General features: G+C 34.6%; 1 pseudogene; it reads left to right on the top strand.

Moving 5' to 3' along the window:
• Positions 1-73017: 73017 nt before the first annotated feature.
• On the top strand, positions 73018-73640 carry LOC118895300 (annotated as a pseudogene).
• Positions 73641-144179: the final 70539 nt, after the last annotated feature.

The raw sequence follows: 144179 nt of genomic DNA on the forward strand, positions 1-144179 counted from the left end.
TGAGTGCATGGCTAGAACTTCCAAAACTATTTTGAATAATACTGGTGAGAATGGACAACCTTGTCTTGTTCCTGATCTTAATGGAAATGGTTTCAGTTTTTTACCATTGAGAACGATGTTGGCTGTGGGTTTGTCACATATGGCCTTTATTATGTTGAGGTAAGTTCCCTCTATGCCTACTTTCTGGAGGGTTTTTATCATAAATTGGTGTTGAATTTTGTCAAAAGCTTTTTCTGCATATATTGAGATGATTATATGGTTTTCCTCCTTCAATATGTTAATATGGTGTATCACACTGATTGATTGATTTATACTGAAGAATTCTTGCATTCCTGGGATAAACCTCACTTGATCATGGTGTTTGATCCTTTAAATGTGCTGTTGGATTCTATTTGCTAGTATTTCGTTGAGGATTTTTGAATGTACATTCATCAGTGATATTGGCCTGTAGTTTTCTTTTTTGTGACATTGTTTTCTGGATTTGGTATCAGGGTAATGGTGGCCTCATAGAATGAGTTTTGGAGTGTTTCTCCCTCTGCTATATTTTGGAAGAATTTGAGAAGGATAGGTATTAGCTCTTCCCTAAATGTTTGATAGAATTTGCCTTGTGAAGCCATCTGGTCCTGGGATTTTGTTTGTTGGAAGATTTTTAATCACAGTTTCAATTTCAGTGCTTGTGATTTGTCTGTTTATATTTTCTATTTCTTCCTGGTTCAGGCTTGGAAGGTTGTGCTTCTCTAAGAATATGTCCGTTTCTTCCAGGTTGTCCATTTTATTGGCATAGAGTTGCTTGTAGTAATCTCTCATGATCCTTTGTATTTCTGCAGTGTCTATTGTTACTTCTCCTTTTTTAATTCTAATTCTGTTGATTTGAGTCTTCTCTCTTTTCTTCTTAATGAGTCTGGCTAATGGTTTATCAATTTTGTTTATCTTCTTAAAGAACCAGCTTTTAGTTTTATTGATCTTTGCTATCATTTCCTTCATTTCTTTTTCATGTATTTCTGATCTGATCTTTATGATTTCTTTCTTTCTGCTAACTTTGGAGTTTTTTGGTTCTTCTTTCTCTAATTGTTCTAGGTCTAAGGTTGAGTAATTTCTTTGAGATGTTTCTTGTTTCTTGAGGTAGGATGTATTGCTGTAAACTTCCCTCTTAGAACTGCTTTCACTGCATCCCATAGGTTTTGGGTCGTCACATTTTCATCGTCATTTGTTTCTAGGTATTTTTTGATTTCCTTTTAGATTTCTTCAGTGATCACTTGGTTATTTAGTAGTGTATGTTTTAGCCTCCATGTGTTTGTATTTTTTACAGTTTTCTTCCTGTACTTGGTATCTAGTCTCATAGTGTTGTGGTCGGAAAAGATACTTGATACGATTTCAGCTTTCTTAAATTTACCAAGGCTTGATTTGTGACCCATGATATGATCTATCCTGGAGAATATTCCATGAGCTTTTGAGAAGAAAGTGTATTCTGTTGTTTTTGGATGGAATGTCCTATAAATATCAATGAAGTCCAACTTGTTTGATGTATCATTTAAAGCTTGTATTTCCTTATTTAGTTTCATTTTGGATGATCTGTCTATTGGTGAAAGTGAGGTGTTCCTGTCTTGCTTGTTGTTTGGCATGGGGTGTCCAGCACTGGAGCTTCCTGGTTGTTGAGTGCAGCTGGTCTTAGTGTTGAGACGGAGGTCTCTGGGAGAGCTCTAACTGATTGATATTACGTGGGGTCAGGAGGTCTCTGGTGGTCCAACGTCCTGCACTCAGCTCTCCCACCTCAGAGGCTCAAGCCTGACATCCAGCTGCAGCACCAAGATCCTGTCAGCCGCATGGCCAGGTATGTGGGGAATTTCCTGCCTTTTGTAAGTCTGAGGTCTTTTGCCATTCAGTAGGTGTTCTGTAGGAATTGTTCCACATGTAGATGTATTTAGATGTATTTGTGGGGAGGAAGGTGATCTCCACATCTTACTCCTCCGTCATCTTGAATGTCCTTGGCCTACTTGAACTTTTAAACCTCAGTTTTCTCATCTGTAAAATTAAGACCAAAAATATCTACCTCATAGATAAATAAAAGGATTGCCTTAATTGGAATGATGTTGCTAAGTTCAGAGAAAATATTTGATGGATATGCTTAATGCTTATGTTTAATAGATTTGTTGCTACTCTTGTAGTGACAGTAAAAGGAGTAGCAATAGTATTCTATTACTTTGAAGATTTATCTCTATCATATCTGAATTAGGACTTATTGGACTAACAATAGGACCTTCTGGGCCTTGCTTTGTATCACCATTATTACAAGAGAACAGTGAGTTGTAGAAATCTGATTAGTAGAGGTAGTTAGTTAAAGTGCTACAGAACCACAGATAAAGGTTCACTAGGAACCCATTATTTAAAATAAAAAGTAAAACTAACCTCAGTGAACACTGTCTAATGAACTAAGCATGACTACTTGAAATCGTTACAATGGATAAAATTTATGTTCAAGTCACTGAAAGAAACTTTTCTTTTCTCTACCCTATGGTCATGAGTTTCTAATTGAAAACCAGTGAGATTAAAGGGAAAAAATTACTCAATGAAAGGGAAATGAATTTAAAACTGTGTAAACTCATCTAATATAAACCTTAGTTGACATCTGAGACAGGGAAATGGCTCCAAAATCAGTGAAGAAGGCAGCCAAATCATAAAGGTTAAGATCAAAACAGTTTTTTTTAAATTGCACTTATCTCTTTCAAATTTGCATACAAGCCACAATGTATGCTAGAAAATTAAAAAGTGATCACTCTTGTTAAATGGTCTGTAAATAGTAACTAGATAAGTATCATTATCTTAATCAAAACCATTCATTAAATTCACATCTAAATTGGCTGGTGGTGCAGTACTGGGCATTGGGAACAAGGCAGCTTAAAATGTAGTGATCTTTACCCAGGGGGCGGGGGGGGGGGTGTGGAAATGGAAAAAGAAACTGTATATCTGGCATAAAAGACAAATGAAGTAACATTAATCAAATACATTAATAAGAAAAGTGTAGATATTAGGTTTAAAACAGAAAAAATAAAGGATTCCTTATATTTCTAAATGACTCTATATGAAAAATATCTCATTGTTCCTTTAAACAGAGAGATTCATCAGTACATTTACATCACAAGAAGACTGATTTAATCCCAATTTTAAAGGTCACAGTAATTACATATATTGTGGCACATTTAACAGATATCATCTGAGCACATTTGCAAAAGCCAAAGGAAGTAGCCAGTGTAGGGTACATTCAGCAGCCCACAAATCTCAAAATTGTCACCTTCAGAATTATCATGATAGAAAAAATCTCTCTATATGAGTTTTTCCATAATGAGTTTTCATGTGAGTGGTTGACAGTATTATAGCATATTATAACTAATGTTTAACATAATCAGGATATTATAGCCTGTGTGTGCACGCACGTACTTGTATTGCAGTAGAGAGGGATACAATCAATGTATCTGAAAAGGAGATAACTCTACAGAGCATTCAGAATTCTGCACCCTGCACTTAAAATGTGTCTCTAAGTCAAAAGGCCAAATGCTGCAGATCATTAAAAAGCAATGCCTGGCACTTCCCTCGTGGCACAGTGGTTAAGAATCTGTCTGCCAATGCAGGGGACATGGGTTCCATCCCTGGTCCGGGAAGATCCCACATGCCATGGAGCAACTAAGCCCGTGTGCCACAACTACTGAGCCTGCACTCTAGAGCCCGTGAGCCACAACTACTGAGTCCACAAGCTGTAACTACTGAAACCCGTGCGCCTAGAGCCTGTGCTGCGCAACAAGAGAAGCCACCTCAATGAGAAGCCTGGGCACCACAATGAAGAATAGCCCCCACTCACCACAACTAGAGAAAATCTGCGCACAGCAATGAAAACCCAACGCAGCCAAAAATAAATAAATAAATAAATAAATAAATAAATAAATAAATAAATAAATAAATAAATAAAAAGCAATGCCTATAAGAATTAATAAAAAATCTTCATGAAATCATGAATTCTTTAAGAATATTCTAATTAGATTTGGAGAATACCTACCTCATTTCATTTGTACAAGTCTTGTTGTGCACTGAAAACATACAGAAAATGTGCAGATGTTTTATAAATGGACACACTTTAAAAAAAATGTTTCTTTTATCCTCAGGTAAAGGAAAGATAGCATCAGCCAATCCAAAGAAGAAGCAAGAGCGATTTAAGGAGAGACTTTTTTCATTGCTAATTTCCAGAGGGAATTAACCAATTTTCTGTATTATGATCGAATCAGCATATTGAGGATTGGACCTATAGATAATGTCAAAGCAGAAGGGGTTCTTTCAGCTTTGTATGCCTGTTGAATTTTAACTATGAACGGCTGCTGAGCTTCTGTTTGCTCCGTGATTACTGGTCAGGTTTCATCAGATTGGAGCCTGCTGTTTAAGCTGTATTTAGGACATGACCCTAGCAGCTGGCTCCACTGAATGAGCCGCTTCAAGGTGGTTATTACTATGCATGTAATAACTAAAGAATTTGGAAGAGCTATGAAAAGCTCTAATCCTTGTGTACCCTATTGAATATTTTGGTAGATTTGAAATCTAACTAAGCAAGGAGCATATGAAAAATAAAAGTATGGTAATTTACACTAAAAATAACTTTAACATTACCATCTGGATGACAGAAAATGCCATATGACTTTGTCAGAGTAAACAGAATCTATTTTTTAAAATACCCACAACTTAAAAAAAAAAGTTTGAGGGTTTTTACTATAAATTTACAAAAGCATTGTTTAAATGATTGGTGTTTGAATAATATCTGGAAAAATGAAAAACGTCAAAATAAATTTACTTTTATATCCAAAGTCTATAAGGATGAAGATTATATCTTATTCAGCCTTATATCCTGTAGGATACATCATATTGCAGTCACCCATAAACGTTTCTTGAATTTGAACATATAAAATGAGAGCTTTGGAGGTCTACAGAAATTTAAAAACCACCAAAAAATGTGCATTGTAATATGAAAAAATCCTAAATGTCCAGGAGAACTAAACCTTGCATTTTCTGTATATAAGACTGAAAATAAAAATAAGGCTAATGATAAATATATTCCATTTTTATAGATAAGAAAGAAAAGTACTAAGTATATTTTTGCTAGGTTTTGTATTATCCATCTGACTCAGGAAAAAATAAGATGCAAGAAGAGCTGTATCATTTTTCACAGAGTAAACAACTTGGATGTGGTCAATATAGTCTTTTACCTAAATATATTGGTCATCAAATACTTCAGTAATAGTTACCACTATGAGGGTTACCAAATAATTTGGAGATAGGAAATGACATACACTGAAAATGATTTCTAAGTATTTCTATGTAGTGTGATAAATAAGTTTGTTTTAGGGCAACAATCTAGGGTTGCTTAAACACTAAAATATTTATTGAAACCTCCAGGAAACATTGTGGCATTAGAACCCCCTGAATTCCAGAATCTGACCAAAATGTGTAATGAAAAATTAAAATGTTGGGCTTGAGGGCACCCCTCTGAAACTAAGATAAGGTGTCAACCATATTTTATAACATTATACAACATTACAGTGTAGTATTGTTTTCACTCTTTAAAAATAGAAACATAGAATTTAAAAATATTTTTTCCTTGCCCCTCTCCTAAGGTATAAGTAAAACTTCCCCTGGTCTCCTTTATTCTCCCTACTCTATCTGAATGACATACTACAGCCAAATTATATCTGATGAAGGGTTGTTTGTATGGATCTCTGACAGTAGGGTCAATTTCTGGATTCACAAATATCTCTGTGATTTTCTTCTCATCTCCCTCCAGCCTATTATGCCAGCAGAGTCACACTCAGTGGGGATATTGTAACCTCCCTCTAGGGAACTACCATGACACAAACATTTATCTCCCCAGGACATCTGGGGATAATCTTTCAGGTGGTATAAAGTTAATCTCACTTTTAGCTTTACCTGCAAAGTTCAGGAATGAACATTTTGTACAGCTATACAAATAAATGTTTTGAGTTAGGGCTTCTCTCTATTGACCTGTCTCTATTCAACAGAGACTTAATGGATTAATTTTGCTCTCACTCTATTCTTTCCTATTCATTCTAAATGGTTAATGCAATTGCAGGCCATTACATTGCAATTACTCAATAAGGAAATACTTTCAAGCGGGAGCTTATGAAAACATTTTATAGTATTTCAATTGGAGCCAAAAATAACTGCAGGTGTAATTATTATAAGAGAAAAAAACAAAACAAAACAACTGCACAGTAGATAGAAAAGTTACTCTAAGATATTTCTCCTCATGTAGGTTGCTAGAGCTGAAATATGGAGAGTTAAAGAAAACTATATTTTGTTGTCTCTTTGTACTAGGTTATATATGAAGAGTTTGGTTGGCAGATGACAATGAATTAACACTGATTTATTCTGCAATTTTCAACAATTATATATTAACATGTCCACATACACTAAAGTACTTTGATTTCCCTAGAATGGTATCAGGATGCTTTTTTTTTAAATTAATTAATTAATTAATTAATTTATGGCTGTGCTGGGTCTTCGTTTCTGTGTGAGGGCTTTCTCTAGTTGCGGCAAGCGGGGGCCACTCTTCATTGCGATGCGCGGGCCTCTCACTATCGCGGCCTCTCTTGTTGCGGAGCACAGGCTCCAGACGCGCAGACTCAGTAGTTGTGGCTCACGGGCCCAGTTGCTCCGCGGCATGTGGGATCTTCCCAGACCAGGGCTCGAACCCGTGTCCCCTGCATTAGCAGGCAGATTCTCAACCAGTGCGCCACCAGGGAAACCCCCCAGGATGCTTTTAAAAGTCACATTTTTAAAAGCAAAATTATTCTGAAATGTAAATATAACATTTAGATTTTATAAATTAGTAAGTTTGTTTAAATAATCTATACTTAGGCTTCTGAAGATATGCAATGGCTTTTCACTTTTAAATTATATATTAGAATTACTATAATTTACAGTTGTATATAATTTTATATGCAACTGCATTATAGCATTTGTAAACTCTTGCTAATAAATAAAAATGAATATTATAAATAATAATAATGAAAGGCATTAAAGACTGAGTTAAAGTGCTTAGTACTGCAAAGAACTCAAAGTAATCAAATCCAGTAATCATATCAAATCTTTTTCTCTACATAGGAATTTTCTACACTATACCTACTATCTCATAATTAAATGTAAGCTATATCAAATTATTATTGCTGTTGAATGTTTAAGTTTTACGTGATTTCAGCACTTATAAAGAAATAACACATTTTTTTTTTTTTTTTTTTTTTTTTTTTTCCACTGTAACAGCTCCTTTACTTTGCAGTGAAAATTGATTTGTATATTCTTTGCCTCTGAGTCCTTGTGGGATTTTTTTTTTTTTTTTTAAATTCAGACAGAAAGTCACAAAAATTATACTCATCCTCATCAGTTCACTCAGTCCCATGTAATTAATTTTTTTTTCATCTTGATCTTTTGTTAGCACTTTTATGAGTTCATCAGTTTTTCATTAGAGTTCTGAAAATGCTTATTCATTCAGTTCAGCAGTACAGTCAGTTACCAGAAACCTGTACTTGTCAGAGTCTTTTCCATGAATTTCTTGAAGATGAAACCCTTTTATAGGAACATATTTGCAAAATCATCAGAGTACACCCAGAACTGTCTGTAAATGACAAAAGACTTAAAAATGACCACGGTTAAAGATTTGATGAAAGTTCATAATAATGCAGTTGACAAGAAAATTAGTTATTTCTGAGATATACATTTTAAAGTAATAACTAGGATTATTACTTATAACATTATACCAGAACATATAAGATTTTTAGAAATTTCATGTAATGTCTGAAACATTTATATTAACATATTTCCATACATATTTCCATACAAATACAAATATAAGATTTTTAGAAATTTCATGTAATGTCTGAAACATTTATATTAACATATTTCCATACATATTTCCATACAAATACAAATATAAGATTTTTAGAAATTTCATGTAATGTCTGAAACATTTATATTAACATATTTCCATACATATTTCCATACAAATACAAATATAAGATTTTTAGAAATTTCATGTAATGTCTGAAACATTTATATTAACATATTTCCATACAAATAACCCAATGAAAGTTTAGTATTAGTTGTTTTGTTTGTTTTTTTATACTGCAGGTTCTTATTAGGCATCAGTTTCATACACATCAGTGTATACATGTCAATCCCAATTGCCCAATCCAGCACACCACCATCCCCACCTCACCGCAGTTTTCCCCCCTTGGTGTCCATATGACCATTCTCTACATTTGTGTCTCAACTTCTGCCCTGCAAACTGGCTCATCTGTACCATTTTTCTAGGTTCCGCATACATGCATTAATATACGATATTTGTTTTTCTCTTTCTGACTTACTTCACTCTGTATGACAGTCTCTAGATCCATCCATGTCTCAACAAATGACTCAATTTCGTTCCTTTTTATGGCTGAGTAATATTCCATTGTATATATGTACCACACTTCTTTATCCATTCGTCTGTTGATGGGCATTTAGGTTGCTTCCATGACCTGGCTATTGTAAATAGTGCTGCAATGAACATTCGGGTGCATGTGTCTTTTTGAATTACGGTTTTCTCTGGGTATATGCCCAGTAGTGGGATTGCTGGGTCATATGGTAATTCTATTTTTAGTTTTTTAAGGAACCTCCATACTGTTCTCCATAGTGGCTGTATCAATTTACATTCCCACCAACAGTGCAAGAGGGTTCCCTTTTCTCCACACCCTCTCCAGCATTTGTTGTTTGTAGATTTTCTGATGATGCCCATTCTAACAGGAGTGAGGTGATACCTCATTGTAGTTTTGATTTGCATTTCTCTAATAATTAGTGATGTTGAGCATCTTTTCATGTGCTTCGTGGCCATCTGTATGTCTTCTTTGGAGAAATGTCTATTTAGGTCTTCTGCCCATTTTTGGATTGGGGTGTTTGTTTCTTTGATATTGAGCTGAATGAGCTGTTTATATATTTTGGAGATTAATCCTTTGTCCGTTGATTCATTTGCAAATATTTTCTCCCATTCTGAGGGTTGTCTTTTCGTCTTGTTTATGGTTTCCTTTGCTGTGCAAAAGCTTTGAAGTTTCATTAGGTCCCATTTGTTTATTTTTGTTTTTATTTCCATTACTCTAGGAGGTGGATCAAAAAAGATCTTGCTGTGATTTATGTCAAAGAGTGTTCTTCCTATGTTTTCCTCTAAGAGTTTTATAGTGTCCAGTCTTATATTTAGGTCTCTAATCCATTTTGAGTTTATTTTTGTGTATGGTGTTAGGGAGTATTCTAATTTCATTCTTTTACATGTAGCTGTCCAGTTTTCCCAGCACCACTTATTGAAGAGACTGTCTTTTCTCCATTGTATATCTTTGCCTCCTTTGTCATAGATTAGTTGACCATAGGTGCGTGGGTTAATCTCTGGGCTTTCTATCTTGTTCCATTGATCTATGTTTCTGTTTTTGTGCCAGTACCATACTGTCTTGATTACTGTAGCTTTGTAGTATAGTCTGAAGTCTGGGAGTCTGATTCCTCCAGCTCCATTTTTTTCCCTCAAGACTGCTTTGGCTATTCGGGGTCTTTTGTGTCTCCATACAAATTTTAAGATGATTTGTTCTAGCTCCGTAAAAAATGCCATTGGTAATTTGATAGGGATTGCATTGAATCTGTAGATTGCTTTGGGTAGTATACTCATTTTCACAATGTTGATTCTTCCAATCCAAGAACATGGTATATCTCTCCATCTGTTGGTATCATCTTTAACTTCTTTCATCAGTGTCTTATAGTTTTCTGCATACAGGTCTTTCGTCTCCCTAGGTAGGTTTATTCCTAGGTATTTTATTCTTTTTGTTGCAATGGTAAATGGGAGTGTTTCCATAATTTCTCTTTCAGATTTTTCATCATTAGTGTATAGGAATGCAAGAGATTTCTGTGCATTAATTTTGTATCCTGCAACTTTACCATATTCATTAATCAGCTCTAGCAGTTTTCTGGTGGCAGTTTTAGGATTCTCTATGTATAGTATCATGTCATCCGCAAACAGTGACAGTTTTACTTCTTCTTTTCCAATTTGTATTCCTTTTATTTCTTTTTCTTCTCTGATTGCCGTGGCTAGGACTTCCAGAACTATGTTGAATAATAGTGGTGAGAGTGGACATCCTTGTCTCGTTCCTGATCTTAGAGGAAATGCTTTCAGTTTTTCACCATTGAGAATGATGTTTGCTGTGGGTTTGTCATATATGGCCTTTATTATGTTGAGGTAGGTTCCCTCTATGCCCACTTTCTGGAGAGTTTTTATCAGAAATGGGTGTTGAATTTTGTCAAAAGCTTTTTCTGCATCTATTGAGATGATCATATGGTTTTTATTCTTCAATTTGTTAATATGGTGTATCACATTGATTGATTTGCGTATATTGAAGAATCCTTGCATCCCTGGGATAAATCCCACTTGATCGTGGTGTATGATCCTTTTAATGTGTTGCTGGATTCTGTTTGCTAGAATTTTGTTGAGGATTTTTGCATCTATATTCATCAGTGATATTGGTCTGTAATTTTCTTTTTTTGTAGTGTCTTTGTCTGGTTTTGGTATCAGGGTGATGGTGGCCTCATAGAATGAGTTTGGGAGTGTTCCTTCCTCTGCAATTTTTTGGAAGAGTTTGAGAAGGATGGGTGTTAGCTCTTCTCTAAATGTTTGATAGAATTCACCTGTGAAGCCATCTGGTCCTGGACTTTTGTTTGTTGGAAGATTTTTAATCACAGTTTCAATTTCATTACTTGTGATTGGTCTGTTCATATTTTCTGTTTCTTCCTGATTCAGTCTGGGAAGGTTATACCTTTCTAAGAATTTGTCCATTTCTTCCAGGTTGTCCATTTTATTGGCATAAAGTTGCTTGTAGTAGTCTCTTAGGATGCTTTGTATTTCTGTGGTGTCTGTTGTAACTTCTCCTTTTTCATTTCTGATTTTATTGATTTGAGTCCTCTCCCTCTTTTTCTTGATGAGTCTGGCTAATGGCTTATCAATTTTGTTTATCTTCTCAAAGAACCAACTTTTAGTTTTATTGATCTTTGCTATTGTTTTCTTTGTTTCTATTTCATTTATTTCTGCTCTGATCTTTATGATTTCTTTCCTTCTGCTAACTTTGGGTTTTGTTTGTTCTTCTTTCTCTAGTTTCTTTAGGTGTAAGGTTAGATTGTTTACTTGAGATTTTTCTTGTTTCTTTAGGTAGGCTTGTATAGCTATAAACTTCCCTCTTAGAACCGCTTTTGCTGCATCCCATAGGTTTTGGGTCGTCGTGTTTTCATTGTCATTTGTCTCTAGGTATTTTTTGATTTCCTCTTTGATTTCTTCAGTGATCTCTTGGTTATTTAGTAACGTATTGTTTAGCCTCCATGTGTTTGTCCTTTTTACGTTTTTTTCCCTGTAATTCATTTCTAATCTCATAGCGTTGTGGTCAGAAAAGATGCTTGATATGATTTCAATTTTCTTAAATTTACTGAGGCTTGATTTGTGACCCAAGATGTGATCTATCCTGGAGAATGTTCCGTGCGCACTTGAGAAGAACGTGTAATCTGCTGTTTTTGGATGGAATGTCCTATATATATCAATTAAATCTATCTGGTCTATTGTGTCATTTAAAGCTTCTGTTTCCTTATTTATTTTCATTTTGGATGATCTGTCCATTGGTGTAAGTGAGGTGTTAAAGTCCCCCACTATTATTGTGTTACTGTCGATTTCCTCTTTTATAGCTGTTAGCAGTTGCCTTATGTATTGAGGTGCTCCTATGTTGGGTGCATATATATTTATAATTGTTATATCTTCTTCTTGGATTGATCCCTGGATCATTATGTAGTGTCCTTCCTTGTCTCTTGTAACATTCTTTATTTTAAAGTCTATTTTATCTGATATGAGTATAGCTACTCCAGCTTTCTTTTGATTTCCATTTGCATGGAATATCTTTTTCCATCCCCTCACTTTCAGTCTGTATGTGTCCCTAGGTCTAAAGTGGGTCTCTTGTAGACAGCATATATATGGGTCTTGTTTTTGTATCCATTCAGCCAGTCTATGTCTTTTGGTTGGGGCATTTAATCCATTCACGTTTAAGGTAATTATCAATATGTATGTTCCTATGACCATTTTCTTAATTGTTTTGGGTTTGTCTTTGTAGGTCCTTTTCTTCTCTTGTGTTTCCCACTTAGAGAAGTTCCTTTAGCATTTGTTGTAGAGCTGGTTTGGTGGTGCTGAATTCTCTTAGCTTTTGCTTGTCTGCAAAGCTTTTGATTTCTCCATCAAATCTAAATGAGATCCTTGCCGGGTAGAGTAATCTTGGTTGTAGGTTCTTCCCTTTCATCACTTTAAGTATATCATGCCACTCCCTTCTGGCTTGCAGAGTTCTGCTGAGAAATCAGCTGTTAACCTTATGGGAGTTCCCTTGTATGTTATTTGTCGTTTTTCCCTTGCTGCTTTCAATAATTTTTCTTTGTCTTTAATTTTTGCCACTTTGATTACTATGTGTCTCGGCGTGTTTCTCCTTGGGTTTATTCTGTATGGGACTCTCTGCGCTTCCTGGACTTGGGTGGCTAATTCCTTTCCCATGTTAGGGAAGTTTTCGACTATAATCTCTTCAAATATTTTCTCTGGTCCTTTCTCTCTCTCTTCTCCTTCTGGGACCCCTATAATGCGAATGTTGTTGTGTTTAATGTTGTCCCAGAGGTCTCTTAGGCTGTCTTCATTTCTTTTCATTCTTTTTTCTTTAGTCTGTTCCGCAGCAGTGAATTCCACCATTCTGTCTTCCAGGTCACTTATCCGTTCTTCTGCCTCAGTTATTCTGCTATTGATTCCTTCTAGTGTAGTTTTCATTTCAGTTATTGTATTGGTGATCTCTGTTTGTTTGTTCTTTAATTCTTCTAGGTCTTTGTTAATCATTTCTTGCATCTTCTCAATCTTTGCCTCCATTCTTATTCCGAGGTCCTGGATCATCTTCACTATCATTATTCTGAATTCTTTTTCTGGAAGGTTGCCTATCTCCACTTCATTTAGTTGTTTTTCTGGGGTTTTTTCTTGTTCCTTCATCTGGTGCATAGCCCTCTGCCTTTTCATCTTCTCTATCTTTCTGTAACTGTGGTTTTTGGTCCACAGGCTGCAGGATCGTAGTTTTTCTTGCTTCTGTTGTCTGCCCTCTGGTGGTTGAGGCTATCTAAGAGGCTTGATGGGAGGCTCTGGTGGTGGGTAGAGCTGACTGTTGCTGTGGCGGTCAGAGCTCAGTAAAACCTTAATCCACTTGACTGTTGATGGGTGGGGCTGGGTTCCCTCCCTGTTGCTGTGGCGGTCAGAGCTCAGTAAAACCTTAATCCACTTGACTGTTGATGGGTGGGGCTGGGTTCCCTCCCTGTTGGTTGTTTTGCCTGAGGCAACCCAACACTGGAGCCTACCGGTGCTCTTTGGTGGGGTCAATGGCAGACTCTGGGAGGGCTCACGCCAAGGAGAACTTCCCAGAGCCTCTGCTGCCAGTGTCCTTATCCCCACGGTGAAACAGAGCCACCACTCGCCTCTGCAGGAGACCCCCCAACACCAGCAGGTAGGTCCGGTTCAGTCTCCCCCAGGGTCACTGCTCCTTCCCCTGGGTCCCGATGCACACATTACTTTGTGTGTGCCCTCCAAGAGTGGGGTCTCTGTTTCCCCCAGTCCTGTCAAAGTCCTGCAATCAATTCCCTCTAGGCTTCAAAGTCTGATTCTCTAGGAATTCCTCCTCCCGTTGCCGGACCCCCAGGTTGGGAAGCCTGACGTGGGGCTCAGAACCTTCACTCCAGTGGGTGGAATTCTGTGGTATAAGTGTTCGCCAGTCTGTGAGTCACCCACCCAGCAGTTATGGGATTTGATTTTACTCTGATTGCGCCCCTCCTACCGTCTCACTGTGGCTTCTCCTCTGTCCTTGGACGCGGGGTATCCTCCTTGGTGAAGTCCAGGGTCTTCCTGTCAATGATTGTCCAGCAGCCAGTGGTGATTCAAGAAATAACACATTTTTAAAGGATTGTTCTCCTATGACAGAGTCAATCACGAAACTGTTCAGTTTGGAATCATAATGTCTCATCCCCCTTTCCCCGTCCACACAGTGTTTAGAATGACTCAGTTAGTGGTTCCTCTTCTAATTAAAGGGAACCTCCTCTAGGCTTTATTCCTTCCCCTTTTATCACACCAGAACAAAAAAAAAAAGCACATAAAATAGAACAAAACATGAAATGAAAAAGTACTATGGTATCAAAAAAGGGTAATGAACGATCCAACCTGTCACTTTTTAGAATGGATTAGTACTGAGTGTACATGGAAACCATGTTAGAGTAACTTAACAATGCATTTAAAAGTCAGTCAGAAAAATGTGGAGCAGTGCTAGTTGTTCACTTAATAAGATCGAATTTGTAAGGCAGGGGTATGACTGGTTAGTTCTTATTTCATATTCCATATAAGTTAGTTATGTAAGTTAGCCAGTAACTCTATAATACAGATGTAAGATCTGCAATACATTTTAAATAAATAAATTGAACGTAGCTCAAAGTAATGTATTTTAAATCTGAGCTTCACTTTTTAAAAAAATCAGTATTGAAGGATGAATCATTAGGGAAAAACTTACTTGGAACTTTTATAGTAGTCAGAGACTACAAATAGTTATAGATTATTTATCTCTTTAGTACAAATAACTGTTTTCTTTCATTTAGTTAATTTATCGATCGAGTCCAGTGAAGAGATAAAAACACAATAATCTGAACAGGGAAAATTTAACATAAAGGATTATTAATTATAGCAGGAGACTGGAGTAACAACGGATTGGCTAGTAAGACATAAAGAGAATTCTGAATAAGACAGGAAGCACAGGTATAGTGAATAATATAATAGTAAAGATAATATCACATAATATGGTATGAATAAACATTTCCCCTTTCCTCCCCCCAGAATTAATATATTGAAACCTTATCCCTCAATGTGATGGTATTAGGAGGTGGGGCCTTTGGGAGGTAATTAGCTTAGATGAGGTCATGGAGGTGGAGCCCTCATTAATGAAATTTGTGCCCTTATGAGAGTCATGAGAGAGCTTGCTTCTCCTCTCTGCTCTCTGCCATGTAAGGACTGAAGAAGAACTTAGCATTCTGGAACCTAGAAGAAGGCCCTCCCCAGAACTTGACCATGCTGGCACCCTGATCTCAGACCTCCAGCTTCCAGAACTTCTGTTGTATAATAAATAAATTTCTGTTAAGTCACCTAGCCTATGATATTCTGTTAATGTCTGACTAAGACAGCCATTGCTCCTATGGGTAAGAGAGAACACCCAAGGTAGTGTTCCCTCCTTATTTAACCCCCTCCCCTAGCCCAGGACTGAGACTCAGACCTCCCTGGAGAAGGTATGGCCATGACTCATTAAATGACAGAGAAGTTGCTGCTCTAGTGCCGTGTCAGAGAAACTTGTCGGAAATCCTCCCTCTGGAACTTGCTGGAAACTTGCCCTCTGGATGTCTGGAGAGGCCTCCCATTCTGCTGTCCCTCAGAATTTGCTGTGAACCAAACCAAAGGGATGCCAGGGGAAGCTGCTTGCTGCTGAGTGCTGCTGGCTGCCTTGAACCACAGAGCCAGGAGCTACAGAAACTACAAAGTGACAGGAGCACATCAGAACCAGGAAGAGAAAGTCCCTACATTTTCCAGCAACTCTACTGGCAAAACACTCTACTGAACATTAGTTCAGCTGGCAAAGAAGAAACTGCACAGCTGAGAGACAATAAATTGATCATTGTCACAGTTATTTGTCTCATCAATGAGTATGTCTCTTTTACCCCCTCACCTCTTTTAACTAGATTTCTAACACCGATTCTCCAACTAGCTCGGTTTCTCTTTCTTAACAGAATATAAAAAGTATCACTATCTCAAAACATTTAAAATCCTTTATTTTAATAATAATAATACATATTTTATAGCACTATATGGATTTAAAACATTTTTCCTAACTTATAAAGCAGTCAGAAAGATGGAAAAAGCTATTAACAACATTTCACAGAAGACAAATCTAAAGCAGCCAACCCAGTCCACTTCTGCACTCTTCTCACAATAAGCTCCTATGTTAGAATACTGCTTAAAAACATATCTTGGTTTCCTTCTTCTTACGGAATGAAATCTAAATTCCTTAATTTGGCAAATAGACATTCACATTCTGAACCCAACTTACTTTTTCATCCTTTATTTTCTTTTAATGTGTCATACTCAACATTGACTCTGAAGACACAACATGGCTCACTTTTTCCTCATTAAGTCATGTTTCTTTTTGGCAAATATGCTACTCAGTGTATTCTATTTCTTCTTCTGGCTCAAAAAGCCAAGGTCAGTAACTGGAGTAATTATGTACAATTTTTGGCAAATATACTACTCAGCGTATTTTATTTCTTCTTCTAGCTCAAAAAGCCAAAGTCAATAAGTGCAATAATTCTCACTTGGTAGAAAGGGAAGAACTATATTACTTTATTACTTTTAAGTATAGTAAGTTAATACATGTAATGTGTTCAGAACATTGCCTAGTACATTCTAAGTACTCCATAAATGTTAATGCTTTTGTTATTTTTTGCTTAATTTCACTTTTCTCACCTCCAGCTTTGGTGAAGTGGCTCTGTTAGAACTACTACACACTCTGATTTCCTACTTCTGGAGTGAATAATGATCTAAGAAAATACCGGGCAGTATAGCTGATTAAATTTTAGGAAAAATATCAAGTGGATTACATGGTGACTCCCACTTCCAATTCCCCATGGCCAGAGTGTTACCTAATCTTTGCCATTGCTGTTGCCCTTCCATCATCATAATCGTCATATATAAAAGTAAAACACGAGTCACTGTGGTCAAGTAACATAATGCTAAAGTGGGCCATAGCATAATCCTAGACCTATGGAGAGTAAAGGAGCTAAGGGAAGGGTGGAAGCAGACATGGCCCATTAGGGAGATATCATCACATTAAAAGAAGGATGTATGAATGCTGGAGAGAAAACAAAAGGCGCCTACTACATATATCCATTAAAAGTTATCTCTTTTAAAGAATTCCAAAGTAACAGAATGCCAAATATAAGTTGAAAAATTCAGGTGCCTTGATAACTACTTCCAATTCTGTTATTTTAGAGTTAAATATATCAATGGTCCAGAGAATGTATATTTGGTCCAAGGTCAAAACCTGGGAAACATCAGAGCCAGGAGTAGAACACAGCTATTTTAATTAGGTTAGTGTTCTCACAAAGAGTTATGCTTTAAAAAGTACTTTAACATAAGCCAAGAAATGTAACTAAATTAGAAATATCAGCAAAGAGAACTAATAATTTGCAAACTGCTGCATACTAAATAACAAAGAAGGAGAATTCTGCTGCATACTGTACCAACCCTTCAGATCTAACCAAAATTCACAAAAATTCCTAAGAATGCATTTTTCCAACTTGTCTCCAAAACCATTATTTGATATTAGCTCTTGACTTCATGTTTCCCATTAGCTGAGTTATTTCTGTAGTGTTGTGCAGATTTAGCATATCTGTTTGTGCTGGGTTTTTCAGCACTTCTAAGGAATGCTGATGTTCCTTGTTTCCTAATAGCATACTCTCTTTTGACATTGATGATCATGTTATATAAGCTCTGTGAAGCCAAACAAGGACCAAAAATTGAGTATTACTGACTTACAAATTTTCAGGTAACGTCTCTATCAATTTTGTGTTCCAGAGAAATTCTGTAATACAGAGGCTAAGATATTTATCTCAGGATTCAGAAGATCTGAGTTCAAATCCCAGTTGGAACTCAGAAGCTGTGTAACCTATAGAAATTACTACTACTTTGTATCTCAGATTCCACATCTTTAAAATGGATATGATACTAATATTTAACCTACAGTGTTATTTTTATGATTAAATGAAATAAAAGTATATAAGTCACTTAACACTACCTTGCCCTCAGGAATCACACAATTAATGCTGTGATTGTTGTTGTTGTGGCTACTCATAGTCTGTGGGGTAAGGGCAAGGAGTTCCAAGGTTTGGAGGAGAAGCTAATAGTCTCACTACAGACAGAAAATGAACCGCTGAAGAAAAAAACACGGGGACACCAGACCTTTTCGGAGAGGATAAAAAGGTCAGCATCCAAATGAGCCAAATATCAAAACCTGGAAGGCTGGAGAGAGTATTTATTGCAAAGAATGTCTCAGGGCTTCCCTGGTGGCGCAGTGTTTGAGAGTCTGCCTGCTAATGCAGGGGACACGGGTTCGAGCCCTGGTCTGGGAGGATCCCACATGCCGCGGAGCAACTAGGCCCGTGAGCCACAACTACTGAGCCTGCGCGTCTGGAGCCTGTGCTCCGCAACAAGAGAGGCCGCGATAGCGAGAGGGCCGCGCACCACGATGAAGAGTGGCCCCCGCTTGCCACAACTAGAGAAAGCCCTCGCACAGAAACGAAGACCCAACACAGCCAAAAATAAATAAATAAATTAATAATAATAAAAAAAAGAATGTCTCAAATATGGATTAATTACAGTAGCTAGCTACATCTCTTTGGGCAACTCTTTTCCTCTAAACTACAGTTTCTTCATCCCTACAGTGACATTTGTGGCTTACATTCAGTGAAGGATACTCTTTGCCAGGCATTGTTTAAACATTCCAAACAATCAATCTTATGAGTTAACTTCAATTATTTTTTCCCTTTCAGAGATGAGGAAATAAATTCCAGAGAGGTGAGATGAATTGCCCAAGATCATCACAATTTACTGGTGGAGCAGAGCCATGTAGTTTGGCTCCAGAGTTCAAGCTCTTAGTTAACTCGGCAATTCAGTCTCCGCTAGGCCAGCACAGAAACTATTTGTAAGGCTTGTCTAAAGATGAAGTGCAATATACATGTGAAACAATAAGCACAGAGCCTGTCACATAGACAAACTGCAATAAGTTTTAGCTATTACCATTAATATAATACTGTTGAAATAAAGAGTCCACTAAAATCTGACACTTTATTATGCAGAAAGCACTTAAATGTTTAGTTGACCCTTGAACAAAATGGATTTGAACTGCGTAGGTCCACTTATATGTGAATTTTTTTCAATAAACACTACTACAGTGCTATACAATCTGCAGTTGGCTGAATCCACAGATATGAAACCATGGATACAGGGGACCAATTGTAAAGTTATACTTGAATTTTCAGCTGTGTGGAGGGTTTGTGCCCCTAACTCGCATGTTGTTCAAGGGTCAACTGTATTTTTTTCTGTATAAATAAAAAAGCAAATTTGAAAGCTAAATTCCATGATTCAAGGAAGAAATTGTATACTTATTTGAGTAAATGGCTAAGAAGCCACATTTTCTATGCTTTCATCTGTTTTTATATTTTAAATGTTTATGAAATTTTCTGTCATATATAGTTCCCACTCCATTTTTTGTCAAAGGAGTTTTCTGTTACAATAATAGAAAATACATATATATATATATATATATATTTTAAAAATATAATATCACCCAAGCTTTGGGAGCCATTTTCTTTATCTGACCTAAATTAGAGTGAATTAGCACAAATTTGTGGACTTATATATCATATTTAACCTTTTTGAGCTTGGTTTCTAAATTCTATAAACTAGAAATCATAGTAACTGAATAACTGGCCCTAGGTAACAAATGTGAGAGTGAATTTGGAAAAAGAAAGGTCTTACAAACTGTAAAATTCTTTTAAGAAGTAGAGGAGTTTGTCTTCCTTTTTAGCAAGATATATCTCAAAAAAAGGATGTATTTCAAAAAAAAGATCTATTTCAAAAAAAGAATGTTAGCCCATGTCTCTAAGAGTTTACATTTCAAATGAATTCTTCCATTATCCTATAATGTTAAATATATCCCAAGCCAAATCCATCATTTTCTTTCCATTAAACCAGGGGCTTCTTTCAACCTGTAGAAAAATGTACTGTTACAAAAGACAATAAAACTTCTAGGTCATAGTAGATTCAGGGAAACCAGAGCCCTTGTCAGAGACAGTATAACATGGTGTTTACGGTATTCTGTATCTGTAATACCTGGGTGTGATTCTTTGCTCTGCTACGTCCTGCTTTATGACCTTAGGAAAGTTACCTACCTCTGTTTTCTCATCTTACTCATTTGAAGCCTGTATATTGGGTTGGCCAAAAAGTTCGTTCGGGTTTTTCCCGTAAGATGTTACGGGAAAATCCAAATGAAATTTTTGGCTAACCCAATACTTCAAATGGCTACTGTGGGGACTAAACGTATTAATTTATGTAAAGTGCTTGGAAGACTCTGACATAGATTGTACATTAAATAAGTGAGAAATTATTCAATAATATTTGTAGTTTGAACATACTAATTAATCATCCCTTCTCCCTTTCAAGTTCTGATAACAGACACAAGAATTCAAACGGGAATTAACATACAATATCAATTCTCACTTGTAGAGCTAGATTACAGAATATGATGGAGTCTTCTATCCCATTTGGCACTGAAACCTCTAGACCCACCCAAGGCTGCCTTACTCAGTTAGAGAGGCCAGAGAATGGCATAACACATTTCTTTAGGACCCACCTCTCCACCCAACTTGGAGGTTTTGGCCAGAGGATAAGAATAGAGGAGGTGGGAGGGCAAGAGAATGAGAATGAACTGATAGCAACTGATACATTGAAAAGGGGAACCAATGGCTGTGAAACTCAGAAATCAGATAAGTCATTCAGCATCCTAAAGGAGAGGTGAGTGAGGTGATAGAAAGATGGCTCATAAGCATTCACCAGGCAACTTCTCCCTTGAGAAAAGGAGCTGAACTCTCTTTTATGGAAAACAAAAATCAAAAACAAAAATGAGGTAAGGGAATAAGCATTATCTGACCGGAAATTTAATATGGGTCAGGACATCAGTTGCTTAGAAACACCTTCTGCAAGTATTTGTTCTTTTAACAAACATTGACTGAGACCATATTATGTGCCAGGTATTGTGCTTGCACAGGGTGAAAAAAAATAAACCATGATTAATAGTCAGATTCAGTGATGTATGGATTTTAGGTCTCATTAAGCAAGTTAATAGAGGACCCTGCTTAGAATCTCTACAGAAGATTGTGTACTCCACAATGTATAGGTAATAATATTTCTTCCCAATATATCATAGTGTCCAACACAATTTTTTTATAATATGCCAGAATATGTTCTTAAGCATTCTACAAGTGTTTGGTCTAGTGCTAAAGAAGGTGGACTAGATAAATGACTCTCAAATTTTTTCTTAGTACAGAGTTCTTTAAGCAGGATAAACTCTTAATTAAAACCCTGAAATGTAAGCTAATAAAAGATCCTCTGCTTGATATCACCATTATCACCTTCAGCTTCCCCTGAGGACTCCTGAAGAAATTTCACCTCTAAAGCATATATTTGAAGACCACTGGACACATGAGCAATAAGGATTTTTTCCAGTTTATTAAAGTGTTAATTCTAAGAACTCTAACACATATATAGTCAGAAAGCTTAAATGAAAAGACACTGCTAGAAGAATCACTGCTCTCAAAACATTTTCTTTAAAATGTAACCAAAAATTAGAAAACAAAAAAACCCTGCATGTTTCTCAGTATGTCTTAGTAAACATGTGCTTTTTCTGAATCATGATCAAAAATGTTATTAATTATAAGGATAATGCTATGTAAGTAAATTAAAATATTGTTTTAACTCTAAACTTCACTAAAAATATTGTTTTTGCTTAAGTGTAAATTATATTAAAACATTCATGTAAGATGATGTTTAGCAGACTTTCCTCCTTAAAGAGTTTTCATTTGTCAAATTCTCTGAATATAAGCTACTGTAATCATTCTCTATTATAATTCTATGTATTTCTAAGTATTTGTAACAAAATTTAAGCCTGAACATGAATATTTTTATAGTTAAATGTATTAAAATAGGTGCTGTCAAGTATTCTTTTGCCCTCATACGTAATATAGTAACATATATCAATCCAGTATTTTTTAATGACAACTCTAGCTGTTTTGTTTTTACTGTGCCTCTGTTCTTCCTGCTTCTTTAAAATACAGACTATTGAGAAGAAGTGAAGCCATCAGAATACCCACTTTATATTAGCACTCATAGTACACAGTAAAGTTGAATGAAGAAATTGGCAGAGGATAAGAGCTTGACAGGGTTTTTTCTGTTCTTCACTATTTTTCTTGGGCACATGCAGATGGCTGTTTAAGAATGGGCACAGTGTTCGGCCTAGGTTTGCCAACAATGCAGACTTAGAAGATAGAATAAAGAAAGTCATCAATGAGCATAGTAATGGCAGGAAATGGTTCAAAAGAGACCCCTGTGTTGCATACAGAAATATCCTAAAAAGCCTAAAAGTAACTTCAGTAATCATTAATTATAAAATTTAGGTTTTCAGTTTGGGCAGAGTGTACATAGCCAAAAAAAACAAAAAACAAAAAACCAACAACAAAAAAAAACTGAGCTGAATAATGTAGTTACCTAAAAGATATGGGAAGATAATCTTTATAACTAGGATATCATTAATCCATTTATTTTCATTTATAGCTTTAACAATATCTATAGCTTGTTAATGATGTGCCAGGCATTACACTAGGAACCAGAGGTAAAATATTGGGCCAGGGACTTCCCTGGAAGTCAAGTGGTTAAAACTTCACCTTCCAATGCAGGGGGTGCAGGTTCGATCCCTGGCCAGGGAGCTAAGATCCCACATGCCTCGTGGCCAAAAAACCAAAACAAAAAGCAGAAGCAATATTGTAACAAATTCAATAAGGACTTTAAAAATGGTCCACATCAAAAAAAAATCTAAATATATATATATATATATATATATATATATATATTGGGCCGAAAAGGCTTGGTTATGCTTTCACAGAACTTTCATCCAAGTAAAATAGACATACAGTTAAACACACAAATCTAATTAAGAGCGATGTATCCCATAAAGTACTTTCTCTAGGGAGCTGTCTGGTATCCTGGAGAGACCATGAGCTTTGAGGTCCTGGATAATTGCATTCAGGATTCTTACTCAGACACACACTAGTTTTGTTACCTCAGAAAAGTTATTTAACCTTTATAAGACTGTTTCACTAACTGAACAATAGCTAAACTTGTTTCATGGTTTTGCCTCAAATGTTAAATGAAACAGTAAATGTAAAGGACATCGTAACTGGCACAATGCAGGTATTTGATGTGTTACATCTGTTGACCCAAATTTTCAACAATAAAAGCAGAGATTAATGAGGTCCTGACATTTTATCTAAGTTAGTCTCAGAGAAATTCTGTGGGCCATTACAAAGTCATTATTGTAATTATGGTGAATACTTTGCTTTTGGGGTATGTGTAATGTTATTCCAAGAGAATTAATTTTATACATTCCCTTTATTGTATTTTTGCTTTAATTTTTCCTATATATAAGTATTTTTATTCATATAACCTAAGGAAGAATACTAAAAAGCAGAACTGACCCTCATTATTTACTGATCATGTATATGCCAATTTACCTAGCAGCTAACATTTATTTATAACCCCTAAATCAATATTTGCAGTGCTTTGGGGTGATTTGCCTACATGTACCAAGTGAAGGGAAAAAATTGAGTTGCCCAACTGCCATGTTCCCACCTGCGATGAGAGGAAACAACACTGCCTTCCTTGGCTCTCATATGTACATCACCAGGGGATGGAGATGGTAGGGGGAGTATGGGTAGTGTAAGAATCTCCTGCTCTGGGGGCAACGGGATGGGGTTCGAATCCCAATTCTGGCATCTATTAGTGGGGGGGCCTCAGGCAAGTCACTTAATCTGAAACTTTGTTTTCTCTTCTGTAAAATAAAAAAATAAAATCTACCAGAATTAGTTGTTTTCATGATATGATCATAATCTATGTGAGATACATGTTTGTAGGTAGGCAGGTAGATCGATAGATATGAACATATTTCCACTAGGAACAATGATTCGGAGTTTGCTAATTCAGTGTTTGCAAGACTTTATAGAACTTAACTACCACGAATAACAGAATTGACTGTAATTTTTTTTATTATACAGTTGACCCTTGAACAACACAGATTTGAACTACATGGGTCCACCTATATGAGGATTTTTTTTTTCAGTAAATATTTACTACAGTACTATAGGATCTGCAGAGGTGAAACCATGAATAAGGAGGACAGACTGTAAAGTTATACCCAAATTTTTGACTGACTTAATGTTTAGGCCCCCTAATACCCCCACATTGTTCAAAGGTCAACTATATATAATTCAAACTTTATTTTCAACTCTGTGTGCTATTAAAGTAATTACTAAACAAAATACTACATTCTGGAACATAACCCAAATACTTTGGTTAATTTCCCTTTGGAATAGAAAAAGGCATTAATATCAGTCTTAGGGGGCAATGGGCTTCACACAAGAGATAGAGAAGGTTACACTTCATTATAAATTGATTCAATGTTTCCCTATTTATGGCATGGTAAAGCAATTCAGAATGTATTTGTTACTTCTACAGATGCAATTTTTAAATGATAACATGGTAGGAAAGTTTAATGTTCCAATTTGGGAAAAAAGAGTTATCAGATTATCACATTTCAACTGCTTAAGTAACTGAATTAAGTAGTCAAAATCATGAATGAAATTACAGTGAGCATAAGACACCCTCAGGGGCTTCCCTGGTGGCGCAGTGGTTGAGAATCTGCCTGCCAATGCAGGGCACACGGGTTCGAGCCCTGGTCTGGGAAGATCCCACATGCCGCAGAGCGGCTAGGCCCGTGAGCCACGACTACTGAGCCTGCGCGTCTGTAGCCTGTGCTCCGCAACAGGAGAGGCCGCAACAGTGAGAGGCCCGCGCACCGCGATGAAGAGTAGCCCCCGCTCGCTGCAACAAGAGAAAGCCCTCGCACAGAAACGAAGACCCAACACAGCCATAAATAAATAAATAAAAAAAAAAAAAAAAAAAAAAAAAGACACCCTCAGTAGTCTGTCAAAATATATTTTGTATAAATAGAGACAATTCACATACCTATGTTTAGACTGATTACTATTAACTATCTTTATAATTAGATATAATACTGTAACTTTTAAAAATTCCATTATTTGAAATCAAATATTATAAAAAATCCTATCAGGTTTCTATGAGTTAAAAGCATAAATTTTTAAAATCTGAAATATAGCTGAACACAATACTCTTATTTTGGCCTTATGATCCAAATACCTCAGAGGGAATAGTTTAAACTTAAGCTTTGAGTTACTCAAGATTTGATCAAACAATAGATTCTGAAAAATAAGCCAAAATAAGCCACAATAATTTTAAAACAGTCTTTCTGTTTTAAGCATAAGGCTCTTTCAGAAACGTTTTCGAAGAGATTTGTCAGGCAATGCAGACTGCAGTTGAAATTGTTATCTCAAAACTTTCCAAATATGCTAAGCAAAATCAGCTGTCCAGAACTAGTGTTCATATATATTATTGTATGTTAAAGCAAGCTCATGCTTAAAGAACTAATGGAAGAAAAGAAATTTCAAAATACTTCTCATTTGGACAAAAAATAGCTCCATAAATACCTGGAGTGACCTGCCAGCAAATATCCTAGTTTTTATTCTTTTTTTATTTTTTTATTCTGCCTCAGATAGCTAATTTACAAGGTCCATTAAAACATGCATTGTATATATGAATGATTTTGTTAAAATAAGGAAAAATTTTATTAGTGACGGTATATATCCTCCTATTTCTTTGGATGCTAACCTAAAATAAATTGGCATTTTTCTTCAAAGACTAGTATGTGGTAGTGTTGTGACCTTGAATTTACCAACTCATAATATATTGAGCAGTCCTGCAAGTAGGTGCAAATAGGTAAAATAATCACTTTTTGAAACAGTAAAAGTCATAATTACAATACAATTCTTATTCTGTCACAATATGATTTCTATAAAAAGACATAAAATTAAGTAGGCAGGTGCCTGAATAAAGTTACATAATTTTTTCAGTGTCATGTAACCTGAGCGCAACTTCTAGGACTACTGTTTTTTTCAATATGAATACAAATTGTTCAGGGATCACAGAGACTTATTTCTTTTCTGAACTCAACCATACAAATAGAGCTCTATGGATATCAATGCAGGAAACAGAAGTTGGCAATGTTTAAAATAACATCAGTTAGGTCTGGCTCTGTGGATTTGCCACAGAATCAGATGAAATGAAAATGAGAAGAAAACACCTTGATATTAAATAAGAATGAGATATTTTTAAGTGGAAATTCAGCATTAGGAATTCTAGCCTCATTAATAGTACAAGTAGCTAATAGTCAGCTTATTTGAACTCTGGTACCAGGTTATTTCTACTATGCTACAGTGCTTCCTTGAAATGGTTTTGAAACACAATTACACAATTCATAAATATATTAGCATTCCATTATAGCTGAGCTCATTATTAGATGTATTGAAATATACCTTGGATCAAATCATGTTCCTTAAAACTCAACCTCCACCAAAAAGTCTAATAAATAAAATGATAAGCCTACAAGGTGAGGATTCAATTTGTATCGTCAAACCAGCAGAAGTAGAGTCTATATCATTCATTCTTCAGAATCATAAGCCAGGAAAATATCAGAGAAGAAGGAAAAAATATTATACTTCCAGAAAGCCAGAGCATGGAAACCATCCTGTGATAGGCAGTATAAGGTCCCCTCCAAATATGTCTATGTTCTAATCCCCAGAACCTATGAATGTTACCTTACATGGTAAAAGGCATTTTGAAGATGTGATTCAATTGAGGATATTAAAATAAGGAGGAAATTAAAATTCAGGATTATCCAGGTAGGCTCAATGTAATCACCAGGCCCTTTATAAAACTGAGGTGGAAGACAGAAGAGACAGAATAAGAAAGACAATAATGTGAAAAGGATCCAGCCCAATCATGCTCGTTGTGAAGATAATGGAATAGAGACATGAACCAAGGAAATGCAACTGGCCTACAAAAACTGAAAGACGGCATGGTAAAAGATTCTCTCTTAGAACCCCCAGAAGGAAAACAACCCTGCCAACACCTGGGTTTTAGACCAGTGAAACAGACCAGGACCCATTTTGGACTCTGGACCTCTAAAATTGTAAAGATTATATATGTATATTTGTGTGTGTGTGTGTGTGTGTGTGTATATATGTATTAAAGCAGATTATTTTGGAGGTGATGGAACTATTCTGTACCTTGATTATGTCTGTAATAGTATGTCAGTATGTGTTTGTTAAATCTCACAGAAGTGTAAAATAAGAGTACTAAATTTTACTGTAAGTAAATTTTAAGTTTTTAAAAGGTAACTTTAATTTTGAAGTGTTTCAAATTTGTATTTAGAAAATTCTCTGATTTCTTTTGTTTCCCATGTATATTATTTCATTTTACCACCATCTTCAAAAAGCAAATTAATGTATTCTTTTTTCATTAAATACATTTGAAATACTGGTATTGATTGGATGGGAATCCTATGTGTGACCTTTCATATTCTTTTGAAAGAATAGAAAAAATTATAATTCAATTATTTATTCCTTGAATAAAAATGTATTGTGTTTCCTCTATGTAATATATTTGAGTTGAGAAGAGCATGAATGGAAAGATCATAGGGTGATCTAAGGGACCATATCAAGCAATCTAAACTATGTGTAATTGAAGTCATAGAAGATGAGATAAGGGGTTGCAGACAAAATATTTGAAGAAATAATGGCCATTTTCCAGACTGGTTGAAAAATATAAACCTACAGAAGTAAGAAGCTCAGAAAACTCCAAGAAGCATTAACACAAAGAAAACTACAACAAAACACCTCATATTCATAATTTTGAAAACTAATGATAAAGAGAAAATCTTTGAAGCATATGATAGTTTTGATTATGAGTCAACAGAATTTTATTTTATTCCATGGGCTTTATGGTCATATTATTATTATTATATTTGTTTTAAAATGAATAATCCAGCAACACTTTGTAAAATGTATCACACTTGAAAGAGATTGATTATAAGAACAAAAGGGGGGGGGATAGGGATAAATTGGGAGATTGGGATTAACATATACACATTACTATATACAGAATAGATAACTAATAAGAACCTACTGAATAGCACAGGGAACTCTATTCAATACTCTGTAATGACCTATATGGGAATAGAATCTAAAAAAGATGGTTATATGTGTATGTATAACTGATTCACTTTGCTGTACAGCCAAAACTAACAAAGCATTGTAAATCAACTGTACTCCAATAAAAAAATTAATTGAGAAAAAAAGAATAAAGACTCTGAAAAAGACGATTACTAGCACAAGTGTGAGTTAATGGTGACATGAACTGGAGTGGTATTATTAGTAGAAATAAGAAAACAAATGTTCAGTTTCTTTAATAAAATTGTGTTCATTATTTCCTTAAACCCATTTGCAGAATGTCTACAATAAACTGTGTCCGGTAACAAGAGCTGAGGGAGTAAAAAACGTAAACAGATTATTAGGACAAAAATGAAAAAGTGTTATAAAAAAGATATTTGCAAGATATTGGATTTTGGAGATAATTCCTATTTCTGCCTATCATTAACAGTCAATTTGTTCCAGAGTGTCTTTTCAAGAATACTGTTATAAGCAAAGAGCCTTAGATTGATGGTGGTGTCTCCTACATTCCATGGTAAGAAAGAGAGATTTCTCCCGCTGCCGGCAATGCCAGGTTTATTTACATTCCAGGATAGGGAAGATAGAGATGCATCTTTCTCCTCCTTAGCACAGATATCCTTTTATTTCAGTATAATAAGATAATGTCTCTCTCCATAGGGGAAGGTGGGCAGTTTTCCAGCAGCCCTTTTATAAGACTGAGGTTTCCTAAACTTGGGGTTCCTCTTCTATAACACACTGCATGTGCAGGCAATACTGAACCCTCTTTTCATCTCTTTGTGAGAACTGGAGCTCAGAGAGCTGGCATAATATATAACTCTGGCTACTGTGATTGCATTAAGAAACTTTCTTGTATTTTGGACCAAAAGCCTTGGATTTTCTGCCATAATTTATGAAATTGTGACAGACTAACTTACCTTGAGGTTGGGTAAAGTCTCATACTTTTTTACAGTTTCTGATTTTCCAATGAGGGCATAAAGGAGAGAAGGGATTAAATATACAGAGAAGTCAGCTAAAACTTCATTATCACAACTGACATTGCACTGGATCTTGAAGGCCAAGTAGAAATGTCTGACCTTGGAGGCAGGGGAAGCTGCTTGCCTTTTAATCTAAAGAGAGCTTTTGTGAGCTATAGTGCCAAAGCCATATTTTCAATCTAGTAAATAATGACTAATACTTAGCCTGAAGAACTGGGAGGATTTTTTAAAGTAAGCAAAATCCTTTCCACAAGCCCCAGAAATGCAGGCATACATCCTCGACACTCCCCTTCCTGCCTCTGGGATGAGGTTCCAAATCTTTAGAATCAACAATAATGAAAGACTTTTATAAATGTGTTATACCTACTCCTGTTCAGGTGGGGAGATAAGTAGTCTTGAAGACCAGTATTATATAGGCAGTGTTAGTTATTTAGTTAATTGTTAGTTAAATGCATTATGAAAAGGTTTAGAAACCTTTAAACAATTTTAAAGATACAAGAGAAAGTTTATAAATTCAGAAATAAATAAGATGAATTGACTGTTCAGTCACATTGTTGACTTACAATAGAAGATAACAGCATTCTAGACAAGGGAAGTTGCTTGGCATTTAACCTAGGGCAAGTTTTTGTACTTATACATGTCAACTGAGGAGAACATTATAAGCATGGCTTGTCTTTGTTTTTAATAAATTTTGCAGCAAAATATTATAAAGTATTGTATACTTCTATTACACAACTGGCAGAAAATAGTAGGTACTTAATTACATGAAATGAATGTATTTTAGGTCTCAGTTGGGGATCCCCAGACCCTCAAAATCCTTGTAAAATTGACTTATTCCACAAACCACTTCCCAGTCATTACTTCTTTTTGTGGTAGTCCAAAGTCCTACACAAGATTTTCAGTAAACTCCTGAGAAGCTTCCTTTTTCATATAAGGTCCTGCTTTTGTACATGTGGGAAAAGGTACATTTGCTTTTTTAAATAGAATCTTCCTAAAAAGAATGCTAATTATACTATATTTTATCTAAAATTACACAGTTGTTTTACAGAACAAGAAAATATCTAAAAATTAAATAATAAAAATTAACATTGTTGCCATGCGTTCAATCTTTTCAAAACTGGGAGCACTGTACTCAAATTGGAAACTCTGGCCAACTGAAAACAAATTCATTAAATGTCAATGTTTCTTTGGGTATTTTTATAGAAAACATGGACACGCCTTTGAGATGGCCAGCAAGAACTATTGCCAACATCACTAGTATCTTTTACCTGGGAGAATGGAACACAGAAAAACGGAAGAGACTATACAGGTATTATAATACAAGCATTGATAAATGGATGGCTTTAAGGAAAACTTCTGGTTTAGCAAATTGCCTAGAATGAAGAGATTTAATCCACAGGCAAAACAATTCCAGAAAGAGCCCATGGTCTTGCTACTCCAGCATAAAGTTTTCTCCTTTAAGGATATGGTCAGGTACATTTAACACTTAAACCTGTGTAGAAAATTGCTGAACTCCTTTCAGAGTTGCTGAATTGTTCAAATTAATCTGAGGCAGGTGCTAAGGTATGCGATGTGTATGCTTTCCAGAAACTTAGCAAGTGGAAAAGATACTCTGCTAGTATTTGCTGAATTAGATAATCACAAATGCATGATTACTAAACTGTGATTGAATATATGGTCTCAGTATTTTCTATGGACAGACTTGTGTCCCTCCATAATTCATATACTGAAGCCATAACCCCCAATGGGACTGTATTTGAAAATACAGGGCCTTTAGGAGGTGATTAAGGTTAAATGAGGTGATAAGGGTGGGTCCCTAATCCAATAGGGCTAGTGGCCTCATAAAAAGAGGAAGAGAGAGAGAGATTGCTCTTTATCTGTGCTCCCATGTGAATACACAGTGAGAAGGTAGCCCTCTTCACAAGCCAGGAACAGAGCTCTCACCAGGAAAGAATCAGCTGGCATCTTTATGGGGGACTTAGAGATGTGAGGAAATAAATTTCTGTTGTTTAAACAACTCAGTGTAAGGTATTTTGTTAAGGAAGCCCAAGCAGGTTAAGACAGTATTTATCGCCTAAGTCTTAACTGCTGCCTCATAGACATGTATCAGTTTCACACTAAGAAGACAGCATTAACAGCAAGATCATAATTTTTAACAGCCCATGTAAAAGATAATCACAATTGCTGAACTCAAAACTAAAATTCATGGTATGCTAGGAGTTATTGCCATGGCTTTATTTAGTTTTCTGTTGCCTTAGATGAACTTCTTTCTATTCTCCATTTGGGTATAAGTTTTCTTGTTCTTCCTAACCTAACATTCAATCATCATAAGCTAAGTTAGATCTGTTGTCTTAAAACACGGCTTACATGTTAGGTTTTCATATCTAGAATGATGTACGTATTCATATTCTTCATATATATAAGACATTTTTAGAAGAATAGGAATGGTTTGAATGTATAAAATAAAATTTTATTTTTATAGTAACTATTAATAATAAAACATGAAATATTTCAACTGATGTTCCCCAAAGACCCCAAATATTGGTCATTCAAAGCACCAGAGAAATATGTATTTACTAATAATAACAGGGTCTTGATTCAAAGTGGGGATATACTCTAAATCCCCATTACCAATTTCCCGTAAACTAAATATTTGGGACAATGAAAAATTTTAATAACAATCACAAAATATTTTCAGTATCAGATATTCTGAATATTTTTATAGTTAAATCTAAATCTCAGAAGCCATTTGATAACATAGAACCTGTCTCTCCATAATTTAACTAACTTTTAGTTGTGAATTTTTTTCTTTATATAAAATATCTGATTCTGGGTTTGCTTATAATACCCAATAAATTATTTCATTTTGTAGCATTCATTTTATTTTATTTTTATGAAAATAGTGAACTTTATTTTTGTTTATGTAGCTGAAATTCATAAAATTTCTGTACAAATATTTTAATCAAGAAAAATAAAGGACAGATTTTATAAGAATTAAAATGTTTGTATTAAAATATATATAAATGTAATTTCTAACTAAAATCATCAGCATAAAACTATTTTCTTCAGTTTGCAGTTCCCTAACTTATTTTCTTTCCCTTCATGAGCATTTCACTTGATATTCCATACAAAATGACAGTAAGAAATTAAATTAGGAGGAAAAAACTTCTTTTAATCCTAATGATCATGCTTCCTAATGAAAACTAAACTGATATTTTCCCTTAAGAAAGAAGAAAATTGAGCCAGATACTGGAATATTACAGCATTTTAAAAGCAAGTTAAGTATATATATACACTAATCAACATCATCTTTTCTGTTCATTTTTACCCAGAGTACACAAGCTCAATAATGACTTTCTCATTTCCTGTTTGAATGTTTTAAGTGAACTATATGTCTGCACTTGGAGTTAGACCGATAACTTTCTTACTATTTGAGGATGTAACAAGTTGTTTTTTTTTTCCTAAGCAGAATTATTTCTTTATATAAATTAAATAATAAGAATTAAGTAATGCTTAAATAGAGTAAAACTTTATTTTTTAATATATGTATCTTTATATGATCATAAATCATATGGATATCCTCTCCTCATTTCGTGCTCTATTCCCCAATAATCCCTTTGTCCCCAACTTTTTGCTGTCATTCTGTTATTCTTTTTTGAGTTTAAAAACTATTCCCAATCAACTTTCATTCTTGAACACATTCATTTCTCTAGAGCTTTATAGGATCTGAGATTTTACCCTATCGGAAAGCTCACAGTTATCCTGCCACAGTTTTATGAATGGTGGCAGCAGGCATGAGACTTCCATGTCAGAGACAAAGTATTTTATTACTCACAGCACAGCAGACAACACTGGCCTTATATTTGCATCTTGATTTTCAAGTTCCATGGGGCAACGTAGAGCACCCAATTTGGTTGCTGCATGCAAAAAGAGTTTATGTCACATTGTGTCACCTCAGACTTAGGGAACCCTGATATTTTATAATGTAATGGGGTACAAGGAAACATGCTTGAACTTTTCCCCAGAGGGAGATATTATCTTTATTATCTGGCACAGTAAACAAACATATTCCCTGCTCTAGCGGAAGACACTACATTTATCTTCCAAGTTTTTGGCTACACAAACATAGCTGAAAAGGCCGTCTGGGGATGAAAGTTGTCAGTGCCTCTGCTCACAAGACAGGCAGAAATGTGAGTGACCCAAGGAGAAGTGTCTCCCAATATAACTCCCCCACCCCCCTTTTATTTTTCTAACTTTATGTTTATGAATTAAAAAAAAAAAAAGTAGCTACCTGACTGACTAAACACATACAAATACACACACACAAGCACAAAACACAGAGCACACAAATATGTTTTTCTTTTATAATATTTAACTTATATTTAGGATCACTGTAAAAATTATGTGGGATAGTACATAAGAATGTGCTTTGTAAAGTGCAGTTTATACACAGGTAATTATTGTACTCTGTCAGCTTATCTGTCTAGATCTCCTTCTTTTCCAAATTTTCTTTCCACTTAAGTATTTCTTAACAAAGTTTATTGCTTTCCTAGGAAAAAAAAATTCTATATTAGAGAGGAAGGGTTCTATATTAGCAGAATGGCTTCTGAGATTTAGATTTAACTATAAAAATATATAGAATGCTGAAAATATTCTGTGACTGTCATTAAATATTTTCATTGTTCTAAATATTTAGTTTATGAAAAGTATTAATAGTAAATAGTCATTCTAATAATTTCCTTTTTTAAAAAATAAGGCCTGAACTGTATTTAGCCAGGACAGCACTGTCTGATAGTAATATAATGTGAGCCATATAAGTTATTTTAAACTTCCAGTTATCACACTTAAAAAGGCAAAACGAAAAAGGTGAAATATTTCATGTTTTTTTCACACTAAGTCTTCAATAGCCAGTGTGTATTTTATATTTCCAACACATCTCATTCAGATACTAATTTTTATTGGATATGGTTCAATTGTATTTAGATTTCATTTTCTCACTTAATCTTATTTTTCCTTTCAAGTTCTCAATAGACACATGTGGCTAATGGTTACTGTACTGGAAAACACAGAATTAAAAGCTACTAAACTAAAGGCAGAATTTGTGTTACTTCTCAGGTCCACTTGGTAGATTGCTTCCCAGCCCACTCCGTTTTTAAAAGGTACCTCAGGGGCTGGATTACTTTTTCAGGCCTGATGAACCCATTTAAAAGAGACGGAAGGTAAAATATTTACAAAATTGTGCTGCTGGGCATCAGCAAATGGAGTCCAACAGCAACAGGAGAAAACAGAAACCACATCCTGACTCTGGGAATGGAAAGAAAGGTAAAAGGAGTAACAAAGCAAGGGTGCAACTTGAGGGATAAGGCTGATATATACCAAGAGTGAAGGGAGAGGAGTTGAACAAGATATTAAGAGACAAGTGGATATTTGTGATATAAGAGGTTGAAATAAACTCAAATTATTGTGAGAAAGAAAGAATTTAAGAATACAAGCAATAACAAATTGAAAAGAGAGAAAAAAAGATAAGAAGTTGAATTTGCTGACATCTCAGTTCAATTTCCCAATCCACCCTCTGCCCAAAAAGTGGATGGAAGATAATTGGGTAAGACCAAAATTCGAAAAGGAATATAATTATAACCTTAATATTTTGTTATTAGCTTGAAAGTTGACCACTATGATAGTTAATAGAGTTAACATTGTAATAATTGTAACACTGTTATAATACTGTGTTAATATTGTACAGCAACTAATGAGCTTAAATAGATTTTAATTGAATATTGAAATGTCTCATTAATCTCTCATGATATGTTATGCATTGAATATCTAGATAAATTCCTAAGGAAAGATATTTTATTTTTAATAAAACCAACATAATACCAAGTGTTTAAAATGTTAATATGCAGTCTAAGACTTACCACTCGACATAATTTTATCTTTTAAAATTCCCTATTATTGATTAACTATTTGGTTTATATTCCAAATTCTTCAATTTCCTAGAAATACAAAGAACTTTAAAGATACATACTGCATGGTGACAATTTAGTGGAGACTCATTACAAATAGATTTACCCTTGATTTAGCCAATTGTTTAAGAAAAAATATTTTATTTCTTTTTAAAGATATTTAGGTACCAAAAGTGAAAGAAAAGTTGCAACTGAAAGGCAAAACTGAGGTTACTCTTATTTAAGTGAATACCAAGAAGTGTAAACACTGCAATATGAATATTTTAGCACATACATCAAGCAGATTTATCAAAACCCTTGGGAAACACAAACTCCAGCCTAATGAGAGAGCATTTGCAAGGGACAAGCATATGATTTGGAATACTTTGAAAAGAAAGCAGATGCAGGGAAATTAATGCTATATCTTCATAATTCCCATGATGCTCCTTAGAAACCACTGAATGAACCATTGATCTGTCAATATCTGTTAGTATCATTATGCATAAAACTATATGGAAACCTGTGCAAATTGGTAAGACTACTGAATATAATTTTATATTTTTCTTCTTTTGTTTTTCTGGGCATTTGGATCTTTGTTATATGCTCTCATTTTTCCCTTATTTGATTTTGCTTTTCAAAAAAGTTTATTTCTCATGCTGTCAGAGCTACTATAGAATAACTTTAAAACATGATTGTAAAAAAATCTCTCATTGCTTAGACATGCTCTTTCATATTGTTCTCAAATTCAGGTTTTGTATTTAAGAGACAATGGTATCAGCTAAAGAGTCTCAAAGCCATGTCTTTGTGACATTATCTTGTCATGTGAGCAAAGAAGAAACACAAAATGTATTGTTGTAGCTTTTTTGCTATGTAACTATGGATCAGACAATTTCCTCCAAGACAGTTCATTAAAAAGACCTCAGAAACTGTTTCCTCTCCTTGTGATGTAAGTTCTGCTCATGTAAAGTGGGAAATGACTGCTATTAGTTTTTGTTATATCTTCTGGAGTTTCTTCTGCTTCAGAAACTGTACTGATTCTGGATTTGTCATTCAGACCCTTCAGGTGTGCCATATTTAATTGGGCTACATGGAGGCATCATTAGTTAAATAATACGCATTGCCATGAGCTGCAGCATTTTTTCCCTCTGATTATTTTTGAATATGCCACACTCAAGAAAGACTATGAAACACAGCAAAGTTAACAATGCTTTGTCATAAAATAACCTTGTTAAATCACAGGGCTAGTAATAAACTCAATCTTTTTCCATGTTATTGAGCTTCTACTGCTTACTGGATTGTGCTGATGGGAGGCCCTTCTCATACCTATCCTTCTATCTTTTTGTTTTTAGTGCCTACCATAAAAGAAGTCCCTTTCTTGTTATCTCAGAAATATGTAATTTTGATCAAAGGAGTCACTGGATAAGCAAGGGCAGACAGGTAAGTCATTTAACTTAGGGAAAAAAAATTTAAACATAAAATAAATAATTTAAAAAGTAAGCTAAACCAAACCCAAAGTCAACTGATTCATCTTTTATGTAAAGAAGAATTTTTCCTTATTATGCCTACCATTATGCTGTATGGCTAGAAAAACAAAACTTGCTATGATAGATGAACAAAATATCCTTTTCCTCCCTATTTAAATAATAGTATTTCATATACATATTTATTGTACAAATTACTAAACTTCTGACCATGAAAGCTGAATGGCCAAAGAAAATCATTTGCTTATTAATCAGATTTTAAAGTATTAATGGTTCATTTTATTCTTACCAATTTGGGAACGAATTTAACATTTGTTTATAATTTTTTTTACTTTAGGTATGCAGTTAAACAGTCAGATGATTTCATAGATGTTAAATAAGTGGTTCTTAGTTTCTTGTCTTTATTTTCTCATTGACAAAATGAGCCAAATGGCCCTAATGAACCAAATTTGACCTAAAGACCAAATCACTATCAGGGACAAAAATAGAATGAGAACACAAGAGGTTTTATACACAAAACATCTCTTCAACATTTAAATATTATAACTGCCCACTTATTACCCTTCTTTCTTTTTTCTAGATTTTTCTAGCCAAAAAATCTAAGACAATGAAGATTTACTTTAGTAAGTTTATACACCAGGGATATCATAACAAGCAGCAAGCACACTTAGAGACAAATAAGCCTCGTTTATGATAAATATCACAATCAGTATATTATATGTATAAAAACTAGTACTAGTTGTTTAGAGTTAAGAGACTAGCTTTGGATCCTCCACTAGAAGTTTTAAGTGGCCTGGACTCCAGCAAGATGCTACTACTTCTTTCTGAATTTCTATAAATAAATCTCAATCTTTGCTCATGCTTTGTTCAAAGTACAATTTTGTAAATCCCAGAGTTGACTACATAATGAGGCCATGTTCTCTCTAATCCAAGTATTCTCTATCAGGGCATTCTCTCTGTTTTCTGTCTGCTCTATCAGCATTTTGAATCTCCTTTGATAAAAGGAGGGTTTCTTAAGCCCTTTTAGAGGAAAAGGTCATTCCCAGGTTGGAGTGAAAATTGAAACAGAATCATCCATTTCTGAAGCACAGATGTCTGGGTCCTTCAGGATGACGTGAACAGGACGCTAAAAGGAGAATTAACCAAAGAGGAGAAAAATATCATATTCATGTTGAAACATCTCAAAGGATCAGAAGAGAAATAAGACCAAATCTGAAACCAAATTATTTACTATCTCCAAAACAGTTCTCCACTTATTGAATGTGAGTATTCATATATATTCTCCTTTAAAATTAACACTACTAGTCAAGTTTTGCATAAAGGTTCAACTCTAATGATTCTAAGAATTGATTTTGAAAATAACAAAATATGGCAACCATTAAAGAATTTAAAACCACTTTTATTTTTAAACTGTCACGTAATTCTATCTTTTGTGTACCTGATTTGGAATTAATCCATGAGTGACTTATAAACCTACCCCATCACATTATACAAAGTATTTGTGATTTTCAAAGGCCATGCTCCTATTTGTGCATAAATAAGTTGCTAAGCTTCCTAGAACTTTCTATTCTCTCTCACACAACCTTTTAACTCCTGAATGACTGAAATCTTACATCAATGTCATTATATTCTGAAAGCCTTTGCTCTTTTAAACCAAAATTAATCCTGAGTCTTTTTTCAATGTGTTCACACAAATACATGTATACCTTCTCTATTGTTATGATACAATGTTGTAAATATTTACTAGACCATCACTCCTGTTAATTGTTGAGAAACAAGAAGACAGATGCTGCCCTTCTAACCCTTCGTGACCACTGTTTATCACAATGTGTACCACACAACACACACTCAGTATTTTTGCATAGATGAATTGTTATAATGTAAACTGCCAGAATACTGTTGATAGTAGGGAAAAGCACCTCAGTTGTCTTGTAAGACTGATTTTACTCAGATATTTTAAGGGCTGCAGACTACAGAACCACTCAATTTAATCCAAGTTCTATATATAGTGATAACGTTGAAATCAAAGTACTATAGCATCATAGAGAAGAAAACTTTTCATGCATTTCTGGCTTCTATGTGGCCATAAGTAAAGCTTGCAAATAAGACTGAAGATTTCTTCAATGTTCTGGTTTAAATTTTTTCCCGCCTTATTAACAAGGCTCCCCCTCCTCAAGCCTGTTGCTTATTTTTTGGTTGATTTGCCTATTTTTCTTCTATTAATAAATGCTCAAGTTTTCATTGCTTGCTGTTGTTGTTATCTCTAGTTGTTGTTTTATCTGCTGCTAAGCTCTTACTCAGAGGGTTCTTTGATATTGGATATCATCTTCTCAGCTTGAAAATTAGGACACATACATAAAATATTGGGAAACTTCCTAGTATTTTATATCTCTATACTTTAGAGCAGAAGTTACTGTCCATCCATAATCCAACTTGATTTGGTATTTCAATGGGGGTGTTTATTTAAGGGCTGTAACACACAAAGCCGCAGGGTAAAATAGCACATTAACAATTAGCACCAGGTGGGGTTTTCAAACAGGCAGTGATACAATTTTAAGAGTTCCTCAAAGTATTTTAAAGATTGAGAAAACATTTGTGTCATTACAAAGCCATAGTTTAAAGCTTATGAGACTTCCACCCTACTAAGAAAAGCATTTAAAACAACCCACAGAGGATAGGGTAGCACAAAAATAGGTGGATCTGTAATTACTAGGAGCATTATAATGGTTCAGCATACAAAAGAGGATTACTCCTTTACTTATGAATATTTAATGGTAAAACATTTTCTTTAATAGTTAGCCACTAACAGTCAGGTTTTCTACATTTACCATGTCTTAGAAATCTTGACTCTAGAAATTTTCTTTGTTTATGAGAGAAGTAAATTTAAGTCATGGTCACTCTGGACTTATGTTTGCACTTCAAGCCAAATCTGCTTTTATGAACAGTATTTCTGTTTCAGATAAGTGTTTTTGCTTCACCAAAGATTGGATCCAAATTCAACTGATCTGATAGAGTTTTTCTACTGCTATTGCCATAGGTTGCTCATATCTTTTATTTGGACTATTGAAATAGCCACTAGAGACTAAACTAATACACCCTAAGCACTCCAATGAGAGTGTTCTTCATAAAATGCAACTCTGATAATGTCAAAAGGCATTGTTGTATAGGTATTAAGATTGGGAATTCAGACTTGGTGTTTCCACAAATCACCAATGTGTTTAAACCATCCATGATGCAATTCCCTCCTCTGTGAATTGGGAATAATAATGTAGCCTACCCCATAGGACTGTTGAGGGAATTAATGGTTAGTTCATGTAAAATACATCAAATCCTGGGAATTTTTAAGAACTCCCAGAATGTTAGGTATTAGTGTTTGCACCATGTTTTTAAAATGTACAATTATTCCCTACGGAATACAGAAGTAAATTAAGGATCCTTGCATGGAATCTCGACAGATTGGCCTTAACCAACTTTTCAAATGTATCTCAAAATAGAGACTATACCCTACTTACTCCAATACCATTCTATATTCTATTTTTATACAGCTTTATTGGGTTAGAATTTACACACCATAAAATTAACCCTTTTAAGATGTACAATGCAGTGGTTTTTAGTCTATTCACAAATTTGACCATCACAATGACCATCGTGATTATCTAATTTTAGAACATTTCATCATCCTATAAAGAAATCTCATACTCCTTAGTAGTCATTCCATTTCCCATTCACTAGCCTCCCACAGCCCTTTGCAACTACTAATCTACTTTCTGTCTCTCTAGATTTGCCTTTCTTGACATTTTTATATAAATGGAATCATATAAGATATGGTCTTCTGTGTCTGGCTTCTTTCACTTGGCGTAAGGGTTTCAAGGTTCATCCATGTTGTACCATGTGTGAATACTAGATACATTTTTTATGGCCAAATAATATTCTGTCCATTCACCTGTTAATGAACATGGGGGTTATTTGCAGTTTTTAACTATCATGAATAATGTTGCCATAATTGTGTGGACATTTGTTTTTATATTCTTTGTGGTATGTACCTAGGACTAGGATTGCAGAGTATCGTAACTCCATGTTTAACATTTTGAGGCATACCTAAATATTTTCCAGTATAGTGACAGCATTTTACAATCCCACTAGCAATTGTTTGAGGATTCCAATTTCTCCACATCCTCACCAGTACTTATTACTGTCTGTCCTTTTTAAATTTTAGCCATTCTCGTGGGCGTGAAGTTGTATTATAGTCTATAATTTTACACTCTCTCTGTACTCTCACACCTCTGGCCATTTATTTCTGCTGTTCTCTGTTTACCACAGTCCCCCTTTCTCCTACCTGATCTCCCATTGTGGAGCTGAACCCCTATTCTTCCTTCAAGGCTAAAAGTCTCACCTATTCAAAGAAGCATACCACTAAAAAAGGAAATCATCTTCCACCTACTCATATAGCACCATAATCTTTATTACAGCATTTTAAATGTTTTGCTTTATAACGAAGTAAATATTATATTTTTATCAACTTCCTCAACAGATACTGAAAGGAAATGACCTTCTTAACATAGTGTTTGGCACATAGAAGACACTTAGTGTTTCCCAAATTTATATTTGACCAGTCATTCATTTTGATAACTAGAGAAATGAGCCTTTTGACTAAGGCACTCAAATGTTTTCCAATAAAACACTAAGAACCTTTTTAAATAATAAATGTGCTTCTTAGATTATCTAGAGATAAACTGAATTGACATTTCACAATATTTGTTAATAATGTGTTTACCTGTTAGCCTCCCTCACTTGATTTCAATTTTCTTGAGTATGGAAGTCATACCAGTGCCTAGAACAATTGAACAGAGCTATATAAGGCTGCAGACTTTTGTTTACTCAATCTATTGAATTACAATGAAATAATAGTTGTAGTTTCTGTCCCCTCTCTCTCTCTCTGACTCTCTCAGCAAAGGACAATGAAATAGATGATATTATCATCTATTTCTCTGGCTGTAATACTCTCACAAATTCAAGTAGGAGTCAAAATGATGTGTCTTTTAGAATTACATTAGGTTACTTGTGAAAACTTTTTAACCACTAAAGGGCTGACATCCAGATATATTCACATTAAGTATAGAGATGTGGGTTTTGATTAAAGTTTCTTGAGTAGAAAGAGAAAATAATTGATGATACATTTTTTGACATTGGTTACTGCTTTTACTTTATGGAGTACAATACATCATTGGTCTTGCAGAAATATAAACATGAAGAGCTCTGGTCTTAATATAGGACACCTGAGCTGTTCTGTATCAAATATCCTCCAAGAAATTCTCTAATCATTCCCCTCCCTTTCAATAATGATGGCAATTGTTATGTATTTATTCATCTCTGAACCAGACACTGTATCAATTCCTTCATATAGATTATCTCATTTAATATTCACAAAAAACCCAAAGAGATAAATAGTATATTTTATCTCATTTTACATTGATACATGTGCAACTGAGACACAGAATAGACAAGTAACTTGCCTAAGATCCCACCACTAACTAGTGGTAGAGCTAGAGTTTGAACACAGGCAGATTGTTTCCTTGGAAAACACTGTCTCCTTTTATTAATTCCAAATTTCAAGTAAATATCAGAATTCACAGAATACAAAATAAAAGCAGTGATTCTTAGAACTACTTCAAGTTCAGGACTCCATAGTTAGAGTAACATTACTCCTTATCTTCTGCCCACCCAGCTCTTCATTCCTCTCCTTAACCCAGCTCTTCATTCTTCTCCTTTCTCTCATATTTTATTTTTAAATACTCAATAATTAAATGAAATTTTAGAGCTTTACATTGTAAAGTGTGGCAATTGATTACTCTTGGGTTATCTCAAAGTCATGGCTAAGAATTACCTGAAATTTTACCAAAGTAATCATGATACATGCTGCACAATAGATACAGAACCTCTGAAGAACATGAAGGACACCTACATCCATGTCAGACAGAAATAGAACTATCTACGAGGAGCCATGCTTCAACAAAGCAGATCACATTTACACTAAATATATAGAACTGTATATTGCAGTCCTCTCTTTCCAGTCCCCAATGTGATAAGCTCCTTTGGCTTGATATAATTCCATAAACTGCTCCATAAAGAACCATTCTTGGAAACATTATTACTAAAAAGCTAATGAAGTGGACAAGGTGAAAAAAGAAGATAATAGATGACATTCATATGTCAAAGATTTCTTCAAGGACTACTCTCTTAAAGTACAGTATAGACAGGAGGGTTGATTCTCACTTGCTATTTTATGCCCAGAGTTTCTTGCCTGCTTGTTTGGAACTGCAGTAGTGCCACCACCAGGAACCAGAGTCAGCTTAGATGCATGGAATGAGCAATATATTTCTTTCTCTCAACACTACTCACTGCACCCATATTTTTATAGAATCTTGAAAGAACTCTTTGGCATTCAATACCTCATAAATTTTATTTATTTATTTACTTATTTACCTAATTTTTTTAAAGATTGTTTTGATGTGGACCATTTTAAAGTCTTTATTGAATTTGTTACAATACTGCTTCTGTTTTATGTTTTGGTTTTTTGGCCGCGGGGCATGTGGGATCTTAGCTCCCATCCAGGGATGGAAACCGTACCCCCTGTACTGGAAGGTGACGTCTCAACCACTGGACTGCCAGGGAAGTCCCAATACCTCAAAAATTTCATTTAGACATTTAGATTCCTACTATTAAAATGATAGCATAGTTTTTAGACCTTTAAAGAAAAATCATACTCTGAGTTGTGCCAGTGGCTTAGCACATAGATAAATTTTGGAAGGTCACACTAACTTTGAAAAAGAAAACAGTTTAAACATGGGCAGTGGGTTAGTTTATCAGTTTCTCTCTACATGCTTTCACAGTAGCCATTTCCCTACTGCACCACACTTATTAGTTCACCCCCTTTTTTACTCCAACTTCCCTTCCGTTTCTTAGTGAAAGAATTTCTCCTGGTTGATTTAGGCTATTTTCTAACAGAGTGCCTCTTCCCTGAATATAGATTAAAAAAAAAAAAGAAAGAAAGAAAGAAAGAAAAAAGAAATGTTTGATGAAGAGCAAAAGGAATAGCAAACACTGTTAACTCAGACGCTTAGAAATTCTTGGAATGTTGAACTGTTGCATCAATACATGCATTCATTCATTCAACTAACAAATATTTATTGGGTCAGACATGTACTAGCTATTAGAATACCTCTCTGAAAAAGACATAATCTTGTGTAACTTACTAAACACTGAATATTGTATGCTTTCCCCCACTATCCTGACACTAGTTTTTCCCTTTATTCTTCAATAATTCTTCATATTTCTCAGTGCAACTATGTGCTAAAACTCTTGAGTTTTCTATGATATGTAAATAAGCAAGACATACTATCACTGACAGGAGAAAAGCAGTAATAAATTTAACTTCTTAATTGTCTCAAATCACTAATATTTTTCTTTAAATATAAATATTACAGATAATTTTAGCACATTGCAATTATGTTATCAACTAACTACTTTAAAATAATACAAAAAATTTGCATAAGTCCCAGCTATTTTCAGCACTTGAAGTTCATACCTTCTGCATCAGTGGCATAATGACAGATGGTATGTTTCCTTAAAGAGTTTTTTTTAATACCAAAATGTGTGCTAAATGTGGATAACCTGCTTATACTCTTCTAAACAACTGTTTTATGAGTTTTCTGCCCAAAGTTTAATTAGCTCTTCCACACTCTGTCCCTTTTTCAAATTGTTATTTCCATTTTCATTTGGGTTAAGAAAAAGGTTGTGATGTATGTTTAAAACATTAGCTAGTCACCAAAGAGTAGAACTGCCTCCTGTGTTCTGCCAAGGAGAGTAAATTGCTTGGAAAGATGTCAACACTGAAAAACTGTCAATAACTTTTTTGGCTGCTGTTGTTCAAAACATTTTATTAGTATTTGATCGGTGTTTTTAAAACAGACCAAAATACACTCAGGATTTATAGACTTTGGAAACAAATGATTATATGTTAAGCCAAAATCCTTTTCTTTCTCATTATATTGCTTCCATTCAAAAGTATGAATCCATATTTGAACCTCTGACATTATATTTTTTTGATATGAGATATGTTCCATCTGGATTCCATCCAGAGAGCTTTAATAATTAAAGTACCAGCTAAGTATGGTACATTATCTCATAATGATGAGGAAAAAGCATACAACTAAGATTTAGGAGACCTATATGCAACCATCATGGTAGTCAGATTCCCTAGGTCTTGGTTCTGAAAAATATGGAGATAATTTCTGCCTATCTATTTCAAGGGGTTTTTGTTAATATAAAATGAAATTAGCACCTAAATTAACTTTTCTAAATTACAGGTAAGTGTATTTGTGTTATAGACACCTGATAGCAGTAAATGTATACCAAAAAATTTTAAGATTATTGGACAATTTTATTAAAATACATCAAAAGTGTTAAGTGCAAACAGCAAGACAGAAATGCTCACATAGAATACATATGCTTAGAAACACCAGAAGGAAGTACACTAAAATGTTATCTGTGTTCCTCTCTAGTTAAGGTACTATAGGCAAATATTACTTTCTTTTTTAATCTTATCCACTTTTTTTTCAAATGTTCAATAGTGAGTATACATTAGTTTTATAAGAAAAATATCAATGTAAAACTTGAGAATTATCTTTTTCACTTATATTTCACTTGATTTACTAATAGTGAATATAGAATTTGAACTTTATATCTATATTACTGACAATTGTTTTAAATAATCAAGATTGGGTTATTTACACTGAAGTATTCACAATCCTAGCTCTGGATCTGTCTCTCCAATATATTACCTGCATCTCCCTTCCATTATGAAATGAAGAGAAATATTTTCTGTCTTACATAGTTTTTAAGAAATAGCTTTCATGATTATTTCTTTTTCTTTTCCCCTGCTGCATTAAAATTTTATACTCTAATTTTCCATGTGATTAGCTTTTTTTAATATAGTTTTTTCCTTCAGAGTGTGCCATGCACTTTCAGCACTTTGTACCATGCCTGAATGCTAGCCAGAAAGAGTAGCTGACGTCTTGCTTATTCCTGGGATCCACAGACAAGGCATATTCAGTGCCTCTACTCCTGCAACTCATGGATAGTGATAAAATGGCTCTCATACTGAAGAACAATTAGAAAATGTGAATTGAGAACTGAATTTGGTATAAGATGCCCTCCTGAAAAGTAAGTATAACAAGTGTGAAATAATTTTCAATAGTTCTATAATACTAATAAAGTTGAAAAATGAAATCAATCTTCTTTTCTATATTATTTCCACCTTATAATAATATCAAACTCTAAAAATGTTGTAGAAATTAAGGTTTGGTGCTGTAGACTTCAGGTTCTTTTCTTATAACCTTGTATGAGGAGTTCAAGACCTCAAAAGCAAAAATGAGGATGGGAAAGGGAATGTTTGATGGTAAGAAAGATAATTTTTCCCTAATATCTATCAGATAAAATATTTTAGAAAAGTAAAAGGAAATTAAAATGTGGCTCATATATTCCTTCTATTAATACTCTTCTTCCCTCCCCTGTAAGTTCCATGAGACACAGTGGATTAGCTCTCTCAATGGTACCTGTGTTCCCACACTGAAGTTAACTGAAAAAAGACAAATCTTTCAATACTCTGATCTCATTCAAAGGTCATAAGGTGCACTGACTAATGAATGAATAAGGCACTTTGAAAACCATCTAAAATATAATATGTAATTATCTATCATTAGGGGAACATATCAGAAAGTTTTGTTTTCATTTTTTAAACAGTTGACTTCAGGCCAGTTCCTCATTTTACTTTATTTTTCTCATCTTGCTCTGGCTTATGTTCAGAACTCCCATTGACTTCCAGAAGGATTTTTGCATTTGGCTCAGCTTCAATAGCAGAAAGCAAGATATTGAACAGACCCTTACTGCTTCTGAATATCTCTAAAATAACAATGTTCCACCTTCGAATTGTCTATCCCGTAATGGATTTTTCATCATCAACATCAAAAACTGCAAGCAACTCTGCACAAAATGTTTTATAAAATGAATTCAAAGAGTGTAAAGAAGTTTGCTTACTTTTTTGTGGAGTTATTTTAAAGTTTCCTGTTATTGTGTATATATTATTTCATGTAATCTTTACAATATTTTGTGAAATTTTTAGGGTAGATACAAGTTTCTCCATTGTGCAGAAGAGAAAACATGGAATAGAATTATTAGCCAGTAAAGAATAATCTTAGTGCATGGACATATATACACTACCAAATGTAAATAAGATAGCTAGTGGGAAGCAGCCGCATAGCACAGTGGATCAGCTCGGTGCTTTGTGACCACCTAGAGGGGTGGGATAGGGAGGGGGGGGATAGGGGGGGGGGGGAGGGAGGGAAATGCAAGAGGGAAGAGATATGGGGATATATGTATATGTATAACTGATTCACTTTGTTATAAAGCAGAAACTAACACACTATCGTAAAGCAATTATACTCCAATAAAGATGTTAAAAAAAAACAAAAAAAAACCCTTAGCTCTACCAGTAGCCTCTGTACTTCAGACTTCTGAAAGGTTTCAGCATTACTTAAGGGAGTTTTACACATCATTATAGTACAGCAAGTATTGGGTCACATACATATGTATTATAATTTTAAAATATTTTTAGGTACCATTTGATTAATAAACCATATGCCAGTTATACAGTATTTGTATAGTCATAATATTTTTGCATTATGTACAATCTCATTCAGGGGCTAAAAGAGAACAATTATTCTTATATACAATCTCACTCAAACTTATTTTCTGGTATTAAAGAAAATTCAACATGTAAAGAATAAATGCACTGAACTGCATTTATGCTCCTAGAGAAAGTGGCACTAGGGGAATAAAACAGATTATTCAAGATGATGGGTTAAAGCAATATTGAGCTTAACAAATTTGCATCTAAGAAACCATATATATGGACCAGATATAGTCTAACTATTGAGGCTGCCAAAAGAAACTCTACATCTTAATATACTTTTATTGGTTCTTATTTTTTCAATAAGAGATATGGTGTATAATACACCACTCCCAATTGAGAGCCTAGCTCCCAAAAAAGACAAAGAGCTCCTAGCCCCAAATCAAGTTAACTCAGCCTTAGAGAATAAATTTAAGCAGAAGTAATAGGCCTTACCTTTCAGTGTGAGATTGTAGAGACCAATTAGTGAAGTTCTGAAAGGTACCATTCTAGTAGCAATTCTTCACTGTCTCAGTCAGAGACAAACTGTAAAATGAAGAGGACTTTTCTCATTATGTTTGCAATATCTTCAATAGCTATGACAGTAATACAAATAAGAAGTCATCAGTATGAGTGAAGAAAGGAATCATATTTGAAAGAACCAAGTTAGAATTCTCTAATGTATTAATAAAATATTGAATGAAGCAATTCCAATTTCCACTTTTACAATACTATAATATTCACTATTGTCTTAGAACTATGGGAAGAAAGTTGACATATAAATGATGACAGAAGAGAGGACAGAAATGGAGAAAATTTTTTTTAGTGAATAACAAATATGGTATGAAAGGAAGAGTAAAATCAAAGATCCAACAGGCCCTGCAGGTAGAATACCTTCCTTAATACCACTTATTAGAAAAAAAAAAAACCTCTAGAGCTCAAAAAATGCATTCAAATTGATTCCCTCTCATTATTACAACTGCATTCCTTCATTTCAGCCTCCTTGCTGACCTTCCAGTTACACACCTTCTCATTCTCTCCCTACTTCCACACTCTTGCCTCTATTTATCTCTCTAAAAACAAACTGAATCATGTTAATCTAGTATTTAAAAAAGGAAAAACATAATAATAAAAACTCTATTAATGACCCATTCTGATATGCGCATATCATATGACAGAGATCTATTCAATCTCTGTATAACTTGAAGAATAAGTTATCACATGAAAAAGACTGCAAGTGAATATATTTTAAATTTACCTAAAACAAGGCAAATAAATTAGTAACTGAAAAACTCACTTTTCAAGAATATGTCATAAATGAAATAATATTTTTCATTTTTATTCTTGTTTTTTCTAGCATTATTTTATTTTTATAGTCAGAGGATGGTTCATTTACAGTCAATATTTCCTTTATGAACACTACAAAAGTAATTATGGTTTATTCTTTAATCAATAAAGACTACTCTGAAATAATCACTACATAATGATCAAAAGGTCTTATCAATAATTTTTGTTTCAAACTGGTTTTTCAAAATTTCTTTTCTTTTTTTTTTATTTGACATTTGTTTATTGTTTGTCAGACACTGTGCTAGGCATTGGAAATAGAGGAGTGGATAAAACAGACATAAGGACACCAGGCACTGGATTTAAGGTTCCCCTTAATCCAGTATGACCTCATGTTAATATAACTAATTACATCTTCAAAGACTCTATTTCCTCGCATTCTGAGGTTCTGGGTGGGCATACTTTTTTTTTTTTTTTATTGGAGTATAATTGCTTTACAAAGTTGTGTTAGTTTCTGCTGTACAATGAAGTGAACCAGCTATATGTATACATATATCCCCTCTCTCGGACCTCCCTCCCACCTCCATATCCCACCCATCTAGGTCATCACAGAACACTGAGCTGATGCTCCCTGTGCCATACAGCAGGTTCCCACTAGTTACCTGTTTTACACGTGGTAGTGTATATATGTCAATCCCAATCTCCCAGTTCTTCCCACCCTCCCCTTCCCCCCCATGTCCACATGTCTGTTCTCTATGTCTGCATCTCTATTCCTGCTCTGGAAATAGGTTCTTGATATAATTAGTATGAGTATTTATGTAAAGTGACAGCTAGATGAAACACCACTATCATGGATAAGGAAAATGTCCAAAAGTGTTTATCATCTATTTTTATTTCGCAGTTTAATATGTTGTTGTATTTGATTTAAGACTATAATTTTAAAAGGCAATAGACATCACTGAAAGGTAAGACTTTTAAAAACAGATTTAAACTCCAAAATACAAGACACCAGAGTTCATATCATATCAAGTGCCACAAAAATATTTTTAAATGTTATTTAAAACATTATTTTAAATATTCCCTACTTTATTTTTTTTTAATTTAGTATATCAAGTGAACTTAATAATACCTGCTTGGCTTTTAAGTTACTTAAGCAACATAGTTATAATAATATTTTATTTTAGAAAAAAATGATATAAAAATTCAATTTTAAAGTCTAATAAAAAATACAACAAAATTAAGTTAGACTGCATATAATATACATTTAAGGTATTTTGAAAATACAGCAGTGAAGAAGTCTTTCCTGCTTGAGTATGTAAGAAGATGTATGTGAAGGTTGACAGTTATACATATGAAGTCAACCCAAATATCAAAACTTTTATAAACAACTAGACTGTTTAAAAACTGTTTATAAATCTGAGGTTATGATTTTTTGTTTTGAATGCATGTTGGAAACCTAGTTAGGATCATTTAATGTTGACCTCTGGACCTTCACCCTTATATCATAAAAAGTGGCCATTTTCATATTTTTCTATGCCTTAAAAAAGTATGATATAAAGGTAAAAATAAATAAATGGGATCTAATTAAAGTCTTTTGTACAGAAAAGGAAACCATCAACAAAACAAAAAGACAACCTACTGAATGGGAGAAAATATTTACAAATGATATGACTGATAAAGGGTTAATATTCAAAATATATAAACAGTTCGTACAACTCAACATCAAAAAAACAAAAAAACCAATTAAAAAATTGGCAGAAACCTGAATAGACATTTTTCCAAAGAAAACATACAGGTGGACAACAGGCACGTGAAATGATGCTCAACATCATTAATCATCAGAGAAATGCAAATTAAAACTACAATGAGATACTACCTCACATCTGTCAAAATGGCTATCATCAAATATACCACAAAAAAACAAATGTTGGTGAGGATGTGGAGAAAAGGCAACCCTCGTACACTGTGGAGAACAGTATGGAGGTTTCTCAAAAAACTAAAAATAGAAGTACCATATGACCCAGCAATTCCACTCCCAGGTATAAATCTGAAAAAAACAAAAACACTAATTTGAAAAGATGCACGCACCCCAAAGTTCATAACAGCATTATTTAAAATTGCCAAGATATCAAAAGAACCTAAGTGTCCATCAACAGACCAATGGATAAAGAAGATGTGGGGGTATATATATACACAATGGAATACTACTCATCTATAAAAAAGAAAAATTTTGCCATTTACAGTACATATATATATACATATATATATACTATATTCCATTGTGTATATGTACATATCTATATATAGTACTCAGCCATAAAAAAGAATGAAATTTTGTCATTTGCCACAATATGGATGAACTGTGAGGGTATTATGCTGAGTGAAATTAGTCAGACAAAGACAAATACTGTATGATATCACTTATATGTGGAATTTTAAAAATACAACAAACTAGTGTATATAACAAAAAAGAAGCAGACTCACAGATATAGAGAACAATCTAGTGGTTATCATTGGGAGAGGGAAGGGGGAGGGGCAAGATAGGGGGAGGGGATTTAGAGGTACAAACTACTATGCATAAAATAAATAAGCCACAAGAATATATTGTACAACACGGGGAACATAGCCAATATTTTATAATAATTATAAATGGAATATAACCTTTAAAAATTGTGAATCACTATATTGTATACCTGAAACTTCTAATATTCTACATCAACTATACGTCAATAAAAAAATAATAAAATACAAAAAAAAATCAGCAAAACAGATGAACTCTTTTTTTTTTTTTTTTTTTTAAATTTTATAGCTACTTTTATTTTTATTTATTTATTTATTATTTTTGGCTGTGCTGGGTCTTCGGTTCGTGCGAGGGCTTTCTCTAGTTGCGGCAAGTGGGGGCCACTCTTCGTCGCGGTGCGGGGACCGCTCTTCATCGCGGTGCGCGGGCCTTTCACTATCGCGGCCCCTCCCGTTGCGGGGCACAGGCTCCAGACGCGCAGGCTCAGTAGCTGTGGCTCACGGGCCCAGCCGCTCCGCGGCATGTGGGATCTTCCCAGACCAGGGCTCGAACCCGTGCCCCCTGCATTAGCAGGCAGATTCTCAACCACTGCGCCACCAGGGAAGCCCCCAGATGAACTCTTAATTTAAAAAATTTATGATATATTAGACCCATTTAGATATCAGGAGCCAGAACTTAATCCAAAATTATAATTTGTAGAGTTCCAAAATTTCTACTTTGTATCAAATAAGTTTACCAAAAAATGAACCAGAATGACTTTTACTTTTAGTCAATGCCCTCAGATGCAATTGAATTAGCTATGATGTTCTATCTTTTCTATATCAAAAAAGAAATGTGTGCTCATATATGTTAACACAATCCCAAAAATCTATTGGGGAAGATGATGTATTCATACACAAGTTCTTTAAAGCACTATGATTTGTTTATGCTGTGGTTAATATGGAACATTAACCTCATTACTGAGGTTGTTTATGATTTGTTTATGCTGAGGTTAATATGGAACATTAACATTTTATTGGAAGATAGGTATCAGTAAAAACACATAGTGCAGAAATGTATTAAACCAGCAAAAAGAAAAAAAATAATAGTATACTTTCTTCAAGGAAAAGAAAAATAAATGTGAAGTAGATAATCAATATGAACTTAAACTTTTCATTCACTTATATACATTTAGGTATTAAATTTATTCCTTTTTTTTTTCCTAGAGGAGTATTTGGGTAGGAAGGTGGAGACGGTACCAAAAGGCTTTATTTCTGCCTATCATCTTTTAATTATGCCAAGTCATTACATAATGGTTGCAAAGAAAACCAATTAATTGCAGTTCAGAAGAAAATAACAGTTGAAAATAAAAATCCACACAGACACTTTAGACTCACTGGAAAGACTAATGCCAAGATACAGGGAAGTATTTGTAATAATTTTATCTTAGGAAGTGCTATTAACATTATTAATATTTCCATTTTTTATGAGGAAACTAGTTACTATAACTTTATTAGTACATTTAAAATGATAGAAACCAAAAAGTGTTTTATAATATTTTGCTGATTTTAAACATCAGTGCATACTTTAATAATAATTTTCAGAGTATATTTTGGAAAAATAATATGGATAATTTTAAAGAAAAATTAAAACCAAAAATTACACCATATGGAAAATTATGAATAAAATAAACCCTCCATATAAATATACTGAATAGAAGTTTAAAACATGGTTGCTGTGAGTGTGAGTTAAGGTTATTCATTACACTGACCTAATATTTTAGCCGCACCTACTTGCTGTGTGAACTTGAGCAATTATCTAAACTCTTTCCCCCAATATATTCATACTCGAAACTTGATTAGAAATTACTTATATCATAAGGTCATCTGAGGATTAAATAATTTAATTAGTGAAAAGTTCTTAATGCAGTCCTCAGACCCCTAGTAAATACTGAATAAATGTTGGTACTATTATTGTTAACTGATTTGTCTTATGATCTGTGGATTGTAATTGTTGCCTTGACTTCTTGACTTAGCTGTGTTTTGTTAACATGGTAGATAGCAGTTCAACAAAGTTTCTGGCTGGAATTTTCTGATCTGGCTTCATTCTCTACTTAAGCTGCATCAGCTTTGGGCTTGCAATTTGGTTTACACTTAACTAATTTCAAGCTGAAGAAATGTGTCCTGGTAGAAAGCACATATGTAAATTGGTTCATGTTCAGCATCTCTTGTATGTCTCTGGACATAACTGAAAAGTCATGGAATGACTATGGAAGCCTTTGAATTCTTAGGATTTTAATTTAGGACCTGAGATAGATCACTTATTGAAACTCACTTATTGAAACACCTAATAAACATTTAAATTATTGCATTTCCATTTTTTTTCTTTTAATCAATTTTTAAAAATTATACAGCAATACACTCTTACTGTTACAAGTACTAATTATAGATATACAGAAAAAATTAATAATCTTTTTCCTGAAAAACTTTCAGTCTATCCCCAGAAGTCTTTATCACCACCACTGTCAGTAGTTTGTCTACACCTTTTCATTCATCGTATATACTTGCATGTGTTTGTGTGTGTCTATGTGTACCTAACACACACACACATATCCACATTCTTACGTGGATATGTAAATATATATATGGGCATCATCCTTTTATTAACTTATTTGACAGAAATAGAGGTATATCTATTAACTAAATATAAAATGCAAAAAAATACATAAGAAATGGTTTATGTTTTGTGTGTAATCAGAACCACCGTGTATACTTATATATACACACACATATATGTACATATCAGCATAATATATAGAGTAAGGAATAGAGGTTTCATTGTTTTTAAATTACTTGACATTCTTTCAAGTTATACTATTATTTTTTCCTATAAGCTATATAATATATAATTAAAAGTTATATATGTGTGTAATTTTAAAAAATGGTATATAATAGGCAAAAATATATCTAAGACATTAAATAAAAAGGAAGATATCAGTAACATATACATAATGTATTAATTTCTCTATATAATCTCTATCATATACATATGTACATATATTTGTATATAGATGTTAGCATAATCAATCCATCTATAGATAAATTAAATATAAAGAGATTCAATACTTTTAAATTGGCCTTTGACATTCCTACAGGTGCTATGTTATTTATAAAGAAACACACAAACATATATATATATACACACATGTTTATACAATTACTCAATTGGTAGACATCATGTAACATACACATTTTCTCATTTTTGCTTCCATGAACAACTTGCAATAAATATTCTTGTACGTATGTGTGTGAGAATGTGAATTTATAAACATACATACATATACATATACATGTACATATTCATACATATGATAGAGTTTTTTTGGAAATTAACATGCTAGAATTTCTGGGTAAAAATATGCACATATTTAAAAATTGTAAAGATATTTATAGCATAGAACATTGAAACTGTGGAATGGTGTTAAAAATTCCAGAGTCTATGGCACAAATAAATATCTGTGTAAGGTTTTTTACTCACCTACTTTGCCACTGGAGGGGGGAATGTAGTGACAAAATCTTGTCACCAGAGCTAGAACCTCAATCCCAGCAAACTGCTTTTCAGAAAGATTTTAGCAATTTATCCTCCCACCAGAGGTACTTATCTCTGTCACAGTATCATCAGCCAATGGATGTTACTGTCTTTATTTATAAACACTAACTTTATTGGTGAAAACTGTATTACATTATTATTTTAATTTCCATTTACTTGACATTTAGTGAGATTGAACAAATTTTTATATATTTTATTGGTAAAGTGATTACATCTTTATCAATTATCTATTTTCCTTTTATTTCTCATCAGTTAGAAGGGATTGTTGTTATATTATCCATATTGACTTTATTAGTCATAAGTTCACATTTTATGACTCATTTATGTTGTCTATTGCCATAAAAATATTTAATTTTAAGCATTGAAATATGTCCACATTTAGACATATTAAAGATGTTTTTATGGCTTTTCTCTTTCTTTCTATACATAGCTTCACTTGTTTGAATTACACTTGTGATCATAAAATTTCATTTTATTTTTTTACAGACTATCTCACAACCATATTTCAATGTTATACATACCTCTTATGAACATCAATACAACAATAGTCATGTTTTGAGAGAAGGATAAATAATATTTTGAGTTAAACTATCCTGTCAGCTTCTAAAATGCACATGTTACCTGCACCCAATTGTAAACAGAGCAATATAATATGTATACCAGGTCAAGACAAACATTTTTTAATGTAACTTGAAAAACATAACTTACCCAAAAGAGGAACAACCCTACCTCTAAAAGAATACCTGCTGGCAGGGTCAATTTTTTTTTTTTTTTAAGCATGGGAGAATACTTAGCTCTCTTCAAGCACCCACATGCAAAATTGAATTTCTGGAGTTCTGCACCACAGAGCATGGAGGATAAGATTTTAGCCAGGAATATTTTAGAACAGATGTTGTCAGTTGTCTACTTTGAACTTTTCTATCAAATGTATGATTTTGAATAGGTATGCTTCTTGGATGGTCCTGCCAGGATGTGTCAGCTGCAAAATGTATCAACAGTTAACTTAGTAAATTGACCTAGTAGGTGGGTTCTGTTAGCATTCTCCATTTAAGATTGCATACTACCTTCCAAACACATTAGCTTTCTTCTTTCCATAGTTGACATCAAACTGCACTTTCTGGCACTAGTTAAAGAAAATGATAGAATGACTTTTCAAACAACCACTGGTTTAGAATAGAAAAACCATATTTTTAATACAGAAAGATATTTTCATATTTACTACAGCAATAGCATATGGATGCAGTTTTTTTCTAAAAGCTTATCAATGTGTTTATAATAATACACTTTAATGAATATGTAGTTCCTTGAATGCAAGGGCAGTGTCTTCATGTTTGCCAGACTGATGTTTATCACAAAACTTGAATAATAATACTGATGTCTGAAAAAATTGCTAAAAAATACATGAAAGGAGGACTTCATTTTATAACACTTGGTTTGAAATCTGATACTTTCCAAAACCATTTTCACTAAGTCTGGTCTCATGGTAGTTCTTAAACTGCAAGCTTTGAAGCACTTTTGCCAATTTTGGATCAATAAGGAACTGATGTAATTTGATCCATAAATACTTTCTAACCATAGTAAAATAAAAATCTGATAGCAGATTGATGAATGTCATGACAACTCTTATGATCTTAGCTATTATCAATGTAAACTGAGAGCACAACAAAGACAGAACAGCAGTAATGCTTTAAACCAACTTGGCCTCTGACATATTTAGTAAATTTTCAAACCCAGGCTGGGAGCTTATTGGGGAAGAAATAGACCTGGAAATTAAGCAAGCTAAATTTTTAAATACTGTCATGTATTAAGTGTTTACATTATGCCAGGAGCTCTAGTAAGAATGTTACCTATATATTGACTGACAACAGCCAAATGTGATAGGCACTAATATTAATCCTTTTTTGCAGATAGGAAAAGGTAGATCTACATAGTGGGACAACTTCCTCAAAGGAATTCACAAAGCTAAAATATGAACCAGAATCTGTCTGATTTAAAAACCCATGCTTTTTACAACTACATAAAAGTATATACTAGATAGACTGTATGTAGTATGTTACTGCTAGGTTTGCCTCTTTTCCTGTGTGAATTTTTTCTTTAATTACTAAGATTTCTTATCAAAACAAAAGCAAGAGTTACAAATATTTTATTACTCTAACAAAAGGCAGAAAAAAAAAACGTTTCTAACATTTCCATGATATATAACTGGGAACAAACTCTCTCTCAAAAAACTGTTTCACAGAAATGTTTATTATTTATAGGTGTAACCAGAAAAGATGAAATTAATTTTGGTAAATTTAAAAAAACAAACATTCAGAGCAAAAGTGTATGAAATTTTGATTTTAGAAGACTGTTTATGAGATTATAGCAATCAGCACACCATCTCAGTCTTCTTGTATTGTCCATTCATCATTCATTTATCCATTTAACAAATTTAGGGTAGAGCTCTGCTAAGCAATGTGGACATAAAGATGCATAACATATTTCCTCATCTTAAGACAAATTTTTATCTAATTATAATACAGTGGGATAGATGCTTCAAAATAAATAAAAGGTAGTTACAAACAAAGTACTGTGGAATAAATAATGAAATGACTATTTCTACATAATACATTTGAGGACTCCTTTATATGAGTGTTAGGTGAGATAAAACTTCAAAGTTCATAAGGCACAAAGATGGGAGGCTATTCTTGAAATTGGAAACAGTGTAGTTAACTAACGGTACATATTAATGTCCATTGTCACAGAAAACATTTTTATCACCCCTACCCAAAACCTCACAAATACACCCAATCTGTCACCAAATTGCATTGTTTCCAGAACCAAAAGCGACAATGCATTACCTTATAAAAGTAGAAATTTTGAAAGAATATCAATATCAGTGAAATACTGTAATTTAGTATGAGTTGTACTCAAAAAGCCTTATTTTGAGCTTTTAGTAAATCACTGATAAAGATTTAAAACAATAAGAAAGACTTTTGCTTTAGTAAGACAGACTAGGTTATTTGAACCAACTCTCCAACTGAGACAACTAGAAAATATGAACAGAAGAAAATTTATTTTCTTGAAAGCTTTAGAAAGTTTAAAAAACAGTGAAAGTGATAGAATCAAGATCCAGAAGAATAAAGAAATGCAGAGAGGAGAGCCTAGAATTTTTCACTATTTATTTCCTAGGGGCATATGTGGATTATAGAGATGAAAGGGTCTGTGATCCTTTTCCGTTTGGAAGAGTGTTGCTCATGATTTATATCCTTTCAATTGGGAATGTCTATTGGTTCTTCTTGTGGAAATACGTCTCTTTTCCCCAGGAGGATTTAAGGAATCATCTCATGTAGCTTCTTTGGGCTATTCTCTCTCTCTCTCTCTCCTCTAACTCTCTTACTCTCTAATTGGAGATATTTTCAATGAAAATCAATATCTTGCTTTTCTAAAAGTTCCATATATAACAACCCACACTCCTAAACAAAATATTCATCTCAATCTAAAGTAGAAGTCATTGCAAAGGAAGTAGAAACATAGTAGTCCTCTGTATTAAATATCTCCACTGAATAAGTGGATGAAAAGTGAATAACTAAAGCATGAATTCTGATCCCAGTCTGGTCACTAGCTGCCAATATGATCCCGATGTGTCCTAGACTCTGTACCTTAATTTTAGGAAATTAGGAATACTATTATCTTTCTATCCAAGTTTTTTTGTAAGGATCAAATAAGATAATGCAAGGGAAGTCTTTTGTCAAACATAGGTCATTTTTTTCCCCAAAATTAAAAGATACATGGGTTGAATTTAAGGAAAAAAACCTCTCTACAGGAGAGAACTGCCTTTAAGTCATTCCTGACTGACATCTGGTTTTTAGGAAAAAAAATAATCTGCCATTTCTAACTATCACACGTTTGCCACTCTCCTTCCCACGAACTTTAACATTCCAGTTATGAGTACTATTAAACTATGCTGACAGTAAGACTAACAGAAAAAAAAATTTAATTAACATAATTTAAATTATTTTTCTTTAGTATTATATCAATTTAAATGTGAACATTCAATATAAAATACCACTGGTTCTTGATTGGAAATCTAAATGAGTCTTTCAATATGGAACAAAAGTGACATCGTGAGAATATTGTATTGTCCTTGTGGATACATTTTTCTCAATGTTCCCTGCCTTGATTTAGGATATCACTTCTTAAAGAGGTCTCCTGGGAAAATAATTTTATGAATCATATTATCTGAGGAAAAAATTTTGTAAGTGGTACTATCACTGGCCTGCCATTCACAAAGTAGCATGAAGGTATAGAATTAACTCTAAACCTAAAAATTAAAGATCAGATTCCTAATGAGTCTTAAAGCAAATCAGTAAGAAAAATATAAATGTAAAAGTCATCCCTTGTATCTATTACCAGAATAAATACAAGCAAGAGCATGTAGGGAAGACAAAATTTGTCAAAAAAACAAACTCTCTAAAAAGATCTGCCTGAAGAAATGTCAGCTGTCCATAATCCCTTTTGCAACTTGGCAACTACTGAGTGGCGGAAGGGGAAGACAGGACTTGGAAAGTTTTCATTAATGCATCTGGTAGCACTTTTAACAATTACTGTCACTAAACTCCACTGGAATTTAGTGAAAGGTTGCTATATCACAGACACCAAAGCTACTCATCACTCTTGCTACTCTGCCACAAATTCTAGTCACTTCAGTTACCAATTATACTCTGCTGCATTCAGGGTCAAGGAGATATTTTCAGTTCAAGGCAGCCCTATCATTTCAAGAAGAGGTATTTCCATGCCAGGCATCTTAACTCATTACTGCTTATCTCTGACTCATTCAGAGTTCTTTGGGGTCCAGAATTGCTATTTCTTTATTTTACCTGAAACAGCACCATGGGACATTATCTCCAGACCTGCACAATATATGTACCTCCTTATCAGGCTATGCCAAGGCAGCTGGGTTTTACAAGGGTATATTATTTTCCTAGGAATGCCATAACAAACGACCACAATGACATGGCTTAAAGTAACAGAAATTCATTGTCTCACATTTCTGAAGGCTCAAAGTCCAAAATCAAGTTGTTGACAAGACCAGGCTCCCTCTGAAACCCGTAGGGGAGAATCCTTTCTTGCCTCTTCCTAGCTTTGGTGATTTGCAACAATCTTTAGCATTCCTTGGCTTGCCCCTGCAGCATTTCAATCTCTACCTCAGTTGTCACATGGCCTTCTCCCCTCTTTGTCTCTATCTCCATCTGGCATTTTCTACTTCTCATAAGGACACCAGTCATATTGGATTAGGGCCCGCCCTAATGACCTCAGCTTAACTACATCTGCAAAGACCCTATTTCCAAATAAGATCACATTCCCAGGTTCCAGGGATTAAGACTTCAACATGTCTTTTGAAGGAACACAATTCAACCCATAACAAAGGGCTAGGGACGCTTTTCCTCAGCCCTTGGCACCATGTCCTTTTGAAGCTTGCAAACCTTAATTCTTATGAGACAGCCAAATAATTATACTCCTCAATTCTCCTCATTTATTTTGGGGTAAAAGGAAGAATTCTAGATTATTCACTTTTTTGTACTAAAGTATATATCCATAGCCTTTGCCATCTAATTTTGCAGTGCCATCCAACTGTGGATGGCAAATACTTCCCTGCCCCTGTGCAGTAAGACTTGCCCATAGGACTTGGTTGGCCAATGAAGTTTAGTGGGTTCATTGAAAGACTAAACTGTACTTGCTTGATTTGGCTTGGTTCTTGGACTCCTGCTGTAACTCATGAGAAGAACATGTCCCAGGTATCCTCTGGTCAAAAAAGAGTGAGAAAGATGTGGAATTGTCTAATCCAATCTTTAACCTGTAAACAAGACCGATAGATCTGCAGATTAAAGAAAAGGTAACCCTGCTGACCCACAAAACTCTGAGCAAGAGAAATAAGTATTTGTCTTTGTAAGCTACTGAATATTGGGGTGGTTTGTTTCACAGTATTATTATAGTAATAGCTGATCAATATGTTCTGTTGTGTTCTGATGATTTAAGACATATGCCCACTTTATCACTCCCTCTTCTCTAAAATTTTCCTGATTGATTTTGCAGGTTCTTTCTATTGAAAATTATTTCAGGCTTAATTTATTAAGAGAGCTACTCTTGGGCTTCCCTGGTGGCGCAGTGGTTGAGAATCTGCCTGCCAATGCAGGGGACACGGGTTCGAGCCCTGGTCTGGGAGGATCCCACATGCCGCGGAGCAACTGGGCCCGTGAGCCGCAACTACTGAGCCTGCGCGTCTGGAGCCTGTGCTCCGCAACAAGAGAGGCCGCGATAGTGAGAGGCCCGCGCACCGTGATGAAGAGTGGCCCCCGCTTGCCGCAACTAGAGAAAGCCCTCGCACAGAAACGAAGACCCAACACAGCCAAAAATAAATAAATAAATAAATAAACTTCAATCTCTAAAAAAAAAAAAATCATTTAAAAAAAAAAAGAAAAGAAAAAAAAGGACTAAAAAAAAAAGAGAGAGCTACTCAATATTAAAAGAAATATGTCTATTTTATGAGCCATTTGTTTCAGAAATTATACTTCTGATACTATTTGTGATTATCACAATTGGCCTATCACATATTCCACTGAAATTAACTTCCCACAGAAGATAATAGAAAGAAACAGAAAAGGCTAAATCCTTGGGCATGTGTGAAATAATTTCAGGGGCCTCTTACAGCTAAGGTGACCATATAATTAATCGTGTACTCTGGGACACCTTTGAGAATGAAAGAGGATGTTCTTAATAGTTATGCCATAATCAGTCATAAACCAGACTTCCTGAGCATTCTGGAATGTATGATCATGGTTCTTATGGTGAAACAACACTGACGCACATAAAGAGTTTAATTTTCACCATTGTCTATTCAGCACCTTAATGTCTTTCATATAAATGCTGGTTAAGATATTTGCATTTAGATTTGCAAGGTATAGAAATCAGAAAGAGTAACTCCAGAAAACTCCCAAGGGGAAAAGCAGCTATTTACCTTTTTTGGATACAGGTTAATAGAGTCTGTATTTATTGTTAGAGAAATTCTTACTGAGGAAGATTCACAAAGAAAATATTTCAGAAAAAGTTCAGGCTCTTCAGGAAGCAGGTTAACTTCCTGTTGACATTTCCAATTCCAGGTATACAGAGAACTGATTTCCTTACTGGATAGAAGGACAGCAAATCCAAATAATATGAGTTTTAGCCTTATATATCCCAATTATTCTCAAAGCTTCCAACACTAGTTTTCAGAATAAAAGATGATTCAGCTGTCTGTTTTTCTGTCTTCCTGCTCTAATGCAGCAGTTCTCAGAGTATGATTTGAGAATCCTAGGTATTCCTTACACTTTTTCAGGAGGTAGTGAGATTGAAACTGTTTCATGATAATACTAAGACATTATTTATCACTTCGATCTATTGACATTACAGTGATGGTGGAAAAGCAAAGGTGGGTAAAACTGGTGGGATCTTAGCACAAATCAAAGGAATAACTCAAGCCTGTATGAGCAGTTATGCATTCTTCAATACCATGCACTTGCGAGGAAAAAAATGACAATTTCAACTAAGAATGTCCTTGAGAAAGCAGTAAATATATTGATTTTATTAAATCTCAACACTTGAAGACATATCTTTTTAATTTTCTGTGCAGTGATATGAGAAATACACATGAAGCCTTTCTGCTATATAATGAAATACAATGGTTGTCTCACAGAAAACTTGCATGAAAATTTGTTTACTTGTGTCACTGAATGTAAAGCAAGTGCATTTTCATAAAATATCATTGTCATTTGAAAGGATGTCTGACACACAAACTATGGGTATTGAGACTTGGATATTTGGCAGACATTTTCTCAAAAATGCACAAAGTGAGCCTGCCATGCCAAAGAGAGCAAGTGAGAGGTATGTTGCCAAGAATTCACGTAAAAATTTGAATCTGGGAAAATGCCTACCCACTTCCATGAACTTAAAATTTCCTAGTAGGTAAATAATTTTCTGAGACAATCAGAGGTAATATTAATAAAGGTGATATTTTGCTATTTGATTTATATAATGAAATGTGCTAAAATTTTGGAAGATTTCCATAACTCTGTAAACAAATACTTTCCAAATGACCATTGCATGATGTTACAAAATAATGCATGGAGAAATGATACAATCAGAGTGCAAAATAGATGGGGACCTTAAGGTAACAATGTACAAAACGTTCATTGGTATTGTTTAATATTCTTTACTAATTTTTAAGAAATTACTAATGTTGAGTTTTGATGTAGAATCAAAGAAGGATATTCCAAAATAAGTGAAAAGGCTATTGAAATATTTTTCTCTGTCCAATTACATATCTGTGTAAAGCCAGATTTTCTTCATGTTCTGTAACCAAAATAATATATTAGGTTGAATCCAGAGACATATAGAAAAATCTATATGTCTTCTACTTTACCAGACATTAAAGAAATTGTAAAGCTATTTTAAAAATCATTCTATCACTAATTATTTTTTATTTTGAAAACTGTAGTTATTTAATTTAAAAATATTTTTATGCTATCATAGTGAACTTACTATTATTCATACTTTAAAATTTGATTTTAATTTCCAACATAATAAATATTGGTAGATCTAACTCATGTGAATACAAGCTTTTTTTGTGGTACTCAGCAATTTTTTAACACAATAAGAGAGTCCTAAAAACAAAAGTTTTGAGTACCATTGCTCTAGTTAAATCCTTTCTGTCTCTTCTGGATTCAGTTTCATTTTGTTTTGTTTTCAATTGATAAAGATAGAGAGATAAAAATCACTTTTTATTTCCTAAAAACACTGCTATGTATAATCCCAATTCTAGTCAACTCTTGTTTAATTCCTATTTTAAGAAGAACATTAATAAAACTTACACCATAAAATTATCTATTGGAAGCACTACACTGATGGTAGAAAAATCAATTTGTTGAGTTTTATGTAAAGTACAGGCCAAGTAAAGGGGCAATGATATGATTATGATCCTTCTGTTGTGTTTTTTCCATGAAGTATTATGTGAAATTAGAAGAGTTACACTGTAGATTTCTCCTCTGGATGAGATTATCCACCCATTTCCATCTCCTTATCTATTGTGAGCTGCTTTCAAATTGTTAGAGTAATGGGTTGCATAGCTAATGTATTTGTTCAGGAAGAAAAGGAATTGTTTTGACGTACATTAAAAAAAATTGTTCTGATGTTTTCTTAGGATTAAACTTATTTTTGTCCCCCTAGGTTGGTGATAGTGACTTTTCAACCTGTTTGTTTTTTTATTTTATTTTGTTTTTGTTTTTGAAATTTTTGGACTCCATGATATTTTTTAAAACTCTCAGTTTCTTTGTGTTCTGATTTAATGCTTAAGGATTTCATTGAGAAATTTACTATTCCCTGATGACTTACTGCGGAGCCAGTTTCGAGGGGAAGTGAAATAACTTAAGTTCTCAAATTTTAGGCATATTCTATTCACTATACCCCTCACTTTATGACTCCCTATGCTGTAAATGTAAAAGACATTAGAAAAACTAACATAGGAAAAATGGATAAAATGTGTTTTAAAATGAATTTATAAAATTCAAGAACAAACTCTTACAGATCAACAAGCATACGCTTTGACAAGCTGAAAGGCTAAAAGTGGATGGATGGTGCTCTGTACATTGGAAACTTCAGCTCTGAAAATCAGGGCAACAGATCCTTGACAAGTAAAGATACTGGATGTGTCTAGTCAGAATAATAGTAAAGGATTTTTTTCTTACTTTGTGACTCAAATTTGTAAATTATATTGGAAATTAATATCTAGATATGTTCAAGATATGCCCTATTCTAACAATTTTTTATTCAGTATCTACCCAAGTTTCTTGCACACACAAGACCTGAAATGTGTGTTTGTTGAATAATAAATCTGGACTTAGTTCCATGTTAGTTTTCTCCAATAAATTTCAACATGAAAAAAAAAATGCACCCAGTATCCAGACTCCTTACTTTGCCTTCGATAAATCATTCCCAGTCCAACTCTGGCTCTGAAAACATCCCCAGTATCTTCTTTTTTTTTCTGCTCCAATTCCAACTCTTGGATGTAAAAATTAAATACATGTGTGATCTGGAAATATAACAGCAATGAACCTTGGCTGCTCTACTCAGACATGTGAGTATTTAAGTAATAAAAGGTTAATACTATACCAGAAGGAGCCAGGAACTCTTATTCTTCCTGCTTAGTACATATATAAGAGTCAAATGACAGCATGTGGCAGACTACAACTCAGAAAACAATGTGTGCCAGAAGTTTACAGAATAAAATATCCAAAGCCCCAGATGTACAATAAAAGGTGCCTAGAGAAAGAGGAGGGGGACACATTTCTCCTGAAATCTTTTGAAATTCTTCCTTTTAAGTCTTTTGTGGGAATTTGGCTGTCAAAATGGCAAAGTAGACGCAACATGAGGAAAAAAATTGATAGAAGAGTTGTATTTTTTATACTTGCAATTTGGGTTGCCATAAACCTTTGGGTAAAGAAAGAGTGAACTTCACAGCAGTGTAGGATAAATATTGCTTGCTGTAAGGTGCTCATATTTCCAAGCTTAGCTGAAGGTGACTATTGGTTTAGAAGTGCAATGCTATAGACATGATGTGCAAGATTAGAGCAACTCATTCAATGTTTCCATTCAACAACAAACTGTGAAGGTACAGTTCTATGCCTTGCAACCTCACTTCATAAAATAAGAAAAATGATATTATATAGTTGATTCTGTCAGTGAGGTTGGGAACTTAAATCAGTTTGTTCAGCTCAGAATGAAGGAAGATTTACTCTGGAGAGCCAGCAAACGCTATCTGAAAGTAGACGATACCTTACAGTGGTCAACCTGGAAGGAGTTATTGAAGTCCATGGGTAAAGAAAGATCAAGAAGTGCTGAAAAGAATATTCTGGAATATTCAGAACATCAAGATAACTTTAGTTTAAAACTCCAGAGCTAAATTACTTAGATCAAAAATAAATTTAAGAAAATAAAAATTTTAAATTATTTGAAATACCACCATTAATGACTATAAAGAATACTTCATCCTGACAAATATATTCCACTTCAAAATATCCTCACAATTCTAATTTTGAAATTCTCTTTTCTTGAAGGTTTCTGAAGCTTTCAAGACTATTTTGCTTATCACCATGGAGTTTTGGTCACAGATTTTATTTCCCTCATCTAGCTTTATTTTGCTTAGCCTATGTAATCAGAGACAACATCTATTTCATATTTCATGAGTTCTCAAAGTCTACTTCATGTTGTATATGATGGTCTTATTTAAATAATTAAAGTTGGAAAGTCATTTTAGCTTTTACAAATGAATACTTGAAAGCAAAATCAACTCAATTATAAATTACCAGTTTCTCCTAATAGTATGCTTGCTTGAGGAACTTTATTTGTATTAGTAAACTAAATTTTACTTAAATAAAAATGTATTTATCTTAAACTACTTAGTTTATTTACTATAATCTAAAATACCTCAATGCATATTAGGTACACGTTATATTTTTAAAAATAATTTTTCCATATAATATATACTAGTTTATAGATCAAATCTTTAAACTTTAGCATGTGCTAGTAAATACTAATGACAATATAGATACTAGTAATCATTATTATATAAAAGAAAGACTATTACTGGTGGAGTAGCTTTTACTATACTTACTTTGGGCAGATAACAAGTACATATTACCTCTGCACAAAGTATAAAAGGCACTGTAGAGTGATCAAAATTAGACAGAAATTTAAAAGCATTTGACTCTTGAAAGAAAGGAACTGGATTGGATTAGATCCATGTTTATACAGATATCCCCCTGAGGACATTCCCATGTCTGAAGGTCCTGGAATAGCTAAAAATTCAGGAAAAAGTCACAGACTTATTAGATTGAGGTATCACAAGACAAAGTTTAGAGCTGTCAGACTGCTGGGAATTGAAGGAAAAAACAAACTGAAAGAGAAGGGCACACAGAGAGGAAGCTGCAAAACTTGTATATAAAATGTTCAGAAACTATGCATGCATGAGGAAGACTTTAAGAAATCCAACAGAAAACAACATGTTGCTAACAGCACAAGACAAAAATTGGTACATTTTAGATGTTTGGTAAACACATTGGGTTTTCCATTGAAATCCAAGAATGGCCATACTTTTTTCTCAGGTCTAAGGAATTCACTCTGAGCCTAAAGGCAAAACAAATACAGACTTGCTCTAAGAAATCATATAAGCAAGACTTCAAGATTTCAAGTTAATCAGCCAGTTACTTATCATCTAGAGCAGAAATTTCCTAGAGGAAAATAACAGGAACCAGTGTCTTTAAAATAAATCATCCAGACTACAGTAAAAATTTATAAATGTGAACAGGAATATCTAGCCCACAATCAAGAGAAGAAGCAGCACACAGAAACATATACTTAAATAACACAGAGGTTAGATTAATAAGTACTTTAAAGCAGCTAACATAAAATGTTCAAGGAATTAAAGGAAAATCTGGTCATATAATCAAACTGATGGATAATTTCAACAGGTAAATGGAAACTATAAAAAGAAACTATGGAAATTCTGGGACAGGAAATACAATATCTGAATCTAAGAATTCACAGGCTTCAGAGAACACTGAAGTTGGCAAAGAAAGAGAGAGACAGAGAGGTAGAGAGGACATGAATGTAAAGATAGTAGAAGGAAATGTATCTAATGTATACAACAGAGAAACAAACTTGAAAAAAAATATTCAAGCAAATATATGTAACTGTGTATCCATAAGAAGAGGAGAAAGAAAGGAAAATAAAAATAATAATACTTGAAGAATTGTTGAAAGAATATATAATTTATAGATCTAAGAAACTCAGAGAACTCCAAGCTTTATAAATATAAATAAACCCACATTCAGCCACATCATAATCAAACCGCAGAACCCCAAATATGAGTAAAACTTTGAAGATGCCAACAAAAACAACAACAACAACAAATACTTTATATATAGGGGAGCATTGATAATAATGCTGGCTAAATTCTGATCAAAGTATGTGAAGGAAAAAAGACAATGGTATGATATCTTTAATGTGCTGAAAAGAAAAAAATATATATATATAAACCTAGAATTATCTATCCAGTTTAAATGTGATTCAAAAATGGAGAAAATACTAATATATTTTCAGGTAAACAGGGGCTGAATCTAACCTCATGAAACCTAAACTATAAAAACTGCTAAATGAATTTCTTGAGACTGAAGGGAAATGCTGTAAAATGGAATCTCAGCTCTAAGAGTCCTACAAGAAGGAACAAAAAAATATAAGAAATAGAAAATACCTGGATAAATATATAAAATATATTAAAAAAACTTAATTTTTATTCTTTTAGTTTCTTTTTAAAAAAGCAACTAACAGTTTAAAATTATAACATCCTAATGCAGAGTTTGTCATTTGTGTGTGTGTGTGTGTGTGTGTGTGTGTGTGTATAAACAATATCACAAAGGTTGGAGATATTGTTCGAATCTTGCATTTTACATTCATTTTACATTAGCTCTGAGAAGCCTTTGATAAATTATGAATATGTATTATAATCCCTAGAACATCATTAAACATACAAAAACTAGAAATAAAAGGGAATAGAGAGATTTACATGGACTAAAAATAATAATATTTGATTACCACATAAAAGGGAGGAAAGGAGGAACAGAAAAGAGAACAAATGTAGAAAAAAGAAATATAAAATGGTAGAGCTAAATGCAACCACAAAAAGAATTATAATAAATTTGAATGAACCAAACAAAAGGAGGAGTTAGAATGAATTGAAAAAGGTAGATTTATTGTCTATAAGTTATTTGCTTTAAATAGGACACAGTTGATTAAAAGTAAAGGATAAAAAGATATATACCATGCAAACATTAATCAAAAGAAAGTGAAAGTGCTTAGAGTAATAGGAAACAAACCAGAATTTAATCTGAGGAATGTTATTAGGGATAAAGTGGGACACTAATATGAATAAAGGGTCAATTCATCAAAGGTACAAAACTATCATAAATAAGCGTCATCTAGTAACAGAATCTTGACATACATGAAGTAAAAACAGGTAAACAATCTACAGAGATAGAAATTAAATAAAAATAATATTTACATATGTTGGTGGGTATTGGCTAGAAAAACACATAAGGAAAATTTCTGGAATAATGGGAAAAGTCTATGCTTAATTTGGGTGGTGGCTATAGTTTTATACACATTTATCAAAACTTGAATTGTATATTGTAGATTTATCCATTTCATTACATGTAAATTTAACCTCAATGAAAAATCAAAGGAACAAATATGTGTCAGACAGTTATACACGACACAAGATTTCATTTATTATCTGCATGCACATTATGAGTTAGATATCATTATTTTTTGATATGATGGAACTTATTTTAAGAGAGATTAAATGATTCACTCAAGGTCACAGAATTAGTTAGTGGCAGAGTCAATATTGAAATGCAGTTTGGTATTTATTCCACTATACCATATTCTAATTAAAAAGATTCTATGTAGCGTAAGCATTATAATCTCTTATAAAATCATATGGTACTAATTTTTGGTTATGCTTTTCTATTTTTGTTTTCTTATTTAATGATCATTTTGCTGTAAATCACGTACCTGCTATATGCTCAAAGGTTTATGTCTTGACAGTAAGGCCGTTGTCAAGAGGATCTTTCTTTGTTTGGAGTGGAAAAGTTAAGATAGCTGAGATAAACTTCTTAGTGATCATTAATAGGTGGAACATTCCAAGAATTACAAAGTCCTACCAACCACTATGTTAATTGAATAGAAGTTAATCATAGGTATAATATAAGCCATACATAGGCAATACATTCCAACATTACCATTATACCAATAGGTTAATAAAATTATCTTTTTGTGAGGGCTCAGGGTATTTTTTTCTTCCTTTGTTCCCTATTTCTATTTTTTTTAATCAACAAAAAATTTCTTTTTTCAAAGGATAACATATTTTTTAATGTGATTCATATTTAAAATGTAAATTAAGTGATTCAGAAGTTTAAAACTGAAGTCCTTGACTTGTTTGAGATTCACCATCTCCTGGGAGACAACTAAAAATTAACAGGAATGATCAAGCCTTATTTTTGAATAGTAACTCTCCCCAAGGGAACTTTCTGCAGCTTAGAATAGCAGAGAATTTGTAGTCCTGGATTTAACAAATTTTAAAATGTAATAAAATACACAACAGTTAAGTTGTACAGAACTATCCTTATTGACTTAGAAAGCTCTTGAGAATCTTGCAATATGTCAGACTCAATCAGCACTGTGAACATTGTGATTATCATTGCCTATCATAGACTAATAAACTAGTCATTTGAACTTACAATTGATTTGAATTCTACATAAAGGAAGTGTATTATGTTTATAGAAGACTTACATTTTAATTCAATCAATAATATTCTTGCTTTGCATTTATCAGCAGTTTATATATATTTCATCTTATAGAAGTTTAATTTGTATTTTCTGAATTTATTGCATTTTTGACACCCATCCCTTATTTAGTATTTATTCATTCAATCACTTATTCATTCACTTCATTCACTCTCAGATGATGCCATTATTTTTATTTCACTGAAAAAGAAGAAAAAAAAGATGCGATCAGAGATTTTCTGCCTCATGCCAAACACTAAATTAGTCAATAAACCCATATTTGTGCCCACATACTCTACTTATACTCCAGATGTAATCAGCAATCACCCCCATGTATGAATTGGATCCTAAGAACAAATGCAAAGACATTCCTCCTACAATTTTGGGCTATCTACTTTATCATTGTCTTTGCCTTCACATCTGGATCATAGCTTAAAAATAAATCATGCTTTAACATCTCCCATCTTAAAACCAACCATCCAGCTCTTCCCTGATCTCATATCCTTCTGCCAATACTGCCGTTTCTTTCCTGTCTCACTGTTATGGACTGAATGTTTGTATACTCCCAAATTCATATGTTGAAGTCTAATACCCAGTGTGATGGTATTAGTAAGTGGGGCCTTTGGGGCGATTAAGTCATGAGGTCTTATGATGGGATTCGTGTCCTTATAAAAAGAGACCGGAAAGCTCTCTTGCCTCTTTCTGTCGTATGGTACAACAAAAATTCAGTAGTCTGCAGCCAAGAAAAGAACTCTTACCAGAATTTGACCATGTTGGCACACTGATCTCAGACTTCCAGCCTCCAAAACTGTAAAATAGATTTCTGTTGTTTATAAGCCACCTAATATCTATGGTGCTTTGTTATAGCAGCCAGAACCGACCAAGACACTCTCCTCACAATAAAATCTTCAAAAGAGTTGTCAATACTGATTGTTTCTACTTCCTGATCTTCAATTCTCTCTTGAATTCTCTCCAGTCATTACTCACCACTACTATTCCCCTAACATCTTTGTTGTCAAGGTCACCAATAACCTTCTCTGTGATAAGTCCCACAGTCAGTCCTCAGTGCTCATTTTACCAGGCCTATCAACACCACTTGATATGTTTATCATTTCCTCTTCCCTAAAATATTTCCTCACATTTCTTCTGGAGTACCAGTCTTTCTTGGTTCTCCTTCTTTGCTTGTTCTCTTCTGTGCTGTTCTCAGCTCTATCTACAATGTGTAGACCTGTGACTGCAATGACACGGGCATGCACTAATATATTTTGAATGAATAAATTAATGAATACTTGTGTTTAAAAGCCACTCTTGCTCTTCAACTGAAGGTAATCACAGAGTAGAGACAAATATAAGCATTAAAAAATGACTGCCAATCATTTATCTCTTCTAACAACGGTATAACATGAAGAGAAAATGTTTCTATCAATATCATAAATACAGCCTAAGACAATTGTCATGCGACTTTTCTTGTATAATATTAAACCATGAGATTTTTTTTTTACAGTTTAATTTTAGTATTGTCTTTCTAATCAGAGTATAATTAACATTGCTTTGCATTTGTATATAGTCTTAATTTTATATTTATCTACATTGTGTACATGAATGTTACAAATATATATTTTCTTCTACATGTAAGATTTCCTGTGCAAATTACATGCTTGTCAAAAGCTTTGTCAAGTTAAATGATGAGAAGATAGCTCCATAGAAAATTTCTGTTTTAAAACCACTACAAAACTTAAACTTTCCATTTGAACAAAATAACAACAAACAAAAATTAAAATGTGCCTATTGTCCAAGAATTACTGGTTTCTTTACCATGACCCCTAAAGACACAGCAGGGTCTCTGTAAAATAAGAACAAGTAGAACAGGAAAACATGAAATTACAACATAATTTGGCATGTATGTGTATAGTTATTCTTTGGTTAAAAATAGTTCATTATCACTGAGGAGATTATTCTAACAAATAGAAGCATTACCATCTAAGAAGTCATGAGATTAAAAAGGAGATATCAATACTTTATTTTTTCAGAACATACTTCAGAATACTTGAAGTATGCTCAAGTAGCATAATTATCCTATTCATGACCAGCTCACTGTTTTACCTGTCAAACTGAGTCTCTTTAGGTGAAAAAAAATCATCATATAATGATTAGCAGACAGATGTGATTTAATAAATATTGAGAATAAAAGCACTGCACAATTTTAATGGATCTGTAATTGTAATTCCCAAGTATCTTTCCTTCCTCAACTAATTGGGTAATGACATTGCTAGAATTAATCCAAGGTCATCAGCTTGCACACAGTGCAGATGGTTTCTCCACTTTATGGGTATACAGGGGATTCGAGACTACTGTTGCCTGCTGCTTTTCAAACTAATTTTTATTCTTAAAAATCCACATTTTCACTGCAACTGAACAGCTAAGCCATATGTTACTTTGTGAATACTTTAAATTATCTGGTGCATGTAATTATTACACTAAAACTAACATGCATTAGTACTTTTCGATTTTGTTGTAAGAAGGAAACACTCACAGTACTATGCTTTGTGTGTGTGGTTTTTTTTTCCTCTATGTACCAAGGTTTAGTTTAAATTATGGTTCCAATGAGAATTTTAACCTAAAATACATTGGTCGGCTGATATGTTTCCTCACATGTAACATATACCAGCATAGTTCAGATTTTGCCTAGTGCTATTTAAGATACTATGTTAATCCATCTAGCTACTAGAAAGTTTGGCTTTGAGATATCTTTCCAACTTCTCCTGTGGTAGCCATGATAAATAGGAACAAGGTATTTCTGTGTTTTTGTCAGAATTCTGACATGCCAATGGCATGTTCGACAATTTGGGCCTTTTCAAATAATGTAATGGGTAAAACGTCTTTATTAAAAATAGTAATATCCTCCGCCACCGCCGCGCATGCCATGGGAGCCGTGACTGACAACGAAGTCATACGCAAGCGTCTCCTAACTGATGGAGATGGCGCTGGAGATGATCGGAGAATTAATCTGCTAGTGAAAAGTTTCATTAAATGGTGCAACTCTGGATCCCAGGAAGAGGGATACAGCCAGTACCAACGTATGCTGAGCACACTGTCCCAATGTGAATTTTCAATGGGCAAAACTTTGCTGGTATATGATATGAATCTCAGAGAAATGGAAAATTTTGAAAAAATTTACAAAGAAATAGAATGTAGCATTGCTGGAACACATAAAAAATTGCTGAGTGCAAAAAGCAAATTCTTCAAGCAAAACGAATATGAAAAAATCGCCAAGAATATGATGCATTGGCAAAAGTGATCCAGCGTCATCCAGACAGGCGTGAGACATTAAAGGAACTAGAGGCTCTGGGAAAAGAATTAGAGCATCTTTCACATGTTAAAGAAAGTGTTGAAGATAAGTTGGAATTGAGAAGGAAACAGTTTCACGTTCTTCTTAGTACCATCCATGAACTTCAGCAAACATTGGAAAATGATGAAAAACTCTCAGAGGTAGAAGAAGCTCAAGAAACAAGCATGGAAACTGATCCTAAACCACAGACCAACTAATCACTCACCGTTCCCAAGAATATTGAAGTAGCAACATGATCTTAGTGTGTTCAGAATTTGTTGTGCTCTTGAGACATTTAAAGTTTTGGCAGTGAACTACGTTGCTTTTAAATATTAATGCACAGTTCACTCATATTTCTTCACACAAAGGGAGATGACTTCATTATATATTTATTTCTTCACACAAAGGGAGATGACTTCATTATATATTTGTTTTTATTGAAATGCCTTTTTTATACTTAAAAGATAAGAAGCAACATCCAAAAATGTTTAATGAAATGTTTTCAAGCCAGATATGTTAGTGCTCATTGGTATTCTAGGTAGTTTTTAACTGGTAACATTGATTTGCTCACAAAATAAGTGGAAGATAGTGAGAAGGTGGCATTTCTAGGATGTACATGAGAAAATGAGTCAAATTCTGGAAATCGTTACCACTTTTGAAAATGAAGTCCATGAATAGGCTCTCAGGAGGTCTGTGAACTTGTGAAATTATGTACAAAATGTTTGTGGTGTATGCTTATTGTGGGAGAGGTTCCATGATATTAAGAATCACTGATATCAGAGGTAATTACAAGATGCAAAGTAAATCAATATGCATTACTTTCTAGATCTCTGTCCTTAATACTTGAGCAATGTGGTTGTTAAATGTTTTGTTGAAATGTTTTCTCTCTATTGTTTTGTTCTGTAGGAGTCATTTTCAAGAGTCTTGCAAAAAGGATTTCATGATCTTTTTAAAAAATTAAGCCAGGTCTGAATCAAAAAAAAAAAAAAGTAATATCAATCATACTTATTTGTTAATATTTAACAGTCACCAAAGTGTTTTCATATTAAATATACTTTTATAACACAAAAACAATCTGAGCTCAGAAGGCAGATGAATCATTATTTTGCATATGAAAAACTCAGAGATCCAAATGATTCACTCAGGGTCCCACAGCCAATAAGTGACAAAACGAGGTTAGGACTTGCTGCTACTTTGGTCTTCCTAGAGCTTATTCTGCCCCCATGACTAGGTTCAGGGTCCTGTCTTTTTCATTTTCGTCTTACCCCATTCATAGATTAGGAACTAGCCATGTAAGGCAGATAGGCAAGATGAATCTATATTAGCCAGCATTCTCCAGAGAAACAGAACTAATAAGATAAGAACGATAGATAGGTAGATAGATTGGCTTATGCAATTATGGATGAAGGCAAATCCCAAGATCTACAGGGTGAGTCTGCAAACTGGAGACCCAGGAGAGCCAGGTCCAGTTCAAGTCCAAAACCCTGAGAACCAGGAGAGCTGCTTGTATTGGCCCACTCACATTAGGGAGGAAAAGCTGCTTTACTCAGTCCACTGATTTAAATGTAAATCTCATCCAAAAACACCCTCACAGACACACCCAAAATACTGATTGACCAAATATCTGGACACTCCACAGCCCAGTCAAGTTGACACATAAAATTAACTATCACAAAAACAAACTAGTTTTTCCCTATAATTATATTTCTTTCTATACTGCTTCCCTAATTCACATAAGGTTTGTTAAAATTAAGCTCCATAAACCATGTTGTAAGTAGATGCAATAAATCTTTACACAAACAGAAACTGTATATATGTGCATATATATATATTCAAAAGTTATCAATATAGCGAAGCAAAAAACCTAAAAGTTTATATCATACTCTGTAAAGTATCTGAAAAATGTCATATGAATAACTGATCCTCTGTGTTCCAAGGGAGAATATATCATAGAACTTGCATGTAGAGATAAAGTGTGACCTAAGATGGACTCTGAAAGACAGATTATAATTAGTTAAATTAAATGAACAAAGAAGGCTATTCCAAGCCTAGGAAAACCTGAATAAAGTGAAAAGGCACAAATTTGGTGAGCAAATTTTGAAAAACGTGTTGGGAACCATCAAGGATCAAATAAGATAGATGAATTAGGAGGGTTATGGACAATATCAACTTCCTCAAATAGGCAGGATTTGATTCAGAGTGAAATGGGATCAACTGATGATTTTGAGCGAAGAGGTAATTGATGAAAGTAGTCAGGTTTCTGAAAAATTTGCTTGAGGTGATGAATAAAATTGATTCAAAAAGGCATAGATATAAAAAGGAAAACAAATGAAAATTCAGAATCCTTGGCACAAATTTATGAGTATATGTAACAGGGTAGCTGCAGAAGGATAAAAAAGGAAGGAAACAAAAACATTACTAAAAATAAACAACCGTTTGAATATGTAAAAAAGGAAAATTCAATGACATATCAAGATTTTAAGACAAGATAGCTCGGGGAACGATGGTATCTCTGATATAAATTTAGAACCAGGACTGAGGCTTTGGCAACACTCACAGCTAATGATATATAAGAACAATTAAAACCAAACCAATGAAGAAGGAAAAGAAGAAAGGATCATAAGGAAGAGAGAATTAAATTGGAAATTTTACTTGGAGGAGAACGTGTCAAAAAGAGTAGATGTTCCAGAGAGGGGAAATAAATAACAGACTTACACACACATAGAAGACAGATTAGTCTGAGGTTCAAAAAGGGAAATAATTGGTGGAACTGTTTAGATTCCTTCTACTAGATGAACATTCTGTACACTAATCAATTGCAGAGGAAAAATTGTCACTGAATTCTAATTGCTGACTTTCACTACTTAATCTCTCTGTGGAGATAAGAATTAGTTATGGAGTGTTTATGTAGATGGCAGTCATCTTGTTTTCCACAAACTCATTTGCATGGAAAAGCGCACATCAGTTAGACACCTGTCAAAATAATTAGCTAGGCATGAGATAAGGCCTTTTAGATTTTAGAACATTCCAAGCATTGTCTTTTTTTTTTTTTAATGTACAAAACCAAATCAACACATTTTACAGAAATAATAAGCATTGTATATAATTCTATAATTTTTGTGTTCCTTTTGCTTTGGTTTTTCTTATCTATTTAATAAAGTATCTAATTTAGTAAAATAAAACATTACCAGCTGGTAATCACTGAGATAATGAGAAATGGAATTTCTTCTCACTGTTCTCATCCCTCTCATTCTATGTTAGGCATTATGAAATTGAAATAAAATCCATTTCAATTAAAAGAGCTCTGTTCTCTTACCATAGAGCATGATAAACAGTATTACTGAATTCAGGTCAATCATAATTTAATCACCATGTATCCATCATTGAACACCAAGTTCACAAGAATATATCCTTTTCTCCTCCTGCATGATGTGAAAGCCCAAGGTTGAAGTATACTTGAAAGCGCTTGTTACTAAGGGCATTCTCTACTTTGCTCCTCCTCTTGAGCATGGAACAGGGAACCAAAGATCAGAGCTTGTATGTCTGGAAGATGTGATGTGATTTGTTGCTTTATAAATATGTTTATTTTACAAATATTTAGCTTGCTTCTTTCAGTGAATTTACTGTCCACTATTAAAAGTTTGAAAAACGTGAAGTTGATACTAGTTCCTTTTATTGTTTACCTTTTAGATTAAGACATGTAATGACATGATGGTCATTTTGGTAACTTAACTCTCCCAATTTCCATGTCCTCAGATGATTTTAAAAATTGAACAAAACAAACTACTTACTATCCTATGTTTTGTGGATATGAAGATGAATGAGAAGCCATTCCTGTCCTCGTGTGTTCTACAATGGTTAAAGCATTTGTAGTTATTGATCTATTAATTAAAAGAAAAAAACATTTGAAGGTCATTTCACGCACAAATGCTTGCCTTTCTTACCTACTTTGTACTTGTCAAAAGTGATCCTAAGCACACAAACATTATATTCTTCTTCTAATTCAAGGTGTCCCACCTTTGCCACTATTGACATTTAGGGGCAGATAGTCCCTTGTTGTGGGGCTGTCCTGTGCATTGTAGGGTGTTTAGTAGCAACCTCAGTCTCTACTAACTGAATGCTAGTAGTGTATCCCTAGGCGTGACAGTGAACGCTGTGTCCTGACATTGTCAAACTGCCCAGGTTGAGAACCACTGCTCTCATTGTAGTGGAGGACACCTACATTTAAAAGGCAATCAGAGGTGTACATTTTTTTTTTTTGATTCCATGTATAAGCAATATCATATGATATTTGTCTTTCTCCATCTGGCTTACTTCGCTTAGAGATGGTAATCTCTAGGTCCATCCATGTTGTTGCAAATGGCAAGCCAGACAGAGAAAGATAAATATCATATGATATCACTTATATGTGGAATCTAAAATAAAATTTTAAAAAGATGCAAATGAACTTATTTACAAAACAGAAATAGACCCACAAACATAGAAAACAAACTTATGGTTACCAAATGGAAAAGGGGTGGGGGAGGGATAAATTAGGAGGTTGGAATTAACATATACACTCTACTATCTGTAAAATAGATAACCAACAAATATATATGTATCTGAATCACTGTGCTGAACACCTGACACTAACACAACATTGTAAATCAATTATACTTCAATTAAAAATAGATATTAAAAAAGAAATACAAAAATTAATTAATTAATTAATTAAATCTGTGCAAAGAAAAAAAAACTCTTCACAGCTCCCTTGCCCCTTTCACATGCGAGGACGCAAGGAGTCTGGGACCCGGAAGAGGTCCCTCACCTGACCACGCCTGCACCTGGTCCCAGTCTTTCAGCTTCCAGAACCATGAGAAATAAATTCCTGCTGTTTATAAAGTAAAAAACAAACAAACAAACAAACCAAAAAAGGCAATCAGAGGAAAGGGAATCCACAGAGGAGACTCAAAGAAAGCAGTCAAGAAATAGAAACAGAACAAAGTCTGAGAAACCAAGAGAGGGAAGAATTTCAAGAAGGAATCTGGTCAGTGGCGTCTTATGCTGTGCCCAGTAATAAAGATAAGGCTCTAGAATGGAGTTTAAACAGAACAATTCAGGAGTGATTTTTACATATTGACCTTTACCACACAGCATCTCCTCTAGCCCAGTAGTTCTTAAGTGGCCATGCACATCTGTGTCGCCTAGACATCTCAAACCCCAGAGATTCAAATTCAGTCATCTTGGAAAGTGCTGTGTTACATGTACATATTTTGGAAAAGAAATTTACCTGAGACATCCTGGAATGCGTCCTAATTAACAGCTATTGTTCTAATCTCATTTTCTGTTTCCTTTATTTCCTCTGTAATTTTCTCCTTGTCTTTAGCAGTGTGGAATAGTATAAAGAATGTTGAACTCAGCTGTTCTGGTCAGAGTTCCTAGTTCCCAATTTAACATTAAATAAATGTGTTTACTGGACAAAGTCCCTTATACTCTCCACCTCAGTTTAATCACCTGTAAAATTGGATTGGACAGTTTCCCTAACACTAATCTTCTACATATAATCTGATAAAATAACCAAAGTAAACAGATTCCTGGTGGAAATATTAGTTGATCCATTCCAATCAGATATAAATATTATGAAAATAAAGAAGTAAACCACAGATTATAGAGCAAACTATAGTCTAAATTGTGATACAATCATCACACAGTAACTATGTAATAACATTTCAAATTGTAATATATCCAACAGCTGGGAAAAAAATCCAAAATAGTATATAATACTACATATCCAAATAGAATAATTAATTCTCAAAGAAATATTCTGAGTGATTTACATTTCAATATTCTGAAAAATGAATTCTCACATATCTGCACACATGATAGATTTTTTTCTACCAATGAGATCACTCTATATATTTAGTTTGGAATTTTGCTTGTCGTGTACATTTACTGCAGTTCCTTTATCATCATGGGAGTTGTCACCTCTGAAATGACCTCTTGAGAAAGTCAAGAAGAAAGAAGCTGCTGCTACACACTCTACTCACTATCACCACAACTACTTCTCAAGCACAGGAAGTAGGGGAAGAGGCAGCCAAAGCTGCAGTTTGTGGATTCATGCATCTGATGGAGCAGCCACAGATTCAACCTGCACATGGGGTAGTGGATGAAGGAAGGCTGGTGCCAGACATCAGCATGCTTTCAAACTTTGTTTCAAACAGCCAAGTACCTCAGGAAGAAGGGTTCTGCCTTATTGTCACCTTCCAGACCTCACACAAGTGCATCTTATTAGTCGAACCTAATCTGTATTCAGATGAAAAGCACCAGTCAGCTTTTAAACATCTCTCCAAAGAAGAAGAAGAATATTTGAGAGAGTTTAAAGAATGCACCACAGTGTATTTCTGAATTTTCCTTTGCAAATGGAGTAGAAAGAGCAACAGTAATCTCTTTGAGTTGGTAGTCTTTATTTTTGGCCATGATAGTATATCAGCAAAGAACTTGGGCTATCCTAAAGGTTTAGTGGCTGTTGATGTGGTTGATGTGACTATTAAGTAATTAATCATAAAAATAGTCGATATAAACTGAAGCAGGAAAAATTTATTAGTTAAATGTTCAAACTCTGGAATAAAACTACTTGACTAAAATTTTAGCTCTACCATTTGGCTAACTAATAGGAGTGTGGGCTATTTACTTAAAATCCCTCTTCCTCAGAGATTTTCTTATATATGAAGTAAGAGTAATAATATTACTCTTCATGTTATTGTGAGGATTAAAAGAGAAAATCTGTGGAAGACATCTAACTCAGTGACTAACACTTGGTATAAACAGTGCTAATTGTAACAATAATTAAGTCAAATTGATTGTATTTAACAGACCTATCAAGACCATCCTGAAAGAATTTTTGAAATTATTATGGTAGCCACCCATCCATATAAATCCAATTTGTCTATAGGTAATTGACCAAATGCTATGTATTATACATGCATGTGTATATATTTTTTCTCAGAATATTTTGTGGTTAAAATGGTAGCTATATTTTACAGCCTGAAATTAACTCTATTTTATTATGTAATAGAATCTTTGGGAGGAAAATCTCATCATCCAAAAAGATGACTTAAAATTTTTTTGATCAAAGTTACAGGTCTATGATATCTCTACAGTCATTTATTTCATTCATTTATTTAATTTGAACTTCTAAAAGAAACTGTAAACTATTTAATAACTTCTGGACTGCTTGAAGAGAGACATTATTCCCCAGATTACTAGCTCCTTAATATGATTATGACATAATGAGAAATTCCTAGGATGGTGCTAAGTGTATAATACAGGTTCTAAATAAATATCAGTTTCCTTTTATTTTCACAGTTCCACAAGGGCTTGGACAATGTTGTCTTCATTTAGAATTAATAACAGTCAGTGAACAATGTGATTGATATAGTAGAAATGTACCCGGTGAATTTGAGGTTCTTGATGTCTCATCACAGAAAGAATTCAGTGAGAGACAAAGTGATTGATAGGTAAGAAATGGAATTATTTAGAGAGAAACACACTCCACAGGGTGTAGGCCATCTCAGAAGGCAAAAGAGCCTCGAAATATGGTGTGGTTAGTTTTTACGAGCTGGGTAATTTCATAGGCTAATGAGTGGAAGGATTATTCCAATTATCTTGGGGAAGGGGCAGGGATTTCCAGGAATTGGGCCATTGCCCACTTTTTGACCTCTTATGGTTGGCCTCAGAAGTGTCATGGTGCTGGTGGGTATGTCATTTAGCATGCTAATGTATTACAATGAGCGTATAATGAGGCTCAAGGTCTACTGCAAGTCAAATCTTCCTCCATCTTGGACCCAGTTGGTTCTAACCAGTCTTTGCCACGTCCTATGGCTATGTCTTTCTTTTAAAGGTTGTGCCCTGCTCCCTTTCCTCCTGCTTCAGAAAGAGCATGAGTTTGAAATTAGGTTCATATAGTAGGTTGCAAAATGCCCACAAGTTTCTCCTCTGCCCACATGCATGTCCCTTGGCAATGTGACTTTGCCTCTCCTCCTGTTAAGAAGTGGAGAAATGTTCTCCATATGGGCTTAGCCATATGACATACTTCACTCAATGGAACATTAGAAAATACAATCTAGAGTCTTAAAAAGTGTTGAGTACTGGGTGGTTGTCATCTCTTGGTGTTAAAAACCCTCCACCATGTGAACAAGCTAAGGCTAACTTCCTGAATGATGAAAAACAATATGAAGAGAGGCCCCAAGCCTTCCTAGACACTCCATCTATCCCAAATATGTGAGTGAGGTCTCCTAGACTATTCAGTCTCTTTCTAATCAAACAGATTCAGACTGAAAGAACTGCCCAGACAGCCTACAGAATTATGAGGAAAAATTAAAATATATTGCTCTAAGCCATGTACTTTGGCGTTCGATTGCTGAACTGGAAAAAAACTAACTGAAAAGGCTCATACTACAGTTCTACCACTCAATAAAGCTGTTTAAACTTGGACAGGCTACTTACCTTATTGAAACTTAATTACCTTACTTGGAACACTGAGATAACTTCTGACTATACATTGTTGTGTTAGGTAGTTAGTCAGACATTAGCAGCAAGGAGGTGACAGTGCTAAGAAAGACAATAAGGAGCAATCAAGTCACACCCAACCATCTGGGGACTCTCCCCTGACCTCACCCAGAACGGGCGAAACGATGGTCCTGTGGTGGGCAGCTTATCCTGATAAAGAGGGGCACAGTAACACGAGGGAAAGTCCCCAGGCTGCGCATGCCCAGACCGGAAAGGGGTATAACCTACAGTAAACCCAAACTCATTATACTGTCATTATAGCAAAATCTACATGTGGTTTTTGCACCACCACCCCACCACCCCGCCCCGTGGGCATTTCTTAGCAATTCAAGGGTGAGAGCATGCGTAGCAGTAAACTTGTTACATATTTTGGGACTGTCAATCAAATAATGATCCGCTGTCACTCACCTCCACCACCCTGCATAAACGCTCCTTAAAAGTGCAGTTAAGGGCTTCCCTGGTGGCACAGTGGTTGAGAATCTGCCTGCCAATGCAGGGGACACGGGTTCGAGCCCTGGTCTGGGAAGATCCCACATGCCGCGGAGCAACTGGGCCCGTGAGCCGCAACTACTGAGCCTGTGCGTCTGGAGCCTGTGCTCCGCAACAAGAGAGGCCGCAATAGTGGGAGGCCCGCGCACCGCGATGAAGAGTGGTCCCCGCTTACCGCAACTGGAGAAAGCCCTCGCACAGAAACGAAGACCCAACACAGCCAAAAATAAATAAATAAATAAATAAATAAATAATTTAAAAAAAAAAAAAGTGCCCTTAAGCTTGTATAGGAATGCTGCTTTCAACTTGCAGAAACAGCCCACTCTCCCTCTCTGAGAGTGTACCTCTGCTTAAATAAACTTTGCTTTGTGCTTAAGCTTAAAGTGGTAGTTTGCTATTCTTTGCTCACTATCGTGGGACTGAGATTGCTGGTCTGGGTCGTCTGTTGACCTCCTCGGTTGAAGCTATTTTGTTACAACATATGTCAACCCGGTGACACTGCGGTGAGAATTAAAAGAGATAACATGTTTAAAACCCTTAGCACAATGGCTGCTATCTGTTAGGGACTCAGCAATATTCCTTGCCTTTCCTTTCCTCTCTTCTGACAATTTCTTTCATAGAGTGTTTTTTGGGCCACAACATATGTTTGTACAAGATGTACCAAGCACAAAAGTATTGCCAACTAAAAATTGGCACTTGCCATCTGCCACTACAAGGATCAAGTCACTAGCCACTGCGGCCATTGACCTTCAACACACCCTGAAAGAAGTTCAGGGTGGAGATCAGGAATGAGGCACTCTGTGCTCTGGGAAAAATTGGCAGAACAAGCCTTCACATAGTTAGATATTTTCAGGAGAAGATTTTATGACTCCAAATTCTTGCATCTTCTAATATCTAGAAAAACACTAAAATCATTGAAGGTGACATCTGCTCTTCGTGACTAGCAGAAAGCCTCTGCCAAAATGTGTGCTCAACTGCAGGTATCCCTCTTCACTAAAATCATATATAAAACTGACCATCCCCCCCACCTCTTCGGAGAAGTTCCTCAGAGCTATCTGAGATGTCATCTCTTGGGCTGTAGTCCTCATTTTGCCCCAAATAAAACTTAACTCACAACTCTCATGTTGTGCATTTTTTTTTTCTGTTGACAGTACTAAGTCTAAAGAAGCAGTGGGACCTATAATACAGTCCAGGCTATGTTTCCCAAACTGTGCACTCAGGTTTAGGGTTTTCTTTGCGCAGAGGAAAGAGTACCTTACCTTATTCACACAGGCCTAACTAGAGCTGGATTGTATGCTTAACAAATGTCTGTTGACTTGCATCAAATTAAATTATTTGGTAATGGGAAAGTTGAGCTTTAAAAAATAGAATAGCAAAAGTTATCCTGGCTGATTTCAAAATCTAGACGAGTCATCCAAAACCCATCCTCACCTTTCCTTGATCTCCAGTGAATTTCACATTTCATTTCAGTATTTATACACATGGTTACATTCTAGAAATAATCATCACTTATCATTTTTCAGCCTCAGAAAACTTAAGATGTAATGATGCACTGTACTTTGATTATAACCGGTATCCTCTACTGTTCTGACTTCCTTAATTGTGCTACATTTGGACTTCAGCTCTTTTGATTCCCCCATTTTCTCCAGTTGATCAACAGCCTCTTTCAACACTCTCTTTTCCACCCAGCCTGGATTGTATTGAGAGAAAAAAAAAATAACATAAAAATGTAGATGTTTTACACATTAATGTTCTCCAGCCACAGCTGGACGTTAAACACTGCTTAGAAATCCTTGGCTATTTTCCTCTGCCTTTCCTCAAAGTGACCATTCTGAATCTTCATCACACTTCTCAATCTCCTAACCTCTTCTCACTCATCCATCTACTCACTCATTCATTCAAATATTTGCATTAAGTTTCTACCACACAATGTATATTTTGATGGGACATGGAGATAAAACAGTGACCAAAATATGGTGACCTCTTCTGTCAAGAAGCTTATATTCTACTCTGAAAAATAGAAAATAAACCAAAAAACAAAATAATTATAATTTTTAGTATTATGGACAAAATAAATAGAAAGGATGCTCTGAGAGAATTTAGATGGGGAAGGGGATGTGGAGGTGGCATTCTTATATGTTAATCAGACTAGAACACATTATGGAACACATTTAAGTTGGAATTTGAAAGTTGAAAAGATAGCCTTAAGAAGAGCTATGAGAAGATGCCCTAGCAAATAGCACAGCATTGGCAAAGACCGTGAGTTTTTAAAAAATACAGCGTTCTAGAACCTGTCAGAAGTTCAGTGTATCCAGACCATGGAGAAATTCTAATGTAGGGTTTAACCATACATAGGAAGTAGGGTGATTCATTCACAGATCATGCAAAAGAAAGAATGGAAGAAGGAGTAAGGGAAGCAGGGAAGAAGGAAAGAAGGAAGGGAAGAAGAGAGAAGGGAAAAGAGAAAGAAAGAAACTTAGAACACATGCTAGCACAGTTAAAGAAGTAAAATGTCTTACTGGCTTATTAGATAGCTCACAGACATTTTGGAAGGCAGAGAAAACAAGCTTGAAGGCCACACAAAAAGATACTATGCCCAAACTATACTGTAGGAGTGTGCCAGTGAAGAACCCCTGTGACTGCTTCTACCTCTCTTGGCATCAGTGACCCTGGGCAGTGGTGCCTAATTCTCTCTCATCACTGGTCCTAAAAGCCTCTATTGCCATCCTCAGCTAAACATGGGTCCCAGGTGGCACCTGTTTCCTCATGTTAATCTTTTGTGAATTGAAGTTCATTGTAGACATGCTTAGATAGCAGGCGCTAGTTTCCAAGTCTGTGCCTTTGTTGCAAAGGAGTCTAGGAGAGTAAATACCTGGTTTCTACCTTGGACTGGAGGAACTCAACTCATAAGAAATTTCCCAAACTTAAGAAATGTGCTTGGCAGCTAGATACCATGACATTTTTATGCTGTGAAACATATAATGCCAAAATCTCAGAAACGTACAATGAAAGTTCATTTCTTGCTCATGTTTTATATATATATATATATATATATATATATATATATGTGTGTGTGTGTGTGTATATATATATGTGTGTGTGTGTGTGTGTGTGTATATATATATATATATATATATATATATATATATATATATATATATATATATATATATATACATATATATATATGGACTGTAGGTTCTCTGATTCTCTGCTCCATATGTTTTCTCATTCTGGGTTGTAGGTTGAAGAGCAACCCCTATACCAGTTATGCCTTTTTCTGTGGAAGAAGCATAATCAAGAAGCTAAGATATTCCATGCAATCACATTTAATGCTTTAGTTTGCTAAACATCATGGCTATTCATATTCTTTTGGCCAAATTAAGTCTCATGGCCATTTTTTTAAGTTAAAAAATACGAAATGAAAAAATATACTTCTCCAATTGCAGGGGCTGGGGAAAGAGGAGAGGAGAAGTAAATATTTGTAAACAATAGTCTATTAACACAGTCTAACCTCTTAGTCACAAATATTTATTTCCTTTTCCCCTGCACAGAAAACACACCTCAAGGAAGACATCCTAAATGTCTTATCCAATCAGGGCATCAGACTGTGAATCCATCATTTTGTGATAATCTCTACTTTATATCTAAATGATGGCACTCCTCCAGCTCACACATCCATCATAAAATGGTAGATTATCCACCAAAAAGCATTACTGTTTGAAAAGAGAATAATGAGAGACAGAACAATCAATCACTGGTCCAACAATATCTAAAATTCAGCTAGACAAACACTGCAGAGATCCCTCTTCTTGGTAGTTGAGCATGTCCCTCAATTAGTTTTTGGTTCTGTCTGCTGGGAGGAATTCCTCAGTTCATTTTTCTCCATGGGTCTAAGCCTTGCCTTCTGGGAAGAGTTTCCTTTTTATTAGTCTCCTTGGCAACATGTGATGAGAGTTTTCTGCCTTTTTCTTTCCAATAGAAATTAGAAGCTAAAAGTTCATTTTACATATTGAATAGTCACAAGCTCTTCTGATACAGATTAGCAGTGATTTTAAAGTTACAAATCTCTCAAAAACAGGGTTGAATTTTATTTTTTACCAATTTGATGCTAATCAGTTTAATATTCCAATAGCCATACAAACTATTATTTTGGAGACATGTTTTTCTCCTTACATTAACTATAGATATTTTCAGTATACCTGCCTTTCATTGGATCACACTCTTAGCTTAACCTATTCTGAACTATTTTACTCAACTAAAAGGATTTACAAAAGACGATTCAATAATAAATAAAATACATTAAAATCTATTCTGAGATTTTAACAAAGAGCTAAACCATACTTATGAGGTGTGTTTTCCCTTGAGCATGTGTCTTAATAGCTACGTTCATGATTTGGTCTTTGACCTAAGGATGCATCTTAATGAGGTTTTGGGTCTCAAAACATTTCTCAATTTTATATTTACTGTTTATAGAAGAGAACCCATTATATTTCCTAACGCTGCAAGTCTCAGATATTCAAAATTCTAATTTCCTTCATATCCTTTCTTGAAAACAAGCAGGTTTTTTTGTTTTTTGTTTTTTTTCCTGAGCTCATTTCTTACTGGTAGCATTATATCCAATGCAGCATAATACGTAACCCTCATAATAACATTTACTTTCCAAACCTTATAGGTCAAAGCCACAGTTCTATTAGACACATTACCTGCCTTCCAAATTATCACAGTTGATGGGTTGGTTTTTTGTTTTTTTTTTCCTAACTGCATAAAATGGGGCACTGTTTTTCCAGTTTCTAATAACAGTTTGGGGAGATTTTTTTCTTCCTTCTACTGGTCCCAAAGCCAATGTTACATGTACAACATTTTTGTTTTAGGAGTACAACATTTCTAGGTGCCAATGTTTGTATTAGTCAGCTTTGATAATCTATGTTGTGTAATAAACATCCCCAAAACCTCATGGCTAACAACACAGGTTTATTTTTCACTCCTTTTGTATGTATTCTCTGGGATAACTGTTCTTCTGCTCTTACCTGTGGGAAGTTTTGAGTCTTCTACATTTGTCCTCTAATACTACAGGCTAGGATGAAGGGACAGCTCTAACCTAGAACATGACTTTTCATACCAGAGGGGAAAAGCAAGAGAAGCTAAGCCAAAGCATGTCACTGTTTTTAGCTCCTGCTCAGATATGGCATAGAGCAGATCTGCTCACACAATGTTGACAAAATTTAGTCACTTGGCCAATAGGATGAAAAATTATAATCATTCATTGGGAGGTTAACAGTGAAAGAGTAAAGGAGAATAAATATTTGCAAACAATAGTACAGCTTACCACAGAGTGAATGTAAAAACAAATTTGAGAACCAAGTCCTCAGGAGTTATAATAATTACAGTTTAAATAAACAAAGAAGAGTCAAAGAGGAAGAATCAACCAGTGAGAAAATAAGAGTATCAGGGAAGTATGAAATCATGTGAACAAATAAGAAGGCAGTTAAACAAAAAATAAGTAGCTAATTTTGACAAGAACCACTAAGAGGTTAAGTAAGTTGAGGCCTAAAAGATATCTATGGATTGAGGAAACATGAAGATCATTGGTGAATTGGACATGAAAAATTTTAGAAGAGCAGAGGAGCTACTACCAGGTCAGAAATCTATGTTAAAGAATAAATAGAAGATTGTGAAGTTTAAAAGACTGATAAATTATACCCTCTCTTCCCTACCAGTTTCAGAATCAAATGATAAATACATGTAGGAGTAAGAGCTATAGAGATCAAAATAACAAATTTATAACTAGTAAAGCTGAAGTGGAGACTAAAGCTGTGTGGCCAATATATGTTTCCTTATATTTTCCTTTTCTTATAAAGCATAGGATATATCCACAAGGTAGATTTGGTCTGAAGAACAGACTTCATTTATCCATCCATGTATAAGAAAAAAATGGTTCCCTCAGCCCAGTACCTAGAGAAATTCACTTTCAAGGGTCCTTAAATGACAGATCTGGGGCCTCAATCCCAACACATTTTCTACATAGCATGAACAGTAGAAGAATGCATCTATCCTCTAGGTAGATGTGGTGGAGACTACTAATTGTCTTCCAATACCACATTTCCCTTCATGATTTTAGAACTGTACCTCCTCTCTACTGAACTTTAGCAAGACAAATGGATGTATAGAGACCAAATTGCCCAGTCTTTCTTGCTTCTGGTATGGTCCAGATTAAGTGGCAGATAAAGTGACAAACAAATTTCAGGTCCCATTCTTAAAAAGAAAGTATATTATCATCTATTTCTCTTTTTCCCTGTCTGGGTTCAGAGAGATGGAAACAAAAAGCATATCAGAGATGGAAATTACATGTCAAGGATAGCAGAGCCACTCCACCAGCCTGAATCTCTGGATTATCTTTTGGATCAGCCACTTAACCACCCTAGAAGCTTCATATCCCTCTGAACTCTTGCATGAAAGATTTTCTCTTGTTGACTGACTGTATTTTGGGGCCTAATTGTTACAGTAACTTATGCTACACCATAATTAATACATAATTTGGAACTTAACAATGTTGTGCTGCCATAATAAAAATCTCGAATGAAGCATTGGCTTCTCAGGTGGGCTGTGAGCATCAAGAACATAAAAAGTTTTAAAACCTGGTAACACTTATTATGTCATGACAAAATATTTGGTCAGCTACGGTAGTGTGGAGGCAAACCACATGCTTTCCAAACCTATAAGTAGTTCAGAAAAGGTAAGTGGGCAGTACTCTGTGACTTCAACTTGTTGTTTTTAGCAAGATCCTGAAAGAGATTAATGAAGACAGGCAAGAATTAGTCAGGTTACAAACAGACACAAAATGGAACACTTTTCTCCTAAAGGACGTTTTCTTGTCCTGTGGTTTGCAATTTGAATTAACTGTAAGTCTAGAATCTGAGTACCCAACAGTATTGCAAATACTAGTTTTCCTGTATAACTCTACCTAAAAAAGATAAAATTACTTTCCAGAGTCTAACACATCTCTCTAAGATTTCTCAGATATGGTGGCAAAGATCATATTACAGTGTTTCTTCCCAGGCAAAACTATTTTTTTCTATTAAATAGCCTCATGTAGCCTCAGTTACTTTGAGGAAGGAAGAATAGACGGAAGAATGTAAATAAATAAAAGCATAAATGATTGAAAACAATGACTACATAATAGACATGAAAGAATCTTCAGAAGGCAAGCCAAAAGCTTGGACAAACCAGAAAAGAAAAGGTCTAACCAAGGAACTTTTCCACTGAAAATTGAGAAAGTCTTTATAATTCCTGCCCAAGTAGGAGTTCATCATTATTATGAACTAGTGAGGGCTATGTGTTGCCTATTCTTTCCAATTCCGAATGGCCAAAATAGGGCTTTTATTGACAATATTCTGTTTCCATTATACTATGTATTAGGGTGTGTGTGTGTGTGTGTGTGTGTGTGTGTGTATATATACTAGGGAGCGAGGGCAGTAATTTGCTTATCAATGTATATGTCACAAGATCTTGAAGAGTAACATCCAGACTCAGTGGAGAGCATTACATATTACCCAAAGATGGTGGACTTTGTGCAGAATGGAACTTTGTACTATCTTTTTGGAGAAAAGTGTGGGAGATGACATGCATTAATATTTGAGTGGCCAGAGGAGACAAAGCTGCTAATCACGCCTCACTACCCTTTCACCCATCTGTTAACAATCTACCTTTCCCTTTGATTTTGAGCCAGGAAAGCGCAAATAAAAAGAAAATTTCTCAGCTTCCCTTGTGGTTAAGTGGCCACTGTCTCAACTGAATTGAGAGTACAGGGATATGTGCAACACACAGGTGACATCTTGAAAAAAAAAAAAAAAGGTTTCTTTCCCTCCATTTCCTCTTTTCTCCTTCCTGCTTGCTGGGAAACTGTGATAATTAGAACAGACACTTTCAGTCAGGAAATGGAAGCCAGGTGTTGAAGATAATAGATCTTCCTCAGCCAGTATGCATAACCCTCTTGAAACTTCTGCCAACCTCTAAGCCAAAAATTGAGTGTGAAATAAACTTCTGTTAAATCCAATGAGTCTTTGCAGGGTTCTTGTTTTGTTTTTTATTTTATTTTTTATGTTTTTTTGTTTTTGTTTATGCTTTTAACTCATACTCTCTGTTTTTCACATCTTTATTGGAGTATAATTGCTTTACAATGTTGTGTTAGTTTCTGCTGTACAACAGAGTGAATCAGTTATATGTAAACATATATCCCCATATCCCCTCCCTCTTGAGCCTCCCTCCCACCCTCCCTATCCCACTCCTCTAGGTCGTCACAAAGCATCGAGTTGATCTCCCTGGGCTATGCAGCAGCTTCTCACTAGCCATAACTCATATTCTTAACTAATTCAAAAGCCATCCATGTACATTCTGTTCCTTTCCCAAAATCACCAATAGCACATGTCACTCATCTTAAGTAGAAGATTGAGTGAAGAAGACTAGAAGTATAATAAAAATGATCCTCGGTGTGAAGTAGGAGTATTATTCTTCCTTATCTTAGGTGTAGAAATAGACACTGGTTATACAACAGCTCTGTCAAGAATTTGTGACAATAAGAGGAGTAAATAAATGAGACATATTTGGAGTAAAAGAAAGCACTTTTAAATGAGGATACACTAGAATATATCTGTAGTATTGCTATTTTACAGATTCTGATAGATTATACAATAGAACAGGAGCTGAAAGCATAAAAAACTAAAGATCTGGTTATTACATCCTAGATACACTAAGTCAAATTTGTTTAGGAGATTTAAGAAAGGGTCAAAAACTTTTTTTAAAAAAATGGTACAAAGGATGGTGCCAAATTGAAAGACGGGAAACAAATTCTGCTGACTCAGAGATCCTGAATTTCAAAAATAAAATGTAAGTTTCAATGACACAGGAAGCCATTGCTAATAGGCAGGATTTGGAAAGTGCCATAGAAGTGGCTGGCAAAACTTAAACTGAGAAGGGACACAACATACCTAATGCGGGTAGAGTTTCAATCACCTTGGGGATACATCCGATTTCTGGGCAAGAATCAACTGGCCATAGCCAGAATGGCTACCCTACCTTCCTTGCTCAGGTAAGTGAAGCTTTGCTTGATTAGTAAGTGCAGTTACAATACTGGTACAAAAATAAAAGAGAATTGCATAAGTGAATGGTACTGATAATTTATGTTAGAACGACGTGTAGACATAATGATAAGTTTGGAATCATTGAGATACATTGCAAGTGTTGCATTTATTTTTCTACATCTTTGAAACTTTTAAGAAAACCAAGCATATTAAATCTTTGATTTAATAAATTGAGTGAAAATTTAAATACAAGAAGCACCGAGAGTTTCATTTTACAAAAAAATAGGTAGTATGCTGATGGAAACAAAGAGAATTATGATATAGTGGACAGATGGGAAATAGAAGAGATATGTCTTTATAAAGACAAGGAAGAATGGGATCAGTCGCATATGTGGAAGATTTGGGCTTTGAGAAAGTGAGGCACTTTCTCATCATCACCGTTTTAGTGAAAATGAAGAAAATATGGTTGCAGCTGCAGGTTGATTTATAAAGTTGGTGATGGAAAGATGAATGAGTCCCACCGGATGGCTTCAATTTTCTTAGTGAAGTGTGAGGTAAAGTCATTATTTGGAAAGGAAGGAGACATAAGTAAGTTAAGAAGAGAGAAAAATCACAGTCAGAAGATGAACAAGCAAATTTTCTAGATAAAAATAGGTGTTCAATAAGTATTAACAATTAAGTTTATGTTTATGTAATTAAAATGAAATCGTGCAACCTTGCCCTATAGTGTTCCCCTATAGCATTCAGCAGCATGAATACAATAATAAATAAAGGAGGTTCTTGCACTGAACCAATGTATGCTTCCCACCAGCCACACATGAGTGGAGTCTAAGGAGCCCAGGGAGTTGAGAGTACTTTCCAGGAAGTGATGAGACTATCATGCTATGGGCTAAGAAATGAAGTGAAGCAAGGAGGGGGCTGATGGATGATGAAAAAAGGTGACAGAATCAGTGGACCAGAGATTTTGATGAGATAGAAAAAATTGTACTATTACATGAGATAGTAAAAGTAAATCTTGCTCTCCTGGTGAGCATCTAATACCTCCTCCATGATTCTCACTTTCTGGTGATGACCTTTATTCATATTCTTCTGGGGGAAAAAAATGTCAGAAGAGAAAGTTAAATTCCCCAACGATCACCACCATATCTCCCAGCTGATCTGGCTCCCTACTTGTATCCTATGAATTTCCTCCTGTTGCCAGGGTTAAACTGTTCAAAATCCCACACAAGGCCAAGCTCTTCCACTTCTGCAGTGGACCCCATCACTGATCCGCTACTGTTCCTTTCTCTCTTTCAGCATTAATTCTTTCTTCTGACCTGAAACATAAGCACCAGCCAAAAACAAATGCTATTTCTCATATTAAAAAAAATTATTTTTAAAATTGTGACCTCACATTCTTTTCCAGTTACCAACACATTTTTCTGCTTTTCCTTTAAAATAAAACTCTTTAAATGTAGCTTCTACACCCATCATTCCCAATTTGTCTCCTCTCTTGAACTCAGTCCAATCACTCTTTTATCCTGGTTACTCCACATTAACATTAACTGTTACCTTCAGTGTCACCAATGACCTTGAGATTGCCAAAACCAATGGAAAATTCTTAATTCTCTTCCTAATCTATCAAACGTAACAATTGTTCCATTTTTTTCCACTAACTCATATCTGTAATTTTTTCATCCCTTGACTTCTATGATATATGTCTATTTTGGTTACTCTTGTTTCCTCACAGTTAACTTTCCCCTAGTCTCCTTTGCTTGTTTTTCTTAATTTTTCCAGCGTCTAAAATAATGGCACATCATGAAGCACATCTCAGAGTCCATCACTCCTCCACCTACAGTCACTTCCTTGGTTATCTCATCCAACTGCATTACCTTAAATGACGTGAACATGCTAACTAAACCTAACTGCTAACTTGTCTCTCCAGACTAAATTTCCCTCATAAACTCAGATCTCATACTTGCTATTTGACATCTCCTTTTAGACATCTATTAGAGACTTTAGGTTTACCCTGCCCCTGCAAAAAACTCTTAGTTTTCTACCTCAGTCACTGAAATTTTAAAATCTTGGAGTCAACCTTGATGCCTCTATTTTTTGACATCTCACTTGAATCAATATATCACCTCTCTTAACTTTAAAATATTGATCAAATCTAATCTCTTCTTACACATCTCTTGCACTACGACAACCCTAGTCCAGTCTAACTTCATCTCTCACTGAATTATCACAATAGATTTCTGTTTCCGCTGCCTTCCATCCTTAACCCTTTATAGTCTATTCTCCACTGCATATAGGGTGACAATTTTAAAATACATTAAATCCAATAATTCCAATAGACACTTCAATAGTATTCCACCTTAATCAACCTACAGTCCAAAGTCTTACAGTGGCCCACAAGACCCTATGTGATTGAGCTCCTTGCCATCTCTCTGGACTCTGAGATACACAGTAGCATAAGGAATTTTGTTTTGTTTCATTTAAAGGTCTTATTATCTTGCTCTGTTTCATGCTCTAAACCAGCATGGGTGCAATAGGGATTTTGAGGCTGAACTTAACCATGCAAAAAAAACATTTTTTCTCACTCTAAGCAGATTTAATCTGTTTCATTAGGAAAAATAAATCAAACACGATCCATAGCAAGCATGATCTACAAGTACAATCCTACTGACACATCAAACACATTATAACCTAGAACCTGATCATCAGACCAAAACACATGCTATCATTTTTCACAAAAAAATAAATTTTTAAAAAAACTAACTTTAATCCTCTTTCAGCTACCAACATACTTCTATGCTTTCTCTTTATCTCTCTTCCTTTTTTCCTGAACCTACTTTTTCTCCTTACTTCCATTCTTGGAAGAATATAAGATGCCTTTTGGATACCCTATTTCTGCTCAATGACAACGCCTACATCTTTCTTCCTGTTTCTTCAAATATATTACTCTGTCAATTAGCCCTTTTTTTACTCTGTGTATTCAGTCTCTCTCACTCTTTTTGCTCATGTTTTCAGCAGCTAAACATGCACAAGATTATTCCACCCTGAAAAATTAAACAAAACAAAATTCCATTGACCCTTTTTACCCTATAGCTTTCCAATATCTTTCTTTTCTTTTCACTACCAAGGCCCTTGAAGAATTATTGGGTCTTCTTTTTCTTACATCACATTCATTTCTTAAGTGTCTTTGGTCCCCTAACACTTTACTAAAATTGCTTTGGAAAAAGGTCACCAATGATACCCTTATTGCTGAATGTAACAGAAAATACGTGTGTTTATGTGTGTGTGTGTGTGTGTGTGTGTTATCTTGTTTGTGGCATTAATCATCTCCTTCTTCTTGAAATCTCTCCTCTACTAAGACTTCCATAACACTACCCTCTTCTTCTACCCTCTCTGCTACTCTAACTTTCCTCTCAGTTTCCTGTGTCACCTCCACTCCTGGGACTTGACAAATTCAACTTTCTTGATTCCTTAAATCAAGGCATCCTGATGTTCACTCTTGATCTAACATGTCACTGGAGGATGGTAATAGAGTGTCATATTATCTGATTTCACATCACCTCCAGGACAAACCTAAGAACTCTATGATGGTGTTTCCAGATGACAGTCTATCTAGTCAGTGGGTCTACATGATGTTTGGCAAATAGTAAATAGTTCTGAAATTGGAGACCACAGTCAATCTCAGAGCATTCAACAAACTTTGTAGCAATTTAATCCTATTGGCCACAGATAAAAACTATTTGTTGTTGTTAGAAAATACATGCCAACACACAGTTGTACCTCTGAGACTTCCAGGACAAGTGAGAGGGTTCTTGGAGAGGGATAAGTTGGTTGTCGTGGAAACACTTTAGGTCCTTAGGAACAGAGAGAGCTATTTCCTCTTTTGAGGAAGGCTTAAGAACTGCTTTCCTACACATAGAAGGACAATAAAAATATGACAGGGCTTCAGTTTTTTCTGGGTCTATGTAAGAGGGAATGGTACCCATATTCTGGACAGCTCAGGAAGATCTTCATGGAAATAAAGCCTTAGGCAAAAATTGAACTAACAAAGTTTTACAAAAAGAAAAAATACAGACAAACCTCCTCCATAGGGCTTAAGTCCCACCAAATGAATTAAAAAACAAAACAACATTAGCAATAATAAATTTTCACACAGTCCTGCCTGGTGCCACCTTCTTCCTCAGACCTGCTGCGCAGGAGAGAAGCAGCCCTGAAAGGGTTCCTCTAACAACTACCTGGGGGAGGACCACATTTTCCTTCTGACTCCAGCCTGCCTTTCCCATCTTCTCACCAGCTGTTTGCCATTGGAAATCAGTTGCTTAAGCCAAACTCAGTTATTCACCACAAATCCCTAGTTCCTTGTTGTTCCTGGAAGGTTGCCCACCTCCTGCAATGATCTCTCCATCTCCTCTCTGTTTAGACATATTTTCTCCATTCTTTAAGAATCCAATCAAATCTTGTCATTTTCTAGAAGACTTCCTCAACTACAACTGCTTTTGCTGACACGGCTGAATTTCTAAAGTACAGACAGTCTGTAAATACCATTTGACCTCAACAAAGATAGCCATGTAGTTCTGGTTTTGTTTTTTGTTTGTTTGCTTGTTTTTAACCTATACTACTGTTCTTCCCACTAGTGTTAGCTTCCTTGAAGGGCAGAACTGGGTCACGATCATCTTGGTCTCCACCTTAGTCTGTAGCACAGAGTAGGCTCACAGTCAATGCTTATTAAGGGCAGAAACATAAAATCACAAACTATAAATCAATAATAACAAATGTGATACAGTGAAATCACATTCTCTTTGGTAGAAATTTCTAATTCTACTGATAATTCTCAAGATTCAATTTACCATGGCTATTTACAATTTACTTCTGACTCCATACGGTCTATTCAAGATCCATAGTTTGCATGCTGTATATTCATCCTTTGTGTGAACATTTTTACCTATGGCTTCTTTCAACATTTGTATAATAATCTTAAGATGTGGATCAAAGGCCAATTTTCATAGGTGGAATAGCTGGAGTGATATAGGTCCTAAAGAATTTGAAACCCTTAAATTATGTATGGAGAGTATCTAGCAATGTATATCTTTTTCTTCAATTCTGCTTCTTTATGGAAATTTCCTTGGGTAAAATATAATACTTCTTATAGCAATATAGAATCACATTGCTTTGAAAAATGCATGTTACAGAAGTATTTATATTGAGGATATTACACTTTGTATGTATGCTCTGTTTTCTGACCTCAATGGTTCTTTTACAATTTAACCAGGGACCATTATCACCTCAGCAAGTATGCACACAGCACGTATCATTAATTTTCTTCCTACACTACCCTCACCTGAATGTGGCCACCCTAAAGATTTGGAATTTCTGGGGATGTTTAAGAATCCCTAAAGTGTTTCTTGATCGTACTGAACAAGTGTTTTACTGTCTTTGTTATGTTCAGCAAATGTTTGAAACTATTCTACTAGCTTTGAACACAGTTAAAAATTATCAGCCAAAAAATATGTTTGAATAATAATTCTGATAGAAACTTTGCTGGATGGTTCTCATGTTTAAAAGAGGGAAAGGGATATTCTAAGTGTTTATGACTGACCAAGAAAAATTTCAAGGCTCTTAGGATGGAAGCATACATAAAACAGGCAGGGAACATGGCTATAAGCAATCAATCAATACAGAACCATTTTCATTTTTATGAAAATTATATGTATGGCTACATGCAATAAGAGTTATTTGGGTAGAGAAAATTCAAACTGAAAAAAAGCCAGCCTTGTACTTTTGACTATAAACTGGACTTTATTGTTGCTGATATGACTTTTTAGAAACAACAAAAAAGAGCCAATTTTCACAGCTAATATAGATTATTTCAAAAGTATCTGCAATACTACAAGTACTCAACAAATGACGGCATCTATTTTCCCCTAAACATCAGGAGAGAAAATCCAATATGTCATTCTGCTATTTAAAAGCCTCTTGCATTAACAGAGATAAGAAGAAAAAAGCTATTTCTATTGATCTATGGATAAAAACAAATAGTACAGTATTGAGTGAACAGTATTGGTGAGAAGACAACTTACAGCATCAGAGAAGAGAAAGACATGAATTTAGTTAGTAGATGAAAGTGGGTTAGTTTAGCAAGTTTAAGAAGAGTGTTTGCATCAGTATGACTTTTGTGTAGTAACAAGGAAGATAGGGAAAGAAACAGAATTGTATTACATTTTACATCCTTTAGAATGAAGAAAGAAGGTGAAACAAGAGCACAGCTAAATAGGATTCCATAATGCTAAACAGCACAATCATGGCTCCGTGGTGAGTTGGTAACAAACCTCTACCCCACAACCCCATCATCTTATGGGAATTATATTATAATGAAAAATATTACCCACAAATTAAGTATCAATAATTATTATTCATATGAAAGATGTACCTAGCTAGTTCTACCTTAGAAGAAAGTCTGTCCAGGAAAAATGGTTTTGAGACCTTTTTTAATGTCATGGAATACATCATAAGAAATAATTTTTGCACACACACTGGGATAAATGGAAAAAGTGGGCAATTAGCACAAGCTCGCTGGCTCCCCAGGCCTTGCGCAGCTTCTCTGTGGGATGAGGAGACCAGCATCTCCAGGGCACCTTTAAACACTTCCCTACAGATCCATATTCTCTGGCTCATCTTCAGACAATGGTTGATATTGTAAGGGAGCAATTGGCCATCCCAAAATATGTCTCTTTGACATGAGGATTAATTTAGGCTGATTATGTTTAAGAAAAAGAAGATTCAAGAAGTTTTTCTTGTTTCCTCCCCCTTAACTGCTTAAAAGAATTTAGATCAAAAGCCTTTTCCTAATGTAAATTGGTGCAGCCACTATGAAGAACAATACGTAGATTTCTGAAAAAAACTAAAAATAGAGTTACCATATGATCCAGCAATTCCACTCTTGGGCATATATCTGGAAAAGATGAAAACTCTAATTTTAAAAGATACATTCCCCCCAGTGTTCATAGCAGCACTATTTACAGTAGCCAAGACATGGGAGCAACCTAAGTGTCCACTGACCGATGAATGGCTAAAGAAGATGTGGTGTATATATACACAATGGAATATTAGTCAGCCATAAAAAAGAATGAAATAATGACATTTGCAGCAACATGGATGAACCTAGACATTACCATACTAAGTGAAGTAAGTCAGAGAAAGACAAATATCATATGATATCACTTAAATGTGGGATCTTAAAAAAATGATACAGGGCTTCCCTGGTGGCGCAGTGGTTGGGAGTCTGCCTGCCAATGCAGGGGACACGGGTTCGAGCCCTGGTCTGGGAAGATCCCACATGCTGCGGAGCAACTAGGCCCGTGAGCCAGAACTACTGAGCCTGCGCGTCTGGAGCCTGTGCTCCGCAACAAGAGAGGTTGCGATAGTGAGAGGCCCGCACACCGCGATGAAGAGTGGGCCCCGCTCGCCGCAACTGGAGAAAGCCCTCGCACAGAAACAAAGACCCAACACAGCCAAAAATAGATAAATAAATAAATAAAATAATTAAAAAAAAAAAATGATACAAATGAACTTATTTACAAAACAGAAAGACTCACAGACATAGAAAACAAATGTAAGGTTACCAAAGGAAAAATGGGGGGAAGGGATAAATTACGAGTTTGGGATTAGCAAATACAAACTACTATATATAAAATAGATAAAAAATGAGGTCCTGCTGTATAACACAGGGAACAATACTCAACATCTTGTAATAAACTACACTGGAAAAGAATCTAAAAAAGAATATATATATATTGATTTACTTTTCTGTACACCAGAAACTAACACAACATTGTAAATCAACTGTATTTTGATTTAAAAAAAAGAGCCTGTTCCTAGACTATAGCTATCACCAGACATATCTGCAAAGAATATGGGCTGGTTGTGATGGGAGAAACTCAGCAGGGCTTAGAGATCAGAGTTCACTCTGTGCCCCATTTTCTCTATATGCACAAGCAAACATTCGTTAACCAAACATTAGCTTTTCCTTCTCCGTGTGAATTTCCTTCTTCCCTTTTGAAATCCCAAACCACAACCCTCAACATCCTCTTTTGAACATGGTATTTAAGGTGAAGTTTTCGGCCATTTTAGGGAGTTACTCAGTTTTCCTGGGTCTCTTCTATGTTATTAAACTTTTGTTTCTCCTGTTAATCTGTCTCATGTAAATTTAATTCTTAGACCATCCAGAAGAACCTAGAAAGAAAATGTCTTCCTCCATGACAGTATCAGTTAGGAAAGAATTTGTGTTTTGAATAAAGGGGTTAAATTAAGCTTGTATACCCTTGAGTTTCTGGACCACATCTGTGGCATCTCCTGCTCTTTTAGTTGCAAACAATTTGAATAAATCAAGCAGTTGCACATTCAGTTTGCATGACCTATTCAAATTATTGGCATTACCTATGGAACGGGATTTTGGACTGAAAAATAAAAGTCAACTTTTTCTGTGTTTTTGGCTGGTTGTTGTAGACATTGTAGCAGCTTGTTTCTTGGATTGAGTTCCCTGTTCTGTGCTATCAGCAAAAGGGCTTAGCTGGCCTAGAGCCCCAGAGTAAAAGGGTACCAAAAGTCAAAATATAATAGCTACATTTAAGTATTCATTTTTATAACTTTCCAATTTTTAAAAATATCATGGTATCAATCCTTTTGAAAACCAGCATTCTCTCTCTCTCTCTCTCTATATATATGGCTTTAATTTTCGGTAAAACGTTAATGATTACACTTTGTAAATTACCTTTGCAATTTAATAAAGCATAGGTAAGTATACCTTAACTCAAAAATGAAAGCTAACACAGATCATTAAATGTTAATCTGTTGCCAAATTTATAGATGTGCAGGAGCCACAAACTCCTTTTTTGGCAATAAGTGTCTTGAGATACCTTGCCTCAGGCTAAACCCTCTGGCTGACAATATCTCAGAATGCTTATCACCGAGTAGTTTTCTCTTTCCTTCTAATCCTATATAAAAAGATCAGGCAGTTGATAAGTAGCAAAATCACTTCTCCAGAGATCTTTAATTATAATCAAGGTATTTTTTAAAATCACCAAATAAATGAGATAGATGGGGTCAAATTAGTGACCAGAAACCCATAAAGTCTTTATTTTACAGGGTCCAAAATACACTGATCCCTATCAGATGGCGATGTGACAATTTGTGCTTTTGATATTAAAAGCATAATCTGTAATTCAGACACAGGATCTAGGGCATTTGTAGGTTCATAGTATAAAAGTGTATAGTTTGACTATGGCAGGGGTTGAAATGTTTAAAATGGGTTATAGTTGGGTCACTTTCACTCTTGCATTGCTGTCCCATGATTTTTCCTGCATTATATTTGTTTTTCTCTTTTTTTCCCCTCTAATTTTACATTTGTCTTTTACCTCTTCAAATTCTCTTTTTCCCCTTTTTCTTTAAGTGGGTAAACTAGCTAGTATTCACGCATATGAAAGAAATCCCTTTTGTATTCTATAATGTATTTTACTCGGGGAAAGGGAGCCATTATAAAGTTAGTGAGGGTTAGGAAAGCCTGGGTTAAAAAATTAAGCGTATCTCATATTAAGCAAAATTAAGCGTATCTCATATAATATCTCATATTACCACTAATTCTTGCACACAACTTTAGCCCGGTAATGTTGCATCTTCATTAATAGAAAATTGTTTTGTGAGCTACCCTGGAAATACCAAGAAAATAAATATACTCAGCTAATCTTATATGTGCTTATTTCAACTCTAAACTAACAAAACAAAAACAAAGAGTGAATATCTGTGAATTGCCTGATATACAAACATAGATTGAAAATGGTATATAAGAGAACTGAAAGATGTATCATATACTAATGGAAACTTCCTAACAAGAAAAACAAAATACTTATTTTGTTTTGTGTTTAAAAGCTGATCTGAAGATGTCCATCTAGGGTTATAGGGAAAATCTTTGCTACAAAGACAGTGCAACTTCACATAAACTGTCAGTAGTGCTGATAGAACCAGATATGCTGACGGACCATTATAATAGAACAAATCACAAAATGAACAGAACAGTGGCTTTCTCTTGTCGAAAAGGAAAGGGAAGGAAAATAAGGTCAGGGACAAGAAGGGAAGGGATGACATGACAGTTTTGAATACAATAAATTGATTATAGAAAAATACTTAAAAGATGATGATAAATTGGTTTGTCTGAATCATGGTCAGTATTTTGATGCAGTTAAACCTTATGACAATTTGCTTCTCTTGCCATGCTTAAGTTTTAGGTTATTTTCTACATCAAGTGTGTATATGCACTTGTGGGGAAATATGTATCACAAACAGGAAAGAACACTTGTTTTATTTTTTAGAACTTATTTGTAACATTTCTAAAATACTCTAGGAACAAAATTAATATTTGCATTTTTAAGGATGTTAACACAATGATCATTGGCTGGTATTGCAAAAAAAAAAAAAAAAAATTCAATACACTAGATTCATGACCTTTGGGTTTTTTCAGTCTCATTTAAAAAGTAGCCATGCCTTTATAAAATTACAGTGACTGACTCAACGTGACTTGTATCATATAGTTAATTTTTTAAAAAATATGTTCTTTATAATGCCTTTCTACATAAAAATTATTCAAGTTCTTCTACCACTTCCTCCTACACTGCAAATCTATCAAAAGCAACATTCATATGTTCTAATAAGATCTTTTAATATTTTTCAATAGTTTTGTGCATTAATAAACTTCATTGAAAACAATCTAAAATTTACTGCAAAATTTTTTTATTGTTTGAAACGAAGACTGAAGAAGTATGATTGAGTTTCTGACTTTTGACAAAATTTTCTGCTGCCCCTAAAATATCATTTTTAAATACATTCCCTAAATAAGCAACATATTCTTTGCAGGTTTTTAAGGGATCTATGTCTGTTCAGAAAACATAAATGTAAAAATGTGAAGTGAGAAAAGTAATGAAATCTAATGAATTTGAGTCCAAAGATTTTATTTTTTCAAGTTCACCAAAGTGGTTTAGTTTTAAAGCACAGGGATAAAATACTTGTCATGGGGAAATTTGTATTCGTTTTGGCTCTGCTCCACTTTTGGAGTATTATTCATACTTCTGGGTCCTTTACTCTTTATACTTTCAAATGCATATTCCTAATACAATTTATTGTTATAAAACAAATTTTGTAGCTTAATCACTTAATATTGTTATATAAATTCTTATAATACCTGAGTGAGTATAAAATACAGCACAAATGTAAGGGCTTTTTTGAAACATAACATGTATCCACCATTAGTAAATGCATTAAGCTTTGTAGCAGAGAAGTGTGTTATATCAATTCACATTATGTATTCACAATGTGAAAATATGTATGTCACAAATGCATTGTTCTGTGTCTTGCATCATAGAAAACAGACTTTTGAAAAATCAAAGGGCTATATCAAAAGGAGAATTCTTTCATATTCCTCGCCTTTGCTGCCATGAGACCCTGTAACACCCAGCCTCATCCACGACTTCACAAGTCTTTGAAGCTGTACGTGAAGTACAAGCATGCATCATTCCCTTCTAAGGAATTCTTCTCTGGGATGTCAGCCCCTGCCGTAGCAGCTTATTAATTTTTTAAAATTACAACCTGTAGTTTTCTCGAAAACGTATCCATTTATGAGGCCAGTAACAATATGCATTGTGTTACTTAACAAATGCAGTGTTCTTACACCAAAATTCTTCTCTGATATTCAGCAGGGTCTATACTCCCCAGTTAGAATCAATCTTATGTTATAGGATATGGATCTCCATAAAGCCACTCAATTGATAGCAGGCTCAATTTATTAACTGATTTGTATCTAATTTATAGAGAACAGTGGCCTAATAGAATTGGCTATAGGTCAGGTAAGGATTTATTTGAAAGAAAATAGTGACAAAATTTGAGGAAAAGGGAGCTGTCCAAAAAGTGCAGGGTGTAGAATCTAAGGAAGTAGGGTGAAAATATCGAGAGAAAGAGGCAAGGGAAAGATGGAAAGGAGTGTATTGAGGAGACTGGAGGAGAGAATGACATTATGTTTAGTGAACAAATAAAAAGTGAGTTACCTTAGTAAATCTAGAAAGAAATGTCCATATCAATGTGATCATTGTGTCGAGACACACAAAGCAGAAAAGAAACAATGGTAGACTTTTATATTCACTTGAATACTGAAGTGAGAGAAATGATGGGCCCCAGGTTTTCCTCAGTCCTCTCTTACACTCTGTGTCCAACCAGTCTCCCCAGCTGCTAGCCTAACCAACCAAAATCAGCCTCAAACTCACCAATGCATGTTCGGCAGCACCTCCCACAGAGGTGAAAGTTTCCAAAGACATGACCGTGATCACATTCTTCATGGTCTTGTTTTCATGGCTTGATGACTTTACTTTCTCAGACATTGCTACAAGCTTTGATTGTCCACTTGTCTACCCACATAAGTAATTCAGGCTGTTATGGTGAGTGATTGATTACTCTCTGATCCTCCAGCTGAAAAAGTCTTGAATGTTTCTGCTTTTTCTCATGGAATTCTGCTACTCCTATGATGACATACCTAGCCTAGTCTACTAGAGGAGAATGTGGAGGGGAATGAACCCATTCTAGCTGAGGCCATCTTTGACAAGTCAGAGCCCATGGACCCACCAGCTGACTGCAGATGCGCAAAGGAGTCCAGGTAAGATAAGATGAACTTGATCTAGATCATCAGAATAGCCAGCAAACCAGAAAAAACATGAAAATTAATAAATGCTTGTTGCTTTAAGCCACTAATTTGGGGGGGTGAAATTTGGTATGTAGAAATAAATAATTGATACGGTAAAAGGAGCAAAGTTAAAGGGAACAGAATTTTAGACATGGGCATCTGAAAATAAAGAATATACACAGAATCATTGGCATTGACAAATGCCTCAGCTTGTTGATTGGGAACTGGGGGGAAGAAAAAGATAAGAAATAAGGATGTCTAGGGGAAAGGCATACGAATGGACCTATGGGCGGAAGCATAAAGCATGACTATGGGAGTGATAATAAAGCAGTCTTTGTATTGCATGTTGATGTCCATGAGTGCCCATTTATCACATAAGAAGCCTAAACAAAAAAGTTAGCCATTTCCCATCAGCCAGGTTCTGACAACTGTTACCCTAATGGTGGCACACTGAGCCTGTGAATGGACAAGCCATAATGACAAAGATAGAGCCTGTGCATAAGCCCAAAAGTATAGGCTCCTATTCAAAGCTGATCTAGCTACTGCTACAGCACAATGTTCAGCCTACCATCAGCAGAGAATGAAACAAAGCCTCCATAAAGCACCACTGAGGGTGGACAACAGTCCCAGTTAGTCCAAGACTGAGGGGTTATCCAGGACGGCGGACATTCAGTGCTAAATCTGGGACAATTCCAGACAAACCATCCTTCAAGGAGACCAAACAACCAGCTGGTGGCAAGTTGACTACACTGTACACCTTCAATCCTGGCAAGGGTAATGATCTATAGCAACTGTGTTGGGGAGGAAGAAATTTTCCTCTAACCTTCTAGGTTTTTCTGGCTGGGCTAAGAATTAAATTTGTATGAGACAGATTAACAGGAGAAAAATCAGAATTTAATAACATGTATACATGGGAGAGACCCAGGAAAACTGAGTAATTCCCCCAAATGGTCAAAACCCTCACCTTAAATACCATCTTCAGATAAAGACAAAAGAGGATGCTGGGGGTCGTGGTTTAGGACTTCAAAAGGGAACAAAATTCACATGGAGATGGAAAAGCAAATGTTTGGTGAACGAATGTTTGCTGAGCCATGCAGGAACAGTGGGATACAGAACGCACTCTGATCTCTAGGCCCTGCTGAGTTTCCCTCACCACACCTATACTATGTTCTTTGCAGATATGTCTGGGGATAGCTCTACTCTGGAACGGGCCCTTTATCTAAATTATTTTAGGTAGTTAAGGGGGAGAGTAACAAGAAAAACTTTCTGTGTCTTCTGTTTCTTAAAAATAATCAACCTAAATTAATTCTCACGCCAAAGAAACACATTTTGGGGTGGCAAATTTTGCTCCACTACAACTAGAATTGTCACAAATTTCAGGTACAGGTTTGCCTTTCCTACACACAGAGCCTTGACAAAGTTAGAAGTGTTTAATCCACTGGACACCATCACACATAACATTATCTCAAACCAGAAGAATCACTCCAAAGCAAAGGACATGTGACGGTGGACACATGAACACAGGATAGTCCAATCCCATACTGCACTCCCTGTGGCTGCCAGTCAAATGAAGCAATGGGACAACATTTTCAGTATTCAGTTGAAGTGCTAGCTTAGAGATGTGACCCTACAAGGATGGGACACTAAACTTTAGGATGTGGTTTCCACCCTAAATCAAGAACCATTCAATGGTGCAATGAACATAATAGATAGAAAACGTAGCTCTGGGACCAAAGGGTAAAGTTAGGAGTGACCTTGCTCATCATTTATCCCAGTGACCCACTTGGAGGATTCATGCTTCCTACATTAGATTACAACAGTATATTCTAGAATTCTTAGTTCCCAGAATAACAATCTTTCCAAGACGTACCCTATCTCAATAAAATTTAAGCTACAGATGCTACTCAGTGACTTCAAGCTCCTGATGACAAGGAAAGGAATCACCAATCTGGCAGGGGCTTTAATTCTGATCATTAAGGGGAATGGATTCAGTTTTGCCACTAGTCATGTGAAGTTTGGAGGTCCTTATACAGTCCAAGATTCAGTTTTCTCTTCTTTAAAACAAAGGAAAATTCTACTTCATGGGACTTTTATAAGACTTAAATGAGAAGATGAATTTAAAGCAGGCTAATACATACTAGGCATTTGGTAAATAATAGCTGCTATTATCTTTTATTGTTTTTAGTATTATTATCATTATTATTATCAATATAAGCCTTCATAGAGTTTACACTCTACCATAGTCAATAATGTTTCTAGAGGTAAATCTAAATTCCTAAACTCTGGCAAATGGAAGGCCAAATGTGCTATAGTCACATGTGAATCTTAAGCAGGCAGATGTGAGTTCTTTTTCCTCTTAAAACAATAGTATTTTCCTCCTCCCCTTCTGGTACTGTCAGTGGAAACTATTTTTTCTTCCTGAAATCTAAGCCCTTCACTAGGCCTTAAAATTCTTATTGAGGTATGTAGTCAAAGGATTTACCAATTTAGAAAATATTCCTTCCCTATTTGTCTAGGAAAAGGCCAAGGTTCTTCTTTTAGAATCTTAAAGAACACTAACACATTACCATTTATAAAATATCACCATATTTTATCTCATAGATCTTCTGGCATAGAGTAAGTATTGATTGTCCATTTGCTTACATGTATTCATTTGAAACAGACAAAAATGTATATAACTCCTGTGGAAATAAACAAAGACCACCCAGATAGAACAAGCAAAGGCTATTCAGAGCTTGCTATAAAGCAAGGGAGTCAGCTGCCATCACTTGCATTTGGCAGAGACTCAAGGCAGATGGGAGTGGGAAAGCTTTATAGTGGAAAAAAAGGGAAGGCTCTAGTTGGAGGTTATTGGCATGAGGACTCTAGAGGCAGGCTGATAGAACTGGAGCATCCTGCATGACTGGTTAGGAGAGCATACTTCTCTTGCTCTGATTGGCCCTAAATTGTGAACAGGAGCAAAATGAGGGAAGCTGGCATTTATTGATCAAGTCATTACCATTTGGGGAAAACTGGTTAAGAAGTTGTGGTTTGGCTTCTGAGAATGTTTGCTGCAGGGTTTGTGGATTAGAGTTTTATTTTAATATATGGTCTGGCCATTTCCATTTGCATGGTCAGTCTCTCACTCCTTTTATGACATAGATAGAGGACCCCTCAAAATCCTAAATACTTATTTTCATGCTAATCTATGCATATGGAAGTGAGTTTCATAATGAGTTTATATACTCAAAAATATGTTTCTATACCGGAAAAAGATTATGTTTTTGAAAACATCTGTGTATAGATTTCTATGTAAAATAGACAGACTTTTTTTTTTTTTGACTTAGTTTTTTTGGTTTGTTTTGGGAGGAATCTCATTTCTGCTACTTTGAATTGGTGATATTTTAAGGACAGTTTTGAAAATCAAGATGGAAATTCTTTATAGACCATCATAGCTAAGAGAAGTATGACAAGCTACCATCAGTGTTTTTCATTCATTGATTACAGCCCTGAGAGAAGAGCAATCTGACTGTGAAATTGCTTTTTTACTAAAAATAATTAAATCTGATATGTAAAATAATTTATTAACTTTACAAGGTCTTCAAAAGCAATTTCATTAAATGAATGTATTATTTCTATCTTTAGGAAGAGGTCACAACAAATCATAAAGTATGTATAAAAATAATTTCACAATAAAAAAGTGATTAGGCAGTCTCACACTTCCTTTATTCTGGGTAAAACAAATCTTCTGAATACACCAGCATGTTACCTTTAAGAACTTGAAAAAAAACCCGACCTCTGAATAAGAAAATTCTAAAAGGGAAGTGTGTAATATTAAATTGCTTGATTTAAAGGGATTTTCCTTTAATAATAACCAAATGTTTAAAATAAGTTAAAGAAAATTATCTTCTTCAAATCATTCATTCACTTTTTTCAACAAATACTTGTTGAATACATAGGAATCTAGACTGAGGATGAGAGCTCAAATATGGTCAACTGACATCATATTTTTTTTCTGCACTTTTAAAAAGTTGAACCAACTTTTAAAAAATCAGGGGATTTCATACACAAACCTAGATATCTGTCTTCTCTTAAACAACGCAGGCCTGCATTTGCACAGGCCAGACATCTGCTGGAAGAGAGAAGAGGCTGCCTTTGTGAGACAGGCCGTGTCATCTTCACCACAGTTCTGACCACTCCCCACTGAAACCCTGTCTCTCTCAACTGTCCTCTATCAGAGCCCTGACACCCTATTATCCTTAGAAAAATATTTCTTTATACCTGTGCCTCGGTAAAGAATTGAAAACCAAAAGCTAGACCAATAAAATATCACATTTTAAGAAAAGGGGAAAAATATGTTTACTTGTAGAAATAAGACTATTCCCACAATTAAATATACAAACAGCTCAACAACAACAACAAAAAAGACAAAACCCAGTCCCTTTTTAATGATTTATACTATCATTGTGGCCCCTGCAAACTTTTGCACTAGAAACCCCAGGTAAACAAGCCAGGCACTAGTCTAGTTCCTAGGAATAAAATTGTTAGCAATACTGAGTGGGTTTTTGACTCCACAGAGTGTATAACCTAGCAGGGAGAAACCTAATAAGAATTCTAATAAAGTTAAATAAGTAATTATAATAAAGATCTATCCTTAGCCATTAGAAAAGTAGAAACTTCAAGGAGCTGCCTTTTAGTAAATCATTGGAAAAGCACAAAGGCCCAGGGAAACGGTGTTTGGCTCACCCTCATTTCAGATTGTGAGATCTGAGGCCTTAATACCTCACATTCCTATTTATGCCCATCATCACTAATTCCCAAATTGTTGTCTACACACTCTTATCTACCAAATTGTCTTCCACTCTCCTTCATGCATTTCAACCTTCTAACTTATGATCATCAAACTCACCTATAGCTGCCATCACTTCTTGGAATGTTCTCGCGACTGGATGACCTTCATTAAAACCTGGCTGCCTCCAATGGAAATCCTTCCACTAAATTGCTCTTAACAAAAAGTTTTTGTTGTTGTTGTTGTTTTGTTTTTTCTTTCTCAGTCCACAAACCTCAGGACCAAGAGATAAGATAGGTGTCCTCCTTCCTCCTTAAAACTACATTCAGGTAATTAATCCCCCTGCCTTCTTCTGAGGGAATTAATACTATCTAAAGCTTATGTCATCTTCCTGTGCCACCTTCTCTTGTGTCTTGATACCATCTACTGAATTACTCATTATTTTTTGAAGACATCTCTCAGGGCAATGAATTTCTCCCTACCTCATTATCATTCTCAGCTACTTCAACATGGACATAGATGAATTAGCCACACCCGGTCTCTTTAATCCTTGGACTCTCATCTCTACCTTAGATACCCACTCCCACATTTAACACTCTCAACTCATTCTTCTCATTTCCCCTCCCTTTTTTACCCTAAAAGAACTCTTGTTGAACTCTAACCTATACCATTTTGCTGCCTGTAATTGAGCGCCTGAATATTTCTAGGGGAGAGAAAATCATACAATGGCATATTTCACATTAAAGTCATAATCAAATTACTCAAATGAGTACATAATATATAACTCCTAGAATTCCTATGATGTCTCCTTAGTGCATTTGTTTCCAGCATTCTGAGATAAGTTATCATGTCCTTAGTCCACATTCTCAACTCCATTGTGTTAAGTGTTAATGATCTACTTAATATTTTATAAGACAATCGATGACATCGAACATAACAGCTTTGGCAGAAACTGCTAGGAACCTCAAAATAGCCATTCAATTTTAAAATTTTTTTTAAATAATGGAAATCCATTCTTTCCATAAGCATATTGCCACCAGCTAAAAGATTTTGTATCCCAGAATTCCTTGAAGCTAGATATGGCCCTATGACTTAGTTCTAGCCAAGGAGATATAATAGAAATGTATGATATCTTTATAAAGCTCATTAGAAGGTACGGATGTGGCCTTTTTTTTCCCCTACATTCTCCAACTTACTGCCTAGAAATCAAAAATGATTGTGGTGACTTTTATGCTAAAAGGCAGAAACACTTTTTAAGAAAAAGAGAAAAGGGTCAAGTAAAAAGGAATGAAAAAGACTCACTGAATGTCATGATAAAACATCATTTGGGGTCTTTATCAAGTATTGTTTCAATGAAGTGAGAGGATTAGAAGACATTGCAGGGAATAGAGTGAGTAAAAAGGTAGAAACATGGGGACAGTTTATAAAAATCTTTCCAGAAGTTTGATTATGAAAGAGATGAGAGAGAGAGAAAAGTAAATCAAGGAGGAATTGGAAACTAAGTACTTCTTTAAAAAGGGAGGTGCGTGATCATTTTCACATTATTTTTTATTTACTGAAGGGATATATGTTGATTTTAACAAGTTAATCAGTGTAAAGGTGACTAAAAGAAGGATTAATATTTTCTCCACATCTCTCCTATCCTCCCAGCCCCCTAAACAACCTGTTCTTTTTCCTTATTACCAGTTTTAATATGACATCGTTCTAATTTTCTCTCCTGTAAAGTGAGGATAATGTTAGTGCCAGCATCAAAGGTTGGTAAGCATTATATTTGCTATTATTCCTTGGCAGTTGGGCCTGTGACTGGTTTGTTTATTCTCAGATCCACTCCTTCATACCCCTTGCTTTGTTCTATACCACAGATATCTGACTCCTCCATTCTCTGGGCTCCTTTGTCTATTGGTTTCTAATTAGTTTCCAGATTCTGGATGCAGTAGCAGAACACTAGAGGAGAGAAAAGAAATCAGGATATTTAACTTTCTCTTTCACTGGGCTCCATGCCAGGTCTCAGCAGGAGCTGCCTCTCCTTCACTGTGTGAGCTAAATTGGAAACTATCCATCCCTGAACTCTGTAGCACCATCTTGTTCCACTGTACCATGAAAATGATAGTAGCTTTCAGCTGTTGCTAAGTTCTGGGTGTCTTACTATCACCCAATTTTCAAGTCTTTTATCACTTTTACAACTAGTTTCCAACATTACACTCCCTCTATTATACTACCTGGCATGGGTTCTCTCTTCCTGACTTTGCCCTGATTGATACAGCTATCATCATCATCATCACCATCAGAATGAGTCAGTAAATAGAAATCAGTTAAATGTGGAAATAAGTGCCTAAAGAAAGAAAGAGATGGAGTACAAAGCCCAGGTAAGAGGAAAAGCCTACAATTGAGAGAAGAAAAACTATCTTCCTATTTAAGGGAAAAATACAGCCATGTAGGATCAGGTAAACAGTCAGTCCAGTTTATTTTGTATTACCTTTTTTTATTTTTATAGAATCCATTAATCCTGAACATGTTTGAGGCAACTGAGACCAGGGTGTAATTGTACCTTACCTCTCAATAACACCTTAGCAAAACAGTGAGTCTCCAGGGAAAGATGACTAAATTATGTGTTATGCAGATAGAGCTTTAGAAAGTGTCATAGAGCTCCTTAGGTCCCAGAGTGTACAGCAACAGCAGAATGACATACATGCAACACAAAATGCGGTGAAAAGTAAAAACGGTTGCATGGAATTTCTAGGCAGATTGGGGCTTAGCCAGGCTCAGAAAGTCCCCAAGCACAATGTTGTGTGAGCAAAAAATAGAAAGATTTCTCTCTGCCTGAGCACAGCACTGCAGAAGAAAAGAGCTTTGCTGAACCAGATGAGAACCAGCAATAATTTAGAAGGAATCTATACAGATTGACCACTGAGAAACCAGCAAGACAATGAATGACTCAATAGAAGTCAGCCTGGACAAAGCACACTTAGGACTAGATGCCCAGCCTACCCTCCAATGACTTGGGACTATGTAAGGACCATGGAACCTTGATAGAGTACCTAGAAAAGGAAAGGAGAGACTGAGAAATAATTTGGATTACAAGTTTTGACACTGTGCTGGAATAGGGCTCCAAATAAAAAATCATTTTATAAAAATAAATTTCTATTTATTACACACCTGAATTAATAAAATGAGATTTTTACCTGTGACTTAGTAAATAAAATAATTGAAGATTCTTACAAGTTTTCAACTCATGTCAGAAAAGTAAGCTCATGCTATGGGAAATGTTATGAAGTACTGCATTGAGGATATGAATGAATCTATTTTTGGTAAAAAAAAAGTAGCCAAGTTGGAAAAAAAAGTGTCCTTATTTTATAATGCTTAAAGAATATTTTGAATAATTGGTTGAAAGACTGAAACCAACCAGAATGTTAACTTGAACTTTTATGAATGTATAGTCAGCACTTTGGTTATTTTGTTGTTTTGTTTTATTTTGTTTTCCCACACACAAAAATTATATGTGTGAAGACAGATTTAATTGTGAAATTACTTGTAAAGAATTTTTCAAATATTAATTTTTTTCAACTGGGAAGAAATAGAAATATATACTTATATGGCACAAAAACTTTAACAGGTAAAATGTAAGACTGGGAGTTCACACTGCACCCATCGTTTATCCTGAAAATCTTTCAGTGTGATTTCTCAGCTGGTTTTCTCACCTGATTTTCTCAGTATCTTCATTGGGTGCTCAAATGGTAAGTTAAAATAATAATTTAAACCCTTTTGGCCATACTTATAACGGAATTTGAAGTGACTTATAAGCTTTCTTCAGGTACAGTGATAAACTCTTACTTGGCATGTAGAATGCATTAGCCAAAATTTATTTGCTGCTTTTCTTAAATAAGAAAAATAACGATGCCCTGGCAAAGGATAAACATGAGGACAGGGTGAAATGATTCACTGTTTACCTAACAAGTTGCTCACAAATTCAGATTATTTAGCAGCTATTTTTCTAGCCTGAGCATTCACGTCCAACAAGTGTAAGCTTAACTTCGAATTGTTGTAAGGTACTTGACGATATCCATAAAATTGAAATACAGTTGGAACTGGAAAGGGAGACTTGATTATTGGTAATACAAGTCATGTTTTATCTTTCATTACATGTGACAAAAATTGTAGTGTTAGTGGTTAAAAAGAATGCATGAGTTATCTTTCTTTACTAAATATGTCTAGTCTAGTAAAATAGACTGAGGAATAAGTCAGTGAAACTTTCACTGACATATGACACAATTAACTAAGCTCCCCAGTAATAAGATTCATTTACTGAAAATTTCAGCATTGGATGGAGTCTCCTCTTTGAAAATATTATTCCAGCACTTCTCTTCAGGGATTCCTCATTCAGCTGGGGAATATCAGTTCACATTTATCTCTCTCTCTCTCTCTCTCTATATATATATATATTTCTAAATATTTTTTTTTACAAAAGAAAATTGCCCAGATAAGGAAGCTGATATGCCATGATGCTTCTCTATTCAACCTAGATTTTTAATAAATAGACATTTATTTTAGCCATTAAGCAAAAGAGAAATCGAAAAATCTCATATAGTAAGTAATGTAAAATTTCATTTTTTTGTGATAAAAAACTGATGCTTTATAGAGTTGAATGTAAACTTCCCATGAACTTTTAAGAATGGGGCAGTGGGACACCAAGCAGTCCACAAGGTGTCCCTGGTTTATTATCCTATGCCACTATAGATACTCTGCAAAAGCTTTGAGAAACATAGCTATGACTTCAATACTTCGGTCATTGATTTTACATGCTTTCAATGACTTTGTCCATCAGCAAACAGTACCTCCTTGAGGAACCACCAGCCCTTACCGCTCATAATGATCCTCTTACTCTAAAAATAGGGACCCATGTCCTGGGCCCAGATCCCAGTGAAAAGGGCCAGAAACTGGCAGCTGTGTCAACTACTAACTAATAAAGGCCTTAGTGGGCACTTTGGAAAAACCAGCAGAGACTATCTAGGTCTCTTTTTCCCGTTGCTGTCAATAATCTGGCTCTCACGGAAAACAGAAAAGAATCTTCAAAAATGTCTATCTGCAGTATAACAATAATAGTGTAGAGTCAGTAGTTTACCTCAAAACACTGGTAAATGGTGAAAATATAAAGATGATAGTAATCATAAAGGGCATAGAGAGAGAAAACAACAAGACTGTTTGAGGATGGCTTTTACTTTCCAATGAAAAGCGAGGAATATTAAATATTCCTTCTCTAAGAACCTCGAATACAGAAATAATTTAGAAGGTTTTTTTATCTTGTTTCTCTGACCTGTGCTTCCATAAAAGGTTAATATTTGGAACATTTGACTGGTTTTTTTTGAAACCTAATACTAAGCACTTCTACAGACTTAACAATTCCCTGGATATGGAAAAACAGCCTGGCCTGTCTAGCCATCTCCTTATATTCCTGCAGCCAAGCTTGGTATTTCAGGCCTGTTTTGCGTTCATCCCCATAGTGTTTGGTGAAGCCTGTTCATGAAAGAGAGCAGTACAGGATTTCCTGCAGATTTCAGTCTCATTGATTTATTAACTGATTTCTATACAAGGGTTGTTTTAATACACGCATCACTAGTGATGACACAGAGAATAATTACCATCCTGTAAATGATCAGAAAAGTCCTTTTCAATATGAAAGTAATAATCTTTTATTATTAAAAGTCTACACAGACCAGTTTTCTCTTTTCTAGGATACTGCACTAATGGACTTTATAAAGCAGTATCCTACTCTTTCAGGGTGTTGAATATTATTGAAATCAGTGAGAGGATCAAAGCAAGTGCACATTTTATAGGGTTAATTTTTTTCTTAAGTTTCTTTGATGCACAGCTGAAAGAATATCACCAGATCTTGCAACAAAATGACAAAAATATTCATTATAAGGCAATTCTAATAAGTTGTATATTTTTAAGAATGCATTAGGGCTAAACAGAAGCATATTAAACTATGGTTTCAATGAAATAGTCTTAATTGGTGCTATAAATAAAATAATATAAAAATACTACCTAAAATCAATTTTGAATCACTTCATGGGTAGATGAACTCAAATTAATACTGACATTGTGTGCTTCACTCTTAACTAAAAGAAAAATAACATTTCTAGAAAATTTTCATATAATGATGTTGCTCTGGTTGGCTTTCTGCCATTTAAGCAAATAACAGTGGCTTTTGTTAGGCTGTTAAAATTATATTTTGGTGTGAAAAATTATATTCTTTAATAACTAGTTTCATTATACAGAATTTTCTAATAGGTCAAAGTACATTTGAAGCTTCTTCTATAATTTTCTTCCTGGATTAATAATATGTCTGGAAATTAGATATTCACAACAGAGACATTTTCTGTCTCTTGATTTTTCTTTAACATATTATAAATACTTTCTTTTTCTCTTTGGTTGTATAAAGGAATGATACATGTAATATGTATTTGCATTTTCCAATTCAGCGTTCTAAAACAGTTATCTGTCAAATCATATAAAGTTAAGAATGTTCACTATTCCTACATCACCATGATATTATGATCTACACCTCTCTGTCCATTTTCTTGAATACAGCCACTGTGACAGCATGGACCTTTTAATGGCAACACTGTTGTTCACACCATCATGGTACACCCTGAACCACACGGAGTTCTTCCCTCACTACAGGACATTTTAATAGTTTTCACTTTTGTAATTCATTTTATCATGAATCCTTTGTTTGGATATTTTAGTCATTTGGATAGTTGAAAAAACAATTTTCTTCTGTAAGAATATAAGAGCTCTGTAAGAATATAAGAGCTCTATTTCTTTCTCCAAATTGAATTAGAATTTATAGATTTCTGTTCCCTTTTTCATTTTCTTTTTCTTTCTTTCTTTTTCTTTCTTTCCCTTTCTTTCTTTTTTGACAAAATCCTCAGAGAAACAACAAATAATTGCACTATATTCTAGTTCACTAAATATTAATTTAGTTACTTTGTGTGAAAATTCTTTCTTCTATTTGTATATCCTCAATGAATGCTTTTATACTTCTTTAAGTAAATAGCATCTTTTGTGCAAGTATAATATGGAACTATAATAGTATACTTTAATTTTACCCACTGTATCAGTCAGGGTTCACCAGAGAAACAAAACCAATAGGATTGGCTCACACAATTATGGAGGCTAAGTCCCTCAATCTGTTGTCTGCAAGTTGGAGAACCAGGAAAGCTGGTGGTATAGGTCCAGTCCAAGTCCAAAGACCTGAGAAGCAAGAGAGCTGATGGTATAAGACCCAGTCCAAGGGCAGGAAGACCAATGGCTCAGCTCAACAGTCAGGCAGAAAGAGTAAATTCTCCCTTTCTCTACATTTTTGTTCTATTCAGCCCCTCAATGAATTAGATGATGCCCACCTACACTGGGAAGGGCAATCTATTTTACTCAGTCTGCCAATTCAAATGTTAATCTCATTCAGAAACAACCTCACAAACTCACTCAGAAATAATGTTTAACCAAATATCTGACCACCCTATGACCCAGTCAAGTTGACACATTAAAATTAACTATAACATTCACATATAATTGTTCTATTTGACTCTTTTCCCTTTGCTAGTACTGGTAAAATATATTACCTCATAAAATTATGTCAAAATACACTTTTCATAATTATTTTCTGCCCAAACTATGACATGTGTCTTATTTGCTTCCATTACACTTTTTTTTATATTGGAATTTAATAATTAAGTATATTATAGGAACTCAAAAGTAATGCCTTGCCAAAGCAGAAGGAGGTGGGCAGAGGAGATCAAGATGGCAGAGTAGGAGGACACTGACAACATCTCCCCCCATGAACACATCAAAAATAGACCTACATGTGGAGCAATTCTCACAGAAAACAAACTGGAGACTGTCAGAAAGATTCTTCTACAACAGAAGCTGTAAAGAAAGAACCACATGGAGTCAGGTAGGAAGGAAATAGATGCAATCAGCTCGGAACCTGGACCCCTAGGAGGGGACACAGAAGAGGAGGAGGATTACATGGGCTTGGAGATCCTCCCTGGTGAGCGAGTTTTTGAACCATGTATTGGGCACCATAGCCCTGGCATCCAACACTGGGAAAGTGAGTCCCCTAGCTGTTTTGAGAACCAGTGGGACTAGCAGGAGGGCTGAAAGAAACTAGACTCTACTCATGAACAGTGTGCACATGCTTGTTTACTCCCAGGAACAAGGTGGAGGAAGCAGACTGAAATAGCCTGGGACTCTGGCTGGCTTCCCACAACTACCCCAGCACATGCCCTGTCCCATACCAAATGCCCCTTCTGGCACTTCTAGCTCCAGTGCAGCTCTCTACTAGGGCAAAAGCTGTTGTAGCTGGGAAGGATGCACAGTTGGGGGGAATGGAGCTGGCTCAGACCTGGCAAAGCATCCAAGTGGGGCAAGGTTGGCCATTCGTGACGTTCACAGAGGTGACAGATTGGGAGAAGTCTAGAGCTCTGACTAGGTGGTCGAGACCATCCCAGCACATGCACTGTCTTACACTGGGCACCCGCTCCAGACCCTCTTGCTCTAGCACTACTTCCCTCTGGGGAGAAGATACTGTTGCTAGGAGTGTACACACTTAGAGAGAACAGAACCAGCTTGGACCCTACCCTCTATACCCTACTATAGCTTCTGCTATAGTACCTTGGGACCAGACCCCCACCCCTGATAGGGCAGGGACAGCCACTGAGAATAGGAGAAGCCCTAGCTCACACCTGGCTCTGGCTCTAGATACTCCACCTCCAGTCCCAACTCCCACCAAGGTGATAGCTGCCAGCACACCTTGAGGGGAAGATGTGACTTGTGCTCACTTCAAATCCAGCTCTCCCAACAAAGCCATGGAGCACATATAGACTGCATAGTGATGCTTACACAAAAGGACACCCCTTCAAGAACAGGATAGGTAACTGTTTCACCTAATTTCACAGAGACAGAGAAAGCAAAGCAAAATGAGAAGACAGAGGGATTTGTTCAAACCAAAAGTGAAACAGAGATAAAGAATTTACCAGATAAAATGTTCAAAACTGAAATGAAAAAACACACTAGAAGGAATTAACAGCAGACTAAGTGATACAGAAGTATGCATAAGTGATCTGGAAGATAAAATAATAGAAATCACCCAATCAGAACAGCAAAAAGAAAAACAAATTTAAAAATGAGATCAGTTTAAATTACCTCTGAAACAATATCATAATACTAACATTCACATTATAGGAGTTTCAGCAGGAGAAGAGAAAGAGAAAGGGGCCAAAATGTATTTGATGAAATTGTGGATGAAAATGTCCCAAAGCTGAAGAAGGAAACAGATATCCAGGTACAGGAAGCACAGAGAGTACCAAATAAGATGAACCCAAAGAGAGCCACACCAAGACACATCATAATAAAAATGACAAACGTTAAAGATAAAGAGAGGATTCTAAAGGCAGTAAGAGAAAAACCAAGAGTCACATACACGGGAACTCCCACAAGGTTATTGACTGATTTTTTTCTGCAGAAAATTTGCAGGCCAGAAGGGAGTGGCATGATATATGTAAAGTGCTGAAAGGGAAAAACCTACAACCTGGGATACTCTACCCATCAAGATTATCATTCAGAATTGAAGGAGAAATAAATAACTTCTTAGATAAGCAAAAACTATGAGTTCATCAACACTAAACTGACCCTGAAAAAATGTTAAAGGGTCATCTCTAAGTGGAAAAGAAAAGGCTAAAACAAGAAGTAAGAACTGATAGGAAAGGAAAAATCCCACTAGTAAATACAAATGTATGGTAAAGGCTGTGGATCAACCAATAAAATAAACTAGTATAGAAGTTAAAAGTCAAAAATTATAAAATACAACTACAATAAACAGTTAAGGGGTAAACATGAAGATGTAAAATATGACAACAAAAAACACAAAACGTTGGGGAGAGGAGTAAAAGAATGTAGATCTTTTAGAATGTGTTTGAACTTGAATGACTATCAGTTTAAAGCAAGTAGATATAGTTACAGGTCAACATACATGAACCTAAAGGTAACCACAAATCAAAAACATACAATAGATTTACAAAAGCCAGAAAGAAAGGAACTCAAGCATACCACTAAAGAAAATCCTCAAGCCACAGGGAAGAAACTAAAAGATGAAAGACAGAACAGAGAAGAACTACAAAAACAACCAGAAAACAATTAACAAAATGACAATAAGTACACACTTATCAATAATCACTTTAAATGTCAATGGACTAAAATCTTCTAATCAAAAGACATATAAGCACCTAATATGGGAGGATCTAAATATATAAAGCAAATATTAATAGACAAAAGGGGAGAAATCAATAAAAGTACAATAATAGTAGGGGACTTTAACACCCCACTTATATCAATGGACAGATTATCCAGACAGAAAGTCAATAAGGCAACTGTGGCCTTAAATGATATAATAGACCAATTGGACTTCATAGATATCTACAGGACTTCTATATAAAAACAGTAGAATACACATTCTTTTCAAGTACACCTGGAACATTCTCCAGGACAGATCACATGCTAAGCCATAAAACAAGTTTCAGCAAACTTAAGAGGATAGAAATTATGTTAAGCAATTTTTCTGACCACAAGAGTATGAAACTAGAAATCAATTACAGGAAGAGGAACAGGAAAAACACAAACATATGGAGACTGAACAACATACCACTAAAAAACCAATGGGTCAATGAATAAATTAAAGAGAAAATCAGAATATACCTTGAAACAAATAAAAATTTAAACAACTTTCCAAAATCTATGGGACAGAGAAAAAGTAGTTATAAGAGGTAAGTTTATAGCGATACAGGCTTACCTCAAGAAATGAGAAAAATCTCAAATAAACAACCTAACCTACCATGTAAAAGAATTAGAGAAAGAAGAACAAAGCGCAAAGTCAGCAGAAGAAAGGAAATAATAAAGCTCAGAGAGGAAATAAAGAGACCACCCCACCAAAAAAGTAGAAAAGATCAGTGAAACCAGAAGCTGTTTTTTGAAAGGGTAAACAAAATTGATAAGACTTAAGCTCATTAAGGAAAAAAGAGAGAGGATCCAAATAAACAGAATAAGAAATGAAAGAGAAAAAATTACTAATGATTCCACAGAGATCAAAAATATCATAAGAGACTATTATGAACAGTTATATGTTAACAAATTGGACAACCTAGAAGAAATGGATAAAATTCTAGAAACATACAATCTTTCAAGGCAGAATCAGGAAGAAATCTGAGCATACCAAAAACTAGTAGTGAAATTGAATCAGTAATCAAAAATCTCCCAGCAAACAAAAGTCCAGGACCAGATGGCTTCACAGAAGAATTCTATCAGATATATAAGGAAGAGATAATACCTATCCTTTTCAAACTATTCCAAAAAGTCAAAGAGGAGGGAATACTCCAAAATTCATTCTAAGAGGCCACCATTACCCTGATGCCAAACCAGACAAAAACACTACAAAAAAATATTATAGGACAATATGTCTGATGAAGATACATGTACAAATCTTCAACAAAATATTAGCAAATCACATTCAACAATATATAAAAAGATCATACACCATAATCAAGTGGGATTTATGACAAGACTACAAGCATGCTTCAATATCTGCAAATCAATCAATGTGATGCATTGCATTAACAAGAGGAAGGATAAAAATTACATGACCATCTCAATTGACACAGAAAAAGCATTTGACAAACTTCAACATCCATTCATGATAAAAACTCTCATCAAGGTCAGTAAAGAGGAAACATATCGCAACAAAATAAAGGTCACGTATGAAAACCCACAGCTGAAATCATACTCAATGATGAAAAGCTGAAAGGTTTTCCTCTAAAATCAGGTACAAGACCAAGGTACCCACTCTCACTACTTCTATTTAACATAGTATTGTAAGTCCCAACCAAAACAATCAGACAAGAAAAACAAATAAAGGGCATTCAAATTGGAAGAGAAGAAGTAAAACTGTCACTATTTGCCAATGACATGATACCATATATAGAAAGCTGTAATGCCTCCACCAATAAAACTATTAGAACTACTAAACGAATTCAGTAAAGTTACAGGATACAACATTAATATACAGAAATCTGTTCCTTTTCTATAGACTATTAATGAACTATTATTAAAGAGATAGCAAGAAAACAATAGATCAAGATCAAGCAAGTCAATAGATACATAGATCAAGCAAGTAAATAATTTACTTCACATTAAAAAGAATAAAATACCTAGGAATAAACTTAACCAAAGAGGTGAAAGACATATATTCAGAAAACTGTTAAAACATTGATGAAGGAAGTTGAAGATGATACAAAGAAATGGAAAAATATCCCATGATCTTTGTTTGGAAGAATTAATATTGTTAAAATGACCATATGACTCAAAGCAATCTAAAGATTTCATGTACTCCCTATCGAAATACTCACGACATTTTTCACAGGACTAGAACAATATAATCCTGAAAATTATGTGGAAACACACACTCCTTGACTTCAGATATACTAAAAAGCTACAGTAACCAAAACAGTGTGGTACTGACACAAAAACAGACACATAGATCAATGGAACAGAATAGAGAGCCCAGAAATAAACCTTTGTGTCTATGGTCAATTATTCTATGACAAAACAGGCAAGATATACAATGGAGAAAAGACAGTCTCTTCAATAAGTGGTGCTAGGAAAACTGGACAGCTACATGTAAAATAATGAAATTAATACACTTCTTCATACCATATACAAAATAAACTCAAAATGGATTAAAAACCTAAATATAAGACCTGAAATCTTAAAACTTCTAGAAGACAACATAGGTAGAACTTTCTTTGACATAAATTGTAGCAATAGTTTTTTGGATCTGTCTACTAAGGCAAAGGAAACAAAAGCCAAAATAAACAAATTAACTTAAAAGCTTTTGAGCAGCAAAGGAAATCATTGACAAAATGAAAAGACTACCTACTGAATGGAAGAAAATGATATGACCAATAAGGGGTTAATATCCAAAATATATAAACAGCTCATAAAACTCAATACCCAAAAAACAAACAACACAATTAAAAGTGGGCAGAAGAGCAGAATAGACAATTTTCCAGTGCAGACATACAGATGGCCAACAGGCACATGAAAAGATGCTCAACAACACTAATCATCAGAGAAATACAAATTAGAAGCACAGAACATTCTCTAACACCATATATGAAAGTATGCTTGAAATGGATTAAAGACCTAAATGTAAGGCCAGATACTCTAAAACTCCTAGAGGAAAATATAGACAGAACAGTCTTTGACATAAATCACAGCAATACTTTTTGGGTTCATGTCCTAGAGTAGTGGAAATAAAAACAAAAATAAACAAATGAGACCTAATTAAACTTAAAAGCTTTTTCACAGCAAAGGAAACCATCAACAAAAACAAAAAGACAACCTATGGACTGGGAGAAAATATTTGCAAATGATGCTACTGACAAGGGATTAATTTCCAAGATACATAAACAGCTCATGTGGCTCAATATCAAAAAACAAAAACAAAAAACCCAATCAAATAGTGGGCAGAAGACTTAAATAGACATTTCTCCAAAGAAGACATACAGATGGCCAAAAGCACATGAAAAGATGCTCAACATTGCTAATTATTAGAGAAATGCAAATCAAAACCACAATGAGGTATCACCTCACACCAGTCAGAAAGGTCATCATCAAAATGTCTACAAATAATAAATGCTGGAGAGGGTGTGGATAAAAAGGAACCCTCTTGCACTGTTGGTGGGAATGTAAATTTATACAGCCATATGGAGAACAGTATGGAGGTTCCTTAGAAAACTAAAAATAGAACTACCATATGACCCAGCAAACCCACTCCTAGGCATATACCCAGAGAAAACCATAATTTGAAAAGATACATACACCCCAATGTTCATAGCAGCACTATTTACAATAGCCAAGACATGGAAGCAACCTAAATGTCCATCGACAGGTGAATGGATAAAGAAGATGTGGTGTGTGTGTGTGTGTGTGTATAATGGAATATTGGCCACAAAAAAGAATGAAATAATGCCATTTGCAGCAACATGGATGAACCTAGAGATTACCATACTAAGTGAAGTAAATCAGAGAAAGACAAATATCATATGATATTACTTAAATGTAGAATTTTAAAAAAATGATACAAATGAATTTATTTACAAAACAGAAAGACTCACAGACATAGAAAACAAATTTAAGGTTACCAAAGGAAAAATGGGGAGAAGGGATAAATTATGAGTTTGGGATTAGCAAATACAAACTACTATATATAAAATAGGTAAACAACAAAGACATACTGTATAACACAGGGAACTATACTCAATATCTTGTAATAACCTATAATGGAAGAGAATCTGAAAAAGAAAAAAATAAACACGATGAGGTATTGCCTCATACCTGTCAGATGACTGTCCTCCAAAATACCACAAATAACAAATGTTGGGAAGGTGTAGAAAAGTGTACCCTAGTACATTGTTGATGGAAATATCAATTGGTTCAGCCACTATGGAAGACAATATGGAGGTGCCTCAAAAAACTGAAAACAGAACTACCATATGATTAAGCAATTTCACTCCTGTGTATATATCCAAAGAAAATGAAAACACTAATTTGAAAAGATACACACATGCCAATGTTCATAGCAGCATTATTTACAATAGTTAAGATGTGGAAGCAACCTAAGTATCCATCAACAGATAAATGAATAAAGAAGATATGGTATGTATGTATATATATATATATATATACAATACAAGGAATATTACTCAGCCATAACAAAGAATGAAATTTTGCCATTTGTAACAATACAGCTGGAGCTGGAGGGTATTATGCTTAATGAAATAAGTCAGACAGATAGACAAATACTGTATGCTATCACTTATATGTAGAATCTATAAAATAAAACAAACAAATGAATATAACATAATAAAAAGAGACTTACAGATATAGAGAACAAACTAGTGGTTGCCAGTGGGGAGAGAAAAGACAGATGGACATGAAAGGGATAGGGAATTAAGAGATACAGACTACTATGTATAAAATAAATAAGTTACAAGGATATATTGTACAGCAGAGGGAATATAGCTGATATTTTATAATAATTTTAAATGGAGTATAATCTATAAAAATATTCAATCACAAAAAAGTAATGCAAATCATATTTATAAATTATAAATTATGTAATTGGTATATCAAGTTGGTTAATTTCACATTATAAATATTGGGCTGGCCAAAAATTTGTTCGTGTTTTTCCATAAGATGTTACTTATTAACTATAATCTTCTTAAATGAATGAATGATTTTTATTATTTCAATTACATATATTTCCCAGTATTCTGAGTCCCACATGGTGATACCTGTAATGCCAATATTGAACATGTTTTTGTTAATAAAACTGGGATTACAAAGAACTAAACATTAAAAAAAAATAACCTGTTCTCACCTCAATTAATATTAAATTTCCATTTCCTCCTAAGATAATTTTCTTCTTCAAAAGTAAATTATGTAATATATCATATATTCATTGAATTTTTCACCACAACTCACATTCTCCTTGATTTATGAAGGAAAAAGTATAATTAGATAAAAGTAGACTTTGGTCTATTTCTCCATTTTAAGATTTTTTTGGTTGTGTAAGAGTAAACCATCATATTGTGCATTTTGGGGCATGGGGCATAAAAATAGTTACTCTGGTAAAACAACTGTTATCTATTAGAATTAACTCCTAATAATCAGTATTTATTTAGAAATATTTAATTTGAATGACATTTGAAACCACTGTAACTTTATTTTTAAGATAGTTCCATTGTTTGATTGTTCTATGATAGTAAAGTATTCAATTCTCTAATAGGTTTAATCAACTATATATCATATATATAGACACACATACATATGCATCTTATAAGTAACTGTCATTTTTATAGAATACGCAAGCAAATTAAAAAGTTAAACCAGAAATAAATTGTGTTTTTCTACTACTAATTGGGAATTTTTAAAGGCTTTGTCATGTCATTTATGTCATAAAGGCACAGAGTTTTATAAATTTAAAGAAAACTTAGACATGACATATATTGGCTGTCTTCATTATACTGGGTAATAAATGACTGAACAGTTAACACCTGGGCATTGCTTTCAGTAGGAAGACAGAAACAGAGTAATAATGATTCAGTAGGATGAGTGATTCTTTTTCAGCCTGAAATACAAGTAGCAAGTTAATGCTTCACAGTCAAGGAGATTTTACGTGTTCTGTCCTTGGTTGCAAAGGGAAGACTGTTACTATGGCTAGGAAGAAGAGCCCAGCATAGAAAAATGGAGAGAATTCAGGGTATGGAAACAAAAGAATAAAATATTTGATGATATTGACACCCCCAAGGATTAATGTATTTGACAACATTGATACTCCTAACAGACGAATCAAGCATGAAGCTGTGCAGAGCTCCTTGGACAGAGTAGGCACAAGAGGCCCCGCTAGAGGGAATTAGGCAGAAGTGCGCTGAGAGTGAGATAACAGCAAGCAACTGACCATAATGAATACAGCACAAATGGTCATAATTGAAAAATATTCAGCAAAAAAATTGAAAATCTTGACTGACTCAGAATAAGGATGGTTTTCCTTCATTTATTAAGAACTGTAATTTGACTATCAGAATACAGTGAACAATGATTTTATTTATTTTGCATATTTATTCTTATAATAATGTACATTACATAAGTATATGTCCCATCATAGAGTATAATTGGTTATTCTCTGTGAATCTATTTGTTAGAAATAAGACAAGAGTTTTTCTTTTTAAAAAATCCTTAATAGTATTTAATATGTAGGCAATTGGATTAAATGTATTGTGAGCTTTAAAGTCAAGTGAGCAAAAAGAAATGTGGCATCACTTAAAAAATCCCATCACTATAAGACTCACTTCTGTTTGGGTATCTTGCAGCTCCTATTTTAAAAGTATGATTAATTTTGGTAAAAGAAACACTGTGCAAATAAACATATATACACATTGACAACAAAAAGTTTAGTCATACTCAAACCTAATTATTTTTCATCTGCCCCCCCCCCACAGAATAATTGTGTATATATCTATTTTTTTCCTTCTCCCTATGGAGTCTCTCCAAATTGATTTAGTAAGTAACACCACATTACACAAAACTGTCTGTGAAAAGAAGAAAAAATGTTTAAGGAATCTGCCTGCTACGGTGGTGAATTAACTCTTTTCACGTAACTATTGACAAAGCTACCAAATATAAACTGGCCGAATGAATTGTGTTACATGATATGTAGCAAGTAATTCACTTTCCATCCTACTTGATGATCTTTTCATTCTTGCCCATAAAAACTGATGGCTTGATAATTAGCATCTCTGATACCTTCCTGGAAGGAAACAATATTGTATCAATAAAAAAAAAAAAAAAAGACCTAATGCACACGTAGCATTTAATGGGCTCAATTAAATGCTCTTTACCACCCCGCCACCCCGAAAATACATATTTTCTTGTTGTAGGGAAGAAAATCAAACCTAGTGTTCAGCTCTGGTAGTCAACTTCCTACATAAATTCTCACTGCGGTGAGGTTCCCACTCAGGCGAAGTGAAGTTAAGATCCTTTAACCATTTTTGCTCTCCTTTCCTAACAATAAGATACACAAAAGCTGAGTTCAGATCTCCTGCAGTTTTAGGAAAAAGAAGCATTCCCTTTATGTATGATTAAAGGAGTTCTTGAAATAGAAAACTATCATGGAAATTTTAACAGTTACTATTGTGCTACTATGGCCATTATTAAATTCAAATTATTAAAAAGTAAAGAAGAATTACTAGATAAATTAGAAAACCATGGGAATGTAAGTTTGTAAAAAAAAAATTCTAGGAAGAAATTATAGAAGAGGTTTGAATATACATGTTTGAATTTATTCTAGACAAACTTATTGTAGACAAGGTTAGGGAATATTAAGGTAGAAAAATAAATTATAAAGTAATGAAGCTTGACAATGATATTTCACAGGCACTGCATGTCTCCACAACAGAGGGTCACCAAAGTGATCTGAAGTGCTTTGAAGAAGGACTGATAAGCACATCCAGTTGAGATAAGATGGGCTTTAGAACAATAGGAGGTAAAAGAGATAATCCAGAAGTTATCAAGAACAATGCAAATAAACATACACAATATTATTTTGGAAAAATGAAATTTTGGGAAGCTATCGCATCAAAATTATCCCTCATTATGTACTATTTATTGTACTAAACTTTAGTGATAAAATGGAAGCAAAAGAGAAACAAAGTTTACTATTTGTTGTCCAGTAAAAGGAGAAAGCATATAGATAATCACTGAAATAAATAGTCATGCTTAGAAACTGATACTGTATATGAAGTAAAGGAAATTGATGCTCTGAGATTATTAAAAAAGGAATTTATTTAGATTAAATAATCATGGAAAGTTTTTTTGAGAAATTGATGTTTAAGCCAAAACCTCATTAAAGAGTATGAATAGCTTGGTAAAAGTATTTGGAGCACGGAGCAGAGGGAGTCAACTAAATGGTGTGCTTCAAGCAATGAGAGATGAAATTATAAAGGCCTAAAAGCCAAGGTGGCCTGAAAGCAAATGTGGAAAGAGTAAGTGATACTGAGAGTGACTGGAGATAAAACTAGAAAGGTATCATGAGGGCAAGGCCAAAGATTTTTTGTTTTCTCTTGAATGCAATGCAGAGCTATTGAAAAATTTAATCAGATTCGTGACATCACCTGATTTATATTTTATGATTATTTTGGCTGCTATTAGCAGATTGGATTAGTTAGGAGCAAGAGTAGGAGAGCAATTGTTATAGAAGATAAGGCAAAATGACTAAAACAGGGTGGTGGGGTGGACATGGAGATAAATTGTCATATTTGAGGTATTATTTTTGAGGCAAAATTGGCAGGATGTGGCATTCAGTTTTATGTGAGGGTTGTTCTACTTTCTTCCTTGAGCAACTAGTGGGTGGTGGTGTCATTTACTGAAATAGTGAATACTGGAAGAGGAGCAAGTTTATTTGCAGAGTTAAGAAAAAATTAATTTTGGTCATCTTAGGACCAAGATGATCAAGAGATATCCAAATGTAGATGTATAGTAGATTGTTACTTATGGGTTCTGAAACTCAAAAGTGAAACCAGAGCTGGTGATACATTTTGGGGAGAGGTAAGCGTATAAATGGTTTCCAAAGGCAGGGAGATGACATGATTTAGGCAAAGTAAGTATATTTAGCATGAGAGAACAAACAAACAAACAACAACAACAAAAACCCCACAGTGCAAAGACCTGAGGCTGTATGAAAAAGAAATAGCCAGCAAAAGAGACATAGAAGAAAACATAATGAAGAAAGAAAAACCCACACTTAAAGAACATATCATGAAATTAAATTAAAGACTATTTTTAACACAAATAAATCAGCCAATTTTTAACATCAAATAAATCAAATAATGCTGAGAAGTCAAGTCAGACAAAGAATGAGAAATGCCCATGGATTTGACAACAAGGAGGTCATTGGTGACTGTCACATGACCAGAGGAGTTGGAGACAATAAAATTTGCTATATTTTCCTATGAAGGGTAGGAGCTGTCTGGATAAATCAACATAATATCCCTGAATTATCTTATAGGAACAAATGAATTATGGACTTTTATGTATAAAAAGGAGGTCAAAGTATTTAATTTCTTTCTTAATAAATCAATTAAAATTAGAAACCACCTGGTTTACTTTTCCTAAACTTTTATGCCTAATATATTTTAAAATACAATCTACTTTTAATTTTGCAGTGCCATATAATTGTCCCTGGAAAACACAATTACCAATATTCCAGTAATCTTAGAGGAGACGAAAACAAGGATAACATGAAACTGACAAATACTGATTTCAAAAGGTAAACAGAATGAAAGTCAGTAAATATTTGAACTAAAAGGATTTTAGACAGTTTGAAGTTTACCCCAAATTAAACAGATAAGAAAATTAAACCACTAAAGAAAGCCTCTAAGTCCAGAATATTGCAAAATATAAAACTATCTGTGCTATTCTAGTAAAAAATATGCTTTGAATTCAGTAAATACTAATAATAATGTTACCCAGAAATTAGACTTCAGCTCTTCAATAAACAAAGATGAAAAATAACTATATGCCATCCAAAACAATTCTTAAAATGCTGATTTCAAAATTGGTCTACCATAAGGAGCAATTGTCTAATTACCTACTAGACTATAAAGTATAAAATACATACTTTTTCATATTTCAGAGAAATTTTACAGCCAGCTCAGGTGACCTAGAATTTACTAGTTTACTAAGCAGGACTACTCTTTTCTGATTTTCATTCATTGACCACAGGAGTGCTTGTGGTGAAACCTGATGACATTCTATGGACTGCAGCTTTTCAATAAACTGTGCTTCAGTTTTAAATAAGATCATGTTCTGTGCTTTACTTGTCTGTTCTCACTGCTGATATCCAGATTGGCTACTACAGTTTGATGAGTTCTTAGATGGACTCTCAATAACCAAATGAGAAAACTTATACAAAAGTACATGCTTAGCCTGATGAAACATGTTATTTCTATACATTAATTTTCATTTTAATAATTTAATGGAGAGAGTCCTCAATTAAATTCTCATTTTCTAGCATATACTTGGTAGTTTTAAGAAAAAGTGCTAACAAACAAGCCTATCAATATTAAGGATAAAAGTAACACAGTTTTCACAAGAAGTTTATTTTTCATAGCTTTAGGAAGATTGCTATATTGAAATAAGAAGGAAGAAAGGAGGGAGGGAGGGAGGGAGAGAGGAAGGAAACAAGGAAGGAAGGAAGGAAGGAAGGAAGGAGGAAAGGAAATGATAATGTGAAAAATATATACTTCTCAAAAACTTGTTTTCAGTGCCCCTTCCTTTTTGATCTCTTTAATGTAAACAAACAAAAAACAACCAAAACAAAAAAACTATGAGATACATATGAAGTAAACTTGATCATATTGGGAAACCTGGGTTAAAACACCTGGCCCTGCCTTGGTAGAAGGATAGCAACTTAGAGTAACTTAGAAAATCTTTCTTCGGTTCAATTTCCTTGAAGGCAAACTGTAATTAAAAATCCTTATATTCCTCACATTGTTATGAGGAGAATAAGCACCTTATAAACTGTTATACTCGTGTAAGGTACAGTTTACCATTAATTTAAAAAAACTCTATTGATTTTAGAAAGATGATAACAAGACTTTTTAAAGCAAACCAATTAAAACTGAATTTGAGGTAGCCCAAAGATAAAATATTGTCATGTGGATTCATTATTGGTCTAATAAATTTTCAACAATTTGGAAATTTTTTACACAGACTGAGCCAAAATTTCTGTTCCAGGAAATGTTGGTATAAAACTAGATTTTTAAACTTTATTGTTGCAAATATAAGTTGATATGATTATTTTTAGCTGTATTTACTTTCAAACTATTTGTTGTCTTCAAAGGTGGCTGTGGTGTGTAGACTTTCAGGTGGCACCCAAATATAGCACCACTTCCTGATGTCCAGTACTTATGCCATGTATAAGCTTCTCTCCTTGAGTGTGGGTGGGACCTGTGACTTCCTTCTAATAGAATATGATAAAAGTGATGAGCTATCACTTCAATGATTAAGTTACTGTGCGAAATAAAACTTTCCTAGATTTCTCAATGTTCAGGTAAAAACTCCTAGTCTCCTGGTAACAAGTTGACATACTATGAGAATTAGATCTATAGCCATTTGTCTAGTTAATTGCTCTAATTCAGAAGAATAGTGGATACGGCCAGGAGTAGGTCTCTGGGTTAAGCCCCCAGGGTGCCAGGAAAACTGTAAAGGTTATCTTAAGTATTTTCATTTCAAGGAGGAATGAGGCCCAGGAACTTGGAGACTTCTCTAGGTTGTAAACCAGACCCAAGGGTTATCTGTTTCCTGGAGAAATTTTATTTACAGAGCAAAGAGCTAGAGTAAGGAAGATACCCTTCCAAGAGGGAGAAAAAAGAAAGGAAGAGAAGGTGTCTTGGACCTTTATAAACATAGAACAATCATTTTTCCTCATCCCTCACTATGGGAGTTAAGCTCTTCTTCCCTTGGAACAATGACATGCTTGCATCTTATAGTCCCAAGAATAAAGATAGAACACATGGATGATGATACTATTATTTACTATGAAACACCTGACAAAAAAATCTGTTTCTAATTCAGTACACCTTATGTGGACATGTAGGATGAAATCAGTAAAGAGGAATATCAAAAATCCAACAGTTACAATCTTACGTTGTATAGCTGAAACTAATATGTTATATGTCAATTATATTTCAACTGCAAGAAAAATCTAGAGTAAAGATATTGAATAATTTCATTAGTGAAAGTTTTCTCACATACATTATTATACAATGTGAAGCGTTTCCTGTATTTTATTATTTTTTCTAATAAATTAAGGAAGTTATCTCTTGGGAGGGTATTTATTTCTCACTTTTAAAAAAGTTTCTATGAAATGTAAGGTTTTGATATGATCATTTTTAATGCAAACCAATTTGAAAAATAATGTTTCAGAGTTGAGGTCATTAGAAAAATGTCTGAAATACATGGGATCAAACGTATAATTTTTTAAAACTCACTACTTTAAAAAAAAAAAAAGCTTTATTAAGGTAAGAACACTTCCCCAAAGGTTGTTTATTATATTAATAACTTAAATGTAAAATACCTCCTGTTAAACTAAAATAATCCACAAATTCATGAAGTTGCTAAAGAATTATTAGAAGACTGTGAATAGAAAAAAGGTAAAATCCTACCAGTAAATTTAGCATATCTGTCCAGTTTTTGATCCAGCAAAACCATCCACATATTGCTTAAAAGCATACATTTATGCCCTAGGCATACACAATACATGCTCTTTCAAAGTTTGGAAGAAAAATAAAAACTGTCACTATGAAGACCGCCACTAGCAAAGGAAAAAATAAAAGAAAAATAAGCCTTTATAAAATATAAATTACACTGTTTTCAAGCTCCTTGTGTGAATTTCATTACATAAAATATGCAATGGCTAAAGAAAAAAATGTAACAATTTAAAATTCTTGCCAAAGAAGTGTGTGGATAAATATATATAAATGTTATATATTTTGTATTATAGATTACAGATTATAGATTATATGTGAAGAGATCATTTTTATTGTGTAGAAGTACTATTGAGTGTAAGGAAAATCAAGCATGAAAAGCAGAATACAAAGGATATTGAGAAATACATTTTTAACTTATCTAAAATCCCATTACTTTTTATCCTCAGTTGGTATAAAAATAAATGTATTTTATATAAACATGAAGCTGCATAATAGAAATAGTAAATAATGTATAAACAGTCTGTGTCTTTTCAAGATGGTTGTTTGCCTTATGTAATTATATGCTGGAAACATTTAACAGATAAAAAATTAGAGCTCTAGGACTTAATCCAAAATAGTGGTTAAGGAAAGAAAAAGAGTTTATGGCCCATATATTCATTTATAGGAGAAAACAATAATATACTTTTTGAGACATAAGAATAAAACATATGATGTTCTGGGTGTTTAAAAAACCACAGCTAATCTTTTCTTTATTTATCATTTCAAGGCAGAAAGCAATTGAATATAAACTCCACTAATCTTTAAACAATCAAAGGTGATTGAGACATATTTGTTACTCTTTTCCATCATACACAACTCTCACGATTGGAATGATTCATATACCCATATCATATTTCCATATAAGAAAAGTTTATGTGTGGCTGTTTTAACCAAGGAAGTGACATCAGCTAATTTCTCTTATTAAAGGTAATGAATATATGTGGAGAAAGGATTGGGTAAGGACAAAAAAGTAGCAGGTTGTGTGTTAGGCGTTTACTGGTGAGGTTTAGGAGAAAGAAAAAATATGTTGGGATTGGTAGGGACATAGCAAAAGGATAGGAGAAAGGGAATTCAAGATAAATGATATGGGTGATAATACCAGCTGGACTTACTGATGTGAGAGTGAAAGAAAAGAATAAATTAAGGCTGATTCCTTGGTTTGGGGTTTGAGCAGATAGAAAGATGACAGAGACATTTGCTGAAATTCAAATGATTGATAAAGGAATGGTACTTTGTTACCATTATAACAATATTTTATATCAATATTTTCCCCAAACAATGGCGATGCAATATTTCTGATCCTACATCCACTTGTACCTCTAGCTAGGGAGACTATCTCCCCTCCTTTGAACCCAGCTAGATCATTTTGGCTACATTACCAAATAAGAATGCAAGGTAAGGGATGCTACCTGACTTCTGACACTAGGTCATAAAAGGCAATCTCGCTCTCAGGAGGCTCATCCTTGGAAGCCAGCCATCAGGTTGTAAGGAAGTGAAGGCTACCTAGGAAGAAGGGTGCTCTAACCAAGTCCCAGTTAAGGTCTTAGCTGAAAGCCAGCACCAACCACCTGACATGATAGTGAAGGGACCTTGAGGCCATTCTAGATCCCAGCTGACACCAACTGCAGCAGTGACAAGCTATCACTAGCAAGCCCTACCTAAAAGGCAGACTTGTGAGAAAAATAAATGTCACTGTGCTTTAACCTACCAAGTTGTGGAGTTATTTGTTACGCAGCCACCGTAACTGGAACAGTTGCTTGGTTAGTGCTTTTGTTATTTGTGTGTGTGTGTTGCGGGGGTTGCTTTTGGGGGCAAAGCAGTTTATCAATCTGATCAAGAGTTCAATTTTGAACATGTACCTGAGAGATATGCAAGTTGATATATCAAATATGCAGTTGGATGTGAGTTTGGAACTTAAAGGAAAATTTTAGCCCTGAGATAAAAATATAAAAGCACTAGCATAGAATTATAAATAAAATCACCTAGAGATATAGTGTAAATATGTTAATTTTTTTTAAGTAGCTAAAAAAGTTACATAGAATAATTGAACTAAGTCATCAAAATTAATGCTATGGTCTGCAAATTATCAGGCCTCAGGTGTTAGGGATTGGCACTCAGTGTATTCTGCAATGAGAATAATATAACAATAATAACAATAACAGATCATTAATTCACTACGTGCCAAGCATTATACTCTAGAACTAAGTTATCTGTACATATGATCTAATTTCATCATCAGATTAAAACCATTATTATTATTTTTTAATTTCCATCATTTAAGAGATGTGGAAATTAAGTCTAAGGGAGGATGGTAACCAACACATAGTCATGTAAGCCGTGGTTAGTAAAATCTTAATTTTGGCTGAATTCTGTATGACTACAGCTAAATTATGCTGATCTTTTCTTATAAAATTTTTCACATGTTCATATCTAAAATAGTTTCTATTGCTTATATATGTATATATTTTTCACTCCATAATTTTCACATATTTGATGCTAATAAAAACAAAAAGTATTTTTAGAATATTTTATATTCGATAGCTTGCTCAGAGACTGCTGAATTTTCATTTTCTCTCATTGGATTCATCACTTTGGAACTTGAATCTACTTAATGACTGATTTTTTTTTTTTAATTTTGAAACAATACATTTTAGGAAGTTTGGAAAAAATATATAGGCATTTTTCAGGCAATAAACAATAAAAACACTATTATTTCTTCCTTGACATTATGTTGTATTTCTCTTTAATTGCTTAAAGAACAAAATGTAATCTTATATCTTGAAAACCTGAGAGTTTAACAGTGATAAAAATTATAAAATATAGGGAGAAATATAATGCTCTGAAATAAGACAAGCAATTTATGGTCCAACACAAAAATGACAAATTTGATATTCAACTACTACGTCAACTGCAGTAGTCTCTGTTGTGTTAATTTATATTAATGAAGACATTTTAAACAAACAATCATCTACATTTTTCTCATCATTTTAAAGAATCCAATCTCTCACCACTTTAGAAGCACCTCAGCTTTGCAGATTCTGAGATGTATCTATCACTGTTTCCATTGCTGACCACTGAAGGTGCCAAGGACTCAAGGAAAAATATAACTGCTTTTTAAATGCAGAATTCCTTTTTATGTCTTTCTTTCTAAACCCCAGCTTCATATTTTGATTCATGGTGAGTTTTAAGAATTTATAGGCCCTATTCATGTTGTGTAAACGTAACGCTTATTGACATTTTGATGACAATCAATTTCTGCTCTTCTACTTCAACACTTTTGCATTTCACCTCTCTTTATAAGGGAATATCAAGGTTAAGCTGTAAATTGACTTGAGTTTGACTTTAGAATTTAAGTCCAAGACACTCAGCAATGTTTATTGCTCTTCAACAGCTCTGTAGGGTTAAAAAGCTTACTTTTACTTAAGTTAAGTTCTCTATTATCTGGAAAATATTTAGATTTCCAGTTACAATTTCACTGAGTTCTGCATTTCATTCTTCCAAATTTTGACTTAATGACAATAATGCAAATAGTGGTAAATATATTGAATTTAATTATATTTTCTAAGCAAAGTATTTTTATAACTATCTTTTATTCTAATATATTCTTTTCCATTCTTTGATGGTTTATTTATGCTTATCACATATGCAGTCTTCCCTTATGTGAGATAGAAAATGGTAAATTTAAAAAGGTCATAGATGTGATATTGTGGGAAAATGCCATGATGTTCCACTTTTTCTTTTATTATTTTAATAATTGGAAGCTAGCATGACTTGAAAGAGAAGAGAAAAATACACAGAAAAGTTTTTGCTAGGCTGTAGCAATACAACACCAAAATAAGTAGTAACACATTCAAGAAACCTATTGATCTCTCCACATGATGTCACATGATAATATTGATAGCTTTTTTTTTCACTAATCTGTTTTCTGTTTACAGGCATAATAGCTTCTATGTTATAAAGAACTAGTATAAATATCCTTAACTAATAATAATTATGTCTAAATATAACTAAAGTTCAGTCAATCAAATCAATTTGATTTTTCTTTAAAATTTTATCAAACATTAAGTCTAAAGATCCATTTAACATTTGAAAATTTTTCCACAGCTTATTTTATATATACATCATGGTCATATTCTAAGATCCATTCAATAAAAGGATTACTCTCATATTTGCATTAATCTTTTCAATAAGTTTTCATACCACATATTATCACCTTCCTTAATTTTTTTCTCAGTTATACACATGAAGAAATTAGCTTGGAGTCATGAAAAAATTTATATATCCAAAATCACAATATAAGGAAGCTCTAAGAAAAGAATAATCCATGCAGCCAACAAATGAGGTAAACTGTCTAATTTGAAATGCATGCCGTAGAATTTGGCCAAAACGGAGCAAGCTAAAATTTTCTTGGAAGAAGCTCTCATAACCTCCAGCTATTTTTCATTATCTATGATCACAGTCACTTCTGAAGAGAATGTGTGAATTTGGTTCTTAAAAATGTAGATTGATATGTTCAGATACCAGTAGGTACAGGGAGGGACTGAAGCAAAGGATCCAGTTAAGAACAATGGTGACTTGACCAGTTCTCCACACATTCAACCCATATTGTGCTTTATTTCTGGAAATAATATTACTGGTAACAACACAGAATGGTAGTGGGGATTATGAATTTTGGAGTTGATCCTACTTGGTTTTCAAGTTCATGACAATTTTTAAATTTCAAGTGTTTATGAAAAATTACGTATCCTGTGTCATCCACTGAGTCCTTTGTGTTGATTTGAATCTTTTTCCAGTATTCCTGATATCAGGTCAGTCAGCAAATCCTCTTCCTTCTTCATTAGGAATATCTCTTGAATTCTTCCCATCATATAATCAGCAATTTTTCTGTTATTATACTAGTGAAGGTTGTTGTCACCATAAGTCCAGATTACTCAAGTAGGTCCCCAAATAGTCTCTTTCTACATGGTAGATTTAGTCCTTGGTCCCAGTTCTTCACTCCCTCCTTAAATTACAATTATAGTGCCATACCCTTTGCCTTGTGCCTTTGCAGTACTACTAGAATGTGCAAAGTATATGTTTCTACCCTACTGATCTTGAGCTTGGACATTGACTTGCTTAAGCCAATGGAATGTGAGGCAGAATGACAAAAACTAGTTCTGAGCTGAGGCTTTGAGAGTCAGCAGGTGTTTCTGCTTGTGCTTGTGTCATTGCCAAGAGAAATGTCCCTGGTAGACCGTGATCCCAGAATGAGACACCGTGGGTCCTGGGGACCTGAATCCAACCTGCAATCTACAGCAAGCCTAGACAATTGGCAACCTGAAGGCAAAGTGCTTCAACTGACCTGCAAAACTATGAAAGACAAGCTATAAATGTCCATTGTTGTAACCCACTGATATTTTGAGGATCTTTTGTTGTATAACAAAAACTCAGCCTTTAGGCTCTCTTTCCTCTGTTTGATAGAATGCACCTCTGCCAGTTTTAACCTCTATAATACCACTGGAACTCTCCTTTTTACTGCTCAAATGTTTTATTGTTCCCAATCACCTAATGAAAAATCCCAACATTTTAACCCGATCATTCACAACCTGGCTACTACTTACCTTTCCTGGCTTATCTTTAAATACACCTAAAGATGCACTTATTCATTCCAGCACACTGATGGATTCATTGCTCCAAAAGCATTTATCATCTATTTCCTGGTTTATCCTGTAGCTCATTACTCACCTCCTTTCTTAAAGTATCCTTCTTAACCTTTTCCTTCAGCAATAAATATTTGAAAGTTTTAAAATATTTCCAGATAATAGCTGCCTCTTGTGCAGAACATCAAAAGTATTTTGTAACCTTGTAAAAGGATTAGGCTATTGATGTCCATATGAATGCCAGGTGAAGATGCTACCCAGTACACTTCACTCCTGAAATCCTGTAAGCCACAAACGCTAAGTGACCTTTTAATGTAGTTTAAATAGCTTCCACATATCTGGCACTTTTAGGCTGCTCCAGATAGACACTATTGTCTTAACTGTGTTTACCATGTTAACTAAATGTTTAAAAAGCAATTATATGGCTATAGATCTCAAGTGGAAACATAAGTAAGAGAGAAGAAGACTTTGTTTTTCCTTAGCCCTGGTGATGTCAGTATGATATTATATGCTTCTGTTTTGACTTACAATTTTAACTTATAATTCTAAATATTTTTTGTTGTTTTTTCTTAGTGTTGGAACCCACTCTTGAGACTTTCAGGCCAGCCTGACACTCATTACATATCTTAATTCCTTCCTCCAAATCATAAATATATACCCAACTATCCCGGTCATGAATATTTTCTCCTATGAAGTTTTCCCCCTTATTGGAATGACCCCTTTCATGGACTACCTTTAATACAAATTTTCTGTTTAAATTGAAGTATCCAAATCCCCTAACTAGACATTAAACCTTGAAGAGTCAAACAAGTTCTCTGTAACTCCAAAACCTAAATGATATCTTACACACTGTAAGCAAAATACAGAGGGAAAAGAACACAGGATTTGTACCCATAAAGACCTAAGTGCAAAATATGACTCTACCAATTGATGGTATAAGTTATTAAACTCTCCATACTCTAGATTAATCATGTTTAAAAGAGTGGGAAATGGGGAAGTGGGTGTGTAGGTACTAGTACCTAATAAATTGGGGACAAGGTATTTACTTAACATCTCTTAGTTCCCAATCCCACTTTACTGACCTCAAACTCTAAACCATGAAGGTTTTCACATGAGAGATTTGTTCTATTCTGGGAGCCCCCATATCTATCACATTGCTTCAATTTATGATTAAGAGTCTAGAATGTTTAGTATTTTCCAGAACTGCTTTTCACTGAGATTTCAGTACCCCATTGCTATCTCCAGCAAACCCCAATCAGAAATCAAAGAACTCACACCCAGTTAGACTGTCCCTAGAAATGCAGAAAAGATAACCTAAGCATTATAGCACAGAGCTATGCTATGTATCTTCTGGATTTAGAGGGTAAATTATCTGTAACATTGGGAGAAAAACTGAAAGGGAAATGAGCACACCATTTCTGTTTGATTTTAATTTAGATGTTCTTTCCTAGCACAGATTAAAATTGACAAAAGTTATATTTTATCTAACTAGGTAACAGCTTGAAAGCCAAATTTAAGTATGGCTGCTTAAAGAATGCTCTGTCAAATATCAAAGCTCTGAAATTCATAGTGTGATGCCACAGTGGAGGTTTGATAACTCAGACCGCCTGCTAGGCACTCAATAAATATGTGACAACAATTGATTAAACCACAGATGCAGTTTAATGATTAAGTACTGCACACCTCTTACGCCGTATCAGTAACAAACAGCTGTTTATTTGCTTTATCAAAAATTGCCAACTTCAGCATCAATATGATGACCGTAGAATATATGTCATTGTCTGAAAATTCCATGTAAGGTTTTCAGTTTAAAAATGGAGTCTGACCAGTAGTAGTCTTTGATTCAACTTTTTAAACTTCCTCCTAGGTGCCCATAAATGGAGAGGATAACATAGTTTTATACAATAATGTTAAAACCAAGTCATAAACTTACTGCCAAAATTAAAGAGAAACTTTAAGTAACAAAAGCCATGAAGCTACATGGACAAATTCAATTAATTTAACCATATTTGCCTCTCTATCTTGCAAAACAAAGCAAACAACTGTTCTTGGAAGTAGGTAGAAAGTGGCTCCAATCCACAATCAATTTCTTGATCAAAAGGCAGCAGACTTATACTCATTAGTGTGGATACTCTTTGGTATTGCCTAGTATACTTCATTCCTATTTCCTCTTATCAGAATCTTGTTAGAAATTACACTAGAATTTGCATAATATAATTTGTCTTCCTGTCACGGCAACGAGATGGCAAATCTACCAAGATTGTAAAGAACACTTAGCAAAACTGTAGATCACACACATGCTTCCTGAGTAAATAAGTCCGTTCTAAACAAAGAATAATTTCAAAATAAACAAAATTTTGGGACAATGAAAAAAACTGTCTTACAATACAGAATAAAAAGAACATCAACCTGAAATTCAAATGAAAACTATATCAGGAAAGATTCTGTAGTGTAACCGTAAGAAACGTTAGAAAATGTTCTTCATTGTCCTCAGTAGGTTATAAGGAGATCTGACTCCTATGAAAGAAGAGTAGGAAGCAGGAAGTGTAATACACAAAGGAGAGCCAACACCTGAGATGCTCTGGACTAAACTGCTAGCTGTTTGTTCTGAGGAAGGCCGAAAATTCAATCTTAAGATACCCATTGAAACAGTAAGAAAATTATTTTCAGGAAATAATCTGCAGAGATCTAGAGCAGATAACACGGAGGAAATGGACAAGGAGAAATTATAAAAGAAAATATAAGAACTATGAAAGACAGAGAATAGAAACCTGAAATGAAAAAATAGGTGCTTCTGGGGAATGTACCAGAAATATTGGATTGAAGAATAATTCAAGATATAATTAGAAAGAGTTCTACTAACTAACTAAGATGTGTAAATCTGCAGCAGAATGTCACTCCAACCCTAACAATGAGAAAAATCTGGATTTTTTTTTTTTAACTCAACAGGGAGCTGAGGTTACCACGTAATAAGGTAAACCTAATTCTAACGGGAGATGAACACTTCTGTGGGCCCTAGTGATGCTGTAGATTACATGGGAGCCTCATATACAAGGTAAGTTTGCCCTCATCCAGCAGCTCTTTTCTATAGGTCTTCACCAGGTGTTCATGAGAAAGACTGGGGACAGGGCAAGAGAAATGAATGAGTTCCCCTTGTGGCACAGGCTTGGAAGGAGTACTGAGAGTGGAGTATTCATACTTAGAGAAGCACATTAATGACTCAGGCTGTTCATAAATGCAAAGTGGTGATCAGCTGCTGGTGAGGGACAGGGCAAAAACCCGTCAGACCTTTTTCTAAAACAAAACAAAAGCAAGCTGCTTCTGAGGGAGTGGCAAAAAATCCACTCTTGTCTGGGACCTAATCCTGCTTTGACAGGAAAAGTTGAACAGCAACTTGGACTTCACCAGGTCCAAGGCAAAGGTAGGCTGCTACTGATTTTGGTGGAAGCTAAAGCTATCTTTAGGTGGCTATATTTATGTGGGAGTAGAACAAAATCCTCTTCTATTCCCTGGTTCCAGCAAAGGTTGGATGCCTCTGAAGAAGGGACAGAAAACTTGCCACTTCCTCCCAATTCCACTCTGCAGTCACAAAGCCATCTGCCACTGGGGCAAAGGCAGGAAATCTGCTCAGGCCTAGAACATACACTGACACAAAACTAAAAACTGTTACCACTGTAGTAAGAGCAGGACATTCACTCACAGCCAAGACTCCTTACCAACACAGGGAAGAGTTTGGCTGCCCTGTGGGTGGAGGAGCAGGAACACACCGGCCCTATAGACTCTGCACCATATATGAGATAGAATTTTTCTGTGGTGAGTGAATTTTTCTGTGGCCAGGAACTCAGAGAAAGCTTCATTCCTGAGTCTCAGAAAAACAAAGCCTGCTTAAGACTGACAAAGAAGCACATCTGCCCCCCCCACCAACCCCCGGCAAAACAAGCCTTGCATTAAATAACAAGCAATAGCAGTCTGCCACAGCTAAAGGGCCAAGGCAAGTCACCCCTTTGTGATACAGGTGTACAGGATCCAGTGAAAGGAGAGGATGGAGCACTGAGTAGAGCTGTTCAGCACTCTCTTATTTATTCTTATGGGTTGAATTTTTTTTTTTTTTTTTTTTTTTTTTTTTTTTTTATTCACACACACACACACTGTATTTTATTTTTACAAGACATAAATAGACTGACACCAAGCATTGTACATGGATGACCACAACAAAAGCAACAATGATTGCAATTACCAAACATGAAACACACTCATACTATGTCATAATATTGACATTCAGTCCAGTAATCCTCTATGGGTTGAATTTTGTCCCCTCAAAAATTCATAAGTTGATACCTGCATAACAAAACAATGGTGGATAAAATATCCTCAAGTGGCCAACAAGTGCCCCTGGATTTGAAGGACAAAGACCTTCCATCAATTTCTCATGTGCAGAGACAGAAAGTATAACAATGATAAGAGGATCTTCACATTAAATAAATATGGATGCAGGATTCTGTACAAAAACTAACCTGTGGAATTTGGACTTCTTGGCAACCTTCTATCAAACGATCAAAACTTTAAGTACTGTATCTCTCAACTGGAGATGGCTACTGTGAGTACATCTCCCAGTGATAATGAAGACCCAAACAGAAATGTGTGCGTGTGTGTACAGTAGATGTCCATATGTGTAGTAACAACATTAGATCAGAACTTTGTGGCTAACAAATATTTGAATTGTCAAATAACGACACACAGAAAACTGACCAGTACACCCCTTCTAAACTAGACACTATCTTTGTTTTTGTTGTTGTTGTTGTTGTTGTTTTAAATAAATTTATTTTATTTTTTAAACAAAAATTTAAAAAATTCATAAGTTGAAAACATAATCCCCAATATCTCAAAAGTTGAACTTATTTGAAATAGGGTCATTATAGATGTATTTAGTTAATATGAATTCACCCTGCAGTAGGGTGCACCCCTAATCCAGTATGTCTGGTGGTCTTATCAAAAGGGGAAATTTGGAGACAGACACCTACACAGAGAAAATGCCATGTGAAGACTGGAGTTATGCTGCCACAAAACAAAGAAATACCAGAAGTTGGAAAGAGCTCTGGAGTGACCCTGCTGACACCTTGATCTCAGACTTCCAGCCTTCAGAATTATGAGAGGATAAAACTCTGTTTTTGAGCCAGTCAGTTTGTGGTACTTTGTTACAGAAGCCCTAGCAAACTATTATACCCACAAGATAAACAAAATAGCAATACCCCACTTCTGAAGGCATTTCAATCCCACAGTGTATTAAAGGTAGATATACCAACAACAGAAACCTAACCCAATGCAACTACTGACTGGATTAAGGCAACCAACCATTGTAATGGCCTGACAAGAACAAGGGTACCCATTTCCAGCCATAAATATTTTTATCTCAGATTCTACTGTTCTTTTACACATATTATCCAGTATTCAATCAAATATTATGAGACATATAGAAAAGCAATAAAAAGAATCAATTGTCAAGAAAGAAAATAGTCTACAGAACCAGATAAAAGGTAGCCCAGCCCAACTATCAAAGAGAGGTTTTAAAAATAACTTACTAATATTTAAATAATCTAATGGAAAAAGTGAGCAAATCCATGAACAGGTGGGGAATTTCAGCAGAGAAACAGAAACTATCAGGAAAAAAAAAAAAAAAGTCAAGTAGGAATGTTAGGAAAAAAAATATCAAAGATGAAGAAATCTATCAATAAGACTATTATAAAGCTGGGCATAGCAGTGGAAAGAATCACTGAACTTGAATCACTTAACTTGAGATATGTAAATGGAAATTATCTAAACTGAAATACCAAAAACAAACAAACAACAGTAACAAACAATTTTTAAAAAGAAGAACAGAGCATCAAAAACCTAGGAAAATATGAAAGGCCCTAAAATATATGTATGATTGGAATCCAGGAAAGAGAAGAAAAACAAAGTAAAGCAGAAGAAATATATGAAGATATAATGGCTGAGAATTTCCTAAATTAAGAAATGAAAACAAACCACAGACTCAAGAAACTCACAGGACCCCAAGCAGAATAAATACATGAATACAAAGAAAAATGCACCACGATACATCAAAATACTGAAAGCTAAAATAAAAAGAACACTTTAATGACAAGAAGAAGAGGGATGGGGGGAAGGAAGACAGAGAAAGAGAGAGAAGATGGAGGAAGGAGAAAAAAAATGTCCCAGTAATAGGAGTATACAAATTCTTTTCAATTGTACAGGAAACATTCACCATTATAGACAATAATCTGGACCACACAATAAATCTCAGTAAACATCAAAGGGTTAAAACTGTACTACATTCTGTGAATTAGAACACAGAATCATAGAGATAACTGAAATATCCCCAAAGAGTTGGAATTTGTCAACGTACTTCCAAATAATCCATGAGGCAAAGAACAAATCACAACAGAATTTGGAAAATATTTTTGATATACATTTCACTCAGTGAAAACACTACATACAAAATATGTGAGATGCAGCAAAACCACTGCCTCAAGGGAAATATATCCATTAAATGTCTGTTAGAAAATCAAATCTCAAATCAATGATCTAAGTTTCCACTTTACAAAACTA

Source organism: Balaenoptera musculus, chromosome 5 (assembly GCF_009873245.2).
Source record: "Balaenoptera musculus isolate JJ_BM4_2016_0621 chromosome 5, mBalMus1.pri.v3, whole genome shotgun sequence".
NCBI classification, from domain to species: domain Eukaryota; kingdom Metazoa; phylum Chordata; class Mammalia; order Artiodactyla; family Balaenopteridae; genus Balaenoptera; species Balaenoptera musculus.